The sequence below is a fragment of the Equus quagga genome, chromosome 6 (assembly GCF_021613505.1).
Source record: "Equus quagga isolate Etosha38 chromosome 6, UCLA_HA_Equagga_1.0, whole genome shotgun sequence".
Classification (NCBI taxonomy): domain Eukaryota; kingdom Metazoa; phylum Chordata; class Mammalia; order Perissodactyla; family Equidae; genus Equus; species Equus quagga.
Genome location: NC_060272.1, coordinates 12855153 through 12999331, shown reverse-complemented (window position 1 = coordinate 12999331; position 144179 = coordinate 12855153). Strand labels below are relative to the sequence as shown.

General features: G+C 42.7%; 2 protein-coding genes and 1 non-coding gene across 17 annotated transcripts in view; all 3 read right to left on the bottom strand.

Moving 5' to 3' along the window:
• Positions 1–32441, bottom strand: part of GGACT (gamma-glutamylamine cyclotransferase) — a 48507-nt gene extending 16066 nt beyond the window's left edge. The window contains exons 1-2 of one of the 10 annotated variants that reach the window (XM_046664152.1): positions 32291–32434; positions 3054–3145 (exon numbers count right to left, since the gene is read on the bottom strand). The gene's annotated coding sequence lies outside the window, so the exon portion shown is untranslated. Of the gene's footprint in view, positions 1–3053; positions 3146–16042; positions 16163–32290 lie in introns of those variants that run through there. The other 9 variants (XM_046664156.1, XM_046664151.1, XM_046664157.1 and 6 more) reach the window with 9 other exon arrangements.
• Positions 32442–46509: 14068 nt separating this feature from the next.
• On the bottom strand, positions 46510–105284 carry TMTC4 (transmembrane O-mannosyltransferase targeting cadherins 4). Of its 6 annotated transcripts, none has more exons than XM_046664123.1 (18): positions 105084–105284; positions 99636–99851; positions 95729–95844; positions 94390–94606; positions 90138–90225; positions 73583–73680; positions 70602–70694; positions 70214–70378; positions 69180–69382; positions 67686–67857; positions 67468–67599; positions 60360–60439; positions 60082–60189; positions 59832–59973; positions 53564–53678; positions 52455–52567; positions 48164–48233; positions 46510–46989 (listed from the first exon to the last, which is right to left on the bottom strand). In XM_046664123.1, the coding sequence occupies exons 2-18, from the start codon at positions 99795–99797 to the stop codon at positions 46841–46843; spliced, it is 2223 nt and encodes a 740-aa protein (XP_046520079.1). In that variant the 5' UTR covers positions 99798–99851; positions 105084–105284; the 3' UTR covers positions 46510–46840. The 6 variants fall into 6 exon arrangements, with proteins under 6 accessions (XP_046520079.1, XP_046520074.1, XP_046520077.1 ...); XM_046664118.1 differs by lacking the exon at positions 105084–105284 and adding an exon at positions 103751–103767; XM_046664121.1 differs by lacking the exons at positions 99636–99851; positions 105084–105284 and adding an exon at positions 95352–95496 and having other exon boundaries at positions 95724–95846.
• LOC124241420 (U6 spliceosomal RNA) lies at positions 95392–95497 on the bottom strand. Its single transcript, XR_006889201.1, has one exon. It is a non-coding gene; the product is annotated as a U6 spliceosomal RNA (small nuclear RNA).
• Positions 105285–144179: the final 38895 nt, after the last annotated feature.

Genomic DNA, 144179 nt, shown 5'->3' with positions numbered 1-144179 from the left:
GTCTTCTTGGTGACAACTCAGACAGAAAGCAGTGGAGGGAAAGGGAATGACTACCCATTAGTGTACTATTTAAAAGGTTTTTTGGGTTCTTTTCAGAAACATTTTAAGGCTATATTAACTTAAAATGGTTCTTTGTTTTGCTTTCTTAGGTGAGAAATGGGGAGTTCAGGAATGCAACTTAAATTTAAGTTAGAAGAAGCACAAAAGAACAATTACAAAATATCACACAAAGCCATTCCCTTCTAGGTGGCTTGCTAACAAAATATTCTAGAAGGAAGAGAACATATACCCATTTAAACAATTCTTATGTAATCATTTTTGAAGTCAGACCTACCCAAAAGAGAATAAATAAAATAGTTACAGATGCAGGTGAGGCCCCTGGCTAGAAAATATATAGCTAATTCTATTATACATCTATATGATATATAATTATATTATTTAGCATAATATTTCATAGCGTATGAGGAACAAGTCTCCCAGAAGGAGCACTGGACAGAGAGCAAGAGATCGAAGGCCAATGCCAAGCTACTGCTGACCTCAGAGGTGTTTTCTCGCCCAGCCAAGTGGGCGAGGCCGGAGCAGGGGGAGAGAGATGCAGGCATCCTGGGCTGGGCTACCCGTGGCCCAGGATCCAGAGGAGAGCCAACGAGGGGCCTCCACCCAATGACACAGGACAGAATGAATTCATCAGGGAAAAGACTGGAAGATGACCACCAAGGATAACCGCAAGATGTCAAACTTGAGAGCCCCAGAACCACCTGCACGACACAAGGAACCTGAGTATTCCTGAGAAACCACCAGACAGGGCCCCACACGCCGGTGTGTCTAGTGCAAACCAGCTCCCAGCCCAGGGCCACCCTGCTGGCCCACGGCCCAGGAGCACGATCTCAGGAATAATCCAAACTCCCCTTCCAGTGGGCTCTGGAATTCAGGACTTGATTCTTTTGGTAGCAAAAAAGATTTCCCTTCAGAATTACCTTTTGCTAAGAACATCACTAAAACTAGTTTAAATTCTCTGAAAAGATGGTGGCTATGTTGTCAGGTAGGCAGGAGCAACACAAACCTAGGGAAGTTAACTGCCTCCCTTGTGCTCCAAAAGAATGAATCACCCCAACACACACACGCGTGCACACACACCCCTCCATTTTTAAACAATTTTTAAAAAGAAATAATCCTTTTTCAAGATAAAACCACAGAACTCAAAATTAAGCCGGATGCGTTTTTTGATTACCTGTGCCCAAAGCATTTAAATCCTTTCAGTGCCTTTATAATTACCCCAAGTGAAGTTCAATGAAAACAGCTGAGATAAGTTAAAACCCTGAATTACAAGCAAGCAGGGGAGGGGGAGGAAATTAAGGGCATATTACTGAACATGCTTCTAAAGACTTTACACAAAGTGGACCCATTTACTCACATTCCTGTGAGTCCCAAACACACAGCTGGTCACTGCCCACTGACAGCAGCCAGAATTCTTTGAGTCCAAAACTTCCAGAAAAATATGTTGAGTTGTAGTGACTGAGCTTTGAAGGAAACTGGATGCACCAAACTAATTGAATCCCACTCTTTGATACAATTTATCCCCTCCCCACCTGCCCAAAAATCCCACTTTAAAAGCTACATTCCTGCGGGGACCGGTGACAGAGGCCAGGACCACCACTCTTCCTCAGGGCTCCCGACACTGGCCTCTCTCGAGTTTGGGGGTGGATCCCAGGACCCTAAATATTACTAAAAAGCACAATTTGGTCTATACTTAGCTCTTAAAAAGCACTTAAAAGCCAACACACAGTCCACTCCTGGGAGAGCAAAATCCAGTTAAAATGTAAAAATCCCTTGTTGCCACTTTGTGGTTATCAGAGAACAGATGCTGCCACGCTCAGTTTAAACATTTTTTCAAACTAACTTCAAAAACAAGAGAACAAAAGCTTTGTTTTTCATTACAGGACTTGTGTTTTTTTAAGTCTATGGTGTTCTTTCAATCAGGATAAAGGGAAGGACTCGGGGAAGCTACTGCTGTGTTTGTTCAACCGGTTTCCGAATCAAACGGCCCAAGCATTTGAGTTAGGTGTTTAACAACTGCTTTTTGTCTATAAGAACTTTGCCATTTCTGTTGCCCAAAATGACTTTCTTATATAAAAACAAACAAAAAGACATGTTGTACATATAAACAGCAAGGCCAAGAAACTAAGGTCTCTCTCCTCTCCGGCCTCACCTGCCGTGGGCCAGCCCACGGTCAGCAGGAGGCCGCTCCCTCCTTCCCGGCCTGGGCTGGTGTGAACACACTTCGCCTGGTACCTCAGTTTCTCCAAGAAGAGGAAAGAAGCAACTCCCCTTCCCAGAGGGCCATGCTTCACAGACCACCCAATATCTAAGGGTTAACCGAATCCTGGTTGAAGCCCCAGGAAACTGGGCAACACTTTGCCAGTGCTTTGCACGGGCCCCAAGGCCCAGGGCCCCTAGGCTCCGCTGTGTAGCACGAACCTGGCGCAGAGGCAGCTGGGAGGAGGAGGGAGATGGGTTCGAGAAACCAGCTCCTTTCCAGCCCCCAGAGCCTCTCTCCCCAGGGAGGAGGGGAGGACCCCACCAGGCCACAGTCCCCCAAAGAAGCGGATCCTTTAAAATTCATGCAAACTTGGCACTGTTTTAATAGAAGAATGATTTCAACTGTTTTTGAGTTAAGGAATTTCTCTCTCCCCTGCTGCCCCCATCTTGGAATAAAGACAGTTCTCCAGGGAGCTGGTCCATGTTCATGGAGGGGGCAAGACCAACACGGCCCAGGTGGGCACACTCCTCCCCAGGCGCTAGCACCCAAGAAGGAAAGGAGGAGATTCCAGCCTGATGTCTTCCTGCGGATGCAAGAGCACGCTCTGTGGCCGCCCAGCCCTCTCCTCCCTGCACCCGAGGGCACTGCCCTCCAGCCGGCTCTCCCGCCAGGCTACACGGCTGACCCCTCTCTCCTCCACCCACAGGGAGGGCCCAGCTGCCCCCCAGATCTTTCGGGAAGACACTTACAGAGTCCGGTGGAAACTGGCTGGAGCCCAGTTTGTTAATCTCACCTGTTTCCCCAAGGAGAGGAAGGAAACCGGCTGGACGGGGCCGTGGGTGGATCTCCGGGAACTGACAGTTTCTCTCCACTCCTCCAGCAGCCCTGCAAGGCAGGTGTTACGGTCCCACTTCACACACGGGAAACCCAGGCTCTGAGGTTACTTAACTAAAACAGCACAGCTACTAAGTGGAATGGCCTGGATTTAAAGTCAAGGCTGAATCCAAAATCCATGCTCCTTCCTCCAAGGCACGTTGTGGTCAGCCAGGAGAAAACACAGGAGGTTCTTGGGAGGAGAAAATACTGAAGCTCTCGCTAGTTTTCACAGCAAATTACTGTTGAGCAACATGAAATTACAGTTATTCTCCAGATGTCACTCCTGTGGTGGGGGGGGGGGGGCAGGATGGACGACACTGCTTGAAGCTCTGCTCTTTTCAACTTTGAAGACCAAAGCCAGATTTAAAGTTTCTGCAAGGCAAGGAGGGATCCACCAGCCACCAAGTTTCTCTTACTACCACCTGCCCAGTGTTCAGTACGTCTAGGCTTCTTGCAATTCATTCATTCACCCATTCAGTATTTTTTGAGCAACCACTATGGGCCAGGTATCATGCTAAGTCCCAGCGACGTGAAGATAAACAAGACAACAATCCTTGTTCTTGGAGAGCTGAGATCTAATAGGGGAGACAGACACATTAACAGATGCCACTAAGACACACTGTGGGGAGGCCGGTGAGACACATGCAGGGAAGCGGGGCATCATGTATGCCGAAGGAGAGGACTACCTGGGCAGCAGTCTTTGAGGAGAACAAGAAATAGGCAGGCACAGGTTGAGGGATGGTCAGGGGAGAAGAGGGTGGGCACACCTGGGGGCCAGCACATTAGCATGAGGCCAGGAGCGCTGGGGAGGAGGCGAAGGAGGGAGGCTGGGCCCAGGCCACTAGGAACTCTGGATTTCAGCTCTATGTGATGGGGCTAATAAAGAGGTATTAAGTAAGCCCGGGAAGGGACATGGTAAGATTTGTGTTCATAAAAATTATGTAGTGCAACCCCCATGAAAGACTGGTAGTATCTGTGAGAGCTGAGTCTGTCTCTACCAGGGACCAGCAACTCCACTCCAGGCACATGCTCCATGGAAACGTGGACACAGGGTCACCAAGACACATATAAGAATATCCTGATCAGCACCATTTGTAATAGCCTAAGAGTAGATGCTACCCAAATGTCCATCAACAGTAAAATGGGCTAATAAACTATGGCAGACTGTGGAAAACTCTGCAGCAATGAGAACACATGGACAACTACATGTAATGGCATGGATGAATCTCACCAACAATGCTGAGTGAAAGATGGCAGACAGAAGCAGTGTGTACGGCGTGACTGTATCTATATGAAAGCGAATAACCACCACATTAAGTCTGCTGCGGGATGTCAGGATAGTGGGTACCACTGGGCGGAAAGCGATGACTGGAAAGGACGTGAGATACCTGATCTACAGGCGGGTTACTTGGCCTGTTCTTATTATGAAAATCCATGAAGCGGTACGATTTCCACACTTTTGTGATGTGTGTTATACTTTCGTAAAATGCACACACAATTTAGTGGAGTTCAGAGGTGAAGGAGATCAAAGGTTTCACAGACGTGGCCTGGCCGGAGCTGGACAGAGAAGCAAGATATCCCCGGCCTTGAAATGGAAGTGGCTGCATCCACGCTCCCCAGGGCAGGGGAGCTAAGGTAGATTCCCCAGGGGTACAGAAGGCGCCAAGTCATAATACAGCCCTTCTCCAACTGAAGAAACTCCAAAGCATCCCAGAAGAAAGAGTCAAAAGATCCCAACTGGAAGCAAATGGACGAACCCAGGATGTGGGGCATTCTAGGGGAGAAATTTTTAAAAAGTGAGAGTGATCTGCCCCAGATTGAGAGACCTAAGGTACATAACAGCCCTGGGTAATGTGCAGACCTTGTCTGCATTCTGATTTGAACTTATCAACTGTAAAATGAAATTCCTGAGAGAATCAGAAAAATCTTACAGGTATATCTAGGTAAAAGATGATACCAAGGAATCACCGTAACATTTTTTTAGGTATAGATAATGACATTATGGTTCTAGAAAAAGTATCCTTACTTTTTAGAGATGTATATGGAATTACCTAGGGTTCATGTAATATGTCTGAGACTTTAAAATACTTCAGTAAATCAAAAAAGGGGGATTGTGTGGCAAAATCTTGATAATTATTGAATCTGGGTGACAGATATATGGGATCATTGTACCATTCTCTCTACTTTTACAGACTTCCCTCCTCCCACCAAAAAAGAAGAGAAAATATGAATTAGCAATGTAAGAAATCAAAGAGGGAACATCACTACATATATTACAGACATTAGAAAGATAAAAAGGGAGTACAGTGAACAACTTTATACCAATAAATTTTACAACTTTGATAAAATGGAATAATTCCTTGAAAGGCACAAACTACCAAAGCTCATTACAGACAAAACAGATACCCTGAATAGCACTGTATCTACTCATGAACTTCTACTCATAGTTAAAACCCTTGCATAGAGGTAGATGGTTTTATTGGTGAATTCTAGCAAACATGTAAGGAAGAAATGATACCAATATTAAATAAACTTTTCCAAGAAAAGAGAAGAAAAAACACTTCTCAAACCCTTTTATGAGGCCAATATTACCTGATAACAAAACCAAAGAAAGACATTCGTAGAAAACTACAGGCCAATATCTCTTATGAACAGAAATGCAGAAGTCCTGAACAAACATTAGCAAATCAAATCCAGCAATATATAAAAGAGGTAATACATCATTACCAAGGAATGCATCATTTAGGAAGGTAAGGTTAGTTTTATATTTGAAAATCAATCAATGAATCACATATAAACAGATTAAAATAGAAAAGCCTTATGATTATCTCAATAGATGTGGAAAAAGTATTTGACAAAATTTAACAAATTCATGATAAAAATTCTCAGCAACCTAGAAAGAGAAGAGAACTTCCTCAAGTTCAGAATCTCTAGCAGGACTGATGGGAGGTATTCCCTCCTGAAGGCAGTTAGTAAAGACTGGAGGAGATGACTGCTGCTTCAAATGTGAAAACAGTAACACAAAACCCTGAGGAACATGAAAAATTAAGGAAACATGACATCATCAAAGGACCACAATAATCTCCCAGTAACCAAACCCGAAGACATGGAGATCTATGAATTACCCAATGAAGAATTCAAAACAGCTGTTTTAAGGAAACTCAATGAGCTACAAGAAAACACAGAAAAGCAATTCAATGAAATCAGGAAAACAAAACATGAACAAAATGAGAACTTTAACAAAGAGATAGAAATCATAAAAAAAAAAGAACCAAACAAATTTTGGAGCTGAAGAATTCAAAGAATGAAATGAAAAATGCAACAGAGAGCATCAATAGTAGAACAGATCAAACAGAAGAAAGAATCTGTCAGTTAGAAGATAGGAACTTTGAAATAACTGATTCAGAGGAGAAAAAGAAAAAAGAATGAAAAAGAGTGAAGAAAACCTAGGTGAATTATGGGACATCTTGAAAAGAACCAATACACAAATTATTGGAGCTCCAGAAGGAGGGAGGGAGACCAGGGCAGAAAGCTTACTTAAAGAAATAATGGCCGAGAACTTCCCAAACCTGAGAAGAGATTTGGACATCCAAGGTCATGAAGCTAAAAGATCACTCCATTATTTCAATGCAAAATGATATTTTCTGAGACATTATAATAAAACTGTCAAAAATCAAAGACAAAGAGTGAATCCTAAAAGCAGCAAAGGAGACTGTAACTACAAAGGATCCTCCATTAAGCTGTCAGTGGCTTTCTCAGCAGAAACCTTACAGCCCAGGAGAGAGTGGGATGATATAGTCAAAGTGCTGAAAGAAAAAACCCTGCCAACCAAGGATATTCTATGCGGCAGTCATCCTTCAGAAATGAAGGAAAAATAAAGACTTTCCCAGACAAACAAAAGCAGAGAAAATTCATCACCACTAGACATGCTTTACAAGAAATGCTGAAGTGAGTTCTTCAAGCTGAAATGAAAGGATACTAACCAGTAACATGAAAATGTACAACACAGTGGTAAAGGTCACAACCAAATTCAGAATACTCTAATACTGTAATACTAGATTAGGTGATGTGTTAATCACTTGACTGTAGTATAAAGGTTAAAGGGAAGAGTACTAAAAGTAACTATAGCTACTACAATTTATTAATGAATAAACAATATGAAAAGAGGTAAATTGTGACATGAGAAACATAAAAGGTGAGGAGTAAAAGGGTAGTTTTTGTATGCAATCGAAGTCGTTATCAGCGTAAAACAGACTGTTACATCTATGTTTAATGTAAGTCTCATGGTAACCACAAAGCAAATATCTATAGTAGATTCACAAAACACAGAGAGAAGAGAATCAGAGCATACCACAACAGAAAAGCAACAATTCATAAAGGAAGGCAGCAAAAGGAAAAGATAGGAATAAGGGAACTACAAAACAGCCAGCAAACAATAAAAGGACATTAGTAAATCCTTATCTATCAATAATCACCCTAAATGTATATGGACTGAATTTTCCAGTCACAAGACAGAGAATGGCTAAATGGATTTAAAAAAAAACAAGACCCAACTATATGCTACTACAAGAGACTCTCCTTAGCTCTAAGGACACACATAGGCTCAAAGTGAAGGGACAGGAAAAAAAAATTCCATGCAAGTGGAAACCAAAAGAGAACAAGGGTAGCTATATTTATATCAGACAAAATAGACTTTAAGCCAAAAACAGTAACAAGAGACAAAGAAGGGCACTATCTAATGATAAAAAGGTTGATTCGTCAAGAAGATATAACAATAAATATATAGGCACCCAATATCAGAGCACCTAAAATATATTAAGCAAATACTAACAGATCTGAATGGAGAAATAGCAATTCATTAATAGTAGGGGACTTCAGTGCCCCACTTTCATCAACAGAAAGCTCATGAAGGCAGAAAATCAACAAGGAAACATTGGACATGAACCACATATTAGACCAAATGGACCTAACAGACATATATAGAACATTCCATCCAACAGCAGCAGAATACACATTCTTCTCAAGCACACATGGCACTTTCTTCAGGATAGATCACATGTTAGGACACAAAACAAGCCTTAGCAGATTTAAGAAGACTGAAATCATACCAAGTATCACCACAATGGAATGAACTAGCAATCTACAACAGCCAGCTAGAAAATTTATAAATATGTGGAAATTGAACAACACACTCCCGAAACCATACCCTACACCCACAAGGTTAAAGTAAGAAACAAATTAACCAAAGTTTCTGAGCTTGTCTTGCAAAATAACAAGGACACTGCAGATAAGGAAAGAACTTGCTGACAACCTTCAACCAAACATTGTGCAGGTGCATTAAGGGACCCGAATAACTGATGAGTGAACTTTGGATGTCACAGCCCAAAAATCCACACCGCATGTGTAACACATGGAACCCCTCCAAATTTACACATGCAAACCATGAAGACACATGAAGGACAGTCGTACGAGACAGATTTAAGAGCTTTGCCTCTTGTCTCCTTGCTTGGCTGCCCTGCAATAAAGTCCTTTCTTTCTGCAAAAGACCTTTGCCTGAGCCTCCAGTTCTTCTATAGCACACTGGACAAATGAGCCCGCTTGCGGTGGGTAATCTTCCTGAACAACTAATTAGAGAAGAAATCAAAAGGGAAATAAAAAAATCTCCAAACAAATGAAAATGAAAACCTATGGGATGCTGCCAAAGCAGTTTCAAGAGGGATGTTATAGAAATAAACACCTATGTTAAGAAAAAGGACATATCTCAAATAAACAACTAACTCTACATCTCAAGGAACTATAAAAAGAACAAACTAAGCCTAAAGTTAGCAGAAGGATGGAAATAACAAAAATCAGGGCAGAAATAAATGAATTAGAGACCAGAAAAACAATAGAAAAAAAATTCAATGAAACTAAGAGCTGTTTTTTTAAAAAAAGATAAAACTAATAAACCTTTAGCTAGACTAACTAAGAAAAAAAGAAGACAAGTGAATAAAATCAGAAAGAGGAGATATTACAACTGATACCACAAAAATACATAGGATGAATAATGAATAATTATATGCCAACAAATTGGATGACCTAGAAGAAATGGATAAATTCTTGGGAACATACAGCTTACCAAAACAACCATGAAGAAATAGAAAATATGAACAGACCAGTAATGAATAAGATGATTGAATCAGTAATCAGAAATCTCCCAACAAAGAAAAGCCCAGGACGATATGGTTTCACTGGTGAATTCCATCAAACATTTAGAGAAGAATTTACACCAATCCTTCTCAGATTATTCCAAAAAACTGAAGAGGTAGGAACATTCCCAAACTCATTTTATGAGGTCAGCTTTACCCTGATATCAAAGTCAGATAATGACACCACAAGAAAAGAAAACTACAGACAAATATAATATCTCTGATGAATACAGATGCAAAGATTTTCAACAAAATATTAGCAAACCAAATTCAAAAATAGGTAAAGAAAATCATATACCATAATCAAACAAGGTTTATCCTCAGGGTACAACAATGGTTCAACGTACAAAAATCAATAAATGAGATACACCACATTAACAGGATGAAACATAAAAACCATGTATCATCTCAAGAGATGCAAAGAAGCATTTGACAAAAACATCTTTTCGATAACTCTCAATAAATTGTGTACATAAAGAACAGACCTCAACGTAATAAAGGCCACATACGACAAGCCCACAGCTAACATCATACTCAACAGTGAAAGGCTGAAAGCTTTTCCTCTAAGATCAGGAGCAACACAAGGGTGCCTGCTCCCACCACTCTTATTCAACGTAGTACTGGAAGTCCCGGCCAGAGCAATCATGCAACATTAAGAAACAAAAGCCATCCATACTGGAAAGCAAGAAGCAAAACTGTCTTTCCTTGCAGATTATATGATCATATATGTGGAAAATCCTAAAGACTCCTCCAAAAAACTGTTAGAACTAATCAACAAATTCAGTTAAATTTCAGGATACAGAATCAACACACAGGTTCTATACAATAACAAAATACCTGAAGAAATAAGGAAAACAATCCCATTCATAAAAGCTCAAAAACAATAAAATACTTAGGAATAAATTTAAGCAAGGAGGTGAAAGATCTATACACTGAAATCTATAAGACTTTGATGAGAGAAATTGAGGTAGACACAAATGAAAAGATATTCCATGCTCATGAATTGGAAGAATATTGTTAAAATGTCCATACTACTCAAAGCCAGGTATAGATCCAATGATATCCCTATCAAAATCCCAATGGCATTTTTCACAGAGATAGAAAAAACAATCCTAAAACTTGTACGGAACCATAACAGACCTCAAATAAGCAGTCCTGAGAAAGAAGAACAAAGCTAGAGGAATCCCACTTCCTGATTTCAAACTATACTACAAAGCTATAGTAATTAAAACAGTATGGTACTGGCATAAAAACAGACATGCAGACCAGAGGAACAGAACTGAGGGCCCAGGAATAAACCCGAGTATATATGGTCAACTAATGTGACATGGAGCCACGAATACACAATGGAGAAAGGACACTCTCTTTAATAAATGGTGTTGGGAAAACTGAATAACCACGTGCAGAAAAATAAAATTGGACCCCTATCTTACACCACTCAACAAAAATTAACCCAAAATGGATTAAAGTCTTAAATGAAAGACCTGAAGCTGTAAATCTTCTAGAAGAAAACATAAGGAAAAAGCTCCCTGACATTGCTCTTGGCAATGATTTTTTGGATGTCACACCAGAAGCACAAGCAACAAAAGCAAAAATCATTAAGTGGGACTACATCAAACTAAAGAGCTTCTGCACAGCAAAAGAAACAATCAACAGAACGAAAACGTAACCTATGGAATGGGAGAAAACATCTGCAAACCATAGTCCTGATAAGCAGTTAATATACAAAAAATAGAAAGAACTCATCCAACTCAATAACAAAAAACCCTAAACAATCCAATTAAAAAAATGGGCAGAGGGGCTGGCTTGGTGACGTAGTGGTTAAGTTCGTGCACTTCGCAGCCTGGGTTTCACTGGTTCAGATCCCAGGCGTGGACCGAGCACCGCTCGTCAAGCCACACTGTGGAGGCATCCCACATAAAATAGAGGAAGATTCGCACAGATGTTAGCTCAGGGCCAATATTCCTGACTCCCATCCCCACCCCCTCAAAAAAGGACAGAGGAACTGAATAGAAATTTTTCCAAAGAAGACATACAAATGGCCAACAGGTTCATGAAAAGATGCTCTACATCACTAATCATGAGGGAAACGTAAATCAAAACCACAATGAGATATCAGTTCCCACCTGCTGGAATGGCTATCATCAAGAAGACAAGAGAGAGCAATCGTTGCTGCAGGTGTGGAGAAAAGGGAACTTTCACGCACTGCTGGTGGGAATGTAAACTGGCACAGACTCTATGGAAAATGGTACGGAGGTTCCTCAAAAAATTAAAAATAGAACTACCACAAATCCAGCAGTCCCACTTCCCACTCGGTATATATCCTAAGGAAATGAAAACAGGACCTCTAAGAGATATCTGCACCTCCATGTTCACTGCAGCATTATTCACAATAGCCAAGATATGGAAACAACCTAAATGTCCATCAACAGATGAATGGATAAAGATGTAAGATACACACACACAATGGAATACTATTCAGCTGTGAGAAAGAAGAAAATCCTGCCGTTTGCAACAACATGGCTGGCACCTTGAGGGCATTATGCTAAGTGAAATAAGTAAAGAAAGACAAATACTGTATGATATCACTTATATGTGGAATCTAAAAAAGCCAAACTCTTAGCAACAGAGTAGAACGCTGGTTACCAGGGGCTGGTGGCTGAGGGAAATGGGGAGGTGTTGGTCAAAGGGTACAAACTTCCCATTAGAAGATGAATAAATTCTGGGGATCTAATACACAGCATTGTGAATATGGTTAACATTACTGTATTATATACTTGAAAGTTGTTAAGAGAGTAAATCTTAAATGTGCTCTCCACAAAAAAGAAATGACAATTATGTGATGAGACAGAGGTGTTAGCTGATGCTAAGGTGGTAATCAGACTGCAATATTTAAGTGTATCAGATCAACACGCCATATACCTTAAACTTATACAATGCTATAAGTCAGTTATATCTCAGTAAAGCTGGAAAAAAATCAACGGAGTCTTCTTTTTGGGGTGATGAAAATGTTGTGGAATTGATAGTGGCGATGGTTGCACAACTTTGTGAATATATTTAACCACTGAAATGGAAACCACTTTGAAATGGTGCATTTTATGGTATGTGAATTATATCTCAATAAAAATAACTGCTCAAAAAAATCAATGGAACAGAATAGTTCAGAAGTAGACCCACACTCCTATGGTCAATTGTTTTTGATAAAGGTACCAAGGTAATTCAATGGGGAATGGACAGTCCTTAAAACAAATGGTGCTGAAACAATACAATATACATATGCAAAAACACAGACTACAATTCCTAACTCACTCCACATACCTAAATTAACTCTAAATGTATCCAACTGAAGAACTAAAATTCTAGAAGAAAATGTTTTGACAGGACACAAAAAAGTACAAATAATAAAAAGAAAACACGAATAAGTTGAACTTCACCAAAATCAAAAACTTCTGCTGTCCAAAGACACAGATTAAATGAAAAGGCAAACACAGACTGGGAGAAATTATCTGCCAAACACATATATATGATAAATGACTTGTATCCAGAATATACAAAGAACTCTTCTCACTCAGGAAGAAGAAAATCACCCTGATTTAAAATGGGCAAAAACATTTAAACAGACACTTTACCAAAGATATATGAATCTCAAGTAAGCACATGAAAAGATGCCCAACATCATTAGTCATTACGGAAATGCAAATAAAAACCACAATGAGATATCATCATATACCCACTAGAATGGGTAAAATTGAAAAGACTACTAATATCAAGTGGTGGCAAGGATATAGGGTAAGAAACTCTTATACGTTGCTTCTGGGAATGCACAATGGTGCAACAACTCTGGAAAGCAATCTTACAAAGTTAAACATATATTTAGCAAATAACCCAGCAGTCTCACTCTTAGGAACATATGCAAGATAAATGAATTCATATATCCACATAAAAACCCATACGTGAATGTTTATAGCAGTTCTATTCATAATAGGCAGTAACTGGAAACAACCCTAATGTCCAACTTGAGAATACATACACAGATTGAGGTATACAGATATAATAATACAGAAAAATCTTAAACACCTATGCTGAGTGAAAGAAGTCAGACACAAAAGACTACATGCTGTATGATTGTATGACATTCTGGAAAAAACAAATCACAGGGAGTGAAAACAGAGCAGTGGTTGCTCAGGGCTGGGCATAAGGGGAAAAGATTGACTGCAAAGGGACATGAGAGAACTTTTTAGGGTGATGGAAATCTGATCGGGGTGATGGTATCTGATTATGGTGATGACTACAAGAGTGTATACATTTGTCAAAATTCACTGAACTTTAAATATTAAATGGCTGAGGGGCTGGCCCCATGGCCGAGTGGTTAAGTTTGCACGCTCTGCTTCAGCAGCCCAGGGTTTCGCCGGTTCAGATCCTGGGTGCAGACATGGCACTGCTCATCAAGCCACGCTGAGGCAGAGTCCCACATGGCAGAGCCAGAAGGACCTACAACTAGAATATACAACTATGCACTGGGGGGCTTTGGGGAGGAGAAGAAGAAAAAAACAAAAAACAAAGATTGGCAACAGATGTTAGCTCAGGGCCAATCTTTAAAAAAAAAAAAAAAAAAAAACCTAAATGGCTGAATTTTATCACATGTAAGTCAAAAAAGCCAATTTCTTTTCTTTAAAAGGGCTACTAAACATCAGCATTTGAACAAAGTCCCTTTATCCACCTCGATTTTACTTGCTTTTTTGTAATACATTAGTACTCCATAAATATTAGGCCTTATTTTCTTTGCCAAATTGATTCATCCATTCCTGTCTGCTCTAATTTGAATGAAGATGGCTGAGAAGTCTCTTTATATTCTCTTTTCTTAGCTTTCACCCAGGGGGGTTTAACTTGCTCACCTGGGGTTTTTTTTTGTTATAGACATTTCCATTTCTTGACATAATCTTTGTTTTCCTAGAGTCTTGTCCAAGTGTGTTCCTGAGACACAGTGTCCTAAAGCACAATGGAGTTATTCTCTAAAGAACCAGGACATGTGCCCTAACAAGACTGATGGATGTGCAGGAAAAATCTTTGATATCTGAATGTCTCTGACGGCCCAGGCTGCACCCCTCCCCCATCTCCTCAAGGAGCTCATGGGGATCATTTCATCTCAAGCACACGACCACCCCATCAGCCCACAGACCACCCTCAGTAACCCCCGTCTCACCCACCCAGGCCCAAGAAACACCTCTTTTCTCCCTGACTTTCGACTCTGCACTCACAGGTCAGCTCCTGGCTCTACTCCCCTGGCTCATTAAACATTAATATTCCTGGGACATTTTAACCTCTCAGTTTCAGCATTTCAAGTTATATTTCTCTTATTAACTTGCCATTAATTACCTAAACCTCCTTGAACTTGCCATTAATTATCTAATGTTTCTTGAACTCTGTCTTATATTTCATTTGGTTCTCAACTTCTCATATAAAGAAAATTTCCATATTAGTTACAAACTGCCCCAGAATGCTGCTTATTCCTGTTATTAAGAGGTAAGACACACCTCTTGCCTCATTACTCCCATTGCTGACTCATTTTAGAGCTTATGTCTTGCCACTGAGACGTGAGGCCTATCCTTGGTCATACGAACACCCAAGTGATATGACTCTGAAAGGAGCAGTGCAGGCCGAACACTCTGCAAGGGGTCCTCTTTCTATCTGCAGAAGAGAACCAAATCTGTGCAGTACATTCCCCACTGAGAAGAACTCGAATATGGTGACCCCCAACGATGCTCTTCACACCTCCAGCTGGGGCCCTAGATGGGTGGGGGAACTGGCCTCAGGCTGGACAGGCCTGGGTAGTGATGCTGACAAATGACCAAACCGCTGAGCCTCAGTTTCCTTCTCCATTCGATCACACAACAGTACTTCACAGAGGTGGGTAGGCATCCTGAGAGAGCAGTTGTTTCAAATGAAATAAACAGAAAATACCAATTCTGCTTAAAAGATCACTCTTCAGAGTCTCCTGTCTTGCTCAAACCACATTCCTTACTTTCCTCTCCAAGCCGGTTCTTCTCACTCTCTTCCTAACCAGCACCAGATTCCAAGGCTGCCCACTCAAGGCCCCCGACCCGCCACCCTCTCCTCTAAGCCTTATTTATTGAGCTTCCTGAGGCCCAGCTCAAAAGCCTTCAGGGGCTCCCCAGCGATGCTCAGGATGTCCCGTGTCCTGTCCAGCTGTTTGGACTCCAGGAGCCTGGCCGCATTCCCATCCTGTAATTGAAATCCCACCGAACTGGCCTGCCACTGCTCCTCAAACCCTCTCCAGCTCCCCCCTCCAGTCTTTTACTTGCTGAGCCACATTAATATCTTCCCGTCTAAATCAAACCCATCCTTAAAATCCCAGCTCAGATCCTGACTCTGTCCCAAAGCCGTCTCTGATTCTTTGCATCTTAGTGCACTGGTCACATTCTGTCCTACATTCCGGTTATTTTCTCTCCTACTAAATTCCTGAAGGGGAGGTGACACATTTTAACTGGTTCCCCATAATGTACCATGGCACGTGTGGAGAAAACGAGTCATTCATCTGGTCCTGGGAATTCTCAATTAGCCAATTTCTTTTCCCCATTTTGATGGCAAAGAAATAAATGACAGTAAAACAGCTTCCAAGTAGATAGTTTAAACTCCCTCCTCCAGCCTAGGTGGGAGCTACCCAGGGATCATTAGCACACTGTTGACACACACGTACCGTGCACTTACTGTAGACAGAGACTGCAAAGAGGATGCCACCCTGAGAAGCGAACACTCGGCTGCCTGCACTCGGTCTGGACGACGGCGGGCGCTCAGTGTTCGTTCACTCAGTGCCTGCCGAAGCTGTGAGGACCCAGACAAGAGCTGCACTCTCAAGTTCAAAGTCTAGCAAGGAAGCTGGGACAGGCACTCAGACAACTCTAAGGTGGAAAATGGTGTGAAAACGAAGTTGTAAACCAGATATACTGATCGTCATGGGCAATCAGTACAAATTCCTATGTTGAAGCCCTAAAGCCTAGCACCTCGGAATGTGACAGCATTTGGAAGCAGGATCTTTGAAGAGGTAATTAAGGTAAATGAGGCCTTTAGGATGAGCTGTAATCCAGTCAACTGGTGTCCTTATCAGAGGAGAAAATTTGGACAGAGAGACATCAGGGATGCACAGCACAGAGGACAGACCGTGTGAGGTCCCTGTGAGAAGGTGGCCATCTGCAGGCCAACGAGAGAGGCCTCTGGAGAAGCCAACCCTGCCGACACCTTGCTCTTGACTTCCAGCTTCCAGAACGGTGAGAAAATAAACTGTTGTTTCAGCCCCAGTCCGTGGTACTTTGTTACTGCAGCCCTAGCAAACTACTGTGCTACAACGAACACAATAACACGATCTATGATACAGGGTATGTGGACGGACCCGGAAACCTCCTGAGTGAAAGAAGCCAGACACAAAAGGTCACACATTGTTTGATTCCACTGTTATGAAACACCCAGAACAGGTAAACCCACAGACATGGAAAGCAGCGTGGTGGTTACCAGGGGATGGGGGAGTGAGGAACGGGCAGCGGCTGCTTAATATACAGGGTTTTCTTTGGGGATGATGCAAATGTTCTGGAATTAGATGGAGGGGGTGATTGTGCAACACTGTGAAGGTGCTAAATATCACTGAATTCTTCACTTTAAAATGCTTAATTTTATGTTATGTGAATCTCACCCCAATTTAAAAAACTCAAATTAAAAAAGATACAGATATACTATTAGAATACAACGTGTTGAGTGACCAACTGAAGGGGCTTGTGCAGACCGTCATGAAAAACAGGAAAGGCAGGGATGAATTCTGCTTGCGTGCAATTTGGACTGTGAACTGACCCCAAAGTGGGGGTAAAGGTCATCTTGAAGAGAAGAGGGAGGAGAATGGGAGGGGTGGCATGCCAGGCGGGAGCTGGGACATCCAGCAGGAAGGCACAGGGAACCAGGGTGGACGGGTGAGCCCCAGCCCTGGTGCCTGTGGGCTAGTGGGAGCCCAGCGCACAGTCTGCAGGGGTGAGGACAGACGGAGGGGAGCCTGGGCCGGCAGGGTGGAGTGCAGCTGTTCTGAGCTGCAGAGTGGGCTGGATCCTGCAGCTGGGGCCTCAACCCGGCTGCTCCAGAAACACAGGTCAAGTTGCAACATTTGTACTCCTGAGCCCCTCCCCTGGGAGATTAATTTAGTAAGTCTGGAGCCAGGGGACAGGAACCTGTAGTTATAATAAAATTGTAAAAAGCTCTCCAGATGATTCTGGCAATTAACCTTTTGGGAAACCACTGATTTAGGGAAGGGTCTTTCAGGGTCCCCCCCCCCCCCACCAGCTTTGTTGAGGTCTAATTGACAAGTAAAAATTGTATATATTTAAGGTATACAATGTGATGATTTGATCTATGTATACATTGTGGAATGACTACCACAATCAAGCTAATTAACACATCCATCACCTTGCATTCACCATTTTGTGTGTGTGATGAGAACATGTGATCTATTCTCTTAGGAACTTCCGAGTATAAAATACAGTATTATTACCTATAGTCACCATGCTGGACATTAGATCCCCAGAACTTAGTTATCTTATAACTGGAATTTCGTACCCTCTGACCAATATCTGCCCATTCCCCCCTCCCCCCAGGCCCTAGAAACCACCATTCTACCTCAGCTTCCATAAGTTTGACTTTTTTAGATTGCATGTATAATCGATATCATACAGTATTTGTCTGTGTTTAACTTATTTCACTTAGCATAATATCCCCCAGGTTCATTCATGTTGCAAATGTCAGGATTTCCTTTTTTACGGCTGAATAATATTCCACATATATAAAAATATGTATATTTCTATATAAATGGATTATATAGACATACCATATATATATACACACACATTACAGATATACACACGCATACCTTATATATATACATGCATTATACACACACATTTTCTTTATCTGTTCATCTGCCAACAGGTACTTAGCTTATTTCTGTATCCTGCCTATTGTAAATAAGGTCTTTCAGTTTTATATTGATGATACTGAAGAATTACTAACTTTTAGATCAAAGGGGCTTCATTATGCTTTGTATACTGTAAAAACAAGGAAAGTATACTAATTGATTTTCTAGGAAATATTTTTAAGCTTATCTATATGGAAAGTTCAATTAACCAGAAAAGCGAATTTTCCAAATATTAAAGATTTAACATGCATATAGTCAGAAGCTTCTGAAGATGAGGCCCCCTGAGGCCGGGTGCACACGTATAACCTGGGAGGCATTTGAAGCGCCTGGTGCCCTCCGCCTCCCTCCTCCAGCACTGGCGGCTCCCGGGCAGTCTTTTACACTGATACAAGGCCTCTCTCTGCCTCTTCCCCACTCAATTACATCTTGGATGCGCATCTCCCATGTGCTCTCACCACCTCTCAGCTTGCCCACACCCACAGGTGTGTGCAGGACCACACCCCTCCCCATTCCTGGGGCTCTGGTGGGCAGCCTCTCACACGGCCGATGATCCTGCCCCCTGGCATTTGAGTCCTTGTGTGATTCCCACCCCTTGTGCAAAGGTAGTGACTCGCTTCAAATGAACAGAACGGAGGAAGTGATGGGATGTTACTTCCAAGGTTGTTATAAAAAGACTAGCTTCCACTTGGGGGGCTCTCTGGTGCTCTCTCTCTCTCAGATCCCTCGCTCTCCAGGAAGCCAGCTGCCATGTTGTGAGCCTCTCTAAAGAGACACCCACGTGGAGAAGAACTGAGGTCAGACAGCACTCAGGCCTCCTGGTTGTTGAGTGACTGAGCTCAGACCCGCGCCCCCCCCCCCCCCCCCCCCCACCCCGGCCTTCAGCATGGAGACACCCAGAGCCCTGGCCAACACCCTGACTGCAGCCTTGTCAGAGCCCTGAGCCAGAGCCACTCAGCTAAGCAGCTCTGAGTCTCACCCACCGAAACCATGAGATAATGTTTGCTGTTTGCAGCCGCTAACGTTGGAGGTGATTTGCTACACAGGTACAGATAACAAATTCAAAAGGGTCAAGTCTAGGTTTCTTCATGCAGCCCACACAGGCCCATCACTGTCCGGCCCCATCTCTCCCACCACATCTGGGCCAAGCCTCATACCACTCTGTCGGGGTGCAAACTGTCCCCACTCTTTGCCTTTAGCCCCTTCCGCTTCATTCCTCAACGAGCTGCCTGGCAAAATCCTCCTCATCCTTCAAGGTTTCCAGGTCATTTCAAACCTCATCTCCTCTGTGTCATCCTCCCTAGTAGGCAGAATTGATCCCGCCACCGTGTCCTTGGAACATAGCTGCCCTTGCCTCACAGCTGCTGAGATCTCTGTCTCCTCCTTTGCTGAGAGGACCCAGGCACCAGCAACCAGAGCTCCTCAACTCTCAGCCCTGGGACCCGGCATGTGGTGGGCGCTTGGTAGATGTTTGCTGAGAGACTAACTATCGGTGAGTTGCCAACCTGATGCCCCTCCCCACAGTATGTTCATGTCTATTTCCTAACAGGACATCTCTTAAATAACCCCACTACAATCCTTAACATCAGGACACTAACATAGTATTTTACTACTTTCTCTCAGACCCCTTCCAAGTTTTTTCACTTGTCCCAATAACGTCCTTTATAGCAAAACGACCCAGTGCAGAACGCCTATTGAACTTGGTTGCCATGTCCTTTAGTCTCCTTCAATCTGGAACAATTCCTCAGTCTTACTTTGACTCTCATGATTTTTTAAAGATTTCAGGCCCTTTATATTGCTCAAAGACCCTCAAATTGATATTTTCTGATGTTGCCTTGTGATTAGATTCAGGTCATCCATCTTTAGCAGGAATCTTTAGGAAGTGATGCTGTGTTCTTCTCACTGCCTCCAGTCAGATGGCACATGATTTCAATTTGTCCCCTTATTGACGATGTTCACTCTGATCACTTGATGGAGATGGTGCCTGCCAGGCTGCTTCACGGTGAAGTTCTTCCGCTCTTCATACAAGTTGGTAAGTATTTCATAGGAGGTACTTTGAAACTACGTAAATATCTCATTCACCATCAAACTTGCCACTTGTCCATTTAGCTACTTGTATCTGTACAGACTTAGGGTTACCTATTTTATTCAGTGAGTTATAATCCAGTGCTATCATTTACTTATTTTGATGCTCAAATTGTCCTCAATTTGGACAGATGGACTAATTGCAGCAGGCTTCTCTGTCCCCTAGACCCGTTCACATCATTCCTTGAACCTTTCCTTGCTGTCTGGCACAAGATGTTCTAGGCTCATCTTGGACTTTTTCCCCATCCCAGGCCTAGAACTAGCCATTTCTCCAAGGAGCCCTGATTTCCACCTGTTAGTGGAAAATGGTATTTAGAAGCCAAGATCTGGGTGTGAGGTGTGCTCACTGTTCTTGGGGTGTTAGCTGCCTGCAGGCTTCCTCACGGAATATATACATGTATATCTATATATACATACACAGATATACATAAATACACACACACATTTACATCTCTGTTTACTGAAAACGATGAGTTCACACCAATACACCTAAGTGAATCCACACCACAGGGTTCATCCTAGTTTTCTACATCTCTCTCTTTGTACCTCCCTTCTCCAACAGTGGCAAACCTGGCTCACATTATCATTTGTACAGTTACTTATTTGATCAATCCTTCATATGTAACTAATTTCCAATCTCAGCCACCAGCATCTCCCCTGCACGTAAGTCCCCCTCTCCCTGCTCAGGCTCTGACACCCCACATCAGGATGACCCTCTGAAAGATGGCCGACTCACCCAGTCAGGCTGGGACTCCTCATACCAGGTTCAAGGGGCAGAAATAGGGACTTCATCTATTTATGGAAGGAGCTGCAAAGTGACACCGCACAGGCATATGCATAAGAGGGTAGAAGAATTTGTGGCCATTTGTACAATCCTGCACACCAGGTTCCTGTATGGCCTCCATTCTTAAGGTGCCCTTAGGAGAGAAGAAGGCTGGCAGAACACTGGCCATTATGTCTGCATGCAAAGGAACAGGGATGATGAAGGGTGGAGTGAGGAACAGGAGCCCTACTTCCAGCTGACGCAGGTTCCTTCCTTTGCAAAACTTCCCAGGGACCCCACACATTTCTGCTTCCTCTTCTTTACCATAACTTAAGGCACATGGTCACTCTGAATAAAACTGGGGATCCAGTAACTAAGGGAGGAGAAAATGGATATTTGGTGGCCACCACAATTTCCGCTACTCCCACTTTTTATATTTGCTGGGCAACAGCCTGCTTCTGGGGGTTGCCAAAGACCCCAAATGAATCCTTGGAAGCATTCTTGACCCTCACCCATCTCTAGGTTTACGAAGTCCCAAGGTAAGTCATCCTAAGTGCAGAGGAACTCTAACAGAAGCTTACATGGCTTCTCAGATGATATATCACTACTTCTCTGTTAATCTAAAAACCCTGTATGTGAGAAAATGTTGCAATGGCCCTTTCCAAAAGCCGGCTGAGTCTCCAAGCAAACCACCACCTGTGAGGACAGTTTATCACCTGTGTGAAAACACTATGCAGGGAGCAGATCAAAGCTCCAATCCCAGTCACCACTGCACTCAAGAGAGGCGACAGCAAAGAGCAGTGAAAATGGCCCCAGTTCTCTGGCAAGCCAAAGGAGAGGGAGAATAATAACACAGTGGAAGATGAGCTCAGAAACGGGGGGCGTGGAACAGGAGAACCGCACTTTGGGAAGTCCTAGGGAGAGTTATTTTGCAAAATCACCCAGGAGGCAAGCCTTGATATGTTTCAGATGAATTCATCTGAAGTGATGCTGGTTTCTCTGCAAGGAAAACCCAAAGGCTGTTATTTAATGGAAAGACATTACAGAAGCTTTTCTATTTATAAATTATTATAGCACTGTAATTTCTTGGTATTGTTCCAATATCCTTCAGCTCATAGATGTATAGTGTTATTCCTGGAAGCAGGAGAAAGCATAGTGTAGACTGAAGAACATATAATTTCAAATCAGACATGTTCCACTTCATAATCAGGTAAAACCCTCCACCTTTTAGCGGTGTGACCTTTTTCAAGGTGTTCATCTCTCTGAACCTCAGTTACATCACCTAAAAAATGGAGATAATAATGCCCACCTCAAGCACTGATGTATGAAAATTATATGAAATAATGTATATAAAAATTCTGGTACATAGTGATTTTATTATTAGTCCCCTTCTGAGAGAAGGGTAAATCACAGAATTATTATCAGAACTAAACAATAGAATGTATTGCAGATATATAAGTGCCTGGCATACAGCTTGTGTCCACTTAGTGTTAGTTCCTTTTTAACTTACTCATCCATACAAAAAGCCATATCCTAGTTATCTAGCAGGTTGACTGGTGTTCTTTATAATGAAGTTTAACCTTTTAGGCACAGAAAAAAATCCTATAAATTCTTTCTGCCTTAGTAAACACTGTATACTAAAAATGAGGTAGCACGCCATGTTCACTTCAGCATTATTCACGACAGCTAAAAGGTGGAAACAACCCACATGTCCATCAACAGATGAATGGATAAACAAAATGTGGTATCTACATACAATATTCAGCCTTAAAAAGGAAAGAAATCCTGTCACATGCTACAACATGGATGAGCCTTAAAGACATTAGGCTAAGTGAAATAAGCCAGTCACAAAAAGACAAATACTGTATGATTCCACTTATATGAGGTACCTAGACTAGGTACCTAGTCAAATTCATACAGAGAGAGGGTAGAATGGTGGTTGCCAGGGGCTGGGGGAGGAGAAATGGGGAGTTGTTGTATAACGGGTACAGAGTTTCAGCTTTGCAGGATGAAACACTTCTGGAGATCTGCTCTACAACAATATGAATATACAAACACTACTGAACTGTATGCTTAAAAATGGTTAAGATGCTAAGTTTTATATTCTGGGTGTTTTTTCACCATGATTAAAAATAAGAAAGTTATCTTTTAAATGATGTAACTTATAAGCTTTCATAATAATGCAGGGTCATCATACTCATTAATTATGGCCGGTGCTACAGCTACATCTATGCAGTTTGCTGCCCAGAGCCGAATCCATATCAAGTTTCAGGAGTTACTCTAGCGCCTGCTTTCTTGAGTAAATATATGGGATTTTTTAGGATTCAGCTGCTAAAGGAAAAAGTGGAACTTGACATTTTTTGCTATATAGTATTTGCTATTACCATCGGAGAATTATAAGATGTTAAAGCTGGAAGAAACTTTAGAAACTACATTTTAAAGTTGAAGAAAGTAAAATCTAGACTTTAATCAAACAGAATCATTTGCCTAAGATCATACAGATAGTAATTATAAGCGCTGGAACATGAAATCTCCTGGCTCCCTCTACAATCCTCTTGTAAACAGACTTAGCTCTCCAGAATCCTGCACCTCTGAACTACTCTGTTGAATACGCTGCCACCAGGGGGCAGCAGATGTATTAGTCTGGAATTCTAAAACACCAGACTTCAGGCCCCAATACATTTCTATTATCTCTTCCTTCAATCCCCCAAAATATATATGCACATTTATAAGACTTTATTAATATCAACAAGCATAAAGTTTAAAGGCCATCCATAACTTTTTTTTCTGATGAGTACGATTGACCCTGAGCTAACATCTGTGCCAATCTTCCTCTATTTTGTGTATGGGACACTGCCACAGCATGGCTTGATGAGCAGTGTGTAGGTCTGTGCCTGGGATCCAAACCTGCGAACCCCAGGCCACTGAAGCAGAGCATGCAAACTTAACCACTATGCCACAGGGCCAGCTCCCATAATAACTTTTTAAACAAAACAAAGACTCGGAGCCAATGGAGGTAACATCCTTACTAATCCTTCACTATTTTTTATTCATTCCAATCCTAATTGACATAAGGGTCAATTAATATGTTAGTTTTAAAACAAAAATGACTTAACCACAGAAACCCACCCCATTTCTTTACATTTTGAACCAAATTTTCCTAGTACTTGGCCTCTGAGGCGTCAGATCACAACAACCTCAAGCCCATCTGGCAATTTGTCCTCAACCTTCCTTTCTTTGTCAGGCTTGGTTTTTCTTTCTAACGCCCGTAAGTTCAAAGGAAGGTCTGTCAACAAGTCTAACCCTCCAACAACTTTTCAGAAGCAAAAATGGAGAGATTCTAGACACAAAGGAAAGCCTGTATGGACACCATTCTTCCAATGGTAATACCAGAAACCAAACGGTTAATACCAGAAATGGAAAGCCCAAACCATAGCAGCTAATGGGTGAGACTTGAATTTAAAGACAGGCCCTCCCTCAACAATGACCTCGTGCACCCTGAGACTTTCACAGTTTCACCTAATGTGAGGGACCACACTAGCGGTGTCAATCCAGGAGTCAATGCCACATTTCAAGCAGTAGTGACCAGTGACCAAGGTCCCTAAATCATCCAAAGAGAAATGCATGATCTTTATTTCATGAACAGAAATTTCAAATGGTTTTCTTCCTTGAGCTCAATGTGCTTTAATAAGGAAAAAGGTATTCAAATGCAAGCTTTTACTTCTGCCTCAGACACATGGGAGCAGTTCCATTTTTAAACTACAACAGTATTCACTATAGTTAAAAGGCATTCAAATAAATTACTCTCGGCTTACATCCATTTGCTCCCATGCAATTAACTATTCACCGATCAATCTAATCTTGTATAAAACTGATGCCAAAAGCAACTATGGCACTATTGGTTACTAATGGTGAAACAGGAATGAGACATGCACAAGATGCACATAATGAAGGGATCACTGCAAAATGCATCATATATTCAGATACTATTCTGTAATCCTTTGCCAAATATGATGTGTCAATTGGTGAGATTTAAGAAAGATTCCTATGGATATAATATTCTGGTTTTAATTATTTTCCAAAATAGAGTATTTACTGTATTTAAATGCAGAATATCACCAGAAAACCAGAAATATTTATTTTTATAACAGGTACGTAAAATAAATTTATTCAAGAATTATTATAATACTCAAAAACTCAAAAAATTGAAATCAGTTAATTAAAAATAAAACCAACATAGTTATTAGGATGGCTCAAATAAAAAACCCAACAGTATCAAGTGCTGACAAGGATACAGAGCAACTGGAACTCTCATGCATTGCTAGTGGGAATGCAAAATGGTGGGGTACAGTCACTCTGAAAAACTTCGGCAGTTTCTTAAAAGTTAAATATACACTTACCATACGACCCAGCCATCCCACTCCCAGGGATCCACCCTAGAAAGATGAAAACTTTCGATCACATGAAAAACCTATAAACAAATGTTTATAGCAGCTCTCTATTCATAATCACCAAAAACTGTAAAGAATCCAGATGTCCTTCAACAGTGAATGGATACACAAACTGTAATACGTCCATAAGCTGGAAGACCACTCCAGAATAAGAAAGGATGCACACACAGATGAATCTCAAAGACGCTGTTTGAGTGAAAGAAGCTGGTCTCGGAGGTTACATACGATATAATTTCATTTATGTGACATTCTGGAAAAGGCAAAACTTATAAAGATGGAGACCACATCAGGAGTTGTCAGGGATTGGGGTAGGGTGAGGATTTGATTACAGGGGGGCAGAAAGAGGGAGGGTTTGCTTTGTTTTGTTTTCTGGGTGATGGAATTGCTCTGTATCAGGATTGTGATGATGGTTACACGAATCAATCAATTTTAAAACTCAGAATTATACAAAAAAGGTCAATTTTACTTTATATAAATTCAAATAATAATAATGAATGAAACATGAGCGCATGCAACTCTAAAACCCTGAGTTAAAAATAGAAGGTAAAAGAAAGAAGAGCACGCTAAATTAGGCTAATACCCAGCATACATTAATCATTATTATTAAGAGAGACGGAAGAGATGTATAAACCAAGTACAATGAATGGGCTTTGTTTTGATTTGAATAAACCATCTGCACAGACTTTCTTAGACAACTGGGGAAATCTGAATACAGTATTAGACGGTATTAACGATTTTTTGTTTATTGTCAGGTAGGACTGTAGTTTGGTTAAAAAAATACACTTTTAAACAAAATTCATACTAAAATATTTAGGGGTAAATGACATGATTTCTGGTATTTGCTTACAGATTCTCCAGAAGCAAAGCAAACAAACAAAAGCTCAAAAAACAAAGGGAGGCGGCCCATTGGAGCAAGTCCGGCACAGCCAGGATGCTGTCTGATCTCCAACGCTGTGCGGGCACCCAAGGGTGACTGTACTCCGCCTTGGAGTATGGCTGGGAATGCTCAAAAGAAAACGCTGAGAGAGAAAAAAAAGTGACTTGCTCTTTGCAAACACTCCCAAGAACGGCACCGAACTGTACTTTATTCACTGATCAGATGTAGTAATTCCCTCTCCTGGTTTTCATTAGGCTTTTAAAATCCGCATCTAACTTTACGGAAAACCAAATCAGGCAGTTGTGATTCTGTTCAACAATAACGGCTTAAAGAATGCTTTCCAAATATCATTTAATGCTCACAAATTAGTAAAACCATCATGGGATATAGAAATATTAGTAATTTTCATTAACTTATCTGCTGCATACTCCTAAGTGCAGATGACAACAGCAGGAAGAGGTAATTAACTCTGAAAAAGTGTAAAAACAGAGGTAGTAAACTGAACAAACGGAGAGTACAGCATATGAGAAGTTCTCTCTAATTTACTCTGGGATAACTCAGAGTTTCAGAGTTCCAGTAAGGCTCCCAACTCACTGGAAAGGATTTCTTTCCTACTGGCTCCCTAATATGCGGAAGGCACTACGGGGGAATCAAAATGAGGAGGGCATGGTTCTCATTTACCCAGAGTTAAGAGATGAGAAAATACTCAATATTTTAGTACGAATTTTGTTTAAAATAGTCCAGCAAGCAGTGTTTAAGGCTAGTGTGCAAAAACAATTACACAAGTAAAAACAAGAGCAGCAGCAAGTGCCCCATCAGGGTGCAGGGGCAGGAGGACCTGTGGGGAGGATGAGGGCACAGGAGTGACTCAGAGAAAGCTTCTAACAGCCCCTCAGTGGAGCTGGGAAGAATGGGTGACATTTCCCAGGTGGAGCCAACATCTCAGAGTGGGTGACATTCTGCAGGTGGAGCCAACAGTCTCCTGTCACTCAGAAGCCTCTCCCACCTGTACTCTCCCACCAATACTGAGAAAGGAGGGGCCCCAACAGCCCGGAGCAGACTCACCCCTCAGTGTGGAAGAGCAGTGGAAACAGGCGCTGAGAATCACCAGCCACTGGGAGTAATGTGTCTGCTGCCCCCAAAAGTCTGGAGAGCAGCCCTGATGCTGCCGCAGCTACTGAGCTACAAAGTGAGGTGACTGAAGCAGCCCACCAACCTCCCTGCAAAGGTGCCCATGTCCTGACCCCCAGACCCTGGGAACACGTTACCTTCCATGGCACCAGGGACTTCACAATATGATTAAAGTTAGGGCCCTGAGATGCAGAAATTATCCTGGATTATCCAAATGGGCCCAATCCAACCACAGGAGTCCTTAAAAAGTGGAGAACCTTCCTGACTCAGAGCAGAGAATGAGCTGTGACGACAGAAAGAGGGTCAAAGGGATGCAACGCTGCCATCTTTCAAGGGGGAGGGAGGAGACCTCTAGAAGCGGGAAAAGGTGAGAAAACAGATTCTCCTCCAGAGCCCCCAGGAGGGGACACAGCCTGCCCTGATTTCAGCCCAGTGACCCGTTGGACCTCCGACCTAAAGAACCATTAAGAAAATACATTGTGTTGTTCTAAGCCATGAAGTTGGCACGTTGTCTCAGCAGCACTAGGATATGAATACACAATCAGCCTCGCTCCACCTAGTCAGTAGGCCTTTGCCTGCACCCTTTCTCTGCTGCCCTCTGCCCTCTCGCACCACACCTTTCTCTGCTGCCCTCTGCCCTCTCTCGCTGTACCAACAAAGGGCACTTTCACTCACTTAAAAGATGTCACCTTCCCTGTCCCAAATCTCCAAACCCTATTTAACCAGCCCAGGCGAGGTCATGACCCCATCCATCCGCTCAGCACCTCCACCTCTGCACGTGGTCCCTGCTTGACTGCGACCCTTCTCTTCTTTACGATTTACACTTATTGAGCATTGACTAAACGCTAATTACCATGCTAAGGATTTTTCATGGGTTTTCTCATTCAATCCTCCTAACAACCCTACCAGGTAGACACAATTATTATCCCCCATTTTTTTAATTAAAAAGTTCAAAATCACCCAGCTAGTAAGTGGCAGAGCCAGGACTGGAAGCCAGGGAGTCTGACACAGGAGTTGGTGCCCTTAACTGTGACGTTAATATCTGTCTCCTACGTGAGAAATATAAGTTCCAAGATTTTGTGCGTCTATTAAGACAATACCCTCAGTTCAGCACAGAGTAGCTTAATTAATAGTTGCTGAATATGAATGAATGGGACAAAGACCCCCGCCAACTCTTTTGTTGTTGTTTAAAGAAAACTTTTTTTATTATGAGAAGTCAAATATACACAAAAATAGAGTAATGATATAATAAACTCCCTAATACCTACCTCCCAACTTCAACATTTAATGTAGGGAAGAAGTCTCTTCTTCAAATGAGAAAAATACAAAGAAAAAGTAAAAGGGTATTTTCAACTATCAGGCAAAGCCTATTTTAGGAAAACTGAGCTTCCTGGGTGAAGATTTCTGAGTCTTTTAAAGTCATAAATCTATATATTAAAAAATTCAAACCACATCTTAAGTATACTTGCCAAAAATGGTGAATCTGATTCCAATTAAGCCTTTAAATCTAACTTCCAGTTTACAGGAAACATAGAGTAGAGGGGCAAGCTAAATCATACTACGCAAAAAGCCAAATAAATCCAGGACGAGAGGCATCTATAGGCAACCAAGTGACATCAATAAATCACTGGCATTAAAGAAGCCCACGGGACTGCTCTAGATCACAGCCAACTGTGGCCTCAGGTAAGTCCAGCCTGCCGGTGGAGTTTAAAACAAAAACCTTTGAAAACAACATTTTAATGGTACACAGCCACGCTCATTCATCTACCTGTCGTCTATGGCTATCTTTGCAGCACAAGGCAGTTGAGCTGCTGCAACAGTGACCACATGGCCTACAAATCCTAAAAGAGCTAGTAGAGGACCTTTTCAGAAAGATTTTGCCAAATCCCTGTCGTAGATTAAAACAGACAACAGATACTCAGCAAAATGTGCCTTGTTTGAATTCTGATTCACACAAACCAATAGTAAAAGTAAGTCCATTTCTGAGGCAGTCAAGGAAATTTGACTGTGGACTGGGTTTTAGAAAACACCAAGTAATTACTGTCGATTTGATTAGGGAGTGACAATGGTATTATGATTATATAGGAAATGCTCCCTTTTTGGAGGTGCATAATGCACTCTTTAGGGGTAAAATATGTTGTCTGGAATTTAAACGGCTTCAACAACAAAAAAGATGAAGGAGATATGGCCAAAAAAGAAACCGTTTTAACAAACTGTTAAATCTATTTGATGGATATACGCAAGTTCATTATACTATTCCCTCTGCTTTTATGTTTGCTTTAATTTAAAAAATATCAGATCTTGAGCAAAAATTAGAGTCCATCACCAGACAGCCCTTCTTTCCAGGCGCACCTCCTGCCCACCCCTCCTGCCGACCACTCCTTACACCCAGTCCAGCCTCAGTATATCAGAACTCCCCTATCTCCAAACATAGTTACAATTTAAGCTTAACTTTGCTCACGGTGTCCGCCACCAGGAACGCCCCATTCCATTCCTCTGCCTAGAAAAATTCTACTCTCCACTCAAGGTCCAGCCCAAATGGGACCCTCCCCAAGTCCTCCAGCGAGAATTCACCTCTCTGTGCTCCAACAGCACACTACCCCGTCGGCATTTATTTCACCCTTCTTAACATGTTAGCTATTTACTGTGTCTGTTACCTCATACTGCCATACAAACCCTGAGACGTGTAGTAACTGGGTCTTCTCTGTAAATCCGTTGGAGGGGTATAGTGACACCTTACACAGAGTAAGCTCTGCCTACACGGCTCTCTGGTCCGACCTAAACAAGGCTATCTTGCTCTGAGCCATTTCACTGACGAGAAGGACCTTCAATCAAGGAAGGAATTACTGTTAAGCAAGATGCCAGACGTGTTTAACCGATGCTCTCTTAATAAAATCTCTAATACTTAAGGTTCACCCCTGGATAGAGAATGTTCTAGAGAAGACTGCTAAGATTGCTTGATTTTGTCATTTTATTGTCACCTTTCCTTGGGACCTGTCCCTTTTCAAACACTGCTGCCCTCATCTCCATGCCAGCCTGCAGGGATGCCCTACCCCCTTGTAAAGGCCCTGGCTAACTGTGGGCACAAAGCCTTCCAATGACTCCACTTGGAAGAGCTGACACGGGTTGGAACTTTCAAGAACTCTTACTAAAGAAAATTAAGAGAAAAACGAACAGATAATTTAAAAACTTAAACAGGGGCCAGCCTGGTGGTGCATTGGTTAAGTTCACACGTTCTGCTTCGGTGGCCCACAGTTCCCTGGTTCAGATCCCGTGTGCAGACCTACACACCGCATATCAAGCCATGCTGTGGCAGGTGTCCCACATATAAAGCGGAGGAAGATGGGCACGGATGTTAGCTCAGGGCCAGTCTCCCTGAGCAAAAAGAGGAGTGGCGGCAGATGTTAGCTCAGGGCTAAACTTCCTCAAAAAAAAAAAAAAAAAACCCTTAAACAGGACCCGTTTCTACCCCTGTTCTGTTCTACTTCCTGCAGCCCACTATCTAAGGCCAACATGAATAGCCACCCTCTCTAGGACCACTGTTAATAGTTAGGACCCTCATTAGCAAGGTCAACTACTCCAAAATATTTCCAAACGAAAACCTCCCAACTAGAAATTAATTTAACCTTGCAAACCCACCTTTTGAAATACAAATGATTGCTAGCAGGGTCGTCTGCTTATTCAGAAACTTCTGGTTTCTCATAGGAGTCCTTTCAGGAAAACAAGGCATTTGGGGAACATGAGGGCAATCTGCAGGAACTTTCCATATTAGCATTTCAATAAATTGAATGAAACCAGGGAGAAGAGTCTTCAGTTATAGGAAAAAGTACATAAGGACGTGTGAGTCTAAGACTACACTTTATATAGGTCGATCCAACTGGTTTAGAGATACATGATTTCTCCCTAGGACATTTGGCAAAATGAATAACCTGCCTTAAAAAATGGCTACAAGTGTGGTGCATTTTCTCATCAGTTCAATATTAATAAAGTAAGCCTGGTGCCAAGGTGTGTTCAAAAACTGCGCATATTTAGGGGTTCGTGTGCACCTGGGGTGTTACCTTTTGGCCAACATAGAGCAACAGCGATAACCATATTTCTTAAGGCAGTAACAGAAATTTTCCCCAAAATTCAGATGTTCACCACAGCTCCAAAGAAACCTAAGCTTATAAACTGACAGATGCCAGAAGAAGTTTTTAGATTTCTTTTGCAGCGTTTGGGCTCCTCACAGACAGGAACCTCTAAAATCTAAAACAGAATTTTGCAAAGTGTTGGCCTCATTGAACGGAGAGAGCCTCTTAAAGCCACCTTCCCAAAGGTCGTACTTTCTCCTCCCGAGGAACGAGCGGCGTCTACACTGAGGGGGTCCCTAACTCGCTCTGCCCTCCCCCCGGGCCAGCAGGGGCGGCGCCTCACGCTCTTCTGGGGCCGCGTTTACCGGCCAGTGTCGCCTCCCTCCCAACTGGTCCCGCAGGCCGCCCGCGTCCCCTTCGCTGCCCGGGCTCTGTGCCCTCCCTCCCCCCTCTGCCCTCCGCCCTCCCTTACTGTCCCCTCTCCCGGCCCGCGGGCCCCGGATTTGGCCCCCGCGCAACGCGCCGCAGGGAGCGACGCCCCGAGTCCCCGGCGTCCCCAGGGCTCCGCGCGGAGGGGGCGGGGACAGCCCCCGGGCCCCGCTCAGCCCGCGCCCAGCGCCTCACCTGCCGCTGCCGCGTCGCCGTCGGGGAGGGCGGCCGGGGCAGCCGGACGGAAACGGCGGGCCCAGGCGGGCGCAGTCGCCCCGGGAGGCCGCCCCCGGCGGCGCCCCCTGGAGGCGGGACGCGGGACCCGCCTGCCCCGCGCCGGCCAGCGCTGGCCCGCTCACCTGGGCTCGCGCCGGGCGCCACGCCAGCGCTCACACCTGGGGCGCCCCCAGCGGACACGCAGGCGAGAGCACGTCCCGCCTGGGCGCGCATGGCGGGCCCTAACTCCATGTTGGACCCAGACTCACCTGGGGATGCACGGCGTTGGACACGTACACCCACCCGCACACACAGGAGCCCATACCTCGGGATGCGTCCCATAGGACGGATGCACACATCACCAAGGCCTCACTCTCCAGCATCCACGCTCAGCGCTGATACCATACTGGATATAGATAATCATATCGTCTGCCACACAGTTCCCAATTCTCCATTTTTAAATAAAACTGTGGTTGTAGGAGATAGTGACAGAAATGACTTACCGACTGTCACCCGACTCCTAGGACTAAATTTGAGTCCCAGAAATTAGAGGAGTGAAGACCATAAGCTGAAGGAGAATTTTTCTCTAAAGACTGGTCATACTGGGTTTACACAATGCGACTTTGGGGACCCACGTGACAGAAATGGCACAGAGTTGGAGAGAGGGCCACTTCTGTCCCCTCCTCCTCAGAGACACAAATATTTAAGTAGTTACTGGACTAGCAATAATCTCCCTTAATCATATTCTGCCCCTTCCACTTTCTCATGAATGTGGACTGATTGAAATCTTATTACAATCTGGTTTTTATCTAAACATTTCCAATAATGGTAATGTAGTTGTCTTATGAATAGATGTACAACTCCACAAGAAATCTAAAAGATCAGATTCATGTCATAATTTTCATAGAGTTCTTTCTTGTCTTGGGAAGTTCATCATTAAATTGAAATATGTAAAAAAATCTTGATGAGTGTATATTTTTAATGTTAATATTTTTATGAAGTCTAAGAGTCATCTTAATTTTTTTCAAAAGGAAGAATAGTTCCATTTTCTTTTCTTTTTTGAAGGAGAAAGATCATGTCAGCAAAGGAAAGTGAAGCAAATACATGAATAAATAATTCCTCTAGTAAAGGAAAATTAAAGATGGTGACAGGGTGTGTTAAATTGCATTTACTGCCAGATAAGAGTGGGAAAGCCTGACCCAACATAGGTTAGGTTCTGTGGGATGAAGTCTTCAGTTTAACTGTCAAGAAATAACTCATAAGCAAATAGTTTAAAGCAGTAGTTTTCAAAATGTGGTCCCAGTCCAGCAGCATCAGCAGCACGTGGGAATTTAGAAATGCGGAATCTTAGGCCACACTGCAGGCCTTCTGGATCAGCCACTCTGGGGGCGGGGCCTGGCAATGTGCATTTTTACAAGTGCTTCTGATGCAGGTTCAAGTTTGAGAACCATGGTTCATTGAAGATTTGCTTCAATGCTCCTCAAACTAATGTGCACGTGAATCAACTGAAGATCTTGTTTAAAAATGCAGCTTCTGGTTCCGCAAGTCTGGAGTGGGATCTAGATTCTGCAAGATTGACTTGTGTATGGCCACCCACAATGGGGAGGTCTCTGTGAACACAGCTGCCCAGCAAAGGCAGGGGTGGAGACTACCTTCAGAGAGGCAGAAGTCACACAGTTTCTCAAGGAAACTGATCCGTCAGTTTGGATAAGTCTTTGGCTTGTCAGCTCAGGATTGGTGGGTTACGCGGGAGCCCTTTGCAAGCTGATTGTTCTGGTGGGTTTAGGAGCTGGGTTCACTCAGAGGCTGTCAGGTTGCGTCCAAATGGTACAGGTGAGATCCTCCCCGAAAAGGGTTCAGCCCACCATCAGCTGTTTCCCTGCTCATTCTGGTCCATTGCTCTGCCACCTACAATCTCCTGCACCCTCCAGGCTCAGGGTCAAACAGCCAGCAAATCCTGTGCCTGCGTTCAAAACTCAGCAAACAGTTCCTTTATCAACTCAAAGGATTTAAACTAGCACCTTGCCGTTAACTGGAATTATCCATTTGGCCATTTTTGTTATCTAAATCTGAGCATGTAATTGCCAAGCTCTGTTTTCCAGACTTTGTTGTAATAAGGCAAACGCCTAATTTGTATTTGACTAAATACACTGCTACTCAGTATTATGCAAAAGATGCCAGCAGCATCTCCTTGTTACCCTGCCCCCATGCCTCCAGCGTTGCAAGTACCACACGATAGATGGGAAAATAGCTTCTGCATCTCTTGAAACTATAGTTATAATGTGAAATAAAGAACAGAACATGGAGGCTATATAGTGAGCTTGAGGTCTAACTGAATAACACTATCAAATCTACTGAAATATTATTGGGTCATTCTAGTAAATCATTAAAAATAATCATCTTTGGCCCTATATAACCTGCAATGTAAATTCAACCCACCACTTATAATTGTATAGCCCATGAGCTAAGAATGGGTTTTACATTTTAAATGCTTGAAAAAGAATCAAAAGAAAAAATAATACTTTATGACACATGACAATTATATGAGATTCAAATTTGTGTGCATAAAGTTCTACTGAAAACACAGTCACACTCATTCATTTATGTATTGTCTATGGCAGCTTTCACAGGACAGCAGCAGGGTTGGTGAGCTGTCACTGAGACTGCGTGGCTCGAAAGCCTAAAATACCTGCTATCTGCTCTTTCACAGAAAAAGTTTGTCTACCCTCCCCTATTGTGTCTTGCTCCAGCCTCTGTTACAATATCTACCTCTCTGGTCTGCAATAGTTGATTTCTATGATTGCTCCCCACTGGGCTGAGTTTCATGAGGACAGACCTGTATCCTTTGTGTGAGTTTCCAGCACTTCCCACCATGGTGTACAGAGTAGGTACCTATTCAATAATATTTACTTAATTGAAGTTTACTTTTTGGTCATTTTCTCTATGTAAATCAATATGAACTTAAACAGGCTTTACAGTTCAATGTAGGAGCTATTAATTAGGCTAATTAAAAAATCTGTGTGCTAAAAACAGAAAAAATATATTCTGCAAATAACTGGATTCCTTGCTCCATTTCTAAACCTGGCTCTATAACATTGTTGTTAAATTTGAAAGCAGCAGGGTTATTTTTTCTTTCTTTTCATTCTGTCAAGTTATTTTACTTAGTACAACAGGTCCCACTGCTAAACAATTTCCACAGCAAACAGACCTCATGAAGCTAAGTTCATTCACACTAAATTCAATCCTGGTATTTCTGGAATTAATGTTTTAACGATGATGTGTGCGGCTGTCAGACATTTAAAAATAAGGCATTGACCTTTCTCCACAAAAGATATGTAATATCTTTTCTAAAAAGTCTATGGAATTTTCCAAGCAACTGTAGTTGAGATGGTTTATGCTATTCGTGCCCTTATTCTTATGCTATTGTAATTTTATAACAAGCAAAGACTGGAGTAAAGCACTATATGAGGTTATTTCATTAGTTTTGGTGAATAAATTCCTAATCACGAATAGGAGAATAATTGTCAGAACTCCCAGAAAAAGTAGTCTGACCAGCCAAGTTTGCCATCCACCATGATGGAAGCTAATTACATTGCAAAGAGCCATAGCCATGCCACAAACCAGTCTCTAACTCTGTAAAATGACTACCATTTTTCTTAAAACCAGAATCAAGTTATTTGGTCCTGCTCTCCAAAGAGTAACTTTTTAAAGACAATACTGCTTACCTGGTGCCTAGAAATGTAGACATTACAAAATGAAACAAAGCTTGATTCCCTCGAGCTGTCCATGTAGGAGATTACACATATTGAGTGCTCTTACGTTCTTGGCACCATATGACTCTTCTCATTTTATCCTTTGAACAATAGTATGAAGCAGATATTATCATTCTCATTTTACACATGAAATGGCTCCAAGAGGCTCAATAATCCATCCAAAGGCACACTGCCGGTTAACAAGAGTGTGGAGATTTGAACCCATATCCAGCTGAACCTAAAACCGGTGCTCCTTAACGTGTGGGCTAAAACAGGGAAGCTGGGAGGTATACAGTGAAGTGTATCTCATCTGGACTAATAATTTCTTTATATTTGAACCTTTTTGTTAAAAGTGCTAGTTCCAATGAATATAGTTCTATCCATGAAGAGCCTTCATATACATTATCACATCTGATCCTCGCCCTTGCATTGTAGAGTAAAGGCCAGGTGGAGAATTTCCTCCACTTTACAGAGGAGGCAAAGGGGTTAGATGGCTTGAGCAAGATCATGTGATTAGCATGTGACCTGTCTTAGCCCAATTGAAATCTTCCAGTACGAAACCATCATTGGACAAAGTCAGATTTATTGGTGCCTTGCAGTGGCAGAGACTACACACCAGAGCAACCCTGAGATGCCTCATCAAAGATGGAATTTGGAGATTTGGAGGAGGGATGATGTTTAGGGGGAGTGGTATTTTCACAGGCTGGAGACAAACAGGGCTGTGTGCAGAGGGTCAACATCAAGTCTGGACTGCAGAATGGACCCGGGGTCCTATGTCCTTGGACATCACAAAGTTTCAATAGATGTGGAAGGGAGTATCCAGACGCCATTTAAATGAAGCTCAGCAAATAGTTTGGAAACCGAGACTGAGGCTGCTTGTGTGTGTGAAAGTCTCTAGGATCCTCCAGGTAGAGCGGGATGTTTCATTCTCACTGACGACTTCAAACAGCCACATCTGATAGTCAGTGCTCTTCCGGAACGAGGTGTCTCAGTGAGGAAGAAGGCAGCACTCACGCGGCCACAGAAGGCAGGTCTTTGACACATTCCAGTTTCAGCAGGTCCGTGGGAGAAATGTGGTTTCCACCTCACTTTGCAGCTGTCTGAATCTGTGCTGTCTCGGCTTGATGAACGGGGGAACAGAAGCTTACTTTTTCAGTCTGAGGCACTTCTTACCTTACTAGGCCATATCAGGACTAGAAACCTTCAAAATATTTTATTTCCACAAGAGTGGTGGAATTTCAAACATTCTTACATTTTACAACAGATTTTTTATGAGGACTCATGTAAGCGTCCAAAGCAGGTCACTTTTATAACTTTTTACAGTGGACTTCTGTCTAAGATTGAGTTTTGAAAGGTTAAAGCAAAAAGGTTAAGCATCTAAGGATATTTAAAGACCACTAGTGTAGTCCAACTCTCTCATTTCATGGAGGAGAAATTAACAACCACCACCGCCCTTGCTTTTATTAGAAACGCCTGAGGTGCGCAGTAATTTAGTGACTTATCCCAGATTCCTGGTAACTAATGGCAGGTTGGAAGTGTTTATATCTAATTGAATTGTTGAAGCTTAAAAAAAAAAATGATGTATGTCAGTGCAGTTGGCCCAAGGATAGATTTCACACCCTGGTCTCTGTTCTTCCACATGCTCACCTTGTTTGCTGATGTCTGCAGTTTTCTAGACCTGCACTGTAAAAGCTATCATCCATATACTTTATCAGAAAGTTCTAGAAATGAGCAGTTTTGATATTCCTCAAGACAAATCTCAAGTCTATTCATCAAAATTAATGCTATTGAAATGCAACTGCTGAGACAAAACTGTTTTTAATGATGGATAAAAGTGCAATTGAAAGCTACAGGGAAAACGTTTTCTCAAACACTTATCCTAAGTAGGAAGCAGAAAGCTTTATTGGTCCTTGAAAAATACCACATATTTAAAAATAAAATGATTAGAAAAGCAGGATTCTCAAGGCAGTTTTGACAAACAGTGTAACATTTAAAGGACTTGTTGAACTAATCAGACTTAGAACATGAGTGATAAAAATAAAAATCTGAGACTGTTTCCTGGGCCATAGAATTACAGGATACAAACCTCAAGAAAAGTGAGGGTTCTCCCTCTTTCAATTATTTATTGAATATTACGATGTGCCAAGCACTGGTTTAGGACTTTATATGCATTTTCTCCTTGAAACCTCTCAATAATTCTGTGAAAAAGGTAATCCCAGCCCCTATTTTACAGATGAGGAAGCTGAGGGGCTGAAGGACTGTTCCTTGCTATATAAGTTTCCTAGAGCTGCCACAAATTCCCACAAACTGGGTGGCTTTAAACATCAGAAATGTTCTGGAAGCCGGAAGTCCGAAATCAAGGTGTGGGCAGGGCCACGCTCTCTCTGAAGGCTCTAGGGGAGGACCCTTTCTTGTCTCTTCCAGCTCCTGGTGGCTCCTGGCATTCCTTGGCTTGTGGCAGCATCACTCTAATCTTTGCCTCCATCCTCCCGTGGGCTTCTTTTCTCTGTGTGTCTCTCTGTGTCCTCTCCTCTTTTTATAAGACATCCGTCATTGGATTCAGGGCCCATTCTAAATTCAGGATGATTTCCTCTCGAGATCCTTAACTAATTACATCTATAAAGACCCTATTTCCAAATATGATCATACTCTGATGTTCTGGGTGGGTATGGATTTTGGGGAGATGCTATTCGACCCACTACACTTGCTTAAGTTCATACAATTGGTAAATGCAAGAACGAAATTCAAACACAGGTGTAACAGATTTTCCTTTCACATTCAAGCTTTATGCACCCAAATGCCACCTATATCCAGACAACCACCAAGAGTCACACAGCATATAGATTTCAGTGAAGACTTAGAGGCATGCTTCAGAAAAGAGTCTGCACTGCACATACATAGTCTGGCCAATGGTCTGAAAACTGCTACCTCCAAAGTTCTTTTCACACAGCATCACTCTGGAGGCCCCAGTCTCCCAGCATCCTTCTCATCTGTTGAGCAAAGCAATTTAGCAACCGCCTCTCATTACCTGAATTTCTCTTATGGTGTCTCCTTCCTACCCACACACCTTATCGCAGCTTTATTACAAACACATCCATGGCTCTCTTGAATAAAGATTTCTCTGTGATGTCACACATATTCCTTTAAGAAAAATTATTTCAAATGATGCAGAGAGTTACAAAGTAGAAAGTGAAAAATCTCTCTCCTTCCCACTTCTTATCTCTGAGAAACAGCCAATGTTAAAATAAACTGTAATTCCTATAAGTTTAAAGAAAAGAGATTGGACTATGAAAGAAGAACAAGTGAAGAGCCTTGATATTTGATGGCATTCTCTTGGCTTCCGTCTCCACCATTATCTTTTTTTGTCCCTTTCATCTCAACCAAACTGTTCCACATGGGCTTTGTTTCTTCTCTTTTGAACTAGAGACCAGCTTCCGATTTGTATTTTGTGACACACATTATCTTAAAAGAGGCCATAGCCTAAATTAATATCTTCTTGGTAGAATTTTAGAGGTGGGAGAGATCATTCAAGACAAGGCTCTTTGGGGATTTTAAAATGGGCTTGTAATAATCCATAATCATATTTGGCATATATTAATGAGTATTTCAAGTAATATGAAATGTCTCACTTTACCGAAAATCAGAGTTTCTCAACTCTTGGGATCCTTCTATTTGGGTCAATATGTGCATTGCAAATTCCTCTTATCTATGCACAATATGGCTGACCCTTCAATGGAGTTTATGCCTCAGTATAACTCTTCATTTTCCCTGATGCCTGGTGAAGCTTTTACCATAAATACAAGGCCCAAAGGAGAAGGCAGAGACAACTGAACTAATATCTGCCCCTATGAAAGGGATAGAAAGTTCAACTTAATTCTGTTTCATTGCCTCCAGGAAAAAGACAGATAAACCAACTAATGGAGAATTTTTGTGTGTGTGGGTGAGGAAGATCGGCCCTGAGCCAACATCTGTTGTCACTCCTCCTCTATTTTGTATGTGGGATGCTGCCACAGCATGGCTTGATGAGCGGTGTGTAGATCCGTGCCCTGGATCCAAACCTGTGAACCCCAGGCCGCCGAAATGGGATCGCCTAAAACTTACGCACTACAACACTGGGCCAGCCCCACTAATGGAGAATTTTGAATATAGAAGAAGGAAAGAAATACCCTGATAACCTGTGACACCTGGGCAGCTGCAAAAATGTAGAAGATGTGAATGAGTGACAGAGGGGCCTGCTGACTCCCCAAGGAGTCCCTGGAGAGGGACCTGGTAACAATGCTTAGTCCCAGATGTCTACACCAGCACGTCCAAACTGGGTACACAGTGAGGGTGAGGTAATCCAGACTTTAAGCTCCACAGGGGCGGGAATCCCAGCTGTTTTCATTTTCCATCGTATCCCCAGCAGCCAGCACACTGCTAGTGCACAGTCAGTGCTCAAGGAAACATCTTGAAAAAAGTAATGACATGAAAGTAGCATGAGGGATCCTTGTGATGGGACTGTTCTGTATCTTGACTGTGCTGACCACACAAATCTACACGTGATAAAATTGCAGACCTACATACGCAAATGAGTACATGTAAGACTGGTGACATCTGAATAAGATTGGTGGATGTATCAATGTCAATTTCTTGGTTGTGATATTGTACTATAGTTCTGCAAGATGTACCATTGGGGGAAATGAAGTACAGGCTTTATGGCATCACAGTATTATTTCTTATAATTGCATGTGAATCTGTAATGATCTCCAAATAAAAAGTAATAAAAATATGAGAGTAAAAACAATCTCAGATTGGTGACATCAATCCAAAATGTAGTAGGATGTGAGTCAAGATGGACTTTGGCTTTGAAAAGCTATACCCTGTTTAAAAGAGAGAGGCCACTGAGGGAAGAGGCCTACTAATCAAAAAGACAGACACTTGTATGGAAATTTCGGGGTGGCAGCTCACCAGAGGAGATGAAAAGAGAGCTGGAGAGCTGTGACATTATTGCAGCAGTCACTACTGTCTACTTGGTCAGGTGGGGGACATGAATGATGGGTCTCAAAATACAAATCACAAAATTGCCACCAACACAACGTAGAGGGAGTGAAGCATTGCTCCAGTGACCTGAACATCTGCTGGACATCATATTTGGCAGAGTCTCTGTCAAGATTCTGACTTGCCTTATTATTTTAATTCCCAAAGACTAGTCTGGAAGTCAAAGGTAAACTGCTATTGTCTTATATTTCCAAGATGGCTGCAACAAGATTTCCTATCCCATGCACTCATCTTACAATGAGATCTTGACATATCTCCCATGGAGAAGTGAGGTCTACGTTCCCTCCCCTTGAATCTCAACGGACCTGTGACTGTGGCAGGAGACACTATGTGACTGCTAAGCCTAGATCATAAAAGTCAATACAACTTCCCCTTGGCCCTTTTGGAAGGCATCTGCTTAGAATGCAGCCACCATGCTGTGAGGAAGCCCAAGCATCCATGTGGAGAGGTCAGGTGTTGGTATTTCAGGTTGCAGCTCCTCATGAGGTCACAGTCAATAGCCAGCATCAACTACCAGACATATGAATGAGAAACAGAGGATTCCATGCCCCAGCCTTTGTGCCACCCCACCTCACACTGCACAGAGTGGAGCTATTGGGGATCAATTTCAGCACAACTTGTAGCTGTATGAGTGTATTAGGGCAATCATGTTTGACCAAATACCCGGGCACGTTGTGGCCCAGTCAGGTTGATGCATAAAATTAACCATCACAATGAGCAAAATAAATGGTTATTTTAAGCACTAAGTTTTGGAGCAACAGACAACTGGAACAACCTAATACTAATCAACAATTGGAAGTTGGTTGGTAAAGTGAAAAAAATGATTTTTGAAGAAAGTGGCCGTACAGTTAGTTTGTGAAATGCAAAACCAAAATGGCCAGGCTTTAGGAAGGTGTATTTCCAGAAGTTAAACAGCTGAAGAGGATAGGGAGGTTCTCAAAAATGCAATTAGGACTGTGATTCCAAGGAAGGAAATGATGGGGACATGGAATAAAACCAGGAAGTCCACCATTAAACAAAGACATTTAAAAGATGTATGCAAAAGATGAAAATATGATTTACCCCATTTTTGTAAGATTTTGATTTTGTAAGAATTGTGTCAGGAAACATGAGCAGAGGCCCGCTTTCTCCTCTCCGTTCCCTCCCTTTCTTTCTTTTTGTTGTTACAAACCCCCAGACCTCTTATCATTTCACCTCTACAGACTTAGTATGTATTTCTAAAAAATATTCACATATTCTCACATAATCATAACCTTTATTATAAGAAATTTGACAAAAATTTGCTTTTTACCAATGGCCTCAAAAATGTCATTTTGCAGCATTTTATTTCAACTTAGAAACCAAAAAAGGTAAATTTTGCTTAGGTTCATGTCAAATTGTTTATTTTTTGCAAAGATACTTATTTTTTTTTTTAAAAAGATTGGCACCTGAGCTAACAACTGTTGCCAATTTTCTGTTTTTTTTCTTTCTGCTTTTTTCTCCTCAAATCCCCCCAGTACATAGTTGTATATTTTAGTTGTGGGTCCTTCTAGTTGTGGCATGTGGGACACTACCTCAATGTGGCCTGATGAGCAGCACCATGTCCCTGTCCAGGATCTGAACCAGCAAAACCCTGGGCCACCACAGCGGAGTGCATGAACTTGACCACTCAGCCACAGGGCCGGCCCCATTACCTGAATTTTTTATATGAAAGAACTGAAGCTCAAGAAGGTCAAAATTCTTGTAATTCAGCTACGCTGCAACTGGGGTTTGGCCAACTGTACAAATGTACAGACGTGTCTACATCTGTCCAAATCTGGACCTCGTAACCTACAGGGGCTTTATTTCCTATTTTGTACCTGATTTTGGGTCCCGTTCCTTCCTTTCTTCTCAAGGCCCGTATGCCTTCTCTGGTTTATAGTCAGCCTCTCCCTCTCAATGGCTTCTACTCTTCTCTGCTTAACTGTATGAAGAACCTTGACAGCTCTCATTCCCTCACCAATCTACCTCCTATCCATCAACAATTGGACCCCCCGAACATTTCTCAGTTCACTCCACTTTTCTCCAACTTCACTGCCATGTGGCTACGCTAAGCTGCCTTTTTATCTCCACCCTGGACACAAAGAATGGTCTCTCTGCTGATCTGCTCATGTCTTCTCTGCCTCCCTCCAATTCCTTTCCTACCAACAGCCAAAGTAATCTTTTCAAAATATAAATCTGATAATGCCACTCATCAATCCTTCCATGGTTTAAGATAAAGACCATGTGGTCCACAAACCCTGGCATATTCTGCCTCTAGTCACCTTTACCAGACCCACCAAGTGCTCTCCCTGACTTGGACTTTGCTCACCAAGTACTTTAGCTTTCTCACCACAGGGCCTTTGCATATGCTGTTTCTTCTGTGTGCGCAGTTCAGGTTTCCATAACCTTGCCACTGCTGACATTTTGGACCAGATAATTTTTTGTGAGGGGGGCTTCCTGTGCGTTGTTGGATGTACATTAGCATCCTCTCACCCCCATGAATTGTGACAACCAAAAATGTTTCTAGGCATTGCCAACTGTCCCCTGGGGGACAAAATCTCCCTTGGTTGAGCACTGCTGACCTAGAGTGATCTTCTTCCTCTCTGCCTATCAAATCTCAGTTCAGAAATCATGTTCTCAGAGATCCCTCTTCTAACTCAGGTTAGATCCAGTCTTCCTCTCCTGTTATTAATTATATGACCATTTGACAATTACTGTCTCTCACTGCTGCATGACGGCAAGGGGCCATGTCCACTTTCACTCACCACCATATTCCCAGTGCCTAGGACAGTCTCTGGCACATGGCAGGCACTTAATATTTGTAGAGTGAATAGCAGAATGAATGTATTTAAGGCCAAATCTGTCTGCTGTAAAATCTACACTCTCTTCCAAAAATCCAACCTATCATTTATTGAGGGCCTCCTGGGCCTACCTCATTACCCTCAGGGAGATCTTATCCCCATTTTACAGATGAGAAACTGGGGCTTAAGCAATGCTAAATGACTTGCCTATGATGTCACAGTGTAAGAACCACGACCCAAATCTAGGTTTTCTCACCCTAAAGTCCAAGCTGATGGATGTGAACATGGCCATAGACATCCAGTGCTTTGCTGTGGGGCTTGGTCTTCAACTCTGCATGATATTTTAAGTCAGTCATTTGAAATAAAACGTAAAGACCACCACACTTAAGAAATGTGATAGAATCAGAACCCTGAAGAACCCTGTCAAGGCACGGTAGGCTATGTCTACAGGAGGAAATTTTGAAGAAATAAATGTAAGACTCCATCTAAATATGGAAGAAATGTAGTAGTAATACATGTTGACCAAATAGAAACAACCCCAAACTGCCTTCTGAGGTTTCGTGATGCTCCCCACCAGGGAGGTGAAGGACGGTGGCGAGGACTCTCAGATTTCTCAAACTGGGAACTCCCCCCATGTTTGTTTTGACACCCCCTCCCTTACCCCTACTGTGATTAGCAATAAAAACATTAAAAGAAGGGGCTGGCCCCGTGGCCGAGTGGTTAAGTTCGCGCGCTCCGCTGCAGGCGGCCCAGTGTTTCGTCGGTTCGAATCCTGGGCGCGGACATGGCACTGCTCGTCAGACCACGCTGAGGCAGCGTCCCACATGCCACAACTAGAGGAACCCACAACGAAGAATACACAACTATGTACCGGGGGGCTTTGGGGAGAAAAAGGAAAAAATAAAATCTTTAAAAAAAAAAAAAAATTAAAAGAAAGAGATACCAAATAAGAGGGGAACTGGGAGACAGCCTTCCACTTCAGTCTCGTTAGAAAGGAAACCCAAGAAATAAAGAGGGTGGCCACCTTAAGATGGAAAAACAAGGAAGGAAAGAGAGCCAGCATGGTGCACTTCCCAAATCTGCAGACATAAAAGACTTCCTGGAACATCAGTCAAATAAACGGGTGTCTTCCTGGAGAGGAGACAGCGGCGATGGAAATCCTGAGAGATGGAGAGGTGAGAGCTAAAGGGATTCGTTCTGTAGGCAGGAGCCCCAGACATGCACGTCTTGATTCGACACTAAATTTTCAGTATTAGTAGAAAGAAAATGGATCCTGAAGGAGCTTTTACAAGAAATATTTCTTCTTTACTCTCAAAAGGCAAGTACTGTTTTAAAGAAAGGAATTTGTTTTAAAAATGAATCAACAAGCATATAGTACATCTATTATCTGCCAAGCTAAGCACTATAGGAACACAAATTAAGAATAAGACAGCTCCCAAGCCTACGAGATCTATAAATTGTTACAGTTAATTCGGGACCATTTAAGAAATGTCTGAAACACAGCACTGTGTTTTCTGATGTATATCAAGCACCAGCACTTTCTTTTCGGATGTACCTCAACCATCATAAATTACAATTACTGATTTACAAGTCTATGCAGATCTGGCCCCCAAAAACTGACTGTAGAGAATAAAATTCATCTCAGTGTGGGAGCTATTCACCCGATTCTCTGAACCTGGACAACTCCACAGTGCGATTCTAGTAAACGGTCCCTAAAACCAAATAGAAGCCACATACTAGATGAATTGGTCACTTTGACTTCATTGTAAGGGAAAGGAGGACACAAAGTTCACTAACTTGAAAGTCATCTCATAACAAGGCAGCATGACATTTTTTATATCAGTTTGTGTAATAATTTTACTGCATAAGAAACTACAGAGATTGCATAAATCATTAGGTCAACAGCATACACAGAGGGATAAAGTAAAATAAATAAACATGATTATTCTGATTAAATAAATCAGGAAAAATAATCCAATTCTTAAAAATACCACAAACTCCCTAAATGTGGCTCCTTTTGAGAGACAATTTACTTTTTGCATTTTTCCGGATATAGTAATGACTAGTTCCATTAAGCCAAATGGAAAATTGCTTTACAGTTAAAAACATAAAAAAGCAACTTACACAGATGTGTAGCCCTCTTAATACCGGATGTAACAGAAACAAAGACATCAGGCTGCCTGCTTTCGCTGAAAGCATGGCTGGAATTTTCTATTAACAGGGACAGTTTACAGAGAATACCACATGATTTCCTATGTTACGAAACTGCACACATTAGAGAAGCCAAAAAACACTGCAGGAGTGAATTTCTTCCTATGAGGGGGAAAGTACATAAATATACTAGATGTTAAAATTTCCATTCTTCGTTCAATTACTTGCCCTGTTCAAAACATAAAAATACAAATAAATATATTTCTTTACAAATGAAGTTCATAGTATATTGTTTAAAAAAAGATTAAAAAACCAAAGCTCTTAATTTACTTTCTTGTCATTAAATAAAAATTCTAATATACAGACACAGTCGATATTTATATAAATTGTAGGAGCCAGTTTGTCATTTCTTGTTCACAATCGAGGTTTAATAATACTAGTCTTTAGACAACACAGCTCACATCCCAAATGCAGGTTTAATTCTACTGAAGTTGCTCAAGATAATTTTTTTCTCTTTTTATTTTTAATTAAAAAAGACTTCATACTTGGAATTTTACAATTTACATTTGAGTTGTCTGAAAAAATACAATTTCAATGCAAAAACCACATCAAGCATTCAAGATTATATTGCTGGTGCTGTAATCTTTTTGCATGTCTTTGTTTTCCTAGGAAAGAAAAACCCAATAAAATAAACAAGTAAGACTTTTAAATGGTTAAACACAACCACATAACATTAAAGATATGCCTCATGCAAACACGCACAAACTCAAAAAATGAAGGAAAAAGGATCAGACGTCTTTTTTTTGCATCTGCTCTAGCTTTCTTCTTAGGAGACCATAATTCTCCTTAGTTCCTGATGCAGTGGGGTCAAGCTGCAGAGAGATCTCATAGTGTTTTTTGGCCAAGTCTAGATGTCCCCAACGATGATAAAGCACAGCTGAAATAGCAAGAGATGAATTTCATTGGAAATGCTTCCGAATAACTTGCAGTATTCCCAACCACTTGTACAAAGAAATATTACAGAACTGCTGCACATAGTTTTCAAAAATCGTTGTTTAAAATAATATTGTTTGTACCACAGACTTTATTTATTGTAATCACACCCCCTGGAGATTGTCCGTTTAACCACCGCCAGTTACTCCTGGGGTTCTGCATATCACCAGGCACGATTGGTTTCCTGACAGCAACATTATTACATAAAGCAGTAAAAGAAGGGGTTTGGGAAGTTTCTCAATGCTGCCATGACATTTCCAGAAGCCAGGCTGGAGAGGGCTGGGCTCCAGCCCTGCCTAGGGACCTGATGATGGAGAAGTCCAGCTGTTTACTTTAAATAAAGATTTCCCTACACCTTTTGGCAAGATAATGGTTGCCAGCTGGAAACAGGGGTTCTAACATCAAGGTCTGATCATAAAATGTTAGTTAATCTAATTATTAGAATGGTAAGCCTCTGATTATTATGATTTGTAAGTAAAACGAACTTTCGACATGGGCAGAGGAATAACCATTGATGCTTCATGACTTTCACGATGAGAAGCTCCAGACTCCACAGGGAACAGACGCGGTGAAAAAATTTTCATTTGACTGAGCATTCTAAACATCTACCTACTGTGCTCAAAAAAATCTTAATTATTGAGACTTAAAAATGGAAGACAGGAATTCTAGGGAATAAAGCATTGTAAATGTATTTTTAGCCAAGGCCTAAGAGAACATAAGAACATGGAGGAGACCAAACTGGAATGGAGGGTCCAATATGGAAAAAGGAAAAAGACGAAATTCAGACTTTCAACTTCCAAAGTACTTCCCAGTTTAGCATTCTAGAATTCTTCACACAAAGAAAATACGAGTTTCATCATTAAGAAGGCGATAAAGTGAGTGGGGGATTTTGGGGGTTATTTTGGTCATACTACTAAGATTTGGAATTATGACTATTTTAGCTACCTTCTAAATCTAATCATTTCTTTAAAAAAAAAACCCACATTATAAAGGACAATACAGGCTAGATTAAAAAAAAAAAAAACCCTACTTTCCCAATGTTGATTTTACAGAAATATACCCATTTCATTAAGATTACATGGAATTTCGATATGGTTGAAAGGGAAAATTCCCCTTACCCAAATTGCCATGGTAACTTGCAGCATTTGGATGAGCTTTAATTGCTTTGAGGAATAAAGCTTCAGATTCCTAAAAGAAAAAATACACAAAAAATAAGGTACTGCACATGATGCAAAAGTAACACACAGTTTTATTGCCTATGGTTTCCAAACTTCTAATGTGCTCGTTTTGGTCCACGGTATCCTTCTCCCAGGAACACTTGGAACGCCCAGCAGGGCCACACCCTGTTGAGAAGAGACTTGGAAGGGCAGTCAGGGAAACATGTGACAGGGCAAAGGTGACAGGGCAGGAGTGAGGGGTGAGGGTCAGTGGAAAGCAATGGCAGCTGCTGAGAGAGGACGAATATGCTGATGAGCTCTGCCTCCTGCCTCCCTGAAGTGGCCGGAATTCCGCAACTTCAAGCAAATGGTTCAGTTCAGGGTGCAGGGGAGGGAGAGGGAAGGTCAAAGGAGCAGGAAAGGGCTGGGCTGTTGAGGACACCCATGAAAGCGTCACCATCAGTTACACCAATGAACTCATTTCCAGGATTCTCAAGGTGGGAGCTGGGGCCTATTTAATCTCCCCCAAGAACCCACAACCACCTCAGCAAACCATTTAGCTGGAAAAAATGACCAGAGACTGAGGGACAGACCTGTCACCTGAGCTGCTGCAGGACAGCACATGAGCCCGACCAAACACCCCTGATGTGTGTGAACTGACCCTTGCATAGGCCTCTGTTTCCTCCAAATGGTACTCACTGCCAATCAGGTCACGAAGAAGCACGGCCAAGTGTTCCCTCACCTGATCGTTACTGGACCGCGGCTGACTGGATGGTGCCTTTCTACCATAATGCTCAGAAATAAAGACGCCTAACCTGCCAGGGGCAGCTCTTCACGCCGCCTGCATTTGTGCTCCTAGAGGGCCACGCCTGCTTTAATCTGCATCAGACCACCAAACTTAAACAACCAAAGCTGGTGGCTGGGGGACAGGTTTGCTCCTTCCATCTGCGCCCTACGTGAGTGTTTCCAGGTGGGCTTCCCACGTCCAGGATCATGTGTTTTATAAGGTGAAGGGAGGCCGGCTTCCTTGTCCTGTAATGGGCTATGCACTCCTGAGAAACAGGCTGGGCATTTGGGTGAACATCTCTGAAACCACAACCTTCAGACAGAGCTGGCAGAGAAAACTCTAGTGTTTTAGAAATGTCATCCATGAGGGATGGAAAAAAGACATCAGGATAATATACATCAGGATGTCAGCAAACATCACTTTCAGAACTCGGTTCAAAGTCAGGGTCTGCTCCAAGTTTCAGTAGCTGAAACTCCCACAAGGAAGTCTAAGACTTTCCTGTCATGTTAGATACACTGCAAGAAAAAAAAAAAAAAAAAATCAAATGGATTGTGTAGATTTGTAGTGGTTTCTAAGAAGTCATGTTGTTTCTGATGATTTTCAAACATTTCCATTTAAAAATCTAAAATTTGAGAAATAAGAAGGCCAGGGAATTGAAATGTGCTTTAAGATGTGTTAACTAGAGGCTACTGATTAAGAGAAGAAAACCAAGTTAGGAGTTCTCGAGGGGATGCGAGATTCATTCTTGATTCATTTAACTAAATTCTCAAATGCCCACGAGTGTGGATATGATTCGGGACGACGTGCTGTCGGAGTCAGGTTTGGAGGATGTGGTGGCGTTCAGGACAGCGTGCGCAGGCCTTACACTCAGTCAGGGGGCTGCTGCTCTTGGCAAGGCAGGGCCTGCACCCTGAAGGGGTGATGAGGAGGCTGGGTGGGAAGGAATGGGAGGATAAGGGAGGGAATTGGGGCAGAAAAAATGAGGCAAATTTCCTGGGCCTGGAAGATATAAAAACGATGGCATATTGACAAAAGGAGGAGGAAGAGCAGGTTGCGGGGTGAGGTGAGTGTGGGTGGACAGGCTCCATCTTGGGTGACAGTGGGGCAGCCCTGAGAGGATGCTTCAGTGGCCCCTGGGACTGCACCGGAGTCCTGGGAGGCTGGAGGCCTCTTTAGAACACAAATGTCTGTGGGTATTCAAAGCACACGAAATGTTCATCTATTAAATCAGGCTTCTTAACAGCTCTGTTCTGGAAAGCAATGAACTGTTTATAGACTGATCTGTGGAGGTGTGGGGATGCTGAAAGAGCCAGGCAACGAGCTGATTTATGCCAAGGAACAAATAAATAAACTCACATTTAAAATCGGGGATATTTTTTTCATCAATAGAAAGGGAAACTAGTATATTATTTTTTGAAGTGTATTAGACAAAATGTATTTGACAAAGGTTTAGGGTAACACATGGGACAGAGAAAGTCCTTGCAGAGGGGACAGGGCAGTCGAGGTCATTTCAGCCACACTGGCCGCAGGGTACCAGCATCGCCACAGCAACATCCTGAAATCCACGTCTATTCCCTTGGACAGCGTTTCACAAGGGACACCCTATAGACCGCTCCAACTAGGGAAGGTGACACAGGTGATCCGACGTGAAGCTGAAACCACGAATTGCACAGAAAGACAGGAGTTCCCACTTCAACCTGCCTTCCTTTCTTCTGGTTCAAAAAAAGTCTGGACAAAAATCTCTGTTTGGTGGTGGTTTGGGGGTCACTCCTTCTAACATCTGCCAACCTCCCTTTGAAGTTGAGAGACGGTGACCTCAGGCTTGGAGCCTTGGTTAACAGTATCCACCGGAGACATAATAAAACTATTCTATTCTCAGTTACCTAGTATTTATAGCAGTGATATCATGTTTCCACTTTAAATACATTTATTTGTGTTAAAAATCTATTTAAAGAAAGATATGAAGTAAGTAATAAGACCAGCAGTATCTAGATACAGCTAGATGCGCCCAGTGCGCACAGTAAGCATCTTATTCCAGATTTCAGCATCCGTTCCATTATCTTAGGCTCAGCACCCTGGCCTAGACAATTAGGATACAACATGTGGAGAGAAATGGGGAACCTCCATTCTGCTCTACCAGAGTCTTTTCTACTTTATCTGGAAAAAGAACAATGTGAACCGGAAGCCAAAGGAACCCTGGGTTCTGTCCCCTTAACAGGAATTCCAGTGTATAGGCTGTGGGATGATAGAAAAATCAATACAACAATTACAGAAGTCACATCCTGAAGATGACTCACTGTGGCTGGTCATTGGACACTCCAGACCCATCCCAGGCTGACACAGGTGACTGGAAAACTCATGAGAAGGGAAATCCACAAACCACACCTCCTCCCCTGCTACATGAGCAGAGTTGCAAAAAATACAACTAAACCCCTCAAAAAGTCATCTTTGGAGCAAAATCTAGAAATGCTAAAATATATACTGAAGCTTTTAAACTCCCTATTATTCAAAAATGAGAGAAATATCTTAATATTGTTACAGAAAACTATACTGATAATGATATCTAATGAGCAGAATAGAAGTAAGTAACATCGGAACATACAGTAATTAATGACTAACGTTTAGGCCTAGTGTGATCAAAATTAGATACAACCCCTGATTCTGAAAGAAAATCTCTCTCTCACGAAAGGACTATTGCACTGCTTCTAAAAGTGTGTTTTCTGTAACACCTCTGTTAGTCACCCAGGATGCATGTTAAAAAAGGCATATTTCCAGACCTTACTCAACCGAGACAGTATCTCTTGCAGGTAGGAATCTGGGCATCTGTCTTTTAACATGCTCCCTCTGGCACAAAATGATGGTTTGAGATTGCCAGTATTGGGAGCGCTGAGTCCCCCTGGATACACGGGGAGTTATGCACCTTCCGATTCAGTCTACTCTGGGCTGATCCTGGGAGGGCAGTTAGAACCCAGATTTAATAGCGTGTGGTTTTTGTTGGTCAGACACTTTGAGGGCCTTGCAGATGACCCATAACTGACTCTAGATGAGGAAAAGCTTGGAACTAGCAAGAACCAGTCATGTATTCTCCAGGGGCCATTATTCTTTTAGTGTGAAGATGGCGTCCACAAATAAAACCAGAACTCCAGCCCAACCGCAGGAACAGAACCAAACCGCTCTGTGCCAGGGTTGGGGCCGGGCATCTGCTTGGATGAGCTGTCACTGCCCCTTCTCTGGGCTTCCCCTCCCCACGTTTGAGCAACAGCGGTGAATTCTGATGAGAAAGGACACGTAGTTGACCCCGCAAATCCATCTTTTGGGCCAACTTCTCCAGGAGGCAAATTGACCAAGCCACAGTGGTGCACTGTTCTGGCCTAATTCCGAATTTAACTGGGCAGAAGTAACATTTATGGCTTCTGTCAGATGCTGGCATCAGCTGTAAGAAATCCTGGCCTGCGGCGTACACACCTTGTATTTCTGTGACTTCCCCAGCACATTCGCCAACGAGAACATCAGAGAGTGGTCGTTAGGGATCAGCTCCAGTGCCTCTCGTCCAACTGCTTCAGCCTGGGCTAAATTACCTGGAGGAGAAAGCGGAAAACAACAACAGGTTAACACCGTACTAGTATTTGAGTCTCTCTTTCTAATTAACAGGCTTATGTGCACTATACACGACAATCACGAATAAACTACTTAAGAAAATCAACGCAGAACATGTAACATACACACACAGGACGGCATCAGTCACAAAGCCACCACAGCCCAGCATAATTCTGACATAATAAACCAACAGTTTTTGATTAAATTCAGTAAAAAGCATATAAAACCTAGTTTTATTTTTCCCCTGATACCAGTTATACCCAAATCAAAGAAAATGAGTCTGCAGAATAAGAGTATCCTAGGAACACCTCAATAACTGAATATGGATCACACTGAAGTATGCATTCTATACTTCCATTAGAAGCAAATGTCTATCTCTTCTCCACACTGCTTAAACGGCTTACTAGCTTTAAATTCTGCCAAATTAAAACTATCATTTCTTATGGGATGCTTGGATTTTTCAAACGAGGGGAGCAGAGTGATTACTAATTGACTAAGTCTGCTATGGGCTAAGAAACCAGATTGTCAAATCTGTTAGCACCGAATCTAAAATGAGTGTAGGTTTCAGGGCACCTCCTCCGAGCACAGTCCATGAACTTTAGAGCACGGACCTGGCACCGTCTGTGTCATAAGCCCTGAAGCCATTCTCGCTCACTTCTGGGTACCTCCAGCATCCTAGATAACAGGCTTCAGAAGAAATGAGCTACTGGCACAAATCTTCCTCCACTCCTCAACGCTAATGCTAAGCAAACTGTCATTTTCCTCGAATATTCATATTCCAATATGTCAAAGTAATCTCCATTTTCTAGAAGAATAGACAATTTTATAATGCAAAATATTGAACCCCAGAGTATTATTTTTTAAAACTCTAACATACACTAGGGAAAACAAAAGCACAATAATCTATGTTTCCTAACTATCCAATGGTATTGTGCTGTGGGGCAATTTCCTGATTGATTCAGTTCATCTTTCTGTACCTGTATTGTCAAGAAGTATGATCATGTTGTTCCAGGCCAAACTGTGCTCCGGTTTCAGCACAGTAGCATTTCTCCAGGCGTTCAATGCATCCACATGACGATTCAGATCTGCATACTGAAAATAAAGCATGGACCCAAAAAATCAATATATTCCAATTTTTCTGCTTTCCCTTTCCAAGACATTACCAAACCAAATCCAAAACCTAACTCGTATTTATTGAGCTTCAATTTTTTCATATTAACTCATTTAACTCTCAAAATAATCTCAATGAAGTAGAAAACTATCCTCATTTTACAGATGAAGCAACTGAAAAATAGAGAAATTAAGTAACTCGCCTAAAGTTACACATCTAGAAATTGTACAGCAGGCATTAGAACTGAGTGGTCTAGCTCCCAAGGCTACAACTTCTTAACCTATAACTTAGTGATTCCAAGTGTCGAATCATATTTCAGACTACTGAAAAGAAATAAGGTAAAAATCTAATCATTAGCCTTTTTTGCCTTTGGTGAGGAAGATTGTCCCTGAGCTAACATCTGTGCCAATCTTCTATTTTGCACGTGGGACACCACCACAGCATGGCTTCATGAGCCGTGTGTAGGATATGAACCTGTGAACCCCGGGCTGCCAAAGTGGGGTGTGCAAACTCAACCACCACGCCATGGGGCCAGCCCCTAATCACCAATCTTTTTCTAGAAAGACTTCATATAGTCTATCTTTGAAAAAGTATTACTTTAAAGGGAAAACAAAACATTTAACGTGACTAAAAGTTAAGTGTGTCGGGGCCGGCCCAGTGGCACAGCGGTTAAGTTCACACATTCTGCTTTGGTGGCCCAGGGTTTGCTGGTTCCGATGCCGGGTGCAGACATGGCACCACTTGTCAAGCCATGTTGTGGCAGGCATCCTACATACAAAATAGAGGAAGATGGGCATGGATGTTAGCTCAGGGCCAGTCTGCTCAGCAAAAAGAGGAGGATTGGCAGCAGATGTTAGCTCAGGGCTAATCTTCAAAAAAAAAAAAAAAAAAGCTAAGTGTGTCAAATTCATCTTGTGAAGAATGGTCTAGTAGCCTCTTCCTGCCCACATCTAAGCTTCACATACAACTATGAGTAGATCAGACATTGTAAATTCCTTGGAAAAGCCTTATGTGGTAATGCAAAACCCCTTGGCATTCTGGAGCCTGTGCGCCTCCTTTAGGAAGAGAGAATTATCTGCTGCTTTCTTTTGAGAGAGCATGTTGTTTAACATCCATAACAGAATACCAAATGGCAGCTCTCCACTTCATGGTGAATAAAAGCACTCAGGGAGAAAGTGATGGAGTTTTCAGCAGGTGACTCTTTTGCTCTCTTTAACTCAGTTCAAAAGCACATCTTATGTGAATGAACTCAGTGCCTTATATTCTGCAAAAAGTACAAATGATAACAATTCATGAGTTTAAGCCTATTTCTTTATTTACTGTCAAGTCCGTCTTTTCAGTAGAAAACAGAAACATTCTGACTTGCCCTATGACCTACACAGCAAATAGGTGGCATATTATACAAGAAAAGGAAAGGTTTAATGCATTATGGAAACATTTGTGAATATCCACTTGCTAAAGATGTTGTCGGAGTTTCCCATGGGACTCAGAGACAAGTTAAGTATTTTACCCCTTAAATGAGGAAATACGAAAAGTTCAAAAACTTAAAAATACTTTAGACTGCTATCATACTAACATTTAATTGTCTCTCTATTTGATGTTGCATTGATCTCTCCGTCAATTCTCTCTAGCAAGTGATATGCATTTGAGCCACATGGACAAAATCCCTGGTGATATTCTTTCTAACACACTCAGGAAAACCAACATAATTTCATTTAAACAACAGGAAAATTCTTCATGTATTTTATTATTTATTACTATTATTATTATTATTATTTATTGAAGATTAACAACAGACTGAATCAGGTAAAATTTACTTTTGTCTTGACCTTTACCCTTCTTATAGCATCTATACAAAGTGAACAATACTCTAAGGGAAGCAGAGAAAAATGGTGACGTTGCAAGAACCACCCATCCAGAAAGTGGGTGATGACGCGCATGTTATTTACCTATTAGTCCTATGCCCCACCTTCTACATTCTGCAAACTATATTTCCCAGGGTCCTTTGCCACGAGGCTTTTGTTAAATCTCTTCCAATAGGAGTCACAGGTGACCTCAGAGCGCTGGAAGAGGGGAGTGGCCCTTTCCCCCCACTCTCCTCTCTCCTTCCTTATCTTCAGCAGTGTCTCTGAAGTGGCTCTGTCCCTTCCTCCACAGTCCCAGGGCTGGAAGCTGAGATTCTTCCTTCAGGATCTCAGCTCTTAACTTCTGCTGGCACCACTTCCTCCCGTTTGTTCCCCCAATGCTACAGGCTTTCCTTTTACTCTGAGTTAATATTACCTCACCATTTTTGTTCTTCCAGCCTTCCAACAACTGTCTAGCCAATTCCCTGTACTGAATCTTCTCTATTTGCAATACTTAGTTACCATGGTTGCTGTTTTCCTGAATGGATCCTGAGTGACACAAACAGTCCCTGCATGACGAACTGTCTCTAGCAATGTCTCCAATCACTGTGACCGTCCCTCTCCAGCACCAGTAGCATGCCCCCAATAATCCAGCTCTTCCCAATTTCCTATTTCACCAGACAACTACGTTGTATTCCCTTCTTATCTGGGTCCAGAAATCAAAACACATTTCTGTCTCTGTTACTAAAGGGTGACTAAGGAGGATTTTTAAAAAAGAAACTTTTAAGTTATTTGCCAATACACAAATGTGTTAGTTGAGCTGTTAAAGATTAAGCTCTTAATGCTTTTAAGCTGTCAGGCAGGCAAAAGCTGGATAATTAAACAGCAACGGAGAGCAAAATCTTTAAATAAGCAGGAACAGTTGGCAGAAGGGAACATAGGAAGATCACTTCACGGTAGCATAATTAGCAAACAATATACACCGAGAGCAGTACAAGGTCTCAACACAGCTAATACTACAGAGGATCTTCTACGTGCAAGTGGCATGAATTCCAAGGACTGGAGCACATGGTAAAATCCCACATTTTACATTCTATCTTCCTTTCTTTGGATGGAACTCTGTATTACAGAGGGCTGATGGAGCACAAATTATCTATTTTTCCAAACCGCAAGGAATTGCAGTGATAGGCAGCTACTACGGGAAGGAGAAGACTGCTAAGTGTTAGAGCTTTAAAGTATAACTAGAAGGCAGCAGGCAGACCCACTCACTTTGCAAATGATAACCTAAAAAGCTACTTCCAAAAAAGAAAAAAAAAAGGGAATGAAAGAAGAATTCACGTGGATATAAGTATATGCCATACGAGTAACTAATTAAAAAGACACAGTAACCAGAAACAGTAACCCCTGCAATAACCACCCAACGCAAGCATTCAGATAATACCCAAGTTGCTCCCATCCCCCATTCTCACTTCATTAACTTTGCAAGGATCCACCCTACTCTGCACGTAATCGAATTTTTTGGTCTCTACTTTTATCATTATGGTGAAGTTTTACTGTCTTCCTACCCTCCTGTCCAGAGAGAACAATGAAGAGGATCAAAACGTGCCACCCCAAATATACCACTTCGGCATAAGGATTATTGCACTGCTGGCATTTGAGAGTCAACAGATACAGAAAGAAGGCTTCTTGGAGCTTCTCTTTTCTAGCTAAAGCAGAGACTGAGAAATGAGGACTCCATAAGTCCCCTTTCCTGGGGAAGTTTTACGGTCATGAAGAAGGACTGACACAGACAAACCTTACTTCATTCCTCTCCCTTGTACATTGACCTTCTGACTGTTGCCACCCTTGGAAGCCTGCAACCTCTTCCTTTGTCTTGTTACTTCTCTTCAAATTTATTGTTCTTTGTGAAGATGCTATATAAGCCCAAGTTCTAACCATCCCTTTGAGTTACTCATCACTGAGTTTCTCCCATGTGTATGCACAATGCATGTGTTAATAAACTCTGTTTTTCTCTTGTTAATCTGTCAGTGCTCAGTCTAATTTGCAGGGCCCCAGTCAGAGAACCCAGGAGGGTAGAGGAAAAAGGTTTTTTTCCTCCCTTACAGCAGCTTAGCACTAGAATAATTTTAGCTCTCCTTGAATCTTCAGGTTTCACAGAGAAAGCTGTTTCAACAGCAAAATATGTAGCAAGATCATAAAGCACAAAATTTTAAAACATTAAAAAACCTGAAAAAAACCCAGAAAGGCATGGAAGGTCAAGTGGCTCTGGAGAAAGTTAAGTGGGGCAACAGGAATATCTTGCTATCAACCTTCCTTGTTCACACACCTTGCTGTGGTGTGGATTCAGTAACATTACTGCCACCGTCCCCCTGTGCCCAGGGAGAAAGAATTCTTCTTTTCCACACTAGAGTAAGTGTATAGAGATGGTACCTTCCTTTGATACATCGTAACTGAAACATGTTCTCTATTTTTTGAATAATAAAAACACATCAGCGACTTCACTTTAAAATTTAGAAAACAAGCAGTACCTGCCCAATTAAAGTGACTGATGCAGAGTGAGAGAAGTAAAACTTCACCATCATTAGCCACATGCTCCTGCCATCTTCTTTCCTCCACGCATAAAATCCTACCTCCACAACTCACACAGTCATGGGTACCCAGTCCAGAAACAAAGCAGTTTAGACCAAACACGTTCTCGTCACGGTAAAAACTGAAGCCTGGACTTTCAATAAACTTAAGACAGTTCACGTTTTCTAGCTTGTTCTCCTCAAACAGTTTCTTCTGCTCTGACTTGGTCAGTCTGTCTGCTCAAGGTTCAGACAGATCTGCTTCCCAAATGCAGGGCCAACAACACGGTAGTGGAATCACCTGGGAATTTTGTTGGTTTTTGTAAATACCGATCCGCTATGGAGCTTCTGACTTCCTAAATCTGAGATGGGGGGATGACTTAGACGTACAACCAGTTTTGGGAACCACTGGGTTCGAAAGCACGAGGACTCCACCAGACCAAGAAGCTTCAGGACCTCAAAATGAGGATAAACAGGCATCTCTTTAAAACAACTTTGACGCAATCTCACCTGTGAGGCTGGGCTAGATAAAATCCAGAAAATTGTACATAAACTTCTCTTAAAAATCACATCACTACGCATGTATTCCAGTTTCACTAAAATGAGCAAAAAGTTTTTTCCTTAACAATTTTATTTAACAAAACTAAATATATGAGGAACATATGTATTTAGTTTCTTGAAACCAAATTAAAGGGTTAAGGGAAGGGAGAATATACAATAATTCTTGTTTAATTCTGCACTTTGGGGGGTAAGTTTTCTTTCTTTTTCCAGCTTTATTGACATAAAATTGGCATATAACATATCTAAGTTTAGGATGTACGATGTGATGATTTGATACACTTATATATTGTGAAATGATTAACACAATCAGGTTAGTCACCACCTCATCACCTTACATCATTACCATGTTTTTTGTGTGTGGTTCTTTTCTTTATTAACGAAATCCAGAACTTTACTGATCAAGCTGTGAAAACTCACGGAGGCTTTTCAGAAATGATGACGGAATCTATTTCACCATCACTTATCAATATATGTTTTCAGATTTTAAGATTATTGGACTTATTCTATTAGTTACTGCTGTAATATTTATTTGAGTAAAAAAATAAACTATAAAAAAGAAAATCAAGATCAATCAGACCTTTATAAATATTATGTCAATAACTAAAAAAAGAAAGTCACTATAGGACACATTATTTTCTATCTCCATCGCATCGTCTCAAAGCCCTTTGCAATAAATCCTGTCCTCCTGAGCCGTCTTTTACGGGGAGAACAGTTCTCAGAAGGAAGGCCCCGGGGGTGCAGGGAGCTGTCCCTGGAGGAAGGAGAAGATGGAAGCTCAGAAATCACATTATGAATTTGTTTTTTTAATCTCGGTTTTTATTCGTGTTTTAAAAACAGAGAAGCCGATGTTTATCAGGAAGTTACCTCTTGGAGTACTGTTTTACAGGGCACAAGGGACATTAAAAATTGTAATTTATTCCTTGGTTTAACCTGCTGCCTCTGTGATCTCTTAAATTTGGCCAATCCAAGCTGAACTGCTCTCTAATTAGAGCTTAAAAAGTTACACAGAAGGAAATCAAATGGCTACCTTCAACTGAGAACTAATGTGAAAGAACTTTGTAAGATATAGAGAGGCAAAAATAGGTGTTACCACTGTTGTTTTACTATAAATAAAGGAAAAACCAAGCTTGTCCTCCGCAGCCACAGGGCATCTTCCACTTACCAGACGCCCGAGGTTGTAGTAACAATCCGGGTATTTCCTTCTGTGTTTGATTGCTGTCCGGTAACTCTGCTCAGCAGCTTCGAACCGTTTCAGGCTGTTCTGCACTATGCCTAAATTCATCCAGGCGGCAGCAAAGTCCGGCCTGGAGGAGCATTTTTTAAAAAGATAAGTGAGGAAAAGAAAGGCTCAGACCGCAGAAGGCAGGAGCGCATCTCTGTGCCATGAGCATAATTATACAAACAAAGCTTACTGTATTTGTACAGCCAAAGACAGCAGCTCCTCCGCTTCCTGTAGCTCGTTCCTTTCTTTTAAGATATTTCCAAGATTATTCATGGCATGAACGTACTTGGGATTTAATCTGGAAGTGGAGAGAGAAACCAAGCCGTCTGTTAATGCTCAGCAGTCTTCATCAAACTCTCAGCAATTGGTAAAGCTATCTCGAAGTTGGGGTCTTTATGGGGACAGGTTTTTAATCCTAGAAAGTTAAAACAAGACACGTATATCAACGGGACAAGATGCTTGCAGTACCTCACAGCTTCCCGGTAATATCTGACGGCGGCTGTCTGATTGCCTTTATCGGCCAGGTTTTTGCCAACATTGTAGTGAACCTGAAAATATAGATAATAACCTGACCATCAGCTGATAGACTTTTTTGTTCCAGGGTATCTATCATATCTTCTAACTGAAAACAAAAGGTAAATATATTTAGGAAAAAACCCACCCACCAAAACTTTAGCTAAAACCCTAGAGAGGGCTGGCCAGGGTTCCTTTAATCCCCTACCTGTAAGAGAAGATGGCACGAAAGGGTGGTAATGAGCAGATGGTCTCGCTGAAGTATGACAAAAGGATGCTTAACTAAAGAGCTCACCAGAGAAAAGCGGCAAACTACGAAGCTGGGTTAGTTTTACTGCTAAACCCTCAACTCCCCCTCGCCCACCACACACACCTGTCCCTCACTGGGGCTGAGATGTGAAGTCGTGTGGACGTGAGAGGAAGAAAGACGAGTGTGTACTGTGAACCACAGCCCTTTCTTCTGCAGCATTACAAACATTCTGCTTTATACTAATAAAATTCCTCCTCCCTTATTCCTGCAGGTGAAGACTGATGCCCCCTGCACCCCAGGCACTGCTGGCAGTTAGAGACACAGTGGTGGGCAAACCGGTCAGACCCCTGCCTCCTGGCCCCCCGCTGCAGCTGTGAGTCAAATGACAGCATCATAAGTGTGTCACTCGGAGGCACCCGGGGCCCTAGGAGGAAGGTGAGTCCTGAGGGCGGCTCCTGGTTTGAGTGGGGAGGCTGTCCTGTGAATGGCCTTTCAGTGGGGGGAAAAGCGGGGCGGGCAGCAGGTCAAGGGGATGCGTTGGAGGAAGCACCCCAGGTGGAGCAGGCAAGTGGGGAGGGTCCCTGGGCTGGGAGGAAGCCTGGGACATTTGGTTGAGCAACTATGAGAAGCACAGTGTCACTGCGGTGCAGAGGGCAAGGGAGACCAGGCTGGAGAGCGTGGGGAGCCGACTGCACAGGGAACCCCGAGAGGTGGCAGGTCTGGTTTAGTCTTCGTCCCAAGAGCAAGAGAAGGCTTGACGGCTTTCAAGGTGACATGATGGGTGGCTAGGCTTGTCTCAGGGGAGAGGAATCAGGCTGATTTGAAGTCCTTGCAAAACCCAAGTGGAGAGACCAAGGTGGCCACCTGAGCTCAGGAGCAGGCTGGGGACACCAACGTGGCAGGCCGGCAGGGACAGGAGGTAAAGCCATGGGTGGTGTGATCACCCAGAGAGAGCCAGTCCGCGGAGGAAAAGCTCCCCTAAAACCTTCTCATTTCACTCCTCTCATCAAACTACAAAGCTAGAGAAACCAACAGGCATACAGCAATAGAAAGAGAAGGAGATGCTGAAATGTTCTAAAACTAGAGAGAGGTGGTAGTCCCACCACACCGAATGTACCAATGCCACTGAATTGTCCACTTATAAATGGCTAATTTTTAAACTGGTTAATAATAATCATTTTATTCTGAAAAACAAGGGAAATTTTTTTAGTTTATTTTTTAATTGCGGTAAAATAAACATAACTTAAAAGTCACCATCTTAATCATTTTTAAGAGTAAAGTTCAGTAGGGTTAAGTATATTCACACTGTTGTGGAACCAATCTCCAGAACTCTTCATCTTGGATATTTGAAACTCTGTACCCATTAAACACTAACTCTCCATTCTCCCCTGCCCCCAGCCCCATTCTACTTTCTGTTGCTATGAATGTGACTACCCTAAACACCTCATACAAGTGTAAACATACAGCATTTGTCTTTTTGTGACTGGCTTATTTCACTTAGCATAACCTTCTCAAGGTTCATCCATGTTGTAGCATGTGTCAGAATTTCCTGCCTTTTCAAGGCTGAATGATATTCCATTGTATGTGTGTACCACATTCTGTTCACCCATTCATCTGTCTATGGATACTTGGGTTGCTTCCATCTCTCGGCTACTGTGAATACTGCTACTATGACCACCTCTGTTCAAATATCTCTTTGAGATCCTGCTTTCAATTCTTTTGGGTATACATATACATATACCCAGAAGTGGAATTGCTAGATCATCTGGTAATTCTATTTTTAATTTTTTGAGGAACAAAAATGGTTAATTTTATGTTAGGAGAATTTTGCCTCAATTAAAAAGAGAGAGAGAATAAGGAGAGAATTTTTAATGACTGAAGAGGGTGGTAAAGCAGACTGGAAGAGACAGACTCATTGCTGCAAACCTCCCAGAAATTCTCAGGTCATCTTAACTCAAGGGCACCAGGGAAGCCAACTTAATGGCATTTTCTCAAGCGGGCTCAGAAAACATTATAAGGGAAGGAGCTGGGACCCAACCTGCCACTGGGCCAGCAGACCTGCACAGACTCATGAGGATTATTATCTGAAGTATGAATTGATGATCCAAAGCTCCTGTTGGACGCTTACAACGTAAAGGTCAATAGCTATCTCAGAGGAGATGATGCCACAGAAATTCGTTCAATTAGGTGTGTTGAGGGTGACTAGTAATAACAACAGTGACATCAGGAGCCGGCACAGGCTGGGGGCTGCCCTGAGCCAGGTGCAGGGTCGGCACCGTACACACAGTCTCTTCTCACAGCAGCCGTGCCAGGTGGCTGCCGTCACCCTCCCTTCCGAGCTGAGGGGCTGCTTCAGCATCGTTAAGCGTCTTACCCAAGGTTGTGGTGCTGGATTTGAACCCCAGCTCCAAAGCCTCTGTTTTTTTCTCACGGTATCACATCCATTTATTAGGGTGCTGGGTGAAGATGGGGCTGACTGCTCGAGGTGATTTCTAGGCCCATTCATTCGTACCATCTACTATTTTTCTCAAAGTAAAATAGTTTTTCTTGTTGTGTGTTAGGGCTGAATTGTGTCTCCCCAAATTCCTATGTTGAAGCCCTAACCCCCAGCACCTCAGAATGTGACTGCATTTGGAGACAGGACCTTTAAAGACGTGATTAAGGTAAAAGGAGGCTGTCAGGGTCCCTAATCCAATGTGACTAGTGTCCTTATAAGAAAAGGAAATTTGGACACACACAGACCCAGGGACGCATGCAGACAGAGGCGAGACCACATGAGGACACAGCGAGAAGCTGCCTTCTGCAAGCCAGGGAGAGGCCTCAGGAGAAACCAACCCTGATGACGCCTTGATCATGGACCTCTGGAGGACCCCTGGCCTCCAGAACTGCGAGAAAATAAACTTCTGTTGTTTAAACCACCCCGTCTGTGGTACTTTGTTATGGCAACCCCAGCAAATGAATATATCGTGAAATACAATAATTGTTTAAACACATTCCAGTAGCATCACATCAGAACACTTCAAAACCCCCTCTGAAAACATAACCATATCCCGCCGTATCAATTGTAACCTACAGTTATAGCATGTCTTCATGAACACTAATATTTCTGGAAGGGTATGGAGCGACATTCTTTAAGCACAAATGCAACAGATTTTTTTAACTGCCGATTTTAAAGTACATACATTTCTTTTTACCTAATCTGACAAAAGGAATCACGAGCAGCGAAAGCACAATGATAGAAATGTGTGCTTTTGGGCAGCACACAGTGTAATTTAAACTTCCTGAACCAAATTATTGCCCATTCGCAGGCATTATCATCTTCAAATTACAGCTTGGAGGAGGCTGGTCAATGCCCTGCCCGAGCACGCATTGAAAGATGTATTCTAAACGATTCGACTTGGCGCCTCCCCAGCCGCAGCCTGGAAGCCCTGCTTCACCTCCTGTCCCACGCACAAAAGAACCGAATCTGGAGACAACCCGTGAGCGATGCGCTTGTGGTCCCCAGAATACAAATACAGCTTCTGCTTAGACTTCAACAAGACTCCCGCCTCTTCCGCCCCTGAGCTCCTGCTGCTCGCCTTTGTTCCGGGGAAATTCTGTTTTCTCAATAAAAAGCTCAGACAGTGTTCAACTGCCCTCTGCAGCATAGAGAGTGTTCTGTTCAACACCCAGAATGCCAGAGACCAGAGGATCCGGAGAGAAAGCAGGGCACTCTGGAAATTCAGACTGCGGTTATTTCAATGGAACCAAAGATCTGATGCAGCCTAGAAGGCAAGCTTTCCAACGTCAAGAACTGTAAACAGGTTCACCCAGGCCAGCCTTATCCCATGGCTTATATGGAGGGAATTATTTGAATAGAAAACAGTTGCCTAGATGACCTATCGTAAAAAAAAAAAAGCAAAACACCCTCACGAATAGTTTCCTTAAAATAGTGTTTAAAGAACGATTGATTTTTGTTTCCGTGGAATGGAAAAGATTGAAAAAGCCTGTTTACTCCTGAACTTTCCCTCTAGCCTTTGTGATTCATACATTGCGGCAGTGGAGCATCACAGAAGCCACAGATAACACTCACCACTGCAACCCAGGGACATGCAACACAAACGACGTAAAAGCATCAACAACGCAAGGCCCTTAACACCACTGCTAAAACCAACTTGTTTCAAATATTCTGCCAATATTTGATGTTAAACTTAAATTTTTTTTTTCCTGAGGAAAATTTGGCCTGAGCTAACATCTGTTGCCAATCTTCCTCTGTTTTGAATGTGGGTCGCCATCACAGCATGGCTGATGAGTCGTGTAGGTCTGCACCCAGGATCCCCAAACCTGTGAACCTGGGCTTCCAAAGCAGAGCACGCCGAACTTAACCACTATACCATGGGGCCAGCCCAAACTTAAAATGTTTTAAACACATAAAAATCCTATAACCCATTCTGGTTCATCCTTAAGGAAATATCTCATTGTGGTAAGTGATCCCTTCCATTGTTAAAGGAATTTAGAATTGTATTACAGAGTTGACACAAAGTGCAACGTACTTTTAAGCCTTAAAAACTAAAAGTGGCTATACATATAATCAGATACTTGGTATCTCATCCACTAAGTAGGCTCAAGGAATGCAATTTCCATTTGGCCCAGTTCAATCACTAATACTGAGCCCCTACCATATGCAAGACACTGTAGGTAATTCAAATGCAGACCAGGCACCAGCATGACCTATGTGGATATTACGATCGAGTCTCAGTTTGTAAATCTGGGCCTAATCTGGAGCCAGGTGCCAACTGCCTACTTAACATTCAATGAATATAAAGTGAAACCAGTACAGAAAATGTATTGCCTGCAACAGAGTTGAACAAAAACCAGTGTCTTCCTAAGTGAGATCGCTTCCCTGAAACCAACCTAGCTTTTTTCCAAAGAAAGGAAGTAAAGACAATTTTATTACACTGCAATTTACAGTAGAAGGTAAAAAAAAAAAATCTCTATCTTGCTGATACTGATAATGAAAAGAGTTCTTAGAAAGGACCATCACTATCGGGTTCACGCTGAAAATGAGGTCTTTCACGTATGTCTTAAATTAAAGAGAGAAAACTATATACACAGACACAGGATGACTGTGTGCACACCCTGTGTTTTCTAACCTATAACATATGAAATCACTTACTAGGGCAGATGTAGAGGCACAAACGTCACATATGTCCCATCCCCCTTCATTTACTAGGATAATCTGATCTGGACACTGCACCATACCAGGTCTCTATCTAGTCACCTAAATACTAACCTTTCTATGCCTCAGTTTCTCCCATTTGGAAAAATAAAGAAAATAATACCCTCTCTCTAAAAACCTTAGAGAGAGGATAATGGAGATTAATTATAGAGCCTCTACAAAGAAATCTGAGTTCCTCATGGGGAATGACTATATAAATAGAAGGCGTAATTACTGTGATTCAAACAGAAAAGCAAAAATAAAGCAAGTCCATTAACATTTATGAAATTAAATCACAGGCAATTTATTTTTAGTAGCATAAGACAAATTGATAGGCCAACAAATCAAATTAACAATAAAAGCTTGAAGTCATTCACTCTTTTATTTAAGTCACGTTTTAACTACCAAACATGAACAAGATTTTTTTAATTCAAGAAAAAAACAAAGAGCCAGCACCTTTGATACTATTCTTCACTTCAGGGTCAAAGTAAGAAGTCAACTATTCATTAGATTAACTCATATAATTTTGCCTGAAGTCATTGCCTTCTCTTAACATAGAATGTGGAATGAGACAGAACTCCACAAAGTTCTTTTTTGCCCCCACAAAGGATCTCTTTTAAGCATCCTAGGAAGCTGCAATTCTGATGACGCAAGAGAGAATGTATCATTATTTAATAATAATAATAATAATCTATACTACAAGAAAACTCTTCTAACCTAACCCCTTGCCCTCCCATTTTGAGCAAGTAGCACTGCCTTCTTGTCATCTAAGGCGACAATCAAAACTAAAGTAAGCCTAAGAAAGCTAACATTTCTTGAGCACCTACCATGTCAGGGCACTTCAGATGCCATATTGTCTTAAGGCCTCACAGTCAACCCAGGAGATAGGGATTATGCCCCTTATAGACAAGGGCACTAAAAGTTCAAAAAAGTTCAGTTTCGCCCAAAGAGGCACTCCTGGTTAAACGAAGAGCTTGATTCATCAAGAACACAGGTGGAACAAATTCCTTTCAGACTGCTTCAACAAAAACACTGCCAAGTTTAAAGTCTATACATTTATTTTACTTACTCTGACAAAAGGAATCACAAGCAGAGAAACCACAGGTGACAGAAACGCGTCCTATTTCACACCAAAAAGCATAATTTAAACTCCCCAAACCAAACTGCTATCCCTTCACGGGCATTACGCTCTTCCAGTTATAGATTGGAGGAAGCTAGTGAATGCTGTGGCTGGAGCACGTGTTTTGAAATGGGGTCTCAACGGTTCAACTACGTGCCTCCCCCAGGCCCCTGTGCGGTGTCACTCCCCCTGCCACCACTTCAAAGGGTGACTGGACCAACTGGAAGATGAATAAAACCTCATTTAAGTAATGTGCTGCTGCATTGACATTGTCTGTTTTTAACAATTTCTTTTGAATTATTTTGGCTAAGTGGAATTTTAACAAATTCTATCAAAATCATTAAAAAAAAAAAACGACAACAAAGAAAAACCCAAGGATTTGGTCATGGGTCTTATGCGAGATTCTGTGTGAAGGTAAACATTCTTCACTTTTAGCTGTCGAACTTCAACTATATCCTAGTAAAGTCTTTCTAAAGAAACAGGGCAGCCAGCATACCTTGGCATTGAGAGGACACACAGACAGGGCACTTCTGAAAAGCTGCTCTTCACTCCGCCAGTCGCCGCTGCGAATCATGCACCTCAGTGTGTTTATGAACAAAATTCCCAGTACAAAAGCAGCAACTAGTTTCTTAAGAAGAGAGAGACAGGATAAATGTCATCAGTAAGATCCATCCAGTCGTCCTGGTTAGGAATGGCACCACTCTTGGCCAATACCTTTTTCTTCGTGTGTTTACTGAGAGTTCCAAATCCGAAAGTCAGCAGCATGCAGTACCCAGCACTGGGGAGGTACAGGACTCTCTCTGCAACCACAAAGCCCACTCGGAAGAACAGGTTACTTGCAGGAAGAAATGGGATAATGAGAAATCCCAGGCCCAGCGTAAGGATCCTGGAAAATGAGAAGTACTTAAACGGCTATTGCAGACATCTCAAAAAAATGTCTTACTCACCATTAAATTAATGATAAAAGACTTTTTTTTTCATTCCATCAATTGAGAAAAGGTAGCAGCAGCAGCAAAAAAGTGTCATCAATAGAGAGGGTTTAGCCTGGCTGTATTAGGATAAGACATAAAAATCTTACTAAGTTAGCACCAGGCACGAGGATAAAACTTACAAGTCATGCAATTCATATGAAGAAAGTTGGAATGACTACATCTGTGAGGCCTTATTAATTCACTTACTCCTAACTCTACCTCACACCATACAGGCACTGAAGAGCTCAGTGGAGATTGGTCCCAATTAGTCCAATATAGTTTTCATGGGAAAAAAAAAATCTTCTCCCTAAACTTAACAGGAACAATAATACTTAACTAGGTTATACTTTATAAAATCTGAAATAAACTAATATCATTTTTCGGTGTGACATCACCACAAATTTCAGGCAAATAAAAAGACAGCTGGGCAATGAAACACTTCTGGAACTAGGCAATTATTTCTAATGTCCCATATGATGCAAGAGGAGGAATTAAGAAGTAGGGTCAAGTTTGGTGGCTCCTTCCTGGACCCTGTGCCAACAGTATTTAAAATAATAAAATCCTATTGCACATGTATAAGTGAATTGGGATTAAAGTTTGTTGCCCTTTAGAATCACGAACCAATTTAAGACATAGGTGAACGTGAAACAATTTGAGAAATTACTAATCAAATTCCATAAACACTTATGCTTAAAGGAAATCATCTTAAATAGTTTTCTTTCTCATGAAACACATTTGTTTTCCCCCCAATTATTTTCTCAATAACCTTTTTTTTTCTTTTTTTCCTCTTTTTTGGTGAGAAAGAATAGTCTCTCTGGGGCAGCAGTTTATTTTGCACCAAACAACAACAGGAGGAATCACCAGAGTTCCCACCAGGGTTTTCTGAAGGAGAATGGTGAAATAATGGGCACAACACACATCAATTACACTCCCTGTTCCGACCATAAATTACTCTTTACCACCTACAGCGAAAAGGATCTCAAAATGCTACTTCATGGGGAAAGGGGGAGGGGAGACAGGGCAGCTCCCACCTCACCCTCCTTCATGTTCACTCCCCACGAGTGAAAGCCAGCGATGGATTCCAAATGGGTGGAACTCATCCTAGCCATAAATATGTATTTGAAATCAAGGTCCCTAGACATTACTTCCACAAAATCGTTAAAATGATGAGTGTTGGATTCAGCAAAATGCTTCTGACTCAACGCCTGTGGAAGTTAAGATTCAGGGCACCTCTCACCTTCTTCTGTGGCTGTCTTCAGAGCACAGGGCTTGGCGTATTAGCCCAATTAGGCAGATCCAGAGAGCTGCTAGTGCAATTACCCTCCAGTCACCGACTGACTTAATGAGGGGGATGCAGCCCATTGACCAATCAAAACACAGCCACCAGGGGCACAGCAGCAGCCAGGCATTCAATGAATAGTAGTAATTATAGTTTATGGCCTGTCAGTCAAAAGGAAAACAAACATTTATTTGATACTGAACTTGAAAAAAAGAATATAACTCCACTTTTGAGGCATCCATATGCCTCTATTCAACAAGAGCAAGTGTATAAAATAAAATGTTGCCACTTTCTACATTGGACATAGGGCTGTAGTTTGCAATTTATTAAATGCATTCATATTTTAATACATAAAAATACAGTAAAACCACCAGACTGTGCTACACATTTGTTATATTTCTGGTCAAACGATGTCCCATTTACTTAGTGGATGCTCAAAGTCTGTGACCCAGGAAATCCGAGGCCCAGGGGTCATCTATCTGCCTAACACCATAAGAATAGGGTTTTATGGTCTTTCTCTTGATTTCTGTCTCTATGAAATGCACAGCTAAGAATCTGTAGCTTCACACTCTTGTCTTCAGAAAAAGAAAACCTTTACAATAAAAAGTCTTGACACCCTTAGGTTTTTAAAGATAGCACCAATATTGTTCTACTTTGTCTTAACCACACTACGTCAATTTCCTTTATAATAAAAGTAATGGGGTCAGGGGACATTTTAACGAGGCTGGCAGGAAACTTGATATTAGAAGGAACCACTCCTTTTTAATTTTGATTAGAAAGGAACTACAAGGGATCTAAACCCTCTCAATCCCCTAATAAAAACCTGGTTTCATCCTAGAATATCCTCGGTGGGAGCAAACGAAGATGGAGGTGTTCCATTTATTAGGGATTTTGTGGGTGTGCTGGGGAGGGAGATGAGGAGGAGGGAAAAAGGGCATGAGAATTTGGTGGGCAGAGAAGACAAGCCAAGGGTGAGCAGACTCAAGACTCACCCTGACGAATATGCTCTCGGCGAAGGAGGCGGGGTTGTCCACCTCGGTGAACGCCGGTGGCCCGGTGCCCATGATTCTCCAGCGCACGAAGAGCACCCCTGCTCCCCCCGAGGCCAGGAGGGTCATTCTGAAGAGGAGGCCCCCATTCCTGAGCATGCCAATGCTCTGAAAGGACACCGCAAAGTCCCTGATGTTGCAGATTTTCAAATAAAAGTGTGGCCACGCCATGTACAAATGCACAATTCTGCCTGAACCTCGCTGACACGGTTCTTTAAAGAGCTCGCTATCAGAATTCGAAATTGCAAGAAATACTTTGAAAATGGCATTTTAAATCAGCTGGTACTTGACATTTTCTATGTTTGAGTTGGAGACAGACGTATATACTCACCTCTAATGACTTGTCCTTATGTAGTACCTTCCGGACAATTTCCAGAACATTTAATTTGCCTATCACCAAGATGTCAAAGACGGCATTCAACCCCTAAGGAGGCAAAGCAAGGCAATCAGTGACGGGAGAGCCTGACTCTGATTAGGTAGCAATTATACTTCACAATTTATTACTGAATCTAGACAAGGAATGTAGTAGATTAGATAATCATGGAAGACCTCTTCAGCTCTAAAATAAACTTCCCCTATTGTTCGTATGAAATTAGCTCATGGTAATATATTTTATTAAGTAAATCCCTGTCAGCCATCATTTCATAGTCTGCATATAAAAGTGCCATAACTTTCAGGATAGCTAGAAATTCGGGGTTCCCAGAAGTTCTGCAGAGGTCCTCTTCCCTTTTTTTTTTCTTTACTGTAAAACAGTCCCTCAGTTGATGTAACAGGGTGGTTACCTGTGTGTAATTATGCCTGTGAAGATAACGGCCTCAACCTCAAAAACCCAGCCACATAAGTAAATACACCTCCAGAATCTCACGCGCTGACTGATTTTGGCAAGGGCAGCAGAAGCAGGACCAGAGCACACAGAATAATCTCTGAGGGGTCTTTAGAGCTCTCTCAGGTTCAGACTCTTGGTTGTCCACCAGCTTTCTGTAGTTGCTGGGCACACAGCCAGACTGCATTTCCCAGCCTCCCCTGGGGTTAAGCAGGGTCACGTGATTGAGTTCCAGCTGAGGGAACGTGGGAAGAAAGGATGATGCCCCAACTCGGAGGTCTGGTTATAGACCCGGGCACGCTCCTCCACTTGTTTCCCCTTTGGCGGCTGTGATGGAGACCATGGAGAAGATCAGGGCGACTTCAGAAATTACGCACTCGAGATGGCAGAGCCTCCGCCAGCCTGGGTCCACCATGTGGAGGAAAGCCACCTCTGTCATGTGAAGCCTCTCCCACGACTGTTAGGTGAACAATAACCACAATTACGTGAAGCTACTGGATTTGGGGAGTGTGATACTGCAGCTCCACCTACGCCACCAGCTTCCAACAGCACCATGATAGTTTCTTAGCCAGGTATTATACCTACAGTCACAGGCTGAAGGCTGGATGAGCCATGGATTCCATTGTCAACCCTGAAATGGACTTTCTATAGATGTCACTGCCACAGGTAACATCATCTAGCAGAACTCCCTGCTCAATCGGGACAAAGTGGTCAGAATATACACAGTGCATATGGTTAAAGCTGCCCCTAAATGACTTGGGTCTTTTTAATATGGGGCTTTGTGGCAAAGAAGATCATAAATCATCAGAAGCCAGAGGTAATTCATGGTTTTCAAAGCAAGGATGACATCCCTACTTAACACTCTCCCATAAATGCTTGGAGTCATTAATTATCCAATATATGGGCCAGTGCTGGGTTAATCATTTCAAAGAATTTTGGTTTTATTCACCCATGTGATACATGATTTTAGTGGGTCACAGAAGACCATTTCTGCCTGGGTGTAAATCATTTTCTAGAAGGCAGCAGCTCCCTGTTGAGCTGTCGCTGTCTTCTTACACTGTTTGCTTTTCTGCCTGTGGCCTACAAAACAGTTACCAATGGGGCAATGGGGCCATGTCATCACAAGGATTGAGCCAAACCTGTTTGGCACTCCCTTCTCCTTCCATTTAAATGTATCATAAAAATGTCCACATTCTAATAAAATTTTTTCAAACAGCTAAAGTTCACCATATCTTTATTCACATAAATTCAACCTAATTCTTTAGTGCTTTAGTACAAATGTTACTCTATGTAGGAGGCACCTGGGGACCTTGTTAAATGGAGATTCTGATTCAGCAGGCCTGGGGTGGGGTCCAAGATCCTAAATTTCTAATATGCTCCCAGAAGATGCCAATGCTGCTGGACCTCAAACCACACTTTGAGAAGCAAGGGTTCAGAGCAGTGGTTCTAAGTAGGATGAATTTGTCCCTCAGGGGATGCTTGATAACGTCTGGAGACAGTTTAGGTTGTCACAACTGAGGGGGTCCTACTGGCATCTAGTGGGTATAGGCCAGGGCTGCTGCTAACATCCTAGAATGCACAGGACAGCCACCCAATAGAAAGAATGATCCAGCCCAAAATGTCAATAATGCCAAGCTTGGGAAACACTGATTTAGAGCAAACTTTAAAACAGTAACTTAAGAAATTCAAGTATCTTTGCACAGTAATTCTTTCTATGCCATTTCCTAACTAGCTAACCTTAATCTTACAGATTGAGCCCAATAAAACCGCTGATCTTTGCCTTGACTTGTGAAACCCCAAATAGCTTTGCTCTTTCTTTCCCAAGCTTTTCCCAGATGAGCCATGCACATCCCACACCTTTGTTTTCCATTTCTCTACCTCTGCTCACATGCCTAATTTCTAAATTTCCCTCTAATGATATAAGGCAGAGATTTGGCTAGAATGGAGAAAAAGGAAAGTGGATGTCCATGTCTCTCCCTTCCTGGGGCTTCAATTCAGATTAGACACAGGAGGTATATGCCTCTACTCTTCAGAGGCCCTCTCCTCTCCTCTCTGACATTTCCAGTTGCAGCCGAGTTTAACATAACATATATCAATACTTGTTTAATCAGGACCAGAAGCAGTGATGGGGTCAGAACACTGCTGTACTTAGGACTGTTGAAATATGAGAGAATCCCAGAAACCTCAAACCATTCTTTTCTCCTTTTCTACAGGATTGCTCTAAGAGAGCTAATCACCAGGCTTTAAGAATTTCCCATTCTCCATTTCCACCAGTTGCTAATGGTAGTCAACAGAGACCATCAATTCCCATCTGAAATGCCAGGATCATGACAGCACAAGTAATTGGTCCAGAAAGGTCTATGACTGCAGGCCGGCAATGGGGTAGAGAAGTAGGGGAGGCCACATAGGCAGGGCCAGCCCAATTTGTCTTTATAGGACGGGCAAGGATGCATACAGAGAGCAGGCCCTAACCGAGTCCTGGGTCTTACCAGCACGGTGATCCCTTGCTCTTTGCACAGCATGGCCAGTGCTCCCAGGAGGATACTCAGCAACACCCAGAAGGTAGAATGTGTTCCCTCCTTGTTATCTGCCAATTAAGAGAAATGATAAACGTAAAAGTCATGCAACACAGCTCAGTCTTGCTAGCACCAGGAATACAATTCTAAGCCTGCAGTTTAAACAGCTACAATTTAAAAACAGTTCGGTTTTCTGACAGCATTTCGCTGTGGGTGAGTGTGTTACACCGCTGCATTTCTAGTTAGACAGCACCCTCTAAATGGCACACAGGTTCCCTCTCAAGGCATACCCTAGCAGGTGTCCAGTGCCTTTGGGAGGCATTGTAATGAAGCTCTGGCCACAAAGGTATCTCACCACAGAGTCCCCATGGGGCAAGTTCCTTCTTCCCAACCTGCCAATCACCTAATACGCCAGTCTGACAAGTGGTGATGAGAACTCCCACTGAGAGCATAAGCACTGCATCCGGTTGCACGCGATGACCCCAGCAGTTACTGCTGCTGTCACAACAGGGGCGATGGGAATGCCTGGGCTGCTCCGAGAATCTCCAGTCCTCCCGGGATAGGAGTCCAGAGCAGCTCTGCAAATCTCAACTACTCCTGGGACGGAGCGCAGGTTCTCTCAACATCAGGTGGCGTCAAGACGGGTCTGCTCTGCTACCAGCATGGAATAGCTCTCATCTGTGAAGGACGCAGGACCACTGCCCGAGGCCTGGCACCCACCTAGCACCTGGGGCAGGTAAAGGCACAGGCCAGGCTGGGCTGCCAGTCCGCATGAGGACCCAAGCATCAACAGGAAGCCAAAGTATCATTAGAAATGTGAACACTGCAGTAAGAAGCTCGGGTGGGGCTGAGCTCGAGTGATAACTGATGGGTCCTAAACTGCCTTCTGAGGAAGGGTCTGGCTACACATTGGTGGGTAGTATATGCTTCTGGGGGCCAGAGCTGAACTGCCTGGGAGGAGAGGAAGGGCCCCATGTGACGCTCCTCTCTGTTCGTCTTTTGTGAGGCCCTCACCTCCTCACCTAGATAGATGGTGAGTAAACATTTAAAACAGACACAGTTGAAGGGGGGCAAAGTGAACCTGCTTGGAGGACCAAATCTTCAGCTTGCCCAGGGTGCCTATGAATCCTGACACCTGTGAATCGATTCCCTTAAAACCGGAACTCCTGGTCTAAAGTCCCGCTCTGCTATTTGCTATGTGACCTTGAGCAAGTTATTCATGCCGTCTCGATGACCTCACCTGTAAAAAAGGGCAACATTATCTACTTATTCCCTGTTTGAGAAGGAAAAACTATATAGAAACATGTGGTCATTTGTGTTTAAAATTATATAAATATTTTGTAAATGCAAAACACATCTCTGGAAAATATACAAGAAACCATCTACAGTAGTTTCTGAACAGTTCTAAGAAGAACAGTTCAAGCAGGGGAGGGAGGAAGTCTTATTTTTCATTGTATAAGCTGTTGTTCCTTCTAAATTTTCTTAACTATGTGTAAGGATTAAAAACCATATTAAAGGGACCAGCCCCGTGGCCAAGTGGTTAAGTTCGCGCGCTCCACTCTGGCGGCCCAGGGTTTCACTGGTTCGGATCCTGGGCATGGACCTAGCACCGCTCATCAAGCCATGCTGAGGAGGCGTCCTACATAGCAGAACTAGAAGAACCTGCAACTAGAATATACATCTATGTACTGGGGAGCTTTGGAGGGAAGAAGGAAAAAAGATAAAGATTGGCAACAGATGTTGGCTCAGGGCCAATCTTTAGGGGAAAAAACCATATTAAAAACTAAACATTAAAAAAAATCACTTGGTACAGCGCTGGGACCACAGAAAGCATTCAATAAATGTTTGCTGCACATGAATGAGCAAAACTGCTCCAGGTTCCAGGGAGACAGATTTCCAATGGGGCTTTGATGCAGTAGTCATGGCGGCGGTTGATCAGTCCCCTTGTCACAGAAATGGGCCAAGTTCATTACATTGTGAAAAGACAGATCTTGGTTCTCATTAAATTGCTCGATCAGGAAACCAAGAATTAAGTGTTTGGGGAGAGAGGGAGAGAAGGAGGGAAGGAGCAGGAGAAGGAGACGGAGTGGTGGGATGGGGAGAGAAAGAGAGAAGGGGAGGATGGAGGGAGAGAGAGGAGGAAAGGGGTAAGGGGGATAGAGGGAGAGGGAAAGAGAAAGAGAGAGATTGAAACCAACAATTAAGTGTGTTTGGGGTGGGTGTGTGTGACATGTAGGTCCTGAATGACATGATATAAAAAGTCCTGTGAACACTCAAGAACTAATCAGCAAAGGCCAGGATGGAAGCCTAAAAGACCCCAGGCTTCCCGTCCTGGAACAGCCATGGGTCCAGGGCGGAGGCGCTCCTACCCTCGCACTTTCTATGTGAAGGTGGACACCCCTGTCAAGATGAGGGGGTCTGCACCCAGCTGAGCACCCCTCTCCCCGGCCCCGCTCTGATGTGACTGACACTGCACTGGCATTACCAGGCTGCCCCAGGGCCCAGTCGGCTCACGGGGAAAATGTCCTCATTCACAAGCAGGCTCCAGCAGCAGGAGAGATGCTTAAGTCAATCAGAAAGGACATACAGACTAACATTTTCTGACCTTTTTGGCTTTTCTTGGGAATCTCTGTATATCAAATTTCCAGGTTGAATGTACAAAGATGCAGAACTGAAACAATACAGAAAAGGTGTATTTGGCTATTATAGCTGAGGTACTTCAAGGCTTTTCATGAGGCCAACTCATCAACAGTAAAGTCTCATTAATTTAGATTCCATTATCTCATAAAACACAAGGAACACTCTTGTTTTAAGCTTTTCCAATCCTTCCTGTTGCCTACAGGATAAAGATGACCCTTGTGAAAATGGCATCGAGGACCTTGCTGATCTGGCGGCACCCTCCTGCCCCCAGCCTCTCTGGGTCTGCATTCCACGCATACTGGCCAACACGCTCACTATGCTTTGCATATTCCTTCTCTTAGGCTAGAATGCCCTCCGGCAAAATCATGCCCATCACATAAAGCTGTACAATATCACTTACGCTGCAACCCCACCCCTCCCCTCCCAGATAGACTCCTTTCTCAACTCGTTTTATTCCAGTCTGAACAGCAAACGGTCCTACTGTCTGCATGTCTTAAGAGCCTTGAGAGCAGCGCCTGTCTCACTCCCCTCAGTGCCCCTAACTGACCCCCTTGATCAAGTCAGCTGTAGCACCAAACTGCCCTTATCACAATATTCTCCAGTTTGTTGCAAGTACCCGATTTTCTGAATTCTCCCCTAGACCGGGGTGTCTCAGCCTTGGCACTACTGTTTGGGCTGGTGACTTCCTTGCTGGGGAGCTGCCCTGTGCATCGTAGGATGTTCAGCAGCCCAAGCTTCTCCCATCAGATGCCGGGAGTGCTCCCAGCACTCCGGTGAAAAACAAAAATGTTACAGACTTTGCCAAATGTCCGGGGAGTGGGGGGGAGAGAAATCACCCATAATTGAGCCCACTGCCCTAAACCAGCGCTATTCACAGTGTGTGGTCCATGGACCTGTCCTTAGATCCTGGAAACGCAGGCAGATCCCACCCAGACCCTCGGAATCAGAAACTTGAGGGTAGAGCCCAGCAATGCGCTACTCAGCCAGGCCTCTGGGATATCCTGATGCTTGCTGAAGGTCGAGAGGCATCACCCTAGACAGGAAGCTTGCTCACTGCAGCACCCCTGGCACCTTGCCTGGCAATTCCAATTCTTACTGACAGAATCCACAGCACCTGATTGACTCTGCTAAGGCAACGGGTGTTCGGTGAACGAAATGACTATCCACGATCTACCAAAAGGGGCAATAAGCCGACCAATCACAGAACCACAAGGCAGTACAGCTGGAGTGCTTCTCTGAGGTTGTGTAGTGATGGAAATGCTGGAATCCTTTCTGGGACGTGTCCAGCGGGGCCCACATGGCCTTGACTTCAGCAATGGGTATTAACTTTCCACGACAGCCCGTTTCGGTTTTCAACTTTGGGTTGTTACAACGTTCTTCCTTAGAGCGAGCCCATGCCTGCCTCCCTAAACTGCAGGTCTTGGCTCTGCCTAGAGCAGCATCTCTGCAATCGTCCAGGCAGCAGTGCCTGGAAGTTCTGTTCCCTCTACTGAAAACCACTCTGCATCGCTACATTTATTCCATCAAGCAACGTAAGGACAATTTCACTTGTAGAAATTAATTACGTACATTATATGTATGTAATACCAAAAGATCACAGTTACGAGCCACGTCACCAACAACAACCCTGTTAAACATGACTGTATTTGAGTGTTTACAGCTTTACTGCAACTTCTTATTTTCTCTGGTATTTGCTAACAATCGTTAGCAGACAAGTGTGCTTAGACACCAAAGCTTTAAAAAAAAAACTACGGCCAAAATAACCCTAAAGCTAACGTATCAGTTAACTCCTTTCAGGATATGACTTTGAGAAAGGCCCCACAAGTTCCGACGGCAGAGCACAGGGGTCCAGCTGCCAAAACAGGTGACCACAGCTCACAATGCACCAGCCAGAGCCCCGGAGAAAGCCACGCCTTCTGACAGGTGACGGAATGGATGGCAGACGAGACACCCTTAAGGCGTGTCCTCTCCATCTCCGTGTATGCACAGTTCCTTTACCTCTTCCTCCCGTAACACATCTTCCTGAGTCTGTCACTCCACTTTTAGCATTTTCTCATATTAGCAGTTTATATGTAAATAGGCACCTTTAATTATAAATGAACCCACATATTACCATTTGGTCTCCTCTACAGATAAATGGGGAAAAGACACCCATCCCTCAGCTCCTGTGGCCTCAGGGCCCCACTGCAGGCCCGGCACGAGGAGATGGCGCCATTGGCCCCCAGCCTCAGCCCGTTTTCATGTCCATTAAGCATTAGGTTCAGTAGTTCACTAGAAACCAAATGCACTTCTCACCTTATTACCTGGACTTGATTTGAGTAAGCTTCCCCTACTCCCACAATTTGTGCTCATACCTCTTACCAAAACATAATATGATTTCCCAGTGTAATGCTCCCTGTTCTTAACACCAAAAGCAGGTCTCTTGATCATTTTACATTTCTTCCTAGAAAAACTGAATTAGCTTGTATTTTACTTGACTGTAACGTGGATTAATTTTGCCTCCACGGACCAGTGGCTCTGGATAGGAACAAAATTCCCAGTTCTTCCATTAAAACACCCGAAGGACTGCTCTTGAAAGCACTCCATTAACACAAAGTTAAATTACTACAGGGATGTGAAAGCGATGGGCTCACGTTCCACATCTCTGGCATTTAAAATGGCTTTGTCCTTAGATGGCTAAATTAGACGTTTCACTGAATACAGAAAAGTAACATATAGAAAATACAGCCTTCAGATTTATTGATAGCCTTCTCCCTAATCTCACCCCATTTCACCACACTTCTCAAACCCCAAATTTCTATAAGGGACCCAGACTCCCTCCACCTCTCAAATTGTCTATCACAATTCTTCTGGAAGAGTCCTACTCTTTAATTTTCTCTTATACTTCTGATTTTCTTCAAACATGTGCAGTATGAAAACACGTGAAAGATGAAGACGATGTTTCTTTGCTGAAGAAGTTTCTTCAGTTTCAGTGATAATTAAATGTTGTGTCACTTCTTAACAATGGCAATTTCAGATCAAAGGCAAAATTTCAGCAGTCAGTTATAAACCCAGCGATGGCTTCATATTCAGAGAACCACATTCTAGACCTGCCACTATCCAAAAGAGTGACAAATTATGGCTAACAAGCACTTGAAATTTATTTAGTTCCTACTGAAATGTGTTGTAAGTGTAAAATCCAAACCCAATGTTAAAGACACAGTATGAAAAAAAAATGTAAAATATTTCATAATTTTTATACTGCTATGTTGAAATGATAATATTTAATATACTGGGCTAAATAAAATGTACTGTTAAAATTCATCTCACTATTTCTTTTTATAATGAGGCTACTAGAACACTAAACCCACGTATGGCTCATGTTGTATTTCTATTGCACAGCACTGTTGAGGCCATGTGCTTAGAGACCCAGCTCATTGGTGAAATGATTGGCACATGGCTAAGTCTGTATTCCAGGTGTGCCTCTGAGAACTGGAAGACAGGAAATGAGTTTGCCTATCTAAATCCAACTCTTTCTCCCTCAATCCCTATCGGGTTAGCCACTTGGTATTTTATCAAGAGTCATAAGACAAAGCACACACACACTTGAGTTTCTCCAGAATCCAACCTGGAAAGCTTAATTTAACAAATATGTTTAAACTATTTCACATAAATCAAAGGGGTCCTCTTTACAAATTTTCAGTATGTGTGTGCACGATAAACCAAGGCCAACCTAATCTACATGGCATTGACAGTGCTTCCAGTACTGGTGGGAACAAGAAAGGCCTTATACAAACTAAATAATCAACTGGGAAACAGTGTTGAGTTTTGGGACAGCCCAGCCTAGTGGACTTCTGGTAGGACAGTCTGCTCTAGTATGGTTTTTCCCACGTAATTCCCCAAACTAAGATTTTCTTTGAGTCTTGATTTGTCAAGGTGACTAATGCTAACAATTGCCAATATATAGTGTAACCTAGATGAATTTGGACTTTGTGTGTTTGTGACTATATTCTTATTTAGTAACAAATGTAAGCCATTCTTTTATTTCCAAGTTTGAGCATTTTAATAAGACAAGTGAAACAGATAATAGTAGGTCGCCTTGCATATAGCTGGCACTCAAAAAATATCTGTTGAATCAGTAAATAGTTTCATTTATTTCCATGTCTATCAAAAGTCTTACTTTATTACCATATTTCTTATGCAATTACGAGATTAATACCAAAAAGTTAATAATTTGCTCAATGTGAACAAATACAGCCAGAAGTCAAGTCTTTTCACCTTTTAGTCTTTGAACGTCCTTCCAGTGGAAGAATCTTCCTCACGTAAGAGACTCCCTTTTAAAAAAATAAACTATTAAAAAAATTACACAAGAAATATTAAAAGGCAGGAGAACAACTGATTATTTTAATTTTAAATTTAGAAGTAACTGTTAAAAACAGTAAAAATAAATCCTGAGAGGCAATGTCAACTTCAGTGCAGTTGCATTTATGAATATTTTTATTCAAAAAAAAATCTTCCCCAAACAGGGAATTCTACCTGGTGCATAGCTCTGTGTAAGCATCTCAGGATGTTACCTTTACCCTGAGTTCTCTGTCTCATCTCCATCCAGTCTGCTAAATGTTAAGTACCAATGACCCAGGAGAGGAAGGGAAAGCCATTCTTCCACCACGCAACATCTCTCATCACTTAAGAAGATGACTTGCTCTAGGATAATTAGGCAGCATTAGCAAACATCAACAATTTATGATCCAGAACTTAAGAGAGATTGGCTATAAAACCTCTTTCTTGTTCCAGTCTATGTCTCTATTACCTAAGATAATTCAATCGCTTAGGTAAACGGGGGCAAAAGCTAATGGAGTGGAGGGAACATAGAGAAAAAAAACCCCAAAATGCACTAACAGAAAGACACTTGTCAGCGCTAACACCCACAAGTGCCAACAGATGTGATCAATTTAATGAAGCAAGTGCCTCTGATTTGGCACTCCTTGGCAGTGGGGAGATCTTTCAGAAAAAGCAGCACATTGTACAAGCTACCCTCTTCACTCAATGCCTGGCATCTCCACTGCCTTGAAACTGGCACATCACGTTGTGTGTGGGAACCACGCCACCCCGACAGGTGGCCCTGACTCTCTGTGCCAGAGCGACACAATGAGCATCAGATTCTCATTCCAAAAGTTGGAGCCAACCAAGCAGGGCTTCCACTGCGGAATGAAAGAAGTCAGACACCGCCATTCTAAAATACAGGGCCGTTTTGGGAAAATCGAGCAATGCAGGAACCAAGAAACATGAAGGCAGAGCAAAGAGAACAGACATGAATACCACTGTCAGAACTCACTCGGCAAGGACCTCAGTCTGGAAACAAGCGTGCAATGCTGCGTGAGTTACACAATCACACCCCACTTCCTCTTAAAGCTATGATTCTAAGTCAAAGAAAAACAGACATCTTCAATCAGGATGAAAACATAAAGAAATGCTATAGTAAGAGTTATCCTATTTTAGCTGCGGGAACTATGGCAAGGAGAGCAATATAGCAAATAAAGTTTAAGAACCTACAACAACTGAGATTTGAACCCTCATCTTTTATAATAGTTCAGAATCTAAAATGGTTGTTCTAGGTATGTAGCAAATTCATTCCCCTCTCGAAAAGATTCTTTCCTTCCCACTATAAACGAGACTAATTAAATTTCAATTCTTAGTCCTAACGCCCATGAAACAAGTATTTGAAGGTACGAGTTTAGAAAACAAATTGTTTTGGCTATTTTAGCAAGCTTATCATGCACAGAGCTTATCTGTTTCCAAGCTGAAGTACCAGGCTTTCAGAGAGAGAAGAATATTGACAAGATGTCTCATCATAAGAATAACACTTTTTGTTTTGGGCATTCAGAAATAATAACAGTGTACCACTGACTTCATCTGACTGTTTTTCTTTTTTTAAGAAAAAGCATGCTTCCTTTATAAGGACATTTCCTTTGGGAAAAAAAAAAGATTCTGTTGCAAAAGATCTTGCTTGGAGATATTCTTTTTAAGCACCAAAAAAAGAGGCAGACAGAAACGTTATGTGAGTAGATTTTTTTCATTTTCTGAAAATGCCAGAATTCTAGAGGTTAGCACAGAATTGCTTGATAATAAACTTAGGCAGTTAAAAATCGTCCAGAGCTTTATAATGCAGATGTCGCATCTATAAAGAAAGCTAGTGAGGTTATCAAAAAGAAATGTATCCTCTGAAAGAGCTTTTTAATAGTCAAATCATTAATTTCAGAGTACTCAATGTTTTGTTCCCCTATAAAAAATATTAAATCTGTTCCTCTGTAAAAACCTTTCTTGAACTTCAAGTTTACACGTAACTAATGTTAGACCTTTCTTTGAATTTGTGTTCAGATCCCAAAAGAACAAGGGCCAGGTCACTTGAAACATTAAGTTTAAACAATAAAGAGAATTACTTTTTTTATCCAGTAAATACTAGACTGAACTCCTCCCACAAATTGGCTTTGATTCTCTGCTGAACACTTACAAACATGTGGACAACACGAGCCCCTGGGACAGGAATGATCACGCCATGACGATAAACATGTGTTCACTGCTCAGCTTTCTATACAATCTGTACCAACCAGATGGAGGAAAATAAAAATGTGTAACTACTTCTGAAGATATCTCAAAGTCCAAATGAAAATAATTTATACCTGGATGTCCTGTAGTATCAAAGCTCTGTTCTGCTGGACTAAAGGAAATTTAATAAGAGAGTCAATCAAAGAAATTAGCAGTATAAAACAGAACTACCATATGATCCAACAATTCCACTTCTGAGTACTCATCTGAACAAAACAAAATCACTACTGTATCTGAAAAAGATGATGTGCACCTCCATGTTCACTGCAGCATCACTTACAACAGCCAAGACACAGAAATGGTCTAAGCGTCCATCGGCAGATGAACAGACAAAGAAAATGCAGCACATACATATACACAATGGAATATTATTCAGCTGTAAAAAAGAAGGAAATTCTGCCACCTGTAACAACATGGATGGACCCTGAGGGCATTATGCTAAGTGAAATCAGTCAGAGAAAGACAAATACTGTGATGTCACTTATGTGTGGAACTGAAAAAACCCAAACTCGTAGATAGGACAAATTGGTGGTTGCCTGAGGCAGGGGGTGGGGAGTGGGCAAAATGGATGAAGGTAGTCAAAAGGTACAAATTTCCAGTTATAAGTCCCAGGGACTTATTGCATATTTGAAAGTTGCCGAGAGAGTAAATCTTAAAAGTTCCTACCACAAGAAAAAAAAATTTATAACTACGTGTGGTAACAGATATTAACTAAACTTACTGTAGTAATCATTTTGCTACATATATATCATATATATATATTTGCTATATATATATATATAGCAAATCATTATGTTGTACATCTAAAACTAATACAATTTTATATGTCAATTATATCTCAATTAAAAAAAGAAAAAATAGGGTGCCGGCCCGGTGGCACAGCAGTTAAGTTCACACATTCTGCTTCGGCAGCCCGGAGTTCGCCAGTTCAGATCCCGGGTGCAGACATGGCACTGCTTGTCAAGCCATGCTGTGGTAGGCGTCCCACATATAAAGTAGAGGAAGATAGGCATGGATGTTAGTTAGCTCAGGGCCAGTCTTCCTCAGCAAAAAGAGGAGGATTGGCAGCAGATGTTAGCTCAGGGCTAATCTTCCTCAAATAAATAAATAGAAAATAAAAGGAAAAGCAATATATATAAAAAAAGAAAAAAGAAAATGCAGATTCCTGGGCCAAAAAAGAAATTAGCACTACAAAGGCCATAGTCATCAATTCTGCATAAATGCACCACGAAAAGGGGACTTATTGAGTGCCTCCTGTGAGGTGGGAACAGGGAGGAAAAAGTTAACAGGGAAGGACAGAGAACCAGAACACTCCACTCCTTGAGCATTCTGAATACTGCAGGCTTTATTTTAATCAAGAAACACTGGACTGTAAGCTCTTCAAGAGCATGGACTGTGTCTTTCTAGTGTTTGTATCCCCAGTACACAAGGCCTGGTACACAGGATGCCCTTAATGTCTGACTAACTATCGGTGAGGGAATGAATGAATGACCAAAATTGATAAGCCTCTATGCTGTTTTCGACGAGAATCAGAAACAGCATCTTACCATGAATTCCTTAAGCAGGATTACTTTTGCATATAGGGTTCTCACTGCTTCTTCTCTGTGAAGGTATTATTAGTTTGTGAAAACCTTGCTCCTCTTAAAAGACACTCTTAGCCCCCATATATATGAGGTTGAACATTTAAGGATTATTCCAAAGAGTTGCTATCTATAAACAAAGAAGTAGATTCTATTCTTAGCATGTTTAAAAAGGAGCACGGAAAATCTGAAACACAGAAAAGTTGCTGAAAACCATAGTTGCTCTGTCAACAAAGACTAGGAAAGGCTCCACAGGACTTCACCAGCACCGGCCTGGAGGATAATGAGACACAGGAGCATTTGGGAGTGGTGGAGAAGAGAGGGGAGGAGAGGCCAGGCGAGGGGAGAGTGGCTGGCAGAGGAAGGGGCTGTTCGGGTGCTGCCCAGCCAGCGGAGCAAGGGGGCCGGAGCTGGGCATCCGGGCATGACGTCCTGCCCTGCCCTGCTCAGCCCTGAGGTTACAGCGGGCAGGGCTGGGGGCACAGAACCTTGTCGCCTTACGTGTGGGACATGGGGACTTTCCCCAAGTAAGCTAAGAAGTGAGCCTAAGTCCCTCTCTCAATAATCCGGGATGCTCTGTGCCTCCAGACCTGTGAGGAACTTGGGGGGCAGAATCTAATCATTCCATCAGGTGTCTGTGAAAACAACGAGTGGGAATGAAAATAGCAGTGAGAAGTGACTCAAAATGATGGAGAGTGCAGCTGGAGGGATGGGTGTTTTCAACCACCCACTTTAAACTCCCAGGAAAAAAAACGATTATGATCTATAACTCAAAGTCTGCCTGGGCAGGTGGATACAGCCAGAGGACAGAAAGGCACAAAAGTCCAAGGCCAATAATAACTTCCCGAGTCAAGACACTGAGGCCAGATGTGTGTAGGGAGGCAACCTCCTACAGCTTTACATTTTCCAAAGACTGACGAAGCTGTCAGCATCTGCAAAGGACTATACCAGGGTCCACTGGCTCCAGTTTAATCTACCCTTTCCTTCCCTAGAAAGAGTTCGTGTGAAGACAAAAAGAGACCCCAGGAAGGTGGGACAGCCTGTAGACAAGTCAACAGAAAAGTTTCTTCAAAGGCTTCCTAATCCATCCATTCATCTTCTAACTGTTCTAAGTATCTTCAACCAAATGAAAATCTATTCATATTCTTAAAAGGGTTTCCAGAGAAGGAACATCGACCACTGCTATCAGTGTGCAAACATCAAATATTTCCAGGTTAACTTTCTTGAAAACATTTACACACTTAACATTAAAAGGCTGACAATGTCTTTCCAATTTTAAACAAATGTTAAAAGAATGCTTCTGGGCCATAAAAGGAAGGTCATATTGCTACTAAGAGTTAACATAGTCCCATTAGTACTGAAATATACTTCACCAATTTCTCATGAATCAAAGCATTAATTGAAAAATCGTCACACATTAAGCACTTTTACGTTTCGTATTAGTTTTCAAAGCCTTTATAAAAAATGTATCTTTTGTATGGATGGCTCTTGGAAATAATTTTATAATTTACAAATGAGTTAAACACAGATACATATATCAGAACATGTACATTTGTGAACTGGAACAGAGAGAGGTTAGTAAAGGATCCAGGAAAAGTATATAAAATGTCTTTAGTTTTTCACCATTCTATGAGAACATTCCATTAAAAGAGGCAATAAATCTATCAGTTCACTTGACAGAAGAATTTTCAGTTTCCTGATAGTTTTTCCATTATTTCCCAGAGCAATCTTTAGAAGTAGTGACAGATTTTATTATATATCCTAAATAATGTATCCTGCATGTTGAATCTATCAGTATTTAGTACTTTCTTCAAAAAGCACTTCTGATGTCTTTGAAATCCATTCAGAATAGGGAGTAGTTACTCTAAGGGCAGATATGTTAAAATTAAAATGATACTTCGCGAAACTTTAGAGTTGTCTTCAAGATAAGCCAACAGATTTAATTTTTAATTTATTCAGGAAAAATACTACCAACAATAAATTGTTTTCCTATATAACTGCTAATTTAGATTTAATTCTCAATTTAAGAACAGAAAATCCCACTGTTTGTAATGAACATAGTGAGGTAGTAGGTGGATCCCCTCCCTCTCTCCCAATCCCATTACTGATTCACAGTCTTATGGAAAAGCCATACGATAGTGCTGAATCTGCTATGGGGCAGGTGCAACACCCCTGCCCCCCGCCAGATCCCTGGGGGTCACGTGTCACTTTGGAGTTTTATAATAATCATAGGTGGGGAGATCCTCACCTATGGGGAAGAGCCGGACATGCCTTACTGCTAAGTTAACTTTCAGTCTCTGGAAGAAAAGTTACCATCACTGTTCTCTGTACTTGAAGCTGTTCTATTCGGCTGTCCCCAAACCCTCTGCCATTTCAGAAAAATGAGGAGTCACCAGAAAAGTGGTGGTTTTATCTGGGTATGATAAAATAATAATAATAAAAGGGGGTGGGGAATGGTTGGGTATAACCAAGTCCTGAGTGAGCATGGCACAGTCTGGGCCCACTTGGGTCCCCCTTCCACTGTGTCTTAGTGGAGTTGCAGGTTTGAGAGAACAGGTGCTCCAAAACACACAACTGGAGCCCCATGCTCAGCCGAACATGAGGGATGGAGGAGGGGCAGTGAGAGGAAAATCTCACCAGCCCTTCCCAATCTACCCTTGGAAACTATGGACAGTTTCTATACAGATGTTCCAGGCCTATAACTATAAATACCTGTACAGTCTGTTTTAGAAGAGTTTACAATCCTGCCGAAGTCTTTTGTAGAAAAAAAATAAGGGTTAAAAGGAAGTCTATTGCTCTTTTTTAAAAGGTCTATTAGGTATACCAGTGTTCATGGTAGCACTATTCTCAATAGTCTAAAAGTAGAAACAACCCAAATGCCCACTGACAGATGAAGAGATAAACAAAATGTGATTTATACATACAACGGGATATTACCAAGCCTTAAAAAGGAAGGAATTTCTGACACATACTACAACATGGATGCACCTTGAAGATATGCTAAGTGAAATAAACTAGTCACAAAAGGACAAATATTGCATGATTCCACTTATACGAGGTACCTAGAGTAGTCAAATTCATGGACAGAAGACAGAATAGCGGGTGCTAGGGGCTGAGGGTAGGGGGAGTGGGGAGTTATTGTTTAATGGGTACAGAGTTTCAGTTTGGGAAGATGAAAAAGTTCTGGAGATGGACGGTGGTGATGGTTGCACAACAATGAGAATGTACTTAATATGTCACTGAACTGGTACATTTAAAAATGGTCAATTTTATGTTAGGTATATTTTAATACAATAAAGAAAAAAGTCTATTGAGATTTAAACAGTAAAACTAATTCTTTGTTTTGTGTCCACTAGGGAACTCCCACAAATTTCTAAGACATTAAAAATCACAAGAGAAGAATCTAGTCTGTGTGCTATTTTCACCTCAGGATAGCATTTTTGGGAAGATAAACTTGTTTTAGAAACTCTTCCAGAATCCTTGAGAGCGAACAGTAAGGTAAGCAGCCCCATCAGCCTTTATTTTGTGGAGTGACAGCACCTGGGAGCTGTCGGGAGGGCGAGGAGAGGAAGGAGATGCTGTTTGACCTTCTAAATGCCTGTCTTCCAAACCCAAAGAGACCTCAGGGAGGGGCAGAACCTCGGGCTTCAGGGATGGTCCCTGGTCTCGCAAAGGGGCTAGAGACAAGAGGCACTGGGGGAGGGGTGAGGAAGGAGTCTTTAAATTGTTCTAATTTTAGAAAAGGTGACTTTTAAAAAATTGGGAGATGAGCTCACAGGTGTTCATTTTATTGTATGACATATATCACCTACGTTCTTTGGTATCAAATATTTTATAAATGTATTCCAGTTGCCTGTTCTAATATTTTAAGTTTTTCATGTTTAATTGCTAAATTATATCATTACATTTTGGTTTTAGAAATTCCCTTCCACTTCCATAACAAAATTATTAAGTCATTAATTATTCACTCATTTCATGTAATGTCAGAAGGAAAAAAAATCCTTAAAAATATATAATCTGGTTGTCTTAAACACAATGTTTTAAAGATTAAAAAAAAGTCACCAAAATCTGTTGATTCTTAATCTGATGACTCACCTAGCCATTAAAACAACAAACTGCCTTTTTTAAAAAACAAAAAACACATACAAAAGTAGAGATACTAATACAGGGACTCTCAGGTCTCCATCGCTCACTTAAACAGTGATCGACTCCTGGCCTGTCTGTCTTCATCTATATGCCTCCACCCTTCCTGCTTCCTCTTAGGTTATTTTGAAGCAAATCCCAGACTTTACACGGTTTGATCCATAAATATTTCAGCATATGTCTCTAAAAGAAAAGGACTGTTTTTAAAGCATACCTGTGATGTCATTATCACACCCAACATTTTAACGATTTGTTAACAGAACTGAATGTACCTCCTGGCTATTTTTCATGATTGTTCGGTAAGCTTGCCTCACCAGTCCCAGGAGTACAGGGAAGCAGAAGAACATGATGCATTTGGTGCTGGCTTTGAAGTGAGTTAGACAGTCTCGAGAGTGAACTGGTTCTGCCATAAATAGCTCTGTGACCCTGGGAGAGTTACTTAAACTCAGAGTCCTACATCTGGAAAATGGGGGAAGAAATTCCACCTACCTTGAAGACTATTACATAATTAAATGAGAAAAATATATATCTACATACACACACATGCCAGCAGACAGTCAATACATGGCAGCTATTAACAGCAAAGTCATCTATGTTCATAAGGAAAAAACTTCCTGCTGGAAACTCCCTATTAATCACTGCTAAAATAATTTTTGGAACCACTCAGACAGGGACAGCTCCCTGTGAATTCATGTGTCCCAAGGGCTGGCAAACTTTGTAAAGGATGGGGCAGTAAGCATTCTACCCTCTATTGAAACTCCTAACCACTGCCATGGTAGGGCAAAAGCAGCCACAGACAAAATGAAAACATGCGGGTGTACCTATGTTCCAGTTACGCTTCATACGTGGACATGGAAACATGAACTTCATGTGACTTTTTATATGTCACGAAATAACAGAAGGTGAATTTCTGACACTTGCTGGGGCCAGTATGCATAATCACTATACAAATGCTAGATGTATCATATCCAACTTCTATGATACAACAATTTGGAAGGTATGATTTGACTCAGAGACGATCAGAATCCATATAACGAGTAGAGTTAGACAGAGATTCCACTGTGTCAATAAATGCACTGCTGCTAATAACCAAGCAATCCTCTCCCCAAATGGTCACTGCAACTTCATTAGTCCAACAATGACTTTCTTTGTAAGTATTAATAACACTACAATGAAAAAACAAGAACCTCATAGTCCAGGGGCATATTCACATTTTAGCATTTTTGTATTTTTTTTCAAGAGGTTTTAATTAAAAAATCACCAAAAGCTTCTTCCTCTACAATTTTGTTGGAAATAAAACCACAAAAATCAATCACAACAGCTTTGGTAGCAGGAGCAGCAGCTCTTGGTTTCACCACCCCACAGGATACTCTCATGTGAACACTGATGCACAAACTCTGAATTATTAAAAAACCAATGGAGTAGGGAGACATATCTAAAGGGAGTTTACACCCTTTGACCCACATTCCCTCAAAGTGATAACTTATATAAACAGATAATTTCCCCTCTGTTAAAACATTGCTCAATAGGACAAAAACACGAAGAAGATGCAAAATTAAGAAGGCAAACATCATGCTTACGTTCTCTAAATGCTTTACAGTAGCCAAGGAAAGATAACAGAAAGAACAGGGCACCCAGGAGGTCTGCGCGGCCGACAACACCAGCAACCTTAAAGGAAGAAGATGAAGAAAAGATTTACATAAAACATATTTAAGCAAAACTTCAGCAATACAAAAAATGCCCTAGAAATAGAAAACAAAAACCTTACTAGACTCTGCCATCTACTAAAATAATCTGTGTAACTGTGCAATAGCCATGTGGTCTTATCTTACAATTGGTTTTCTTTTCCCTTTTGATCTAGGCCTTGAGTGAACTGCTTTCAAGAGAAAGCTGGATTGGTTTGAACCTATGGCTGGCCACTCTGTGAGCAGGACAGTCAGCGACGCCCATGTGCAGTGAAAGCCCTGTCTTCAGCACGCTGCCCTCCAGAGCTCCAGAGACTTATGCTTTTGACCAGGTTACCAAGTGGATTTCCAACCAGAAAATGTGATCAGCTCAAAGGACATGATATTTAAAAAAAGAAGATTTGATTGGAAACATAAAAGAAAGATGGGAAATAAGTGTTAAAAGTTATCAGGCATATAGAAAAAGAGCAGGAATAATTGTTCAAAGCTGCCTCTGTCATTTTTTCCTCCCTTCAGACCAAAACCAATTACGTGGGTTAACCAGCAAAGCCGAACGCTTCAAAAGTGACTGACAAGTAGGATGAAAACAGAATACAATCTCTACCATTTCTTACCCCCATTTTCCACATCTGATGACCCCCTTCCCTTGTTTACCTCAGTGACAATGAAGCAATACAAAATTTGTTCCTTAGTTCTTTTAGGCTGATTAATCATTGTTTTCCAAATGTTTCATGGCACTGAAAGACATGGAATTCTACCCATGAGTGCTGGTCTAGTTCATGTGGCATTCTTTACTAACGAGCACCTGGATATGACATATAGCAAAGTTTTACTGTGATTCTCCAGGGATCACTTTAACAGCTGGTAAGTTCACCTTTTCTTTTTTTTTTTTTTTTGAGGAAGATTAACCCTGAGCTAACATCTGCTGCCAATCCTCCTCTTTTTGCTGAGGAAGACTGGCTCTGAGCTAACATCTGTGCTCATCTTCCTCTACTTTATATGTGGGATGCCTGCCACAGCATGGCTTGACAAGCGGTGCCATGTCCGCACCCGGGATCCAAACCAGCAAACCCCAGGCCCCGAAGCAGAATGTGCAAATTTAACGGCTGTGCCACCTGGCCAGCCCCTAAGTTCACCTTTTCTTAAAGGACAGATTTATGATACGGGAGATGTGGAATAGGACTACGGAGATAAGAGACTCTGCAATGAATGTGAAAATTACTATATTTACATACAATTCCCAAGTGTCTATACAACCAACAGCTAAAAAGAATGCCTTTAAGGAGCAGTTTCCCACTAGACTGGTTAGATATGAAATGCTGAGGGCGCTTATCCATTCTGCAACCCGTGGTGTCACACAATTGCTAAGAAGAATGGAGGAGGAGCTGGCCCCGAGACTGAGTGGTTAAGTTCGCATACTCCACTTCAGCAGCCCAGGGTTTCACCGGTTCGGATCCTGGGCATGGACATGGCACCGCTCATCAGGCCAGGCCATACTGAAGTGGCGTCCCACACAGCACAACTAGAAGGACCTACAACTAGAATATACAGCTATGTACTGGGGGGCTTTGGGGAGGAGAAGAAAAAAAGAAAAAGAAGATTGGCAACAGATGTTAGCTCAGGTGCCAATCTTCAAAAAAAAAAAGAAGACTGAAGGAGCTGATGAATCCAACCTGTGAATGCCATGCATATGAAAGAAAGCTAAGGACAAACAAAGGTTACACAGATCTGGAACAAGCAGGCCAGGATGCCGGGGCGGGGGGGGGGGGGTTAACAGTCCAATTACCTCACCAATGAAGGGAACGTGCCAGGAGAGCTCTTGAAAACTCAGGCTTGTAACTCACTCAGTTAGGGGTACTGTAAAATCAGAGACGTAGCGAAACCAAACAGAGCCTGGTACACAGCAAGTGCTGGCTCACTGATAGTTCCCGCGTGAATCCCGAAGGGTGCTTCCATACACAGGGGAGCAGGAAGGAACAAAGGACACAGCAGCTCGGGGGGAGGCAGGTATGGGCTCCTCAGCACTGAGGTAAGTGACAAGGGAGCAGCTAGAGCCCCTGGTCCCATGGGCCTCCCCTCAGGACGATGAGAGGGAAAAGAGCGACACCTTCCTTCCAGCTGTGGCTACCTACAGGGCCTGAGCACGGCCCAGAACCCCAAACCCTGACCGAGGATAAAGTAAGTAAAACCAACACAGAGAAGCTCATCCAAGGAGCTCTACCTCTGGCTGGTTGCTCGAGTTGTCGACCTTCTTTTCGTTCATTTTTAAATTTTTAAGGCTGGGTTAAATGTAGAGAAGGAGATAACATGGGGGTACAGATAGGAGGAAACTGACTACAAACAATTTGCCAAAACAATGAACGGTAAACATACAAAAAATCTCTCTTAAGAATGCTAATTTTAATGACCCATAACTTTTTCTTACAGTTTGAGTTTGAATGGGTTTCATGCAATGGAGGAGTGGGGGAGATGAAGAGATTTTCTTTAAATATTTCCTTCTCTCCTATAGCTAGACTTCCCATGGGTTCTTTTTAAATATCTCAAAGAATTTGGAGTTAAAATGTTCTGGGATTACATTTATCTGGGGCGTGTGTGTGTGTGTACACATCCAGTTACACTTGTTGACACTTCAAACTTTTGCTATAAACTAACTTCACAATATTTAACATCAGAATTTTAGAAAAATTTCTTTGGTCAATAACTCAAATATTTTATTTAAGTTCACACTAAATTAGACAAGAACCAGAACAGTCAATCAGTACTTCTGCCAGAAATTCCCTGATTTCTGATGAATGTGTATGCTACTGCTAAACATTTCACCATAAAGAGAACTCACACTGAAACAAATTTTACTTCAGTCACAGATACATATAAATAAATAGTTGACAACTAATCTTTTACAACAGTTCCCTTCAGTCGTCTGAATTTGCTGAAGTAAAAAATTATGAGAATTTTTTAATCAGCTTTAAAGTAAGAAGATATTAGAAGGTTGTGAGAATTCCACAATCCTCTAAATACCCAAGAAGAGATAGTTTAATACACTTAATAAAATCAGATGCTAAAGGCAGGGATTCTGTGTAATATTGTGAAACTTACTTCAAGATGCTCAGCACAGTTGGTTAATACGTAGGTATGTAAATACATATTAAGTGCAGAAGTCTGTTGTGGAGAGGCTGTAAAGTACATGCAGTGTGTTATCGCAGGCACGTCACGCTCGCACAATGAATGACTAGAATCAAATCTTTTACTTCAGCAAACATGACTTACATTTTTAAAGGGTTCCATGGTGCTGGGGATAGGCTGGTTGCTAAAAATCCCCTAAGTGTTTAGTTAAATCCCAAAACAGCTTGTACCAAATATATTCAGCAGCAGCTCAATGGAATACAGGTACGGGCCCCTGCCCAGCAGGTGAGTCACCTGTCAGGCGCTGCCCCACCACCCGGGCAGTCCGTCAAGGGAAGGAGGACAACACAGGAAGATGAGAAGGAAGGTGGGGAGAATGCACGAGCAATCCCCAGCAGGGCGTGGGGACCCACTTTCCAGTTCAACGCAAAGCTTGTCGGCACCTCCTCAGCCCAGGCCTCGGGAGACCAGAATTTAAGTTCTATCTCTACATCCATCCATCTGTTGACTGACCTCGGGGAAGTCCTTTCCTTCATCCTCCCAGGCCATTTCCTCTTCTGTAGAGTGGAAACTGTTATGCGAGCCCATCTGATCTCACAGAGTTTTTGGGACAGTCACGTTAAGTACGAGAAAGCATTTTGAAAATTATAAAGCTCTCAGCTATCACAGGAAAATTGCATCAGACCCTTTGCTGAAGAAAGTTTCTAGGCCTCTGGCTTTTGGACCCCAAAGCCAGGCAATATTCCTTTATAGCGTGGTCATATAAGCGAAACAGAAAGTATCAGCTGAGATCATACCATATGGTTATTACAAAGTCTTCACCAATAAAGGACTCTGCATTTTTCACAAGAGAGACCTGTTGGACCTACATATAATGGTCTCAGATGTCTGGCAGGGCACGGCAGAGCACACTTTCTATAGCTCAACAAGTATTTAAGGGACATCTGTTTTAGGAAACGAACCGACATACAGGCGCCTTCTAATCCTTACACGAGTGCAGAGGCCACAGGCAGACGATACTTACACACTCGGTGTGCACTGGATGCACGGCAAACAGCAGTGCGGCCAGCAGGGACGACCTCGGGGCCAGGTTTAACCTCCGGCCTTTACTGGTGTACTGCAGGCCGCCGAACAGCACCGAGAAGACATCCACCATGAGGACAGAGATGCCACCATGCAGGAGGATGTTGACCACGTGGAAACTCACAGGGTGGAAGCCTCCGGACAAATAGTAGTTAATCCTGTAGTAAACGAAGAGTGTTCGTACCACCCGTGCAGAAGCACGTGAAATAACACGCAAATCGTCCGAAGGAAAAGGCTGGTGAGTGAAAATATTAAAGGCGGAAGAAAAAGACTGTGTGCAAGTTTGGTAAAAATAGTGTCAAGATAAATAAGGCCTGTCAAGCTAAGAAGGTTGAAGAAAAGGTAAGAACATAATTAACTGCACAAGGAAAATGGAAGATAAAGGCATCTCAGAGGAGTGGGACAGAAAATACTTGGAGAGGAAAAGGGAAAGGAAAACCAGATAATTTTTTAAGTGCAAAAAGGCAAGACTACATTCCGAGAAGATACAATATGCCACACACTACTCACGGCCAGCCCACAGGGACCTTCACAGGGACAGTCACGTAACTTGCTCAATAAAATTGCAGTTTGTCCACCACTCTTCTGTCCAATGAAACACTTGCTTGTTGTCAGGGGTCCTTATTTCTGACTGCTTTTCAAGTACCAGCGGTTCCAATTCATCACTTCCATGCTTCAATGAGATCTATACACTACTATCTAATGCACCCAAGAAACAGCTAGGAAAGGGAACTTTTGTGGGGCGAACAAATTTATTTAATGGAAATAGCTCCCTGATTAATGGTGGGGGGGGGTTAGATTGTTTTTAGCTTCATTTTATTTCTGTATATTGGAATTTATACCTTTTTTCTCGTAGTGGAAAAAAATCAGTTTCATTAGATGCCACATGTTGTTTTCACTCACATCATTTTCTTGGTGTTAACCAGCAAAGGGTCCCACCTCCAAGAAGTGTACCAAGTACGGAACGCTTTGCGTCATCCTTGTGCAGGGGCCACGCTAATCCTCTCTGTAGTGTTCCACTTTTCTATGTGTACTGCCAGAGCGAGCCCTGAAACGAAGTTTCCTCAGGCATGTTCTCTCCATCTTCCCATGACCTAACTCCTAACGGCTGAAGTTAGCACATACTTCTCAGACACCCACATAGGTGAGAGGCTTATACTCGCCTCGGAACCACTATCTTGACTCATTGACACGGGGAACCTTGTCCCATCAAACCTGGTACAATATCATGCACAAACCTCGGGTGACCGTCCCGTACAGCCCATGCTGGCATACCTCACCTGAAAGTCAGGACGGTGAGAGGTCGGTAGGACTTGTGGCTGGTGTTGCTGCTCAGCCTACTGCCCCAGAAGTCATGATGCCACAGGTCCCCAAGGGGCGTTTCAGCTCGGAGGTCCTACAGGAACACAACAGAGGACAGTCTGGGCAAAGGAGTCACAACTCTTTCCTCACCCCACATCTAAGCCCTCACCAAGACCTCTTCTTCAAGTTCCTCATACCTCTGTTCTCCATCTCTCCTACCAGTCCTGGGCCAAGCCGCCATCATTACTCACCTAGGATACAGCCAGGACTCCTAGTGAGTCCACTGTGCCCTCTGATATGTTCTCCACATCGATTTGTCCCAAACGCAAACTGGGTCACCCCACCCTACCCTGCTTAAAACACTGCAATAGCTAACCCCCACCCCCACTCCACCCCCAAGGCAAAGCTGATGTCCTGACATGGATGTCACAGCCTGGGGTGCTCTGGCTCCTGCCAAACTCTGCAGGCTCATCTCTCGGACTCTGTGTTCCTGCTACTGGCCTTTGTCTGCTCCCCACACAGCTCTTGCTGCCACCCACCCCGAAGGCTTTGCATGTGCAGGTCTCTATCCAGACAGTCACCCCTCAACTCTTCACAGCTCAACTCCTCCCACAATTCCTATCTCAGCCAGCGAGCTATGACCTTCCTGAGCTGATGCAATTCCCCTTCCATGAGTCTTGGGGTGTGTCGCACCTGTCCTCTCACTGCTTGGGACACTGGTGATTTACAATCACCCAACTATTATCTGTCTGCCCCGCTGGACTGGGGCTCTACCAGGCCCGGGCCACACCTGTGTTTGCTGGGAGTAAACAGAAGGTGCTTAATCCATGTTTAGTGAATAAATGGATCATATAGCTGAACGAGATCACTATTACCCTCTCTCATATCCAACACATAAGGTAATTTACCAAAAATATCCCAGTTAAAACATGAGCGGACTAACATATATTTTTTAAAGTTCCCCATTTTTGATCATGAGCTAAGCAGAGAGTAAAATTAAAGAAAAACAACTTCCACATAATTTTTAAAGATGAAGATCATTCAATACTAAAAAATGAGACCTATCTCACTACTAAGGTAATTTAATTTGGTACTGTACTACAGATACTTAAAAATGCATTTTTTTACATTTAAATATGCACCCAGATTGTTTAAATTGTGTCTAACAAGAAGAAAGGCAGACAAGGCACTATGAAGAAGTAACAAAACTGCATGCTAATATTCCCTTTAAAGCATAATTAAACGGGAACATTTCAGGGACTAGGAACGATGATGTGCTAAGCACCACACCAGCTATCAGTCGAGACGCTCGTGGCAGTAACCAAGATCAATGGATTGCCTTAAGCAGAAAAGGAAGGCTTTAAAGGAGATCACAAGGCTCGCTGACTCGCGGGTGGGCAGGTTTGGGACTGTGCAGCTGGGAGCACACCCACAAATCACATCAGACCCTGTCCTCTTTGCATGAGTAGCTCCTGACGCCAACAGGTGGGTCCGCCTGATAGCAGAGCTCATGCTGTGTCTGCATCTAAGGTGGACAGTCTTTGCAGCTTACAACAATCTGAAGGTGGGGAAGGCCCCACACAGAAGAAGTAGGTATGGCAAATCTTGGGCGGCCCAAGAGCAAGGCACATGGTGGAATTTGGTAAGAATTTGCTACTTAAGGGCTTGCTGACTCAAAGGGGAAGGCTTGAGGACAGGTGACAGATGCAAAGTTTGTCACCTGATACCCACTTTGAGGGTGAATTTCACTTCCATTGGGTATTGGCTTGAGAGGCCTTGAGCATACAACTCCTAAGAGCCAGCTATTTCGTGAAGGTTGTGTAATCCACTCACTAACTTAGTTTACTCAGTTACAAAACCGGAAGTCTGTCTTCTTTTTCATTGTCCCAGAAGTACCTGCCAGTTGTGAAGGGGTTGGGCGGAGAATCTTTCCCTCCATTTGAGCAGAAAATGAACACCAACCAAGCTCTAAATATTTGATTAGGTATAGCCTACACACCGCAGGGCGCGCTACAGGAAGAAAGGTCAATTTTTCCTCCTAATGATTTATGGAAAAGATGTGTTCTGTCTGAAATTCCTGCTAATTCCACTGTCTCAAAGAAAACCATCATCTCAATGAAAAAAGGCAACTCAACCCTACAAGGAAGCATCTGGAAAGCAGTCTTTAGCACCAACAAAACCCAGTAACAGCCTGTTTCACATTACCGTAGGCACGGGGCCAATGAACGGAGGAGGGCCTTTCATTAAACAGGAAAGAAAAAAGGGAGGGCTAGCAAGTTAACAAAGGGGCACAGTGTGATGCTCTGGAAAACACGGCCAAGACAATGTGCAGTAAAGCCACAAAATGGCTTCATCTGCCGTACCCCACACAGAAGGAAAGAGAATCATACCCACACACCAGGGCATCCCACACCCAGCAAACTCATGTGTCCTCTCTGCCTTCTCACCAAAGCTCTTCGACATAGGGTCCGAGTTAACACTTCATAGACCTTCCACTTTATAATAATGGAAGAGTCAAGAAACTCTCAACAAAATGAAGAATGCAATTAAAAAAATAAAGTCACATCCTAGCATCCTCGTTAGAAAAGCAATTCCGTAGCTAGTAAGCCACCAATGTGACATAGTGGCTTAGAGATACACACTGCTTTTTCTTTCAACATGGTTTAGAAAAGAACTGAAGCAGAAACATCTGCAGTAACTGCTGGGTAAACATGAGGAAAATTACAAGTGAAGCACTTGAATTAAAAACAAACGTCAACAATGCCTGGTCTGTGCTGCTGAAACAGAGAAAATCAATTACAATGTTACAAATAAAGTATCTGCAAAACAGTTACCCCCATCTCGCCCTAGAATACATGTTTGTCTCATAGAGAATTTTTCTCAACATTTTCAATATGAAGATGACTTTCTCCTCATGTGGTAGAATCTATGACTTCAAAATTGTAAGAGCATTCAACAACGTTACAAAGAATCCTAAAACTGCATCTACTAGGCAGAGATTAGTGCATTCCTTCCAGCTCTCTTTATTGGTCAAGGCACATGCATAAAATATCCGAGGAGTAGCTAGACTGCCCCAAGGCTCTAAGCCTGCCATTTCCGAATTCCTTCTCCTCTGGGCTCTCCCTGCCTCTGAGTTTTCTTGTTCTGATTTTCTTTTAGCTTTCTTAAATCTTTTTCCTCCCTCTCCACAAACCTATTTCTTCTTCCCTATCTCAGTTAATGAGTGAAAAAGAATATCATTTTCCTCACACCCACTGGTGAGCAAAACTGGCTGGGTTTTGCAAATTCAGCAAATTTGAGTCTGCAAACATGAAATGAGCAGGAACTGCAGTATGCATGGGCAGCACGCTCCTCGTCCTTCAGCAGCTGTCAGCAGGCTGTCCTGATGCCATCAGCAAAGGACAAGGAGCAGTGAGCTCACGGCCTGCTGCTGAGAATGCATCTTTTGCTGGGGCATCCGACTCATCCATCACTGCAGCAAATGCACCATTGTTTTTCGGGTAACATTTCTGGCATAGAGTTATGAAAATTTCTCTCAAAACCTGAAATATTTAGTCTGCAATGCCCTGGAATACTCTCGCCTTGCAATCTTAGAATTAACAGTCTCTCTGAGACATGTGTGGACTGGGGCCTCAAATACGGTAGGTGGGGAGGGTGAAGCTTGAGTTTAGGCAGGGGTTGGAGACCCTGCTGCCAGCAATCAAAGGGGCTCTAAATCAAGGAGCGCTATCTAAAAGAGACGGGAAATCTAGAGCACACAACTGAGCCCAGGCAAATTCTTAACCCAAGGTTAACAGACAAGAATTCAACATAAAATTAAGATTATTATGGAGATGTAGGCAAGTGGTTAACGTAAGTTTATCAGAAAGGAATTAAGACACGAACCTTATTGTTAACAATAGCTTCAGAGTCATCAAAGACAAAATCTCCATCATAGCTTCGTGCAAAACAGACGAGGGAAACAAATCCCACCACTAACTTAGCCCAGGAAGGAGGAAGAACAGAAGATGGAAAGATGTGATCCAATTCGGCGTCCAACTCGGCCATTTTGAAAACTGCAGGCTGCCAGCCTCCTGCTCCAGCATTATGCTGGTTAGAAATCTGCAAGAAAAATAACATGGTATAAATATTCATCAACACATTGTTGGGAATGTTTCTGCAGTGGACATATTTACCTTGAGTGAAGAAGAGCTAGAGTCATTTATGCTGTGTTTTATAGGATGTGATCATAAAAAAACTTTAAGTTGTGGCTTTCAAACTCTAGTGGGCAGAAAAGTCACTTGGGACACATGCAGCTTCTTCTAGGCCCAAACGCAACCTACCACATAGGAAGCCCTTGGGTTTCTGATGCTGGACTGTCCCTGAGAAACACTGATTTAAAGATTTTATTTTTTCCTTTTTCTCCCCAAAGCCCCCCGGTTACAAGGTACATAATTGTATATTCTTCGTTGTGGGTCCTTCTAGTTGTGGCATGTGGGATGCTGCCTCAGCGTGGTTTGATGAGCAGTGCCATGTCCGCACCCAGGATTCGAACCAACGAAACACTGGGCCGCCTGCAGCGGAGTGTGCGAACTTAACCACTTGGCCACGGGGCCAGCCCCAGAGAAACACTGATTTAATGGAATCCTTTAATTATCAACCCTATAAGGCAAATCATTTTTATAGTCCTTGAACCAGTTCTACCATCTTGCTTCATCCAATCAAGAAAAAAATCTATAAATATTCATTGTTGAGTCTTAGCACACTGTGTGTATGTGTGTCGTGGGGTATGAAACACAGACCTAGAACTCAGAACACACCCACGCCACTTAGACGAAAATCGGGCAGAAAGAAGAGTTTAGCAGAGAGAATGAGGTAGGGCACACAATCGACAGCCAGGTCAGTGGTTCACACACAGAGGATAAACAGTGGAAGGAGAGAACATTGCAGACCGACTGGTGTGGGGGCAATATCTCATCCTAGAAATACAGGGCTAGCTGTGTTCTGAAGGAGAAGAGGGGAGGGGAGGCTATTCCAGGTGAGGATAGGACCTTCAACACTGGTGAAAGAGTCAGGTTAAAAATATACACTTATTTTTAACTTTTCTTTCAAACAGGCAAAACGTCAAAGCCTGAAACTTGTGTCTTTCAGCCTTGTCATTTATGAGTTCTGTGGCCTTGTGCGTGTCTCCTGTCCTCTCAGAGTCCACCTCCTGTGCCACTCTGCAAAGCATGAGAACTTCCCAGCAGCAAGAGCTGCCTAAGAGCTTCAACCTTGGAATCCACCCAAACATCAAACTACCCTCCCAATCACATTTTATCTGGCCCCATTCCCACCACACCCTCAACAGGTGCTTTCTTTGCATTTACCAGGTTCACATTTGGATGAAACTTCTTTGGACAAGTTACTTAACCTCTCTGGGCCTCAGTTTCCTTACTTCTAAAGTGGGAGCTATAACTGTGCTCAGCCTACATGGTGGTCATGCGGGTTAAATGAAACACCTACCTAAGATGCTCAGAAGCACTGCCGGGCTTTAAGAAAGGCCCAGGGGAGGTTAGCTATTATTATAGGTCTGTTTTCAAGGAGGGTAAACGCATAGGCACAGAACTATCTTCTTTTGAAAATACCCTTCAGTGGTTGGCTTATTGGTACCCAAAGCTCTTGTCCTCCCTACAAAGGCTCCCATTCCTCTCATGCTGATGGAGGAGAATCCCAGGCCCCTTGACTGGGAAGGCAGTGTAGATGTACGTTTCCGGATCTCCAAAGGAATACCCCAGATTATGGAATCAATAAGAAGTCAGCCAAATAGGCCATCTGAGGTCGCAGGCATCTTTTCTACAGGGGTCTGAGTGACCACGGAGACAGATCCAACGGTCAACGGGACACCCCATTCGGTGGTAACAGTGTCCCTTTCCAGGTGCTGGAAAGAGGTCCAGATTTACAATCCAGAGAGGAAGGCTCTGCAGCTCTCTCACCATTGGCCCCTCAAGCTTCTCCATCAAATGTAACTTGTGCTCTCAGCAAGTGCCAGGGGGCAATATTCCAGCTACTATCTGCTGCCTTTCTTTTCTTTTCCACTGAATGGACAGACCATTGGTTGAATCCAAGGTACAGCTGCAAACATAATATAGGTCACCAGGCAGGGCCCAACCCCTGTCTACATGTCAGCTAAAGAAATTACTCCTGCTGCTAAAAATAAATTTTAAAAAGGCTGAATAGTTAGGAAGATACCATGACTTAACATGGAGGGAACAAAAGTGTTCTTTGATTTAGCAAATTAATGTAGAGGAAAGCAAACATTTTATATCAATTTTAGATGCACAATAGAGCTGTGAGATGACGAATGGTCACATAACTTGTCTTATGTTATCTGCTTTAGGCCCAAATATTTGAATATTATTTTACAAAAGGTTGTCATGAAGTTCAAATGGCCTTACAGGAAGAATACTGAATCAAGAAATAATTTGTGCTCCGAAATAAGCTGTCGTGCCTCACTTTTCATCTGATTCTTTGTAATACAGACTAATCATTTTGGTCCTCAGGCAACAGCTGAGATATACGAGAGGCGGACTGTGGGCCAGGCCTGGACTCCTGGGGAGTCAACCCCAGAATGCTCTCCCCCTCTTCTACTGCAGGAACGTCAGGGGACCCAGAGTTGTCTCACTCCCTGCCCTCCACCTTACTTCTCGCCTCCTCAATGCAGCTTCCCTCCCCTCGTCTCCAAGGTTCCTGCTTCTTTGCTGCCCCTGAAAATACTCACAAATGCCCTCTTCACTTAAAGCTTAACAGTTAATGCGTATAGTGGGATAGTTCAGAGAATACTGTGGATTAGCATATGCAATAAAGGCTACAATGTGTTAGGAACGCGTGCAAAATTCTCAGACTCATAGAGCATGGCCTCTGGAGACGGATTTGGACTTGTTCCCTGCATGACCTTGAGCTACTCAGGCTTCCTAAGGACCAATTCCTCATCAGCACAATAGGGTAGGTACCACTACTGACTTCAGGATGTTGCAGTAAGGATTAAAGGAGAGAAGGGATGGACACAATTACTTCCCTTCACTGTTATTATTTTGGAGAAACTAGTTCCTGGTGCCTAGTCCCTGACCTCCTGTCTTGGGAACACCAATGTTGTCAACAACTGTTTCTTCCTGTAGACGGACTTACTAACCAAGGCCAGCAGTAACCCATCAGGTGACCAGATGCAATGGAGAAAAGGGCGCCCTTCTTTTGGGCGGACACAGGGCACTGCTTCCCTTGCCAGGCATCTGTGTGTCCTGCACAAACTGCTCAGCATTACGGTGATCCTGTTCCCTACTCCCCTTCCTGCAACAGTAAACGGCTTTTGCTCTGCAATGATCCCAGCCAGGCCTGGGCTCAGGTAAAAGCAGCCGTGTTGGAGTGAGGTGGTACAGACAGGTGCACCGGCCCCCTCTACCATTTTTTGTACTCAGGCCATGAAATAGGAAGGCACATATTCCGTTTTTCTCTTGATGGGCCATTGGCTGCATTGCCCTGTTCCTCTTCTCCCGGTGATGTCCTGCCTGGGAGCCCTGGCTCCTGGATGGGGCTGGATGGTAAATTCACCATATGGAGTGAGAAGAAGGGAGCCCCACTGTGGCCTCAGGCTCAGTCCAAGCAGCGCTCCACCAGCTTTTCCAGTGATAAAGTTGATGCTCTAATCCCTATCTCACTCCTGTGCTAATTTCTCATGGTGGTCAGAATTAACCTGCCATAGCAGCAGTAGAATTTGGAAGGAAGCAAAAGTCTCTTTATTGTCAATGTCTCAAACTTCTAATATCAAGCCTCTATTTTCAGGGGGTTAAAACAAATGAATCAAACATCAATGAAAAGGTCAAAAAGACACCCGCCCCCTCCCCCCCAAATAAACAACGAAGAATCACTGAGCTGTAAACCCCGGGGACCCAGGGACAGCTGACACAGCCTGTACTGCAGGAAACGGGATCGGGGAGACCAAACCTAAACGATTCACCCTAGAAAAAGGAGTAGCAGCCACCTACTGCAGAATATTCTTCCAGATGCACTGAAGGGCCTGTGGCCTCTGGCCGGCCTTTCTACCCCATCAGCAACAATCCAACCACACACCAGCTGTCCTCTGCCAGGCTGAGATGAGACAGTTCTCTGGGAATCGGATTAAAGAACCCGATTATTTCTGACCCAGCATATGGAGACCTGAGCCCACTGCTCCTCCCTTGGGGCCCTCAAGGCACCGGAGACTGTCATCTCCACCTCCCTCCACCACGCAGCACTGAACAAAATGCTCCTGGAAGTACCTTCCTCTAGTGATCACCTTCCCGTTTTTAATTCAGTAACACATCAGGGCCATGCCTGTCGATAGGAAGAATGACTGTGTGTGCTTCGACAGCCACCGTCCCACTGCCCCAGAAAGTTCCCAGCTTGCTAGCCTGTAGCTATTTTCCCATCTAAGTCGGTCTTTATCACTTTACCCCACCTCCATCTGGGGCGCGCCAGGCACGGTCAGGACTGCAGGGAGAGGGAACAGGAAGGGGGTCCAGTCAGTCATTACTGTAGTTGTTTCTCAAGGAATTCTCCCCATCCATCTGCTCTCCCAGAGAAAGAACAGTGTGGGATGATTCACAACGCTCTGGCTAGATCTTTCCTCTAACTCCTCCCTTCTTTTGTGTGTGGTTAAAAAAAAAAAAAGAAAATACACACAGCTCACAGTCACAACATCAACAAGACCAGAAACCTCTCGGAGTTTGCAGGAGCTGAGGCGGCGGTTGCGCCACCTGCTCGGCTTCCCCAACTCCAACCCCCCGCAGGGAAGTGCTAGCTCGGTGGCCCAGGGCCCGGGCTGGTGGCACGCCGCACCCCCGCTGCTCCGCTTGGCAGCCAGAGCGGAGTAGCTGGTGCTCTCGGCGCTGCAGGGGAGCCGCCTTTAACCCAGGCGGGCGGCCAAGCAGCCCGGCTGCGGCCAGCCATCGCCCGCGCCGCAGCCAGCTGGCGCCCAGGCGCAGGGAGACGCGGGGCCCCGCGACCAGGTGACCGCTCCACAGACGCAGAGCAGGCGCCCGGTGCACCTCGGACGGAAGGAGCGCCCCCGCAGCTGGAGCGGGCAGGGGCGGTGGGAGCGCAGGAGCCCCCTCCACGCCGCACCCTTTGTCCCGCGCGCTGCTCACAGCAGGGCGCACGGTGCCCGGCGCCCGCATATCCCGTGACCCAGGCCCCCGACCGCAGCCTGGGTCCTGGAGCCAACTCCTCCAGCTGCGGGGCTCGGGGCGCGGCGGCAGCGGGGAGCCAGCGCCCGCCCCGCGCCCAACTCCGCTCACCCCCCGGCGCGCTCGGCCCTGCAGGGGCCGCCCCGCGCCTTACCTGCCAGGAGCCCGAGCGGCGGCCGCATGCCTCCCGGGCGCGGAAACTCCGGCCGCTCTCGGCGCCCGCAAGGAGCTGGGCAGGGGGAGGGGCCGCCCGCCCTGCGCCCCCGCCCCCCGCGGCGCCCCACTCCCGCGCCGCGCGCCGCGCGCCGCCCGCACCGTCCGCGGCTCCCCACGCGCGCGGGCGCTCACTCGCACACTTCCGCCTCGGCCCGCCCCCCCTCTTCACGGCCATTGGCTACTTCTGCCGTCACTTTCACGCCGCAGCCGGTCCCTCTTGAGCCCATTGGTGGACACGCCGGTGACGTCAGGCCAGAGGGCACTAGTCGCGGCGAAGGAAGCGCAGGGACAGACGGACTCGGAGGGAGAGAAGGGAGAGGAGTCCTGGGCGCCGAGCCCGGGCGGGGTCGGGGCGGGAAGGGGCGGCCCTATCCTGGCCCGGGCGAGGCGGGCTGCGGCTGCGGGCCTTCGTAGGCCGCCGCGGGCGCGTCCTTTCCCCTGCGGTGCGCCGCCCTGTCTCGCGCTCCTCGCGCTATCGGTGGCGCTCCGCGGAGGCACTGCGGCGGCTCTGCAGGCAAGGAGCTGGATCGCAACCACCACACTCTAGACTCCTTCCTGGCTGGGAGGAGTTGTTTCAAATGCGTGTCCCTACTTTCTGCCTCGGAACGGAACGGAGACTGCGTTCTTGGATCCAAGGCCCTGCTGCTCCGGCTTTTGTTTTTAACAGATCCTCTTCTACGACTCGGGTCTTCATTCTTCTGCTGACCCACGAACTCTGCTGTGGCGCTTCGCCTGGCCAGAGCCGCCATCCACCGTCCGGTCACCGAGGCAACTTGTCCTAAACTTCGGCTCCCAACCAGATTGCCAGTCCGCCCGCCAAACCCCCCTTCTCCGTAGATGACTTTGTCTCCTGCTTCAAGAAAAAGAAACTTTTCCCACTTTCCACAGCCGAACCTACAAACCCACTCCTAAAAGCACGGATCTCACAGAGTATCGCAGAATCCGAACTAAGATCAGTCTCTCCCTCTTGACTGGATCCGTTTCGTCAGCGTTTACTCAGCCCCAAGCCTTCCTCTGCTCGTACCCGCTGCCACCCTGCCTCTCTTCTACTCCCGGTAGCTGAGGTTGTTGAAAGAGCTGCCCGCCCCCGCTTTTCTAGGCTCCCAACTCCCATTTACTTCTTGCTTTCCAGACTCCGCTGAAACTGCCTTTGCTGAAGGCACTGAAACACCCACGATCACTAAATCCAAAGGACACTTCTTGTTTCACCTGGTCCCAGCAAAATTCATTCTTCCTCCTTAAAAGACGTACTTCTCTGGGTGATAGTAGTACTCTGCTCTCCTGTTCTCCCCTTTGGTCTCCTTGGCTTGCTTATCTACTTCTTGATGACCTCCAAATGATTTATTTTTAAGGTCTCAGCTCTTTTCTCTCCACAGTTTTTCCCTGAATGATTTAATCCATTGCCAACATTTCAATCCACATATCCCAAATTTACAACTCCTGTCCTTAGTTCTCTGAGCTCTAAACCCTCCACCTGGTTGTGTCACAAGCACTTAAAATAGAACACATACACATGGAATGCATGCTTTCCTTGCTCACTCCTCCTCTGGTCTGTGATAGTGATGGCACCAACACTGGCACATATTTTCCCAACTCTGCCTTCACCCTTGGCGTCTAACAAATCACCAAGATTCTACTTGCTAAAGTTCTATCAAATGTCTTCTTTCCATTTCCACTACTACATGTAATGCTGTGCTACTGTGCATGTGTCTTTCTAACCCCAGTGCTGTCACATCGGTAGATTGCAATTGGCCCCCGTGGGAGTATTTACACCATGGAAATTGGCAAACTATGAATCAGAGTTTGATTTGTTGTTTTGTTGATTGTCTCTAGACTTAAGAAAGTGGTGGAGAAAAAGTTAATAATGCAGATTAAATTTAAAAATGTATTATGCTTAGTGCTGAAACTAAAAGATTTTAGTTTAATGAGTTTAATTTGTACAAGGGTGAGAAATAGATTTAGTGACAAATTTATTGGGCAAAGAGCAGATTGAGATATAATTGCATTTGTCAAATCGTGGTTGAATTACAAGCATCAGTTGGATACAGACACAAGCCTTTGGCAAAAATCAACAAAAGCATTCTGTGAGAATCCATCAACTATATGGATTTGCAGTAACGAGTATTTGCATGTTTAATTATTATTTGTAAACTGCTACATATCTTTTATATCAGTAACATTTATAATACTTATATACATGCACATATATGCATATGTCTTTATTTTCCCCCAGAGAACCAGTTGTTAAACATTTACCAGCACACTACTGATTGACATAGTTAGAATTGCCGGTGCATGGCAAAAACAAAAAGCTGTTTTATCATTGTCTTTCAATTTTTTATCCACAATGCACTCCTTATTTCCTACCACCGGGACAATTTGCTCTCACTGTGGCCCCTCTTGGCACATCACTGCTTCCCATTGCTCTTAGATTGAAGGTCCAAATGCTGCTGCATGACCTAGCCCCTTGCCTACTGCTCCTGAATCATCTCATGACCCTTTTGCCTTTGTTTTCTAAGCTCAATCGCACTGGCCTTTTATAGTCCTACAGTGTGCTATGTTCCTTTCCGTATTGGGCTGTCCGTTTACACCTGCAACACTCCCTCCTGATCTTCTCCAGGACGCCTGGCTAACTCTAATTCATCCTTCAGGTCACTGCTCAAATGTCAACTTCTCAGAAAAGCCTTCCCTGAATTTTCTCCCCAAATACCTTTAGGTCCTTCCGTATGAATTCTCAGAGTTTTTAATCACAACTGCAATTAACTAGCCATGTGATCACTGTATGAAGTCTATCTATCTTCATCATTAGACAGTAAGTTCCACAAAGTCAAGGACCATTTCTGTCTTAACTCCTGCACCCCTGCAGCGACCGTGCCCACCACATAGCAGGCACTCAACAACATCTCTCCAGGCGAAGTACATTTCTGAAAGTCACACTGCATGTTATTGGCAATACTGGAGTTAGGATTGGAGTCTCCTGACTTAATCCAAAGGTGTTCTGTTCCTTAAACTGCTGAGCCAGCCAGAACCTAAATGATATAATACTCTGTGCCAAACGTAGGGTAGGCTGTGGAGAAGATAAAGAGAACCATGGTGCTGACCCCGCCTTTCCCAATCTCATGGTTTAATAAGAAGTGTGAGACGTGGAGAATACCTCCCTGCTGTGGGTCCACACACTGACCCCTACCCCTGGGCCCAGCCCCCTAGACAGGAGCTCTAGAGTAACCATCACACAAAGAAAGCCGGCTGCTTGAGTGCTCAGTGTGTGTCAGGCTCTTGTTAGACCCTTTGCCATATTTGTTTTTAAAAATTCTCACAAAAGCTCTACCAACTGAATATCATCATCCTCATCCTGCAGATGAGGAAAAAGTGGCACAGAAGTTGGGGGTCCAACAGCCAGGGTATTTCATAGTGGAGCCCAGGCTGGGCATACAACTCAGGGCTGTAGCTGGAGATTTAAAGAACCCTGGAAATGCCTAACAAGGTTGATATTTTGGGCTGGAAAGAACTGGAACAGAGAAGATGGTAAATATCTCCCCCTTACCCCCATACCTTCTCTCCTTCTCTCTTCTCAGCAGCAGATGTCAAAAGTTGTTGGAGGGAGATGAGCCATTTGAGCCTTTTGGGTGGGGGTACTAGGTCATTTTTTGAGGACAGGTATTGCGGAGTCCCTTGCCCAGCTACCACACTTTGGTTTCTGGTTGGTACACAAGAGAGCTGTTGCCGCCGTCCAGTGCACACAGTGCTCCTTGATGGAACTTCTAACTGCGGTGGCCAGCAAAGAAACCTTAGAGTCCCCTTACACTTACACTCTTCCCAGGGTGAAGGGATCTCATCAACAGAGTCCCCCAGGTGAAGAGATGCTCTGTACACCTATGAGAGCTGTGCCCTGCACAGGTCCAGAGGACTCTGTTCACACAAATTGCAATGCACCCCATGTGCACACATTTCAGAGCGCCCAAACTTCCCGGGACAAAAAATCTCAACCACCACCACTACCACCACCACCACCACTATCAAATTCACAAACAAGCCAGCTGAAAGTAGTTACCTCCCCAAAGGGCTCAAATGGCTCATCTCCTTCCAACAAGTTTTGATATCTGCTGCTAGGAAGGGAGAAAGGCACTTCATCTTTACCAACTCAGCCTGTTCGCACCACCCCTGCATAAAAAATATGTCGCAGCTAAAGCAGGGTACCACCAATGGGGAAATCTCAAGGCAAGTAGGAGAGTGGAGCCACCTGAGAAATGGGTGGAGAAAGTATTGTGGGCAGGCAGGCTCGTGTAATAAGCTATGTACCACATTGTTAGTGCTGTTGAGTCCATTCCAACTCTTAGCGACCCTGTGAACAGCAGAGCAGAACCCTGCCCAGTCTTTTCACACCATCCTCTCCCCTTCTGGCTCTATAGCAGACAGTGCTCCGTGGCTGTTCATAGGGTTTGCATGGCAGATTTGGGTGGCGAGGTCCTTCTTCCTAGACTGTCTTAGTCTGGAAGTCCCACTGAAACCTGTCCACCATGGGTGACTGTGCCGTTACTTGAAATGTTGGTAGCATAGCTTTCAGCATCACAGCAACAAGCAGCCACCACAGTATAACAACCAACAGAGGGGTGGTGTGGTTGTTATGAACCCGGGCTGGGCTGTGAGAGCACTGAATCTTAATTTTAAGCACTAGACCAGCAGGGCTGGCCTTGTCACATCCTATACATGGTCATGAAATTGAATCATGGTATGTCCACAGCTTGGAACTTTCAGGTATTCAGGTGTTTTACCTACTAACTCTTTTCTTCCTCATCATTTGCAACTACACCACCATATTATTTTTGTGTTGACCTTTCCATGCTCTTCAGTAAAATGTAATAAACACAACCATCTTTTTCTACAAATAAACTCTGCAATTTCTTTCAATGCCATTTGTGGCATATTGCATTTCCTCAATATTTAAAACAGGTGTGTTCTTTAATGACTCACTTTATTTCAAAATCTTAAGCTTAAATAAAAATATCTACTTTGCAGATTCAAATACAGTAATGCTCTTGTCTATATGAAATGGGATTTACTTAAATGGTGGGCTAATTATTTATTTACTTAACTCTTTATTCACTCAACAAAAATGTGCTTAATGCCAATTATCTGCTAGTTACTCTCCTGGATACTGAGGTTTCAGAGCTGAATGGTTAATAACCCTACAAAGGTAACAGTCTTATAGAGGAAGTAGATTTACAATCAAGTTTAAGTAGTTAAATGGTTACAATTACATTTAATGAGGGGTCTGATAGAGTTTGAGACAGGAAAATGTATAGGAGGTGACTGGATATTTTGGTCTAGAGCTCCGGAGAGAGATCTGTGCTGTTCTTGTAGATATGAGAGCATTAGAAGGCAGTGAAAGCTATACCCAAGTACGAGCTTACCCAGGGAGGGCATGAATAGTAGAAGAAGAAACTAAGCACAGAGCCCTAGGGAGGTGTGCTTAGGGGCCCCCAAGAACACCCTAAGTTTCAGTGATTCACTAGAAGGACTCACAGAAATAAGCAAAGCTGATTCTACAATAGAGAATAATATTTGTTGACTGGATACTGTGTCTAAACCAAGAATGAGTGTGACCATGGAGTCCAAGAGTAGAGAATCTCAAGAAGGAGTGCCAAATTGGTCAATAAGATGGGAGCTAAGGAATGTCCTTCAAATTTGGCCACCAAGAGGATATTGCTGACTGTGCATGGTTTATTAGTCACTTCAGTATCAGAAAAAAGCTGACTGCATGGATTGAGGAAGACAGGAATGGAGAGGAAACGTTACTATTTCTGAGAAGGATACCTAAAAGGAGAAGAAAAGGTATGTTTCAAGGAGAGATCTCTATCAAGAAGCAACTGAAAAGCTGAACTAAAATTGGTGTAAACAATAAACGAATTTATTATGTCACTTAATAAGAAGGACAGAGGTTGTTTGCTCCAGGTTGGCTCATTCATCAAGGACCCTTCTCTTGATCCCTGCATCTCCTTGCTCTGCTATCCTGTTGTAATGTCCATCCAGTTCCCCTCATGGTATAAAATGGCTCTCTCATTTCCTAGCATCTTATTTGGAGTGCAACATCTAAAAGAAGGAAGGAACCTTCTCCTATATTGTCTCACTCTTAGGAGGGAGGAAATCTTTCCTAGAAACTGCCTAGCAGAGATCCTGGCCACATGCCCACCTCAAAACTATTCACTGGCAAAGGGAATAAGTGTACCAAATTACTAAGTTGGACCAATCAGGGCTTAACTGTAATTCGGTCTTCTTTCCCTAAATCAAATGGGATGGGGACATTTGAATGGCTGGTATCTTGGGGGCTCTATTGGGAGAAATGGATGTTGGATAGGTAGCCATCACTGTGTTTTACCAGATGACACCTGGAAGGAGATCGATCAAAGGAAAATTTTATTTCTAATACATGAAAGTTTTTAATTTGTTTGTTTGCTGAGAAGTGAGAGCCAGAAGAAAGAGAGAGGTCGAAGATAAAAGAGAAAAAAAATCTATCAGTTGGTATCTCTGAAGAACTAAGAAGGAAATTTAATCCATAGCACAGGTTAGAATAGCTATCTTTTTTCCCTTGAGTTACCTAATATTTAATGACGTTAGGTATTATAAACCTCTCACTCATGTGTTGTCTAATTTTTTGGAGACATTTTATATTTTTCACCTGTTTGTTCAAGTTCAACCAGTTTGCTATCTACTCTGTCCTTAAATTAACTACCCCCTTTCTTTCACTACTTCTAAATGTCCCTCTTTTTGAGAGGCCCATGATCATCTCTCTTTTTAGAATTCCCAAATTTCACAAGCTTTGGTGAGAACTTTTGTAGGTCAATCAGTATGTTCCACGTGTATTTATTTTTGGTATAAATCTTAAAAATGCTTTAGAGAGAAATGTTAAATGGTTTTATTTGCTTAATCTTAATGCATCATATTTTACATGGTATTTCCATAAAGTTTCATTTTTAATGTGCATTTTCAGTAGTAGGTGGGTACTAACACGTGAAGCAAACAAGCTTGTGAAGCCTATGTAGTTATATTTGAATCTAAACTTTTAGTCCTAAAATAACTGGAGAAAACAGTGTGATGTCAGAGAGGAAATAAAAAAATGACACATAGTGCTTATTCTGTGCCAGGTTATCCTAAGCCTGTTTTGTATATTAGTTCATTTGGTCCACACAGCCCCTTATGAGGTAGATCTACGATTAGTGTTCCCCTTTTATAGAAGTGGATGTTGAGATGCAGAGGGGTTAAGTAACAGCTGTATGTGGTAGAGCTGGGATTCAAAGCCAGGCAGCCTGGTTGGGAAAGGGTCTCCACTAACCAGTTCACTCTCTTGCCCGTATACAGCCTGGGGTGTACATCAACTAAGAATTATAAAATCTCCTCAAAACCTGCATCTTTGTCTCAGCCTTTCTTCTTTCTCAATCTGCCTTTGCCCTCCTTCCAGCCCTGTTCTCTTCTCCTAATCCCAGCTGTCGCACCTTAAATCTCTATTTAAAATAAATATTATAATAATGTAGTAATTAACGATAATAATACTTAATCTTCACTGATAGCTGTATGTGTCAGGCACATAATATGTGCTTTCGTGGATTATTTCATATGAACCTAATAACGGGAGTGTGCTATTGTTACTGATTTTACAGATGGAGAAGTCGAATCTTAGAGGTGTCAAGCAGCTCGCTCAAGGTCATGCAGAAAGCAAGGGGCAGAGTTGGGGTTTGCGCTAGGCGATGTGACACCAGATCCCATGTTTTAAATCATTATACAAGATTGCCTCCTGTTTGATTACTGTTTCTTCAAATTTTTGCTTTTCTCCTCCAAAATACTTGAATCTTCCTAACATGCTCCTCTTTCCTTGGACTGACAAATTCTTGCTTGTTAGCTCAGGATTTATGGTCCTTGTGCAGATCACCACCCTCCTTTCCATTTTTAGTAAAGGGCTGCATTTCCATGATTGTCATTTATTTTTTACTAATTATATTTATATTGTAGTAACTCTCATGGAATTTGGAGAGCATCCTAGTACTTGTGATTATTTGCAAATTTTCCCGTGGCTTTTTTGTTCATACTTTGTTCTTTCTTTCTATGGACTTCTTGAAGACTTCCCACTTACCTTCAGGATCTAGTTCAAGGAGCACTGTCTTTGTGGAGGCAGCCTTTCTCAAACCCACCGATAGAGTTAATGGTGCTCTCTCTAGGGTCCTCGGTGAGTCCCATAAAGCTGTGAGAATCTTTCCAACCTATTAATTATTCCTGCAGAGATTTGCTTGTAAATGTAATGTTGTCTCTATGATTCGGATGGCATCTGAGTCCCTTTCTATGTCCTCAGGGCCTAACACAGTAGAAGCTCAAAAAAAGTGTTTGTTGAATTTAATTTAGCTGCCAAATTCAATAGGACTACCTATGAGGAATACTCTAGTGTGCATAGAGATCTAAGTATGTTTAGCCTGGGGGAGAAAATACCAAGGGAGAAATGATCTCAAATATCGCAAGGGCTGTCAGATTCTGTGCTCAGTGAAGCACAACTAAAACTAATAGGCAAGAATTGGAAGGAAATTCTGCTTCAGTTTAAGAAATGACTTTCTAATAGTGAATATCTAATAATGGAACAGGTTCCCTTAAAAACAATCATGAGTTCGGCATCAAGTGACGTCTTCAAGCAGAGGCTGAACAAACCTATGACAAACACACTGAGGAAGGAATTCTTTCCTGTATTCAGAGAGACATTGAATCAGATGACCTCATAAGGATGTCTTGACCTTGAAGTTTCATGGTTCTGTTAGAATGTATTTTTCAAAAAATTGAAAACATGGCTCCATACAAGTACAGAATGAAGGCATGTCAAAGATTTTAATCGACTTTGCAATGAGGGAACTAGTAAGATGATAAAACCAGTTCAAAGGAGAATTAGAGGAATAGGAATTATCTCTGCCAGAAAAGACATTCTGATGTAAGTTTACTGAGTTTGCAAGAAAACTAGTTAACGTCTTACAGGGAAATAAAATGGTAACCATTAGGGTTATCCTTTGGACCAGGTAGAAACGATTTGCATCTCTACTGGACAAGGTCTACAAGTTAACATGTAGCTTCACAGAGAGCGAGCCCTTACCTAATAGTAAGTAGAAAAGCAAATGAAGTGACAGTCCCCTACAAAATGTAACAATACGTGGGTGAGCCTGTTAAACAATGCCCCAGTGTATTAGTTTCCTAGAGCTGCTGTAACAAATTACCACAAATTGGATGACTTAAAACAGGAATTTATTTTCTCACAGTTGAAGAGGCTCAAAGTCTGAAATCAAGGTATTGGCTGGGTTGGTTCCTTCTGGAGGCTGTGAGGAAGAACGTGGTCCATGCTTCTCCCCTGGCTTGGTGTTTGCTGGCAATCCTTGGTGTTGCTTGGCTTGTAGATGCATCACTCTAATCTCTGCCTCCATGATCACGTGGTGTTTTCCCCTGTGTGTCTGTCTGTTTCCATCTTTCTTCTCTTATAAGGACACCAGTCATATAGGATTGAGCGTCCACCCTACTCCAGTATGACCTCATCTTAACTAATTACCTCTGCAAAGACCCTGTTTCCAAATAACGTCCCATTCTGAAGTTCTGGGAAGGACATGAATTTGGGGTGGAGGGACGGGACATTATTCAACCCAGTACACCTGCTGAGATAATAAAGGGATATCTACTTTTTTGCCTTCTTTCCAAGTTTTAAAGACTTTTTCTTAACTGTGACAGTCACTTACTTTCCCAATCTGCCCACCAATGTCTCATGTATTTCAACATTAGTCATCCAACTGGTGCTAGCTCTATATTTATTGATATAAATAGGAAAAATACTAAGTATGTGTCTAATAAAAAAGTGAGGTGTACATCACATAGGAATGCTTGAATGTAATGATACAAACACAATTTCCAGTGCAGGTCTCAGGTCACTCAGTTACTATTTTGAGAGAAATCATTTGCATGAGCTTTTTCAGTATGGAATATGTCCCTGGAATTACTTAGGCTGATTCCAGAGAGTCAATCTTGACACACATTAGGAACAGAGGAGGGAATTTTAAGTTTTACAGGTAGCTTCCCTGCCCTCCTTTCTTGTTTTCATGAAAGCTTTGTTATAGGGTGTCCAGTTAGGCAGAATTTAGGATTTTATAACAGAGAAGTTACCAGCATGTATCTAGATTAGCCTCTGAAGCATGTCTCTTTAGAGTAGATTTTTTTGGAGGTGAGGGAAGGAGTCACTTCAAAGGCCCTTCTTAGTGATACAAATGTTAGATGAGTAGGCAGCCCTTACCCTGGGGGAAGATTCCATTGTCTTTTAATAGGAGCTTTTTTGGCTAGACTTCGTTTCAAAAACCCCGGTTGGCAGAGATGGTTACAGAATTAGCAAGTGGGTAGATTTGAGAGGAAAGGGATTGAGACTCATCTCCCACCCTTTCACTACTGAGATTCCATGTTCTTGAGGCTTTTTCTGAAAAATTGAGACAGTCTGACCCAGCTGAAGTCAATTGATGGGAAAGGTTACCTAGGACTCAAATGGGAACTCATTTATCTATCTATTCACCTGTCTTATCTATCTATCTGTCTACCTATCTATCTGTCTATCTATCTATCTACCTACCTATCTACCTACCTGTCCATCCGTTCTTCCGTCCGTCCATCCATCCATCCATCCATCCATCTACCTACCTATCTACCTACATGTACGTCCGTCCGTCCGTCCATCCATCCATCCATCCATCCATCCATCCATCTATCTATCTATCTATCTATCTATCTATCTATCTATCTATCTGGATAGAGAGGTATCTGGCTGATGCACTAGGCTCAGCACAAGCCTTAAATATTTGTGGCTTTCCTAAATCTAACTCTTCTGCCAGAGCATCATGCTGGAAAAAATGGCTGAGCATGTGGTTGAACTAAAGGTTTTAAGGCCCAGGTGTGGAGCACAACTGTGTCCAAGACCAAGAAGCCATAACTGCCAAGTGGGCATCTAAGTGGGTAGTGGCTCTAGAGAGATGGTGCTGGGCTTGATCTTCAAAACTCAGGTTTCCCTCCGTCTGGTCCTTTGGGGCTGAGCAACTGAGCTTCGAATTCTTGGCACTGAGATGGCAGGTATAAAGAAGCTTTACAGAAAGAGATAATGAAATTTCTGATAAATAGGGCAGGTAAGGGCTCAAGCAAGAAATTAGAAAAATCAAAGCGACAATGACCTCAGTTTTCTCCCAGGTTGATAAAATGGCTCAACTAGTTACAAGGCATTCAGCGACATTTTTGCCTGATTTTCTTCTTGCCGCAACTCACCCCCAGGTACATGAATCTCTCCTTTTTTCTCTTCTTCATATGTAAACTCGGGCTTTCTGCCTCCAATTTTGTTATTCTTATTTCTGGAAAAACATTCAAGAGAATTGGGTAGAATGATCTCATTCAGAACAGATGATGACACAAGTTCTGTTTGTTTTCTTCTGGCATTTGCCAAAGTGCACTTTGCATTATTCTTTACGGTATTTGTTTTATAAAATGTAGAGATGCTGTCATCTTTCCCAAGTACTTGATATACAAAAGGCCTTGGCGTAAACTTGCCCTGTTGCAAATCAGTTATTGTTGTTTTGTAGCTCTTTTCAAACTTAGCTTTATATTTTAAAATGCTACTTATTGTAAAATATTTAAATAAAGCAGAAAAATAAAGACAGAAAACACTAGAAATTGTACCTCACAATGATGACCATGTTGGTGTGTTTGGACACATGTAAGTATATGTATACAGCTTTATATAAACAAATCCTGCATGTGTTCGCAACCAACATCATTACTCAATAATTTATCATGGACACCTTTCCATCTCCGTAAATCTAGATCTAAAAATGACTTATGATGGTTGGAGATTATCAAGTTGTCTGTATCATAATTTACTTAATTAGTTCCCTATCAAGGGTTATTTAGGTTGCTTCTGATTTTTCATCATTATAAACAATGCGGAACATCTTTGTGCCTACATTTTCACATTTTTGTAATTATCACCTTAAGGTAAATTTCTTGAAGTGGGATTACTGGTAACAATATGCAAACATTTTGCAAGCCATAAAAGCCTATTCTCAATACCTTGCCAAAACAGGCTTTGTCAGTATATATATAATTTTTTTTTTTTTTTTGCCAATCTGCTAGGCAGGAAAAGTTTAATTTTGTTTCAAAAATATTACAAATAAAATGTTCAAAAATTTTAAAGTCCTTTGTTTTTGTACCACCTCAGTGTCCAGTTCTACTCCTTAAGATCTCCTATTTTAAATAATTGCTGTTTTTATTATTCATAATTACTATTTCTGTAACTTCAGATAATACTGTTTTATGTATGTGTATTTATATATAATGTTAGAGAACATATTGACTTCCATTGAATTATCAAGGACACATGTTCTTATAGTCCTTTCTGCCTCTACTTTGCTGCATCTACTCCTGCTGTATTTATTTTGTCCCACCTTACTCTAGAGGTAAAAGCCAATATTTGTTTGGATTTTCCAAAAAAAAAAAAAAAGAAACCACTCACACAAAGCTTTTATAAACAATGTACATTTCTAAAAGAGATTGGAGATAAGTTTACACTGAAGCAAAGCAAACAATTTCAATGCACACAGAAGACATTCTCATTTTTAAAACTCCATCAGCTGGCTGTGCTTAATGAAAGATGGCAACCAATTCTTTATCATCCTCTTTGTCATGCCCCCCACTAGAAGATGGAGTTTATTTCCCCTCCCTTTGAATCTGGGCTGGCCTGGTGACCACTTAACCAATAGTCAGCAGTAGAAATTAACTGGTACCACTTTCTTTGAAGACTGGCAGCTTCTGCTTCCTCTCTCTTAGAATGCTTGTCCTTGGGATGTCCCTTCTTGAAACCTAGCCACCATGATGTAAGAAGCTCCAGACAACGCATCAACACGTGCCCACTCGAGCTCCCAGCTAACTGCCAGCATCCGCTGTCAGCCGTGTGGGAGAGCCATCTTGGGCATTCCAGTGTAGTTGAGTACCTAGGTGTCCACAGCTCTAGCGGCCTGTGATAATGGGGAAATGGGAAGTATATCTAATGAACTTACGGATTTGGCTAAGGAGATTTCAACTGAGCTCTTAGATGTCTTCAGACCTAGCTCTCATCATACAGGACAAAAGAAAGTCCCAGGTGAGTCCAGACTTAGGGTGGACTGTTAAAGAGCAAGCCTACCTGAAGCAGCTGTCCAACCATTGGGTTTATCCTTCATCTCATCCCAACATCGCCCTCTTTTGCTGGCTTCTCACCCATCCTCTCTCCATCTCTAGTCCTCATCCCTGCCCCCACCATCACTTCTCTCCCTCTGAAGAGCTGAACTAGCCAAATTCCTCCTCTGGTCTCATTTAAAATACCTTTCTTCACCCTGGAAACTTTATGCCTGCTGAGCCAGTTTCTCATTGGGCAGGCACTTATCAAGGCATTTGTCCAAATAAAGTCAGTTCTTCGGAAGGAGAATCGTGGAGAGTGAAATTTTCTCTACTGATGAACGACACATAAGCTACACTTTCCGCTTCTCCTACATTCACAGCTGAAACACCTTCTTCCTCCTCTCCCTTTCTCTTTCTGCCTCTCTTTCCTTGTTCTCCTCCTCCTCCTCATTCCTTTATACACCACGAGGAGATAAACTGTCAATGATGAGATGCCCAGTCGCTTTTCCAGACCAGTCACTGTTTCAGTTCCAAGAAACAAATTACCTTACTGCAGAACTGTGCCCCCAGAGTCCACAAATAAGTGTTAGATGAGAACGGAAATTAATTAATCAGTTAATAACACATTTGTTAAGCACCTTTTTTGGGAAGGCACTGAGCTAGCCAACAGGGAAGAAATAAAAGATACATGACATCGGTTCACGTTTTATTTCCTCTCCCATTTTTGTTGTCAGTACCTTATGTACATCGAAGTAACTCTCATTCTAGTCTATTAATTCAAACGTATTTACCGAGCACTCCCAACGTATCAGGTACTATAGACGTATGCTGCCTTAGGAAGTTTCCTTCTGCTCTTTACACTCTCTCCTTGCGTTAGTTTCCTAGGGCTGCTGTAACAAAGTACCACAAATGGGGAGACTTAAAACGATAGAAAGTTATTCTCTCACAGTTCTAGAGGCAAGAAGTCTAAAATCAAGGCGTGGGCAGGACCATTCTCCTTCTGAAGCCTCTAGAGGAGGATCTTTCCTTGTCTCTTCCAGCTTCTGGTGGCCGCAGGCATTCCTGGGCTTGTGGCAGCATCACTCCAATCTCTGCCTCCATCTTCACAGGGCCATCTTCCCTCTGTGTCTGTCTGTATCCAAATGTTCCTCTGCTTATAAGGACACCAGTCAGGTTGGATTAGGGCCCACTCTATTCCAGTATGACCTCGTCTTAATTTGATTACATCTGCAAAGACTCTGTCTCCAAAATGGGTCATATTCTCTGGTACCAGGGGTGAGGACTTCAACGTGTTTTTTTGGGGGGGAGACAATTCAACCCATAACACAACTCTTTTCTCTTTCTCTCTGTTTAAGCTTCTCCTCTCCTTCTACTCCCCATTCCATAACTTTTTCCCCTTTTCTCCACATATCTGTACCCCCCATCCTCATACACCTCCACCACAGACCAGTCTCCTCTTCGTTTCCAGCTGCAAACCAAACCCTGTCTCTCCCAGTGGTGACACGGCTCCCTTGGGGGTAGGTCCCAGGGGCCCAGAGGTGTGTTAAGGAGGGAAAGGACCTTAGGCAAATATCTTTGGAGTGAAAAATGTCTCAGCAGTTTCTTTCTCTCTCCCACTCTGTCAGTGTCCTGCAGTCTTGAACATACCACTCACTGGTAAACACCCTGGAAGGAAAGAGCTGAGAAAAAAGAAGGGAGATAGGATGAAGAAATTCTCTAGATAATTATAGCAAGCAATTAATCTAACTAAGTGAACTTTATTCACTCACTTTCATAATACCTGCCAGAATATTATCAAATTTCCATAAAGTGCAGCAGTATATTTCTAAATAAGTAGAAAAAGATTACAGACAGCTCTTAACTTTGGCAGTACAACTTTTAATAAATCCGTCAACTGTGTCTCACTCATTTTATATTTCCTCCAGTGGGTCCTGCTTTTATCAACAGTGGGGTTTGCAATTGGACCTTACATCATTGGTGCCTACTACTTGAGTGATTCCAATTGGATCAACCATAAGAGCTGATGCATGTGAGTGCTGATGAATTTGCTTTATCAGGCTGAGCCTGCTTCTGATATCGAAGAGTTAATGCCTCTGGGGTCATCTCTCTTTCCTCAATCAAATAAAGGAGTGAGGGCTTATGGTCGGATCTTAATGGACACAAGTGTGTTATCTCAGTTGGTGGTGGTCTGTTCTCCAGTGTCTCTCTCCCACATAAAGGGACATTGATGGACTTTACCTCCCCAATTTCTGGCATTGTAGGTGGAAAAATGAAGAGAGTTGTATTGTGCTGACACATTTCAACCCAGCTCCTGCAGGCTGAGAGCCAACTCTGAAGCAAGTAAGAAGGGTTGGTTTGTCCATTCACTAGGACTGCCATAACAAAATATCACAGCCAGGGGGGCTGAGGCAGCAGGAATCTATCTTCTTACAGTTCTGGAGTCCTACATTAAGGTGTCGGCTAGTTTAGTTCCTTCTGAGATGTCTCTCCTTGGCTTGCAGATGGCTGCCTATGGCTGCCTTCTCACCGTGTCCTCCTGTGATCTTTTCTCTGCGTGTACCTCTGGTGTCTCTTTTTGTGTCCGAATTTCCTCTTCTTATAAGGAATCCAGTATGATTGGACTAGGGCCCACACTAATGGCCTCATTTTGACTTAATTACCTCTTTAAAGGCCCTATTTCCCAATACAGTCACATTCTGAGATGCTAGGGGTTTAGGGCTTCAGAATTTGAGGGTGACACAGTTTGACCCATATCAGCTGAGTTTGCCAAGGCTGGTTGGTTTAGAAAGAGTATATGACTTCCAACATGGCTTTATTTCCTTCTTCCTGCCTTTACTCCTACCATCCAGAGCCTTGATTGAACACTTCTAGCCAGTACCTATGGTGACTGAATTAAAAATAAAGTCTCTCTAGAATAAACCTTCTCCAATATGGTTCAAAGACCAACAGCTTCATATCTCCTAGAGTACTTCCTAAAATGCTGATTCCTGGGCTTCCAGAAGCCTTATAAATACGAATCTCTCAGAAGTAGAGCCTAGGAACCTGCACTTTTACAAGAATTACCTCCCCAAGTAATTCTAAGGAACACTAAACTGTGGAGTTATATCACTATCAATTGGAGATAGTTGACTTTACAAAACCAACAATTGGGCTCTAATTTTTTTAATATGCTGACATGCTTTTTAATTAAAAGTTGCCAAGAGAGAGCAAGCTGCTATGGGTGAACTGTGCATAACCCACACTATTTTATTGATGTTGTGACCAATAGGGATGGTCTAATACTGAAGCATTAACAAAGATTTGTCATTATAAATTATTGTAGTCTAAATGTAGGAAATCCCATGAGTGTGTGTTGAACATGAGAATTTTATGCATCATGCAATTCTTCAGAGAAAAATCAAAGAACACAATTGCTTTAGATATCCTTTCTAAAACCAATGAGATTTTATATATGTATACACATACATACATAGTATTATATATGTATGTATATCCTGATATGTGTATACATATATAATATGTACACACATATACACACATATTTCACATATAATAGAGTGTCAAGAAGGCTGCCTACAGACTTCTGAGGATTTCCCTGCAGTTTCTGATCCTGTATTCACCCCTAGCTCCGTATTCAAGTATTAAACATCTCCATCTTGAAGTTCTTTGCCTAAACTCAGAACAGAGAGTATCTCACTTGCCAACTTTCTTCCTAAACTTTGTTTTTCCACTGTGTTACTTGGCCTTCTCTCTCTGTCCACCTCTCTCTCTCTCTCTCTCAAATTATCTCCCATACTTCTCCCCTTCATTCTAATTTCCAACTCATCTCAAATTCTTTTTCTACAACTACCTGGGCAAGACTAAAAAAATTATGTTACTAAATTATATGCAGCGATTTAACTCTCTATTCTCATCTCAGACTGGGCTCTGGGTCTTCCTTTGAATTAAAAAGGAAAATCATTCCATCCATATTTACTGAACACCTACCAGCAGGCCCTGTTGTAGGTGCCCGAGGACCTCTTTAAGGTGTTCCTGCAACATGAGGAGAACATCCACCTTCAGAACAAAGAACAGGTTGAAACTTAGAATTTGAGATTTTCTTGCACTTGGGTGAAATTGGATTCTTAGGCAGAACCCTCTTTGCAATTTATTACAAGTATTTTTTTTAGGTTCTTGTTGCATTTCTTTTTTTATTATTGTGGTGAAATATATATAACATAAAATGTACCATTTTAACCATTTTTAAGTGAAAAATTCAGTGGCATTAAGTACATTCACAATGTTGTGCAACTATCACCTGCATCCATCTTCAGAACTTTTTCATCTTCCCCAATTGAACTCTGTACCCATTATACAATAACATCCCATTCCCCCCAAACCCCAATCCCCAGCCTCTGGTAACCACTATTCTACTTTCTGTCTCTGTGAATTTGCCTATTCTGGTTATCTCATATAAGTGGAATCGTGCAATGTTTCTCCTTTTGTGTCTGGCTTATTTCACTTAGCATGATGTTTTCAAGGTTCATACATGTTGTAGTGTGTGTCAGAATTTCATCCCTTTTTACGGCTAAACAATAGTCCATTATATGGATATGCTGTATTTTTTTAACCTATTCTTCTGTTGATAGACATTTAGGTTGTTTCCACCTTTTGGCTATTGTGAATAATGATGCTATGAATGTGGGTGTACAAATATCCGTTGGAGGCCCCTGTCTTCTGTTCAGTGTATACCCAGAAGCAGAATTGCTAGATCACATGGTGATTCCACGTTTGACTCTTGTTGTGCTTCTTGTTATTGCCCATGGCAGGTGTACATCAGCACCAGACAGGGAGTCAGAAAGCCTGAGTTCTGGTCTTGGCTCAGTCACTTATGACTTGGAGTAACCTAACCCTCCTACTTTCTTTCCTCTTCTGTAAAAGAAGGAGCCTGGACCCTGCTCCCTCCCAGTCCTAAGATTCGTGAAATGGATATTGAATCACGTAATACTTTATTTCAAAAATGCCTAAATTACTGAAGGTACAATCTTCATTTTTACATTTGTTTCCAAAGTTATTCTTTGGTAACATACTATCTTTTGTGTAGAGAGGTATAGCTACTGATATTTGGCATTTTAGCAATAATTCTGACAGCCTCATCCATCCCTCCATACATTTACTTACTTTAGGTGCTTGAGATATAAAGATGAATCTGAAACAAATTCTGCTCTCAAGAATCTTTTAATCCAATGGCAGAGTCAGAGGGAGAGCAATTATTTTCCTCTTCTCCTTCTCCCAAATGTCGGGGAGAGGTCACATTTTGACCCAGGACTCACATCCATGAAAACTTCAAATGCTAGGCTTCTTTTTCATTTATTTTTTTATTTTAATTTTTATTGAATAAATTTGATATGTTACATTGTGTAAGTTTAAGGTGTATAGCATGTTACTTTGTTACATTTATATATTGTAATACGATTGTGAATGTAGTGATATTTATCACATTAAGTGATTATAATACAATATTATTGTTTATCTTCATTACACTGTGCATTAGATCTCTATGGCTTATTTACTACTCATTACCGGATTGTACCCTTAAACACCATCACTCTTATCTCCCCTGCAACCCATCCTCTGGTAACCATCATTTTACTCTGTTTTTGACGGGTTTAACTTTTTTAGATTCCACATATAAGTGATATCATACAGTACTTCTCTTTCTCTGTTTGACTTATCTTGCTTAGCATCAGGTACTCAGGTCCATCCATGTTGTCACAAATGGAAAGATAGCCTCCTTTCTCGTGGCTGAATAATATTCTATGTTGTATATGTACCACATCTTTTTTACCCATTCATCCATTGATGTGTATTTGGGTTGTTCCGTATCTTGGCTATTGTGAATAATGCTGTGATAAACACGAGAGTGCATATATCTTGCCCAAATCGTGTTTTCATTTCCTTTGGGTATACGCCCAGAAGTGGAACTGCTGAATGATGTGGTAGTTCTATTTTTAGTTTTTTGAGAAACCTCCATATTTGTTAGACAAATTTACATTCCCACCAACAATGTATAAGGATTCCCTTTTCTCCACATCCTTGCCAGCACAGGTTGTCTCTTGTCTTCTTGATGATAGCCATTCTAACAGGTGTGAGGTGATGTCTCATTATGGTTTTGATTTGCATTTCCCTGATGGTTAGTGATGTTGAGCATCTTTTCAAGTGCCTGTTGGCCACTTTGATGTCCTCTTTGAAAAAAATGTCTATTTCTTCTGCCCATTTTTTATTTTTTGCTGAGGAAGATTTGCCCTGAACTAACATCCATGCCAATATTCCTCTATTTTTTAGTGTGTGGGCTGCCAGCACAGCGTGGCAGCTAACAGAGTAGTGTAGATCCACACCTGGGAACCAAACCTGGGCTGCTGAAGCAGAGCATACTGAACTTAACCACTAGGCCACCGGGGCCAGCCCTTTGGACCATTTTTTAGATGGGATTGTTTGTTTTTCAAATACTGAATTTGAATATTGAACTCAAATTGGGCTTCTCAATTTTGATATTGAAAATTAACCATACAGTGACAGAAATCACTAACAATATTGAAAGAAAAGGATATCATACAAATGTAACCTTGTGTCTCATTACTACATCACACCTCTGTAGCATTATACATTAATATTTTAAATAAATGCTGTAATTACCTTGTGATGAGCAATATTATCCTAATTGTGTATATGTTAAAAGCATTAATTTTCTACGTGTAAATATTTGAAGAACACCACAATATCTGTTATTCTGAGTATCAGATAGGATTGTACCTGGCAGAGAGTAACAAGGATATCCAACAAACAGTACCCTAAACAAGGAAGATAAACTCCTTTCTCCTATAACCACAAGGTTAGAGGGAGGCAATTCAGGACTAATGTGGCTACAGGAGAATGCTGTGGCACACCCAGATCCTTTTCCCTTTCCTCCTGGGCTGGACTACATTTCCCAGACTTCTTTGCAGTTAGCGTGGCCATATAATGGAATTCTGGCCAAAGAAAAGTAGGTGGAAGTGATATTTACTACTTTCAATTCCAGTTTGTAAAACTTCACTGTGGGAACTCTCCATTCCTTCTCTTCCTCTCTCTGCTGGCTGCATGTCCACACGTGGGGTGAGCTGAGGAACCACATTGGTGATGGTAGAGCCTCCACTAGCCTGGGTCCATGAATGATGACATGGAGCTGAGCAATGCCTTCTACTCCCAGACATTTTAACTTCCATGCATAGTAAATAAGCCATTATTGTGTGAGATTTCAGGGCTTGCTTATTATGGAAGCTATTGTCACCTTCACTGGTGAAGATTATATCAAGAGACCAGACTCTATCTGTCTCCCTTGTCTACCCCTGAGCTTGTGGCTTTCATCGTCATGATCATAAGATGACTGTGTCACCAGCTACCAATGTCTGCTTTCCAGGCAGAGAAAAGAAGACCAGGGAAGAGTAGAGATGAACCTTCTTAAGGACTTTTACGTATCTTTTGGTGGCTAGGCTTGTGGCATGTTACTACTTCTAGTTGCAGAGGAAGCTGGGAATTTGAATATTTTCTTGGCTAATCTCTGCTATAGAGAGACTTAATGTTGAAAATTAGCAAAAACGTACTATCCTCTCTTTTGGCATTTCATCTCAACAACCTCGAAAGTGACTTCTTTTGTCCCTGAGAAGCCCAGTTTGAGTTTAAGCAGCTTCTTCAGTCCTCCTGCCCGTGGGGGGAGGTCAATATCTGGCCACCTGCTTGACCAGCCTGATCTGGGGTGTGGTACCTTGGTTGGTCCTGGTCACTTCCCAAGTTGTAGCTTTATTTCTCTTGTTTCATCTCCCCTGTTGGTCCCAGTTCATAGAATGTTACTTCTGTGTTTGGTGTCCATTCCTGGTTTTATTCCTGCCTCTTAGAGCTGTACTGCCCTCCAGGAAGACAGATAGGGACTGCCTTAAACTCAGTGGAATCCTGCTACCCATGAAGAGACCCAGGTCTTGCTTATCCAACCACCTGGACTTCTAAGTGTCACTCACCCACAGTGACCCAGGATCACTGAGCTCTCTGCCCTGCTGGGCTGCCAACTCTGCCTTATGTCTCAGATGCCCACCATCTTCCAGGGATGGGACTGGGAATGCTCTGTGCCTTATGCATTGCGGCCTTGTTGTCCATTTGGCTGATGCACCATTGTTGGCTGGGCCCACTTCCCTCTTTGTGTGTGTGTGTGTGTGTGTGTGTGTGCGCGCGTGCACAGGTGTTGTTTAGGGAAGGCTTGTTGAAGCTTCTGAACTGGGCTGTGAAAGATGGTCAGGATTTGGGCAAGTGTTGATGAGATCTTTCCTGGTGACCCGAGTAAGGTGCCGGGTAGGAAAGTAGGTGTGGCAGACACTGTCACTACTCCACTTTGTTATGTTTTGCTTCCAATGGCTCTGCACCTTTGACTCTTTGAGGATTGCCCTTGGACTATTGGAACCAGCTTTGCCTCCTCACACAGAGATCCAGAAGCACCTGGAGTTTATATCTCACCTTCCCTGCCCCCACCCACCCAGCCCTAAGCCAATGATTGGCTGATGCAGGAGTAGGAAGGCCTAGCAGACTTTGCCTCTGAGACTTAATTTAAACTTCAGACTTCCCTGCTGGGACCGGCCCATGCTCCCTCTGGCCCCTCCATGGGTCTGTGTTGGAAATCACACCGCTTCTTGGCTTTTTCCCCTCCGCTGTCTAACTTCCTCAGTGAGTCACCTGAACATGAATCCTCATCTCAGGGCCCCTGGGGAACCCCACCTAAGATAGTAGGAGCGTGTATGGGGAACAGAAATAGCATGCTTTAGCTGCAGTGAGGCAAGGTAAGTTGAGGCAAGGTTACAGAGGGCTTTAAATGCCAGCGAGGCGTTAGTGATTTATTCTATAGGGCATGGGATGTCATTAACAGTTTTTCAATGGTGAATCAGCCTGTATATGCCGGGGATTAATAAATAAGAGTGGAGGGAATCTGGAGGCATTAAGCTGGCTAGAAGGCCGTTTTAATAATCCTGAGTTAGTGAAGGCTTTAAATAGGTTTGTAGGATGTGGCAGCAGGAGGTGAGGGATGCGGACACATGTGAGAGGGATTTCGGAGGCTGTGTTGCCACAATGTGGAAACTAACACTGAGGATGGAGGGAAGGACGCATCAAAACTGATGCCAAGTCCTGAGTCTTGGTGTGTGGGAAGGTGTGGGTGCCATGTACACAGAAAGAAGGGCTGGTTTGGAAGGAAACGGTAAATTTGATCTCCGTTTATGGTCTGTCATACTGAAGTCACATATTTTAACCCAGAATTAATATTTCTTTCCCTTGCGTGCCTCATGATTTATCTTTCAGGAGCAGACGGTCTTTTCCAAGTCATCCTCTTGCATAATTCTTAGATCATTCTGGCTTAATTGGTGTTTGATCATTTTTAGCCTCAGCTCTTCAACATCAAGGGAGAGTTTACAGGGGAGACAAAAAAGATCTCCTCATTGCAATGACAGCAAGTTTCACTGAGCTGTGTGTTGTCTTCTTTTATAGGTTCTTGAAGGGCATGCACTGCATTTAGATAACACCTAATGCTGACGGAGCAACGAGCTGTGAGAATTGAGCTGTTAAATGGTTACATTTAACAGTAGGGCTGAGTATACTGTACATATTAAAACTTAACTGTGCCCTCCTTCATGATCTTATGATATACTAATCCTTCTGCAGAAGCAGAATGGGTGAACTTGCAGACCCAGAAATTTGAATAGCAAAGACACAATAAAAGCAGTGTGTCACAGAAATCATTTTTCTTACACAGTACTGAGCTTTATCATCAGTATTTTCTGAGGGTATATTTTGCCTAAGATAATGAGCCCTTGTGCTAAGAACTGGGAAATACTGAAAGATGCTCACTTCTAACGTAAACACGAGTGAAATGCACCATCCCAGCAATATCGCCACCATTGTTAGCACATCTGGGGTTTATTGCTTTCAAATTTCCGTGTTCCTTGTGGTAGATGATAGTGCTATATACTATCACAGGATTTCTGGGGGGATCCCGAGGAAAAGTCTTGTACTTAGTAAACAAGGATCAAATCACTGAACGATGAGGCCTTAATGAGCTTAATCATTCATGAGTTGATTTAGACCCTCCAACCTTTTTGAGCACCTACTATGTGCTAGGCATAGTACTAAACACTAAGCACTGGAGACACACATGAATAAATGAGGCATGGCCCCTGCTGTAGACAGACTTGCAGGCCAGTTGGAGTTACAGATGTCAGAAATGGATAATTTAAGTACAGTGTGGTGTGGTACATGGAGTCTCACCAGGCTACAGAGAGGAAGGGCCACCTCTGGAGATTACAGAAAGTCCCTTCCAGTTGTCCCTGCCCGCCTGTGTGTTTCAATTGGATTTTGCACTCTTTACCTCTGGCACTTTGAAAAGAGGGAAGATTCCTCAAAAAGTTAAATATAGGATGACCATATTTAGATAGGGCAATTCTACTCCTAGGTATACACCCAAGAGAAATGAAAACGTGTGTCCACACAGAAACTTGGAGCAACTTTATTCATAATAGCCACAAGGTGGAAACAACTCAAATGTCCATCACCTGATGAGTTGATAAGCAAAAGGTGGTCTATCCAGACAAAGGAATGGTATTCAGCCAGACAAAGGAATGAAGTACCAACACATGTTACAACGTGGATGAACCTTGAAAACATTCTGCTAAGTGAAAAAAGCCAGACACAAAAGGCCACATCTTGTATGGATCCACTTATAGGAAATGTCCAGAATAGATAAAGCCATAGAGACAGGAAGCAAATTTGTGGTTGCCAGGGACTGGGGAGACTGGGATGGGGAGTGACTGCTTAATAGGTATGGAGTTACATTTTGGGGTGATGAAAATGTCTTGGAACTAGATAGAGGTGATGCTGCCCAACATTGTGTATATACTGAACGCCACTGAATTATACACTTCGAATGGTGAATTTTATCTATGGGAATCTTACCTCTATTAAAGAGAGAAGAAAGAGAGAGAGAGAGAGAGAAACCTAGTTATTTGAGTGTTCAGACCAAAGCTGAAGGAACACCAATCAGGCATTCTTAATTCTCTCACCTGGGAAAATTCACTACTAGGGGAGAGAAGGAGTTTTTCAAAGGTAACTTTGGTTTTGGTATGTTTTACACCAAAATATACTCACTCTTTGAAATATAAACAAAGGTAGTCTGGTTATTCCCATTCCTTTTTCAGGGGGAGAAATACGTAGCAAGCTGACCTCTTGCCCTCCATTTCTTACACTACTTTCAATTCTAGAAGAATCTCCTGGCCAATAGGATTTCAGAGGAAGCTTTCCAGAAAAGAAAGTTTCTTCTATCTGAACTGAACTTTGAAGAATGAATTGTAACTATTTAGATGAAGAATTTGGGAAGGCATGGTAGAAGGAATTGCAATCAGAAGAAACAGCACAAACAAAATAATGTAGCCTGAAGAAACGTGGTGTATTTGGAGCAACTACAAGCAGATCATTATTACTGTATGGGAAGATGAGGCAGGGAATGGAAGATGAGGCCATAGAGGTAGAAAGGGATGGCCTTCCATGTGATGCTAAAGTATTCTGGAGGCAGTGGTGTTCTGGAAATTGTTCACCCATGCTCAAGCTGGTTGAGCACATCTCCCAACTCCGAGTTCAGAGTTCAGTGACATCACATTGGTAGCTTGAAATTGGCCAAAGCAAGGGCTCCAGGGCTGTGCAACCTGCACAACACCCACGAGTGTGCAGATAGCACAGGGCCCCATGTTTGGTTTAATGCTGTCTTGTGGTCTTGAAATTCTGAATCATTTTTCATAAGTAACTCTACATTTTCATTTTTGACTAGGCCCTACAAATTACGTAGCTGGTCCTGGGTCGGGGCATTTACACTATGGAAATTGGCAAATGCTACACATCAGGACTTTCCCCTCCAGAAGAACGAGTTGCCAAACATTGATCAGCACATCACTGTCTGGAGGGAAGCCACTGAAAGGGGTAGTTTCCAAGGTGTGATTGCATGGGGTGCAGGAAGTTAGGGGACTTAGAGGAAAGATGACTAGACTCTCTTACGAATTTCTGGTTTAGGAGATAAGAGGATAGTGTATTGTGGGTTCATTTATTACTGTATCAAAGAAATGCGCTAGTGACCGCCTCATCTGCCTCAGGTATTTTGCTAAGTGCTAGGTGCTAAAAAACAAATAGGGCTCAGTCTCGAGGAAAGGAAAAGACCAGCCATTCATCTGAATCATGAATTAGAACAGAAGTTATGTGCACAGGCAGGCAAGAAAGAGAATCTGGGTCACTTTAGAGAATGGCAATTAATCCTATGTGCCTGAAGTTGGGTGCTTCTGGGGCTGGAGAAGAGACCAAAGAGGGGTGAGGTGGGTGTCAATCACCAGGACCATGGCCACAGTTTTGGTTTATCTGGCAGGTCGTGGAGAACCACTATAGGAAATAAGCAGTGTAGTGATGTGCCTAGATTGTCACTGTAGAAGAGTTCTCTTGGCCACTGTGGGGAGTAGTTTGGAGTCAGAGAAGCAGCAAGGATGCACTTACATCCTGGAGGACATAAATGTTCAGGATGGGAGTGAGGGCTGCCTGCCATGCTAAGGTGCTGACAGTGGGAAGAAAGAGAAAGGAACTATTTGAAATATTTAGGCAAAAAAGGCAGAATTTGGTGCCTGGATGAGGCTAATGAGGAACGGGAGAGAGACTAAGATTACACCCGGGTTTCTGAGATGGATACCTAAGTGGAAAACGAAAAATTTTAAAAATCATTGAAACGTCTCTTCTGTCCCTGAAACCATCCTATCCTTATTTTGCTTAGAGAGGGTGTGTTAGTCCCATATAGGCAATCAAAATCAAGCCATAAAAATGTGTAGTTCAATGAAAACATGCTCCAGACAGAAATTATACCAGGAAACTGTATGCAATACAAATGCAACTTGTTTGTAAGCCAACTTGGGAAAGGAAGACACAGTACAATTTCATAGCAACTATAAAATGCTGATTGACAATCCCCAGAAGGTGGTATTCACCATTTCGTGGCCTGTCACCTTAATTTAGACAGAGTCCAGGCAAGGGAAGATATAAAAAGATGGTGGAAATGATGCGGGATCGGTGAGCCGAGGAGTTGAAAGAAAGATTTCTTAGACTCTCAAGATCTGGCAGTAGTGCTCTTTTATTTAGAGAATAGAATAGCATGGGGACAGGACCCATGGGCAGTCAGAGCTTCTGCTGCTGGCATGGGGACAGGGCCCATGGGCAGGCAGAGCCGCTGCTGCTGCCCCGAGTTGAGGGTTAGGGCTAATTTTATAAGGCATGGGTATGTGAGTCATCTCTTTACAAGACAAAGAAAAGAACATGAAAAATATTTAAAATGGTATCAGTGCAGGTGGGGTCTGGTCATTGGGTGATCCCATGACTTTTAGACAAGAATCAAATCGGATTAAGTAAAGGTTAGAAAGGTTAGAAGCCACCACCCTAAATCAGTTACATGAGATTGCCAGAGAGCAACCAACTTAAGTTCTTGCCCTCCCCATTAAGAGTTTCTAGGGACAAGGTCATCTCTCTTCTTCTTCCTGGTACAGAGAGGGAGACACCTTTTACAGATAGAGATTTACCTTACAAACGTAAATGTGTCCCAACAAGGGCAAGTTCCATTCCCCAGAGCCTCCCTCCCTGTCCCAGTTTATCGAAAGCAATCAGCCCCAAACAATCCCGATGCCAAAGAGACATATCTTGGGCTGGCCAATTTCAGGTCCCTACAAGGTCATCCCCCCTTCCTTCACAAATGCAAATATCTCTCAAAGAGCAAGCAAATTCCAATCCTCGGAGCTTGCTTCTCATCTGCAGTTTTTTAAAATTAACCAGCCTAAAATCCTCATCAAAAGGATAGAGACGTAACTGGGGGCAAATTGGTCATAGGTGGAGTTTGAGGAGTTGTTTGCATGTGGGAGGAAGCCTTGCTTAAAATAGAAGACCGTATAGTACTGTTCACTTAGAATTTTGTGCTAAAGGGAAAAATAAACCCAATGACTGTAAAATGAAATGTATTCAGTTTACTTCCACAAACATGTATGTGAGATTGATTCAATTTAATTTTCAAAATATGTTTGTCTTAGACTCTGTGCATTAGTAATACAAAGATTTTATATCTGTCTTCAAGGAGTTTATAATCGTGACTAGAAATAGCCAGCTGTAAAAATGAGAGACTGAATATGCAAATGGACAACGGCCAGACCTATGGTATAAAATATATTAAAAAAAATAAAGCTCTGACCCCAAAATCTGCAGCCACCAGTCCAGGAAACCAATCTACTGTCTAGAGTAACCAGCTCAGAGATCCAGCCTGCTATCTATCCTGCTATAGGAAGTCAGACCACTATCTCTAGCAACAAGTCCAGGAAGCCAAACGATAACCCAAATGGATTATAGTGATTGGACCCAAATGGCCGGGACTTGATTAATATCTGATAGCTTCCATAATTTTTTTTTCTCTGCTTCCAACTTAAGACTAACCAGAGAAAGCTAAATATGCACCCCTAACCCGTCACATAGGACTCTGCTCCTAGTTAGCCTACCTACGGCTTCCCCAGTTAGGGCACACCCAGAGTCTTCCCTTTTCTCCACTATGGAGCTCCCAGACTCCTCTGCCTGACTTTGAGTCTCTGCCAAACCCAAGTGATGGTGGCTGCCTCCCTTGCTGCAGCAAGCTCTGAATAAACAGCCTTTGCCTATTCTCATTTGGGTGATCTTCGTTTATTTCCACATAGAGAAGGCAGAATAAAGTAAGCGCTAAAAACATCTGCAAATTTCACATGGTGTGGGAATAAAGGAAAGAGTAATTCATTCTATTGGAGAAAGTTGAGAATGCAAACTTGCAGCGACTAGCTGAAGAACACCCCATGGTACACTCCTAAATAATTTCTCTATGAAATGCTTGTACAGTAATGCTAAATCACTGTAGACTTTTCATGAAGGAAGAGATGCTGTTCAACCTCCAAGGGAAAGAGCAGCTCTGGTGGCCATGACTGAGCTCCTCCCTCCCAGCCCAGGACTCCAAGACAAACTGAAATCCCTGACACTGGCCGGGGCTCATGTAGACTTCAGGAATTCACCGTGGTTTGCATGAGAAAGGCTGTGTATTTTCATTGCTGCTGGCTAAATAGCATTTGAAGACATTTATGATTTTTCAGCCCGGTTGTCTCCCTCTATCCCCCTTACTTAAACAGACAATAGAGGCTGATGTTCCTTGTTCAGAGAAGGCTGGCTGCTGACTAACTTGTTTCCAAAACCTAAACCCATTGAGGAGATAAGGCTGTAGATCCCTCGGGGGGGAACCTCCAATGAGAGGATTCTGCTTGGAGATCTGATGTCATGAAGAAGCACGAGGGTCAGGTGTGATGGAGCTTCCCCGTGTCCATCTGAGCCACTCCCTACCATAGATCAGAAGGAGTTTGGTTAAAAAGAGAGGGGAGTCTGGGGGTCTTGGAGGAGGGGGTCTTGGTTAGGGCTTCCCAGAAGTACCTGGACCCAAGGGAGAAGTGGCAGTGGCTACCCTGCTTATTTGGGCAGATGGGATCCTACATGTCGATGGCAATAGCAGAGCCCTGGCCGGCCTGCCAGGCCATGCAGGGAGATGAGGATGCCTCAGCCACAACCCGACAACCCTTGTGAACCAACTGAGGCTTGTCCAGAGGACCAATCACGGACTTGTGGCAAACCTCCATAACCTTGGCAACTCAGGGAGCCATCTGGAAACACCGAAAATGACTGAGGTTACAGTTTTATCAGCCTTGCATTATCATTATCAGCATTGGAATCAGAAATCAGATTGATTTACGTAAATAAAGAGAGAAAGAGGGGCCGGCTCCGTGGCTGAGTGGTTAAGTTCGCGTGCTCTGCTGCGGCGGCCCAGGGTTCAGATCCTGGGTGCGGACAGGGCACTGCTCATCAGGCCACGTTGAGGCGGTGTCCCACATCCCACAACTAGAAGGACCTGCAACTAAGATATACAACTGTGTACAGGGGGGGGTTTGGGGAGATAAAGCAGAAAAAAATATATATATTGGGGAAAAAAAAAAAGAGAGAAAGACATTTCTTGCACCTGGGTGGGGATTTTGATTCATGGATACTTACATGAAGTTAACAAAAATAAAAGAACCATAGAATAAATACAAATTATCTCACATGGTGTGTGTGGACAAGTTCAGGGTGGACTGTACATACGGAAACACTCATGGTTGGGGGATGGAAGACCAAGTAGGGAGGCAGTTGAGTTATCTAGCTGCCCGCCAGGTGGTGTCAGGGAGTGTGTTTGTTTGCGTTTGTGTGCAGATTCCTGTGCTCTTCCTGGCCCTTCTTATGACAGAGTTTGTGGCTGTTCTTAGTCAGGATTTTGTGAATTGGATAAGAAGTTAGACTCCCTTAGAACAATTTGTTGAGTAGGAATTGAAAGCAGAATAGAAATGATAAGGAAGTTGGGAAATAGCAAATTTTTATTGTAAATGCTTCGTCTGTTTATGTTACCTGGCATTAGAGAGAAGAGCGCTAGAACATATTTATTTTTGAGGAGAAATGTTTCAAAACAGGAAAGATTTAGGAGGACATATTGCCTCTATCTATAAATTACAAAATGTGAATTCGTTACAAATATCGACTGGATTTCCAACAGGAAAACTGGTCCTGATTTATGCCTTATATAGGTGACTTGCAACGTTGCAGCCCGTTATTATTCCTGCTCTTCTGCCACCAGCTGTAGCAAGGAGAATCTCTTGGTGGCCATAGTGGGGAGGGAATGGAGGCTGAGGTATGATTGTTGGCATCAGATCCTGGGGACTGGGCAGGGCAGAGGCCAATTCACCAATATGGAGGGTTTTGGGGGGTGGCAGTCAGTTCCTGGAGGGCTATACACTTGTAGCACACCACCAGCCTGAGGGCAAGCTCCTGGGGAGGGAGCCAACAGGCTGTAGGTCAAGAACCAGCTTCTCAGATGGATGTTCAGGTCGTGAGGAGAAGACTTGAGCTCCTGGCAGGATAATGGGTCAGATTAAGGAATCAAGGTGGAAGCTGAATTCCATAGCTTGGTCCAGCACAGGAAGGCTTTCTCGTGTGCGGAGGACTTGCCCTAGGCACAATAGATTCCGGATCTGCTTCGCAGAAAGGAAACTTGGGGGAAGAAATGGTAGACAGAAAGGGACCCCCAAAATGTCCACACCCTAATTCCTGGATCCTATGAATATGTTACACTATATGACAAAAAGTACTTTGCAGATGTAATTAAGATTACTAATTAATAATCAGTTGACATGAAGATAGGGAAATTATCCTGGATCATGGGGGGCAGGGAAGTAGGGAACCGATGTGATCACATGAGCCCTTAGAACAGAAAACTTTCTCTGGCCAGAGTCGAAGAGAAAGAGCAGAAGGAGAAGTTAGAGAGAATCTGAGTGTGAGCAGAACTCATGTGTCATTGCTGGTTTGAAGATGGAGGAATGCCGGCGACCTCAGATGCTGAGAGAGGTTCCCAGAAGTGGAACTTCAGTCCTGTAGCTGCAAGGAACTGAACTCTGCCAACAAACTCAATGAGCTTGCAAGCAGGTTCTCCCCTGGGGCCTCCAGATAAGAGCCCAGGCAGGCAAGAACCTCTGTTTTGGCCCATGAGACCCAGAGCAGAGAAACAGCTGAGCCCACCCAGAATTCGGGGAGCTAATACATTGGTATCATTTTAGGCTGCTGCATTTGTAGTATTTTGTTACTGCAGCAATAGAAGATGAATACAGGACCAGAAGTGACAGGGCGTCATGGTACATCTGGGCTACCACAACAAAAATACCACAGACTGGGTGACCTAAACAACAGAAGTTTATTGCTCACAGTTCTGGAGCCTGAAAGTCTGAGGTCAGGGTGCCAGCATGGTCGGGTTCCAGTGAGAACCCTCTTCCTGTTCCCAGACAGCTGTTTTACTCCTGTGTCCTCACATGATGGAGAGAGCGAGGAAGCGAGAGTCTCTTCATCTCCTTCCTAGGGCACTAATCCCATCGTGGGGGCTCTATCCTCAAGACCTAATTACTTCCCAAGGGTCTGACCTCTAAATATCATGCACTGGGTATTTAGGCTCCAACAGATGAATTTGGGGGACACACTTTCAGTCCCTAGCACAGGGAGATGGATCCAGTCTCATTTGATGGTGGCGTTGGGTTGGGCGATTTGGGGTGTAGGACTGAATCTGTGGTAGGGACATCTGTGAATCCAGTGGAGAAGGTCGGGACACCAGACCAGAGTAGGAGAGGACAGTAACCCAGGATGGTGGAATTCTCTGCAGGTTCAGGGACTTCTAACTCGGCTGCCTTGATCCTGGTGGGTGGCAGACTCATCATGTCAGCACCGTGTGAACAGCATCTGCACTTGATGGCAAAGAAATCAGTTATACTTTTGGTTACTCCCCATTCTCAAGCCTAACTGTCCAGTGTCTAATTCGTTTGCAATTCGTTAACACCCTTCCAGGAAACCAGTTAGTAAAACAAAACACCGGGTTGAAAAGAGAAGGGTTCACTCCACCACCATCTCTTTTCCTTGATACAGCATTTTAGGAAATAAGAGATGTCTCTCAGTATCCCACATGAAAACTGTGCTGGGGAATTTGGTCAGAAAAACTGATTTTCCAAGGGAGAGAAGAATTAAGATTTGTTATTTTTATCTGAAAGATTGTTGTGATTTTTTTCAAAAAAGATAAAGCCTAAAACCAACTTCCATTTTATCTTGTGATATCACTTTGAAATATTTAAGATTCAAGGGTTCTGTGCATAATTGTAGTGGCTGCTTGATGGGAACCCAATGAAAGGATGGCAGGATTGCTGGTAGATGCAACAGACTAAATGCCTTCGTGCTGAACACAGTTCTAACACAGCCCTTCGCCCTGTTCTGAGCAATTGTTTGCAGTGCAGCCGTGAATGCCGGTTCTTCTATCACAAAGGCTGAATGAGTCGCTGTGTTCTCCAAGCAACTCTTGTACCTTTTCTTCAGGTACACCTGCACAGAGCAAAGGTTGTGAGCGCTCAACAGCTTATCTATTCATTAGAACAGGAATTGCTCTGGGGTCCCCAATAGGGACAGTCTTTAGAATAGCTTCTGAGAACTCTCAGTTATCCCAGAGGAACATTTCTTCCTTTGCAAGTCTGAGCCATCTTTGGGATTGGAGATGTCACGTTCAAGGTGTTACTGGCATTTTTCAGTCTACATTGTGTATGGGTGGGTGGGTGGGGAATGACAGTTATTTGTAATATTTCAAATTGCTATGCAGAGGGTGGTCACTTCCTGGATATGATTCTGTTATTGAGCAAGGGCTCACTGCCTGATGCACATGGAAGCCAATACTATGGCACCAGCTGTTGAGAAAAGAAAAAAGCTTTATTGCGAGGTCAACTGGCAAAGAGATGGGAGGCAAGGCTCAAGTTGGTCTTCTGGATCCAGTGTTTGAGGTAAAATTTAAGGGATTAGGTAGGGCAGGCTGGTGTGCTGAAGCACTGGCAGGACAGATTTTGATTGGTAGGACTTTAAAAAGGAACATTTATGGTAAGGTATGAAAAGGGGCTTTAGGGGGCTGGCCCTGTGGTGTAGTGGTTAACTTTGGCATGCTCAGCTTCAGTGGGCCAGGTTTGTGGGATGAGGGTTTGGATCCCGGGTGAGGACCTACACTGCTTGTCAGCCATGCTGTGGCAGCAGCCTGCATATAAAGTAGAGGGAGATTGGCACAGATGTTAGCTCAGGGCTAATCTTCCTCAAGCTCTGTCCCATCCACCCCCCAAACCCAGAAGATTTGCAACAGATGTTAGCTCAGAGCAGATCTTCCTCAGCAAAAAAAAAAAAAAAAGAAAAGAGGATTTAACACCAGATCTTCCTGGACAATGGACATCTCACTGCCGAAAAGGTTCTGGCTTTCCAGTTCCGGTCATGTCCTCCTGTCCTGCTGTCCTTCGGTTCTGTGTGTGGCAGGAAACTGGTTCTGGGTGTTATTTCAGGTCAAAACTTTCTCCTCTACACATGCTTCAGCTACATGACTTGCAGTTTTGGCTCGCTGCCTCTGCAAGATAACTTTGATGTTTTGTTATTGATACGATAGGGCCGGTTTGAACTGGTCCTGTGGTTACAATTCTAGGGTACGTCAAGATCTTACCTGCCTAAAAATGTCACCTCTGATGATCTTTGTTATATCCTGAAAATTCCAACCTTTGTTTTATTTGTTTGTTTGTTTGTTTATATATGTGTATACCCTATCTACTTCCTAAAAGGATGAGAGGCGTCTATACGTTCAAACCATTTAAACGAGAGCCAAAAGCTAATAACTGAAGAATGAAAAAGTGATTTTTTTAATCAGAAAATTTGCGCTGAGAAAAAAAAATGAAAACCGAGGACAAGATAAACTCTGAGCCTTCTGGCAGAAGGAAGGAAGTCTCAGTGGGGACCAGAGATGCTGCAGAGGTGGCAGCTGTGGGAAGACATGGGCAGTCCTAGAGGACACTCCAAGTCACATGGAAAGTGTAAGAAATGCCACAATATTATTTTCTTCCTACCTCGATGTCCTCTTTAATTCAAGAGCTATTCAGGTGTGTGTTTTTAAAATTTCCAGGCAAAAACATTTTGGGATTAAAAAAATTCTACTGTGGGCATTGACTGGGGACAGTATGTATCAATTTTTTGAAATGTCGTGAGCTTTGTGTGGCTCGTTACAGAGCTAATTTTTCAAAATATGAAGTAGCTGTTGGGAAAGAATGCACATCTTCTGCTCTGAGGATCCATACAAAACTTCAATTGTTCAGTCTTGTTAGTTGGGTAATTAAAACCCTACGTATTCTTGCTTGACTATTTATTTATTTTTGGTCTGCTTGAAGCATATATTTCAAAAGAGACATATTAAGATTGTTCAAAGATTTTTGCTCTAAAAGAACTTTGAAAAAATTTCCCCTCTCCTTGAACATTTTTAAGTTGGCATTTGAAAATATTCACTGTTAAGTTTAAGCAGTTCCGAAGAATGTAATTTCTGACTAATAGTAAATATAAGTGCCCCTCACTCTCCAAATCTGTTTAATTCCCAAACTTTGGATGCTGAATAGTGAGAGATCAGAGAATGAGGGATTTATCTGAAATCGGAATCCATCTGGTTCTTGAGCTCACGTGTGAATTGGGATAGTGGATACTGACATTGCTAATAATGCCGTTCCCAAACGACAACCAACATACAGAAAAGTGAACACAGCATAATTCTTCAGTCCATGAGCTTCTACAAAGTCAACACACCTGTGTCATCGGCACCCAGTCAAGGAAAAAGTGTTCCCAGTCTCCAGAGCCTCTGAGCCCCTTCCAGCCACTCCCTGCTCAACCCTGAGGAACTGCGGTCCTGACTTCTCACACCACTGCTTGGTTTGCTTGTTTCTGAACTTCATATGAATGGAATAATACAGCCTGGCTTCTTCTGCTCGACATTAGTTTGTTAGATTCAATTGTGTCAACATTTTCAAGGAAATCTGTTAATTAATTGGATAAATGGAATTTATCCAATGAAACTTAAATATCGTAATGATTTGATATACACTCTCATCCTCTACAATCACATACACAAACAAACCTTTCTTAAACATTGGGAAGAATCTCTGTTTCTTCTTTCTCCTTGACTTGAATTTCCATTCAACTTCTGCACTGAATTTTATCCTAATATAATACGATTTTATGCTTGAAAGTCTTTGTTGCTCATCCTGTTATACATGTTTGCAATAAAATTTTGTCTACCGATTGAAAATCTTGTTTCCTATGACTGCAGGCTCTTAGTGATGAGAAGTTGATTCTATATTTAGTTATAATTTAAATTGGAACATAATTGATCAAAGTAACAATATATTACAAATTTTGATAAATGATTGTTAAACACAAAACTATATTTTATGGGAGTTGTTTCTTAGTAGTTGGGGTAGGCAGAATAATGGCTACCCAAGATGGCCACATCTTAATCTCCGGAACCTGGGCACATGGTAGGTTCCATGGTAAAGGGGAATTATGGTTTCAGAAGGAATTAAATTTGTAATCTACCGACTCGGAGATGGGCAGAGTATCCCGGATTACCCAGGTGGGTCCAATGTAATCACAAAGGTCATTATAAGAGGAAGGAGGCAGAAGAGAGGACAATAGAGACGGCAGCGTAAGGACTCTACCTGATGCCGCTGGCTTTGAAGATAAAGGAATTGGAAAGGAGTCAGAGTGTGAGCAGCCCTTAGGAGCTGGATAAAGGCGGGGAAATGGATTCTCCCCTCGTGTCTCCAGAAGGAAAGAAGCTCTGTGGACACCTAGATTTTAACCCAGTGGCACCCATTTCAAACTTCTGAGTTCTGGAACTGGAAGATGATAAATTTACCTTCGTTTAAACCACTAAATTTGTGGTAATTGTTACAGGAGCAATAGGAAGCTAGTTGGGTAGTTGAATATAATCTATTGCTAAGATGAGATTGGGTGCAGCATCAATTTTATTTTTAATTCTCTTAATAGGAAGTAAAAGTCTAAATATTTTATGAGATAAACTAGTATGAGGAGTGACTATATTTGGATTTAAATTTCATGGTATGATTTAATGAAATAATTTTGTAACTGCCTCGGACTGCAATAAATCATGTAAATTTTGTCTTCAGAGATATCTTGAAAAATGTAGTATTTCCGGAAAAATGCCAGTTACATTAAAAAATCACATGCTTTATAACTTTTGCTATTTGAATGTTTTTCTTTATAGCTACTATAATATCCTAAGCACAAGTATTAAGAGCAGGTGGAAAGAATTGCTTAGATTTAAAAATATGGAAAAAAACATTTTTTGTGTTCAATATTTCTTACAAAAGCTCTTTGCTCTCCTGAGAATTCTCCTTTAAGATTGATACATCCTCTGACAACGGTCTGGGAGATGAGAGGCAACACAGAAAAAAAAATGTTTTTTACTCCTACCATACCACTCCACTCTACATCTAAGTTCAGAACATCCCCAAAGGGCTCAAAATTCTTACTTTCTTACAAGATAACAGTTAACAAATGTGTACAATGGGGCCTGGCCCTGTGGCCAAGTGGTTACAATTGTGTGCTCTGTTTAGGGAGCCAGGGTCGCTGGTTTGGATTATGGGCGTGGATGTATGCACTGCTCATCAAGCCATGCTGTGGTGGCATCCCACACAGTAGAACAGAATGATTTACAACTAGGATATACAACTAGGCATGCACTGGGGCTTTGGGGAGAAAAAAAGAGGAAGATTGGCAACAGATGTTAGCTCAGGCCCAATCTTCCTCACCAAAAAAAAAAGAGAGAGAGAGAGAGAGAGAGTAGGAAAAAGAAATGTGTATAATGCAGGAGGAAAGACAGGGGCCCTCTCGGGTGTGTGTGTTGGGTGCAGGGCTATGGAACTCTATTAATCATTAGGGAAGTCTCCTCTCTTGTTTGGTAGCTGGAGGGATTTTTGGTTGGGTAACACCTGAGATGAGGCAGCTGCTATCAGCAGTTCCCCAGGGAAGGGAGGCAGACTGGGAACCAACACTCACAGCAGCTGGGGGTGGATGCACCAGCCTGTAAGAGTCTGAGTGGGATCCCCTTGGTGTCTACAGTTTTTCTCTTGTAAACTGGATATAGTTGATTGTATGCTTGCCTGTATGTGTTTTAACACAAAACTGAATGTTCCTTGTAATACACCAATTTAACCTGACTTCTCTCCTACCTCTCAGATTCCATCAGCAAACTCTGTCGTCCTTCTCTTTAAAATCCCCCCAAATTCTATCATTCACCATTGCTCCCACAAATACCACCCTAATCTGATCACCTGTGAGATATTGCCTGGACTTATGCAGTAGCCTCCAAGATGACCAACCTCCAGCACTCCAGCCCTTTGCTCTGCTTTTTTCTTTTTTAAATAGCATCTATAGCTGAGATTCTATTGCACACCTATTGGTTTATGGTCTGTTTCTTTACTGGAACATAAACTTCACAAGAGCTGTTAATTGGTGTCTCTAGTGCCTATAATAATACCAGCCACAGAGTATGCCCGTAATAAACGTGATGTTGAACTAAAAGAACCTGAGTCATATCTACTGGATTCACTGATTCGTTTGGGTTTATTTCTGTTGTCTTTTTTTTTTTTTAACGATTTTATTTTTTCCTTTTTCTCCCCAAAGCCCCCTGGTACATAGTTGTATACTCTTTGTTGTGGGTCCTTCTAGTTGTGGTATGTGGGATGCTGCCTCAGCATGGTTTGATGAGCAGTGCCATGTCCACGTCCAGGATTCGAACCAATGAAACACTGGGCCGCCTGCAGCGGAGCGCGTGAACTTAACCGCTCGGCCAGGGGGCCAGCCCCTCCTGTTGTCTTAATTTGTGTTTTTCTTACTATTCTTTCTAATTGTCTTTAACTGGATATTTTTTCATTTTTCCTTTCTTACCTTCTATAAGTTTGAAAATGTATATATCTCACACCTGATTTTCTAATACTTACCCTTAAATATTTAACACTGTCTAGAATGAACAATTATCTAGACATGATGTGGAATGAATAAACTTTGTCTGGAACTATCTGTGTCCTCCGCCCTCCTCTGCTCTGCTGGTGCTCCCTCCTTCACCCTCTCACCTGCCTCATGGGATTCCATGCTGCATGGGATATTTTATTTAAAACAAATATTTAATACTTACATAAATGTAACAGTAAATTGGACTACTGTGTTTGTAACTTGTTGCTTTATAAATCTCGCCTCTTCCTCCTGGAACCGCCCTTCTCCCCATGCCCATTATTCTCATAGCGGTTCTTCCAAGGAGGGTCATTGGGTAGTAAACCTGATGAGGTCTTGTATCTGTAGACGTCTTGTTAAAGCAGATGTCAGGAACTTTTTTTTAATGGTCCAAATAAGTGTTTCATGCTTGCAGACCATATGGTCTCAGTTACAACTACTCATTTCTGCCACTGTAGTGCAAGGTAGGGCTATGTATACATATAAAGACAACTTATATGAATGAGCATGGCTGTGTTCCAATAAAATTTTATTTATAAAAACAGATGTCTGGTCCACTGGTCATAGTTTGCTGACCTCAGTTTTAAAGGATAGTTTGAGTACAGAATTTTAGGTTCAGAGTTATTTTCCTTTAGCCAGTGAAGATAATTGTTCCAATATCTTCCTGTATCTACTGTTGTTGCCGAGAGGCCTGAGGTCAACCAGATTCTTTTTCCCTTGTAGATAATCATTTTATTCCTCTCTAGAAGGTCTTAGGGTTCTTTATTTTAATGAAGTTTCTCCATGGATTTTCGACTGCCAATTCCCCAAAATGTCTGTTGAAAGTAACTTTTTGACAAAGCAAAGCTAAGTTTATTAAACCTACTGCAGTAAGGGAGATCATCACTTTGAGAGGATCTTAGCAACGTCTCGGAAGGGGAAAGTCAGGGGAAGTATTTACAGGGTTTTAGGGTCAGGGCGCAGGTGATTCAAGGCAGGTCTTTCAAGGCAGGGAACTGATGGGGATTGGGCAAAGTTCCTAGCAGATAGTTTAGGTCTGGTGGACACAGTGAAGCTCAAGGCAAATATTGATATGTAAACTGTTGTTTGACAAATGAGCTATTTGCTTAGGCGTAAACACTGTTGTCCAGAGAGCACCACTGTTTACCCGGATGCACAAGCTATTTGCCCAGACAAATTGCTTTTCAGGAATTTCCTGAGGTAAACAACAATTATTTATTGATTTATGACCTTATCTTTCTGGTCAAGGATTTCCTGGAACAGATAATGAAGTCAATCACAAACAGGTGGTCTC

Coding starts and splice junctions, on each gene's coding strand:
- TMTC4 (XM_046664123.1), bottom strand. CDS start 99,797: ATGGCCGAGTTGGACGCCGAATTGGATCACATCTTTCCATCTTCTGTT. Junction 69,383..70,213: donor CCGAGAGCATATTCGTCAGG/GTGAGTCTTGAG, acceptor TTTGACTGACAG/GCCATAAACTATAATTACTA. Junction 60,190..60,359: donor TATTACCGGGAAGCTGTGAG/GTACTGCAAGCA, acceptor CTCCACTTCCAG/ATTAAATCCCAAGTACGTTC.